This window comes from Ylistrum balloti, unplaced genomic scaffold (genome assembly GCF_031769215.1).
Source record: "Ylistrum balloti isolate Yb309-2 unplaced genomic scaffold, AGI_CSIRO_Ybal_v1 Utg370066, whole genome shotgun sequence".
NCBI lineage: Eukaryota > Metazoa > Mollusca > Bivalvia > Pectinida > Pectinidae > Ylistrum > Ylistrum balloti.
The window spans coordinates 242,424-363,459 of NW_026782111.1; the positions used below are offsets into that span (position 1 = coordinate 242,424).

Sequence of the window (121,036 nt, forward strand, 5' to 3'; positions counted from 1 at the left end):
ATGAGTGAAAAGGAGACGATCCTTTTACGATTTGAGAAGAAAGTTTACATTTAATTTACATCATCAAAAAGGATTAGTCTATTAACGGAAGAACTATAGGGGATATCTTCACTTAAATTTCATAGCATTTTGATTGCAGTGTTGTGTATACTTTTTGATCTCCAAGAGTTACTGCCCTGGAATGGATGGCATTGAGGGTTCTACATTTTTTCCAATGACATCCGAATACTCATCACTGTCATTTGGTGAATGGCTAATCAGCGATTGGCTCTAGAATGGCTCATGCACGCCTATGGCTCATAGATATCCCTTCCCAAGGTATTGGGCATGGATTGGCCACTCTAGTCGTATTTCTAATCGGCAAAGTTCCAACAATTAGGAAGTGATGCGTCGTCCTAATTACGTTCTCGCCTTGGTTCTTCCATACATGATGCCAAATTTTCCGGGTTATCAGGAGTACACCTCGGACTCCCATCAATTAGACAGTCTGTGCCTTCCCAGGTATGACAAGATCTTATCAGAAAAACCTATCTTCAGACCTCTAAAAAGACAAGTCGAATCTTAAGGTCGCAAGGTGACTTCTGCCTTTTTTGGGCATTCATTGTCTTCGCATCTATTTCGCTAGATATTTGGAGTACTCGTGTGTCTAGGGTGCCGTGTTATATTCATCCAATCCAAAAATCATCTCAGCGGGTGACCCTGGCTGTCTTCAAACCATCAGCTGCAAGCGCAAGTAACCTGTTGTCATGTCGGATGGAATTGTTGGCAAACGTTAAAGGGCTGTCTAGATAGTGGCGATAGGGATTACTACCATAACCTTGGAGACCAAGAGTATGGACGGCTGTCTAGATAGTGGCGATAGGGATTACTACCAGATAGTGGCGTTAGGGATTACTACCATAACCTTGGAAACCAAGAGTAAAGACAGCTGTCTAGATAGTGGCGTTAATGGTTACTACCATAACCTTGGAGTCAAAGAGTATGGACAACTGTCTAAATAGTGGCATTAATGGTTACTACCAGACCCTTGGAGCCCAGAAGTATGGACAGCTGTCTAAATAATGGCGATAGGGGTTCCTACCAGAACCTTGGAGCCCGAGAGTATGGACAACTGTCTAGATAGTGGCGTTAGGTTTTACTGTCAGACCCTTGGGACTCAAGAGTATGGACAGCTGTCTAGATAGTGGCGTTAATGGTTACTACCAGAACCTTGGAACCCAAGAGTATGGACTGCTGTCTAGATAGTGACGTTAATGGTTACTACGAGAACCTTGGAGCTCAAGAGTGTGGACAGCTGTCTAGCTAGTTGCGTTAATGGTTACTACCATAACCTTGGAACCTAGGAGTATGGACAGCTGTCTAGATAGTGGCATTAATGGTTACTACCAGAACCTTTAAGTCCAAGATTATGGACAGCTGTCTAGATCGTGGCGTTAGGAGTTACTACCAGAACCTTGGAGACCAAGCGACAGACAGCTGTCTAAATAGTGGCGATAGGGATTACTACCATAACCTTGGAGCCCAAGAGTATGGCCAGCTGCCTAGATAGTGGCGTTAGGGTTTACTGTCAGAACCTTGGGACCCAAGAGTATGGACAGCTGTCTAGATCGTGGCGTTAGGGTTAACTGTCAGAACCTTGGGACCCAAGAGTATGGACAGCTGTCCAGCTCGTGGCGTTAGGTTTTACTGTTAGAACCTTTGGACCCAAGAGTATGGCCAGCTGTCTAGATAGTGGCGTTAGGTTTTACTGTCAGACCCTTGGGACCCAAGAGTATGGACAGCTGTCTAGATCATGGCGTTAGGGTTTACTGTCAGAACCTTGGGACCCAAGAGTATGGACAGCTGTCTAGATCGTGGCGTTAGGGTTTACTGTCAGAACCTTGGGACCCAAGAGTATGTACAGCTGTCTAGATAGTGGCGTTAGGTTTTACTACCAGAACATAGGAGACCAAGAGTATGGACAGCTGTCTAGATAGTGGCGTGAGGGGTTACTGCCAGAATCATGGAGCCCAAGAGTATCGACTTGTATAGTTCTATAAGGATAAAGCGGTTCAGAAATATATAGAATGCTCAAGATAATACGTCGAACTCCTGGGATAGCAAATATGGAAATAATGGTGTTCATGTCTTAAATGTTAAAAAATGGGAGAAAACGAGGGGGAAAATGTTAATCTAAAATGTCCAAAGTCAACTGAAATGTATTGTTTACATCCAACAGCCTTTTGTAAACAAGAAAATAGTAAATGTTTATTTAACAATGAAATGTACAATGGTGGCTCTTAATTGTTACATGTATACGGAGACGATACACTATAAATTAGTGTATATAGGTAAGATATTTTCAAAGAGAACCTTGGTAAATTGTTTACTGTCCCGGAAATCCATTAGATATGGGCAATTCTGATACTGCGGCAAACTTTTTTATCACTTGACGTTTCGAACGATTTCCAATAGAAGGGAGGTAACTCCATGTCAGTATTTCTACAAGGCACGCCTGTTCGATTTGATGAAAATTTTACACACGTAATACTCAACGCTATCACGGATTTTCAATATTCTATAAGGACGTCATTCATTCTTGAAAATTAACCTTTCCCTGCCATATATGGAATCGTTTACAAATTGGGAGAGTTCCAAACCACTAATATGTTTATTAAGTCAAACAATTCAGTTTGTACAACAAATGTTGATGGACATCCTCTTATCAATCAGTCATTATTTATGTATATTTGTTCGGTTTTTTTTTTCTTTGTTTTTTTCTTTTTTTTTTTTATGTTCGGTGTCCATCCGATATTCCAATATTGACGCTGACAAAATATTTAAAATCAAAGGAATTCGAATTCGTTACATCTTTTCTCAATCTTCACAAATATCCTGAAATTCTCTTGTTTCAACGCGGAATTTAGTTTTACATACCTAGCAAGGAGACTTGTTACCGTGAAAATATGAATGTTTGATACAAGTAATATCAATTTTAGAGATTAAGATACAGCACGTGAAACAAAACCTTGAAAATCGAATTTATTTTGTTAATCGAGACTTAGGGAAAAATATAAGACACACAATGCAGATAAGAAAACGCAGAAAAAAATAGATGATTTTAATCATGCAGCTGTTTCGTCTTTCTAGGATTCGTCAGTGATGCTACATCATACAGCTGTTTCGTTCTTCCAGTACTCGTCAGTGATGCTACATCATACAGCTGTGTCGTCCTTCTAGGACTCGTCAGTGATGCTACATCATACAGCTGTTTCGTTCTTCTAGTACTCGTCAGTGATGCTACATCATACAGCTGTTTCGTCCTTCTATGGCTCGTCATTGATGCTGCATCATGTTTCGTGATTTACCTATTACATTAATTTCATTACCAGAGCTCAATTTGCTATTTTGAATCAATGCTGACATGCTTATGATATTTCAATAAATATTACACCTGTGCTACAGGTTTACAAGAGAAATTACATTTTCTTTCTCTTTTGGGATGTTGACTTTGTATCCTGTGTGTTTTGCTTTGTTGATTTTTTTAAATTAGGGATGATAGTTACTTGGTGCCTTTGGTATGACCTATATAGCAGGGCGGTCTGAATAGCGAGTATGACCAAGTAGACAGGCTTCTAAAAATTACCACTTTTGTCCTCATTTTACAATAATTAAATTAATATGTAAGTTTTAAGATATTAAACAAAAAGTAACAGCATCTATGATTTAACCGTTGTACACGGTGGATTTATATACACCAGATAACTTTGTGATGGGATGGTGATTTGATTAGCAAGATGAAAGTCAATGCAAAATTGGTCTTTGGGACTTTTAAAAAAAATGGACTTAATTGTGAACTGCTTTTAATAATGCAGTACAAAGGCACAAAGAAAATATATTTATGACTGAAAGAAAGTGGTTTTAAAAATTGATGGTCTTAATTTTGAAGTGGATTTCAAGAAAGGTTTCGCTATATTCCTGGTTTGGAATTTGGCAATTTGGAAATAAAATTGTGCTTTCACATTTAGAATTGATTGTTTATTACAAGAAAAAAATGTATCTTAATCTGATCAATAAGACTGAGCCTGTGAACAAACAAATGACTAGTCTTTGTTGAGTGGAAGACTAACATTTAAATGTCTGGTACCAACTTTTTGACAAAGCTATACTCAAATCACTGCACAACTGCTTCATCATCCACATGTTAATGGAGGAATAATTTGATCATACAAACTATATGATGGTGAAATTGGTAACTTGTGGACTGGGGTGCTCTATTTGCGGTAAAATTAATTAGAATTTAAAACATTTACTCATATTCAGTCATATTACCATCAAAACTAACATTTAGGACATCAACCTGTAGTGAAGATGAACATGGTGTATATCATATATTCAAATTCAAAGTTTGTGGGAACTTAATATGAGGAAATATCAAATCTTTCATTTCATGAATTAATACATGTATTTTACAATTTTTTGTAGTTTTTTTTCTGTATCTTTGCTGTCATTGTATCATAACAGCTTGATATTATTGACTATTGAATATATTAGTCATTTCACATGCCCAAACTGTACAGTAATATTTGCCATGATCCATCAAGGGTAAACTCATGTACATTTCCTGTTGAAATATTTATAGCATGCTGATGCACAAAATAAACAGAATGAAGTTGATGAATTTAACTTCCACAACTTATGTCTATTCTGCCTACAAAAGGTGTTAATATGAAAAAGACAATTCCAACACAAAAATGGTAATTTCAAGTTTCTTAACGCAAGGATCTGCGAATAGTTTCTTGGAATGTTTTATCAAGTTTTTACTGTATATACCTTCATGAATCTGTCGGTAAGGAACTTAATTAGGACCCGATTATTGAGCAATGCACTTGCTTTATGTGTTTAAATAAATAACATAATTTACCAAGTCAACTGTTTATTACATCAGTTTGTATACAAAAATCCATGATGATGTGAAATACATTATATCTATATAAGTCTATGATATACACAAATTGCCTACCCGTGGTTCCTCAATTTAATTTTGCGCTACCTTAGATGTCGTCAGTACCAACACGGGTGATTTCCCCTTTCCAATGACGTAACATTCTAGAACTGATTACTCCGTACCTAGGTCTACCAAGCCAGGAAGCCGTAGATATCTATTAAGGGAGCCTCACCCCGGGAGAAGTCACATCACCTCAAGCTCTATCTGGAACCAAACCTATTTATACTCGTGGAATTTGGTGTGATTTCCAGATATAAGACTTTGTCAGTACACATAAATTAAAGAGTTTCATACGTGTACATCTACTTTCGGTTTGGTAGAAATCAATTGTAACTAGCTAGATTTTTCGTATCAGAGCTAGATCATCTGTATCAAACACCATGAGCAGGGTCATCCCACTGCCTTCAGGAAAAAAGTACCATTTCTATGTTATTTACAATCGGGCTGGGTCAAAGGTTTCGGCCACAGCTGATACTGTCCTAGCTACCGAAGTTGTGGGACACTTCAAAAAGCTAGCCGAAGAGAAGGGATATACAAAATGTTTTGACGCACATGTCGATGTAGACACCGGATCCGCGGATGTTTATGGTGCACACTTTAATGTCATGGAGAAATCTATGTTGGCGTTAGTTTTCGTCACTAAGGGTTTCAAAGAGAATGGCTTCGAGATGTTTCTCCAGCAGACTACCCACTTCAACTCAGTAACACGCACTGAACGCAACACCTGTCAGGTGATGGCTGTATTGATTGGTGTATCGGAAACAGTCTTACCTAAAAATCTAATTATTAGTAGCTATGTGTCGTTCACCGAAACAGACTGGAGGGATGATATGGAAGAATGGAACAGAGTGTGGCAAATGATGAACATTCATTTGGGCCCGCCAAGTAAGTATATAGTATATGTTAGTAAGCCGTATTCATCAGTCATAATATTAAAAATGAGTCTTTGTAGAGTGAAAAGTAAATAGAGTTTGTTTCATTTAAGGTACACAAAAATATTCATGTCCATAGGCTGTAATGAAAAACTGGTCCAGAACTGTTATTTCACAATTTTGATGAGATGTAGTTGATTCTCTATATTCTCACACAGAAAAAACACAAGTCCAGGGCTTGAATATCCCAGTTCCGTAAGTCACTGGACATGGTGAACAGAGACAAAGGGTTGCATATTTGGACCCAACTAGAGTGCAAAAGATGGGGGGTAAAGGGGGCAAGTTGTTTCGGTTCTTCCAACATAAGTTGTTTTGGTACTCTTAAAAATGTTTTGATTTATGTGTTTAATTTGGTTTTTTAAAGAGTTTTGTCATAAATAAATGTTGCTCATTTCATTACTGAAAAAACTATTGACTCAAAATAACACTCTAGCTGTGTTTATAATTTTGCAAGTACCAAAACAACTTTTGTAAGTACAGAAACAACTGGGTGCTGAAACAACTTGGTACCAAAATGGATCAGCTGAACTGTGGATGTCATGGTGAAACGCAAGTGTGTTACCATTGCACCACCCGACCATCCATTATCATTATCATGATAATAAGTCCAAGTTATTGCTGTATGTATTTCTCGATTACGTCTTATCATAACGTAGTGTATCTATTTCATCCATCTGCAGAAAATGAACACCGCTTCTTATTTTTGAGTATGAATTTGTAAAGTTAGCCCCTTTAAAAAATGAATACACTAATTGTATGTAAAATTGTAATCGTTAGGTCCACCTATGGACTTGTACAGAGAGACTGTTGCAGTCTATCCAGAAGATTCCCAACCTTTGGAAGGGACTAGTGGAGCTTCCAGATCAGGTACATTTTTGATGAGTGGATATCAGATATGGAAATAATTGTAACAAATTTTAAACAGAGATAAAATGTAGAATCCTGGCTATGCATACCCATTTAGCAAAATATCAAATATCACAACTGTCATTCCAGATATCATATCTATAAGTTTATCTTTATACAATAGTATCATAATTATATAATCATATGACCTACTGGCCGAATATTTGAAACAGGTATTTAAATGTTATTGAACAGTATTTGCTTACTAACTTTTATAAAAAAAAAACATCAAAAAAAAAAAGATATCTGAAAAATAATGTATTTGTTTGGAAACAAACAGTATTTCAGAAATTATTTTTGCTTGAAATGCATCAAAGACGTTGGTCTCTTACCTTTCATTAGTGATGCTAGTCATAGATATAAATTACCACAAATAAATTTTATAGGTATAATTTTGAAAGTAAAAGACATATTACCTTGAACTGAATTAAAAATTAATATGTGGACTCATACTGGCAGAAAGCACGGTTTTGATTGGAAAAAGAAAAATATTGAAAATCATATTTTACAACAATTACAAAAACAGCTTATGAGGTCACCTGAGACAGTCTCTTGGTGACCTAATGCAATCGCCTTCATCCATGTCGTGCATCGTTCGTCTTTAAGCAATTTAACATTTTCAGCTTCTCCTCAAATACCCCTGATCCAAAACCATCCTTGGCCTAAGATGAACCAAAATGGTAAATTATACACTCCCCACTTTACAGGGGCCTGAGACACGGAGCCAAAAGCAGTCAAATTGTAAATTTCAAAAATCTACTTCTCAAAACCCAGATATGATAAAATCAAATGCTCTTCATGAACGGAAGCATCTTAAGGTGCTTTACCAAAACTGTGAATTTCATGACCCCAGAGTCTCTATGGTGAGGGGGTAAAATTTACGATAGTTTATATAGGAAAACTATACTTTTGAGTATGAATTGTTTAATTTTCATTGGAAATATTTCAAACTTGGTTAGAATCATGAGTGAAGGATGACGACTTGATGGTATGCCCATATTGATCCTGACTCTCCCTCAGGGGCTGATGAGTGGAGCCATGGATGGAAGCATCTTAATGTGCATTAATTACAAGGTCCAAGTCACATGTCTTCCTAGTGCATTACTATATTCAGTGTCACGATTTTTGTTTTGGCCGCTAGACCTCTTGTTCAAACTCATATTAATTACTTTAATTGGCCTGGAGGAAGTATGCAAGAGGTCTTGTAAAAAGAGGAAACTGAAAAAATGTAAAAATATTGATATAGATTAGTGATGATTTTTCATCACATCGAACATTTTGCTGAAACATGATAGCACTAATTCTAGTTTCTGTATGTTACTTGTATAACAGTTATTGTGGTTACATTTCTGAAAAATCATAGGCAAAATTAAGTGCATTTACAGTGCCAGTGGAAAGCCCAAGTGGTTGGGCAGGTAACCCCATACCTTTCCACGTCCGTTACCAGAATCAAACTTCAGACACCTGTGTGAAAAACGAGTGTGTTACCACTGCACCACCTGACCACCTGACCACCCAGGTTTAAATGAATCTCTATAATTTACTTATCTGGTAATTAGGTCATGCTCGATGGCAAGCCAACTCATAAATATACTATAAATTTCTGTTCAGTAAAAATACAAAAGCAGTTCTATTTCATTGTCTTATAATAAGCACAGTTTCTCTTTCAACTAGGTCATGCCTGGTAATAAGCTCATTCAAATACTGTATATTGCTACTTGTTTAAAAAAATCAAAGAAAGCTGAGAAAGGGATGAGGTAGTTTGTGTCATTGAGTAAGTGAATCTATCCTATCTGTATGGCATGTGATGGGCCTCTCATATGTTTTTCAGTGAGGTGGCCACCTGCCACTACATATGTTGTTTAGTGAGGTGGCCACCTGCCACTACATGGAGACCTTATTTTAAAATGATCCTGACAGTTGATCGCGGTATAAACCAGACACACAAATAAAATAAGATACAATTTTTTTGTCCTAAGCCCATTCTGTAACTTTTAGTAAAAATTATGTTGTTTTCCAGTAAGGCATATAACAGGTTACTGTTATAATGATTTTTAATATTTGTGTATTTACAGCCATAGCTGTGAATAGCAGGAATGTCCAACTGCAGAATGAAGGACAATCCCTAGAAGTTGATGGACCAGGGTCGTTCTCGGGTATATTTACTATATTTATTTTGTTGTTTGTATGTATCCTAGCAGCCAGTGACTTTTAATGTTATGTACAATACCCTTGGGACTATTAATTTTTTCGTTGAGAAAAGAACATTAAACCCAAGAGGCTTAGAGTCAGAAGAATTACATATTCAAGTTTGTTCCACTAAATAACCTTGGCCTATTTTATTTATATAAAACCAGTTGATTTTGATAAAAATCTTTGAATGACTTCTTTTGAAGAACCAACAGGCTGAGGGTCTTGATATTAGCCAAAAAACATACTGAGATAAAGGGTTTTCAAGTTTGACCTGACCTAAATGACTAATTTTCTTAGTGTTAAGTGAAGAAACCTGATTGATGAATTCAAACAAATTATTGAATATTTCATCAGAGTTTAGTGTATCCCTTGGGAGCCTCAATATACCAACACAGCCTCTTTTCATTTTTAAACAATGTTTGGATAGTGCCACGTTAACTATGCAGGCCGCTCTTACAAAAAATACAACATATTTTACAGTGAAGATCTTATTTCATCTACAACATCAGGAATATAATTAATTAAATAGAACATCATTGAAATTTTAACAATGACATCACCTATGTTTTTGTTGAAATGCATGAGTGTAGGTGCCACCTAGGCCTACACGTGGATGATGAATCCACTGGTGCTTAAAGCATTCCGTGAAAACGCACACAAAGGAACTAGACAGATTGGGCAGAATAGAAAAGTCGAGGATGAGGTATTACGTGGGATATCCCTGTTTAAGGTGCAAGAAAAGATTTTCTTACTTGTTGGCTGTAGGTAATTATAACTTGTTAAAAATTCATTTACAAAGATCATGAAGTGTGTATAATTGAGTCTAAACACAAGACTAGAGTGTGATTCATACTTTTCTTTTTTTCTAGAGGAAACTAACCCGAAAGAAATAGTTAAGACCGACAAGAATACATATCCATCCTTCAAAAACAGTGAGATACCAAGTCAACCATCTGAAATTGAGTTGGACAAACATAGTACAGCAGGTTCCTCAGGTAAATGTACTATGTAAATAAATTCAGATTGAGAATTTACCAAAGACTCGGTTCATGACAGAGACAGCAAATTGTGATTACTGCACAGTATTTAAAAGCTCAGCTCCAAACAAAGCCTCAGATTTACCGAAATTCTCCAACTTAAGAGAAAATGTAAATAGTAATTTCTGAGACAATAAAATTGCAAAAAATAAAGTATGCAAAGAATTGCAAAAGGTGAATTTTTATGTTTTTTCGGAAAAATTGCACAGTGCTAAAATGTCCTGATACATGATGTCCGTTACACTGCCCTCATATGACAGACTCTATCACTACAATTTTCTGCCAGTGATAGGTCACTGGTTAGTTAAAGTTTTGGTCATTATGTAGAGTAATCATTGGCCAAATGGCATCTAGGATACATATATGAGAATTGTGTTTTCAGATATACCATATGTATTCTAAAACAATTTTACATTGCAGGTTTAAAACACAAGATTCTTCAGTTTGCAATTTTCCATGTTTTTAATGGAACTAACCAGACATACTGATGGAAGCTGTGTATAGGACAAGGCCATCCATGAGAACAATGTTGTCTTTAGAAGATATTTGTTGGGATGTTTTTGGGACATTTGACCTGAAGGGTCAAGACGATCTCTAAGTAATTTGAGTTTTGTCAGTGGTCATTAGTCATACATAATTTATAAAATTTTGTAAGTTCCACTTATGATACCCAGGCCAAACTAAGTTTGAGATTGTCCTTAGAAATTATTGCCATATTGATGTATAAGTAAAATAACTATTTGAAATTTCTGAAGTTTCAAGCAGTGTAATTCGATCAACACATACTTGGTTGAAACAACAACGAAAATACAATATCGTACCATCTTGTCAACAGAATATTTATTAAACTCAGCTTTGATGAAACTGATTAATGTATACAGAAGTTTGCTCTATTCCATTATATGTAAACAAGCTTAATTTATAGCAAATCTTTGATAGAAAATTAAGTGATAAAGTAATAAAACTGGTCATCAGTGACAGTTTTGAAGACCAATTGATAAAAAATGTCTGAAAGTGATCATAGATTTTCTCTTCTACATACTGAGATTAACATTTCATGTTTTTAGTGAATTTTTTTATGCAGATTTTAGTGTAGAATTTAGTTTAGATTTTTAGTGTGGTTGGTGTCTTTATGTAACCCATCATTTATTTTAACAAATCTTTATTACTGTTTCACACTAAAATACTTTTAAATTTAGAATGTTTCTCATCACATTTCAAATGGTAAAACTGTTTATATTTATTGTGACAATCACAGAATGTTTTGTTATAGGAATTTTTGTGTTAAGTTATATATGTATATATAACTCTTATATATTCTATATTGATTTAAGCATTCCTAATATCAACATAGTTGTCTGTCTTTCTGAAAATACAAGATGTGTTGATGAAACACCATGCCCCTGGTTGCTACAAAATTCTGAAGTGGGACATTTATACTTTGTTGTGTAAGGCATGTGCTAATTGCATGCACACTTTGTGAAACACATGTTTTCATTGTAGTAATGATTTTTTTTTACAAATGTAGGTCAAATGTCACAGTCAAGGTCACATTTTCAAAAATTTAGGTAAAACCAGAAAGGTCTTGTCACAAGTAACACACATGCCAATATGAAAGATATTTTTTCTATGTAAAGTTGTAAAGATAACATTTTATGGGTAACAATTTGTAGTTAATATCTGTGATTATTAATGTTTTGATATTATCTTAAAAGACTGGGCTCCATATAGTGTATAAAGCAAATGTTAATTAATGATGTCTGCCACTGATGCCAAAACTTGAAATAGGCCTTATTGTCAGTATTGCTCAGAAATGCATTGTTGATTGTTTGAATATATTTTTATAATATGCAATACAATCGTAGTGTCTTAGGAGGAAAAATGTATTGATAGTTATATCCCTTTACTTAATATTTAATGAATGTTACGTCCCCTTCCCAAAATATCATGCAAATATTTACTTTTTTATATTCCCTTCCCAAAGGTAGTTGTACACAGTTTCTCGGTGTGGCTATGCGTGATAGTTTTGTTCATTAGATTACCCCATTATAAAGGTAGTTGTACACAGTTTCTCGGTGTGGCTATGGGTGATAGTTTTGTTCGTTAGATTGCCCCATTATAAAGGTAGTTGTACACAGTTTCTCGGTGTGGCTATGGGTGATAGTTTTGTCCATTAGATTACCCCATTATAAAGGTAGTTGTACACAGTTTCTCGGTGTGGCTATGCGTGATAGTTTTGTTCGTTAGATTACCCCATTATAAAGGTAGTTGTACACAGTTTCTCGGTGTGGCTATGGGTGATAGTTTTGTCCATTAGATTGCCCCATTATAAAGGTAGTTGTACACAGTTTCTCCGTGTGGCTATGGGTGATAGTTTTGTGCATTAGATTACCCCATTATAAAGGTAGTTGTACACAGTTTCTCAGTGTGGCTATGCGTGATAGTTTTGTTCATTAGATTGCCCCATTATAAAGGTAGTTGTACACAGTTTCTCGGTGTGGCTATGGGTGATAGTTTTGTTCATTAGATTACCCCATTATAAAGGTAGTTGTACACAGTTTCTCGGTGTGGCTATGGGTGATAGTTTTGTTCATTAGATTACCCCATTATAAAGGTAGTTGTACACAGTTTCTCGGTGTGGCTATGGGTGATACTTTTGTTCATTAGATTACCCCATTATAAAGGTTTTCTTTAGAATTTATATAAATCCTTGCTAAAATTGGTCTTGTCATGTTTAAGTGGACAATGTGGGGTTTCATTTTTTTCAGAATAATATTTAATCTTTGTGTTTGAGATTACTATTTGTGCAGTCTCGAATCTGTGTCTACGCACCAAAAACTAGCTTTACAGGAAGTGGAATTTTCATTGTGTTTACATGGGGTCATGTCATGTTGCTGAAGTGTAAGTAGTTTGTTACCATGACAGTGTTATGTTGATATTAAGACAGGTGTTTAGAATAAATTTCTTCTCTAAAGTTGAAGTGTAAGGTTGGAATTAGCAGTATTTTTGCTGTAGGTAACAATAGCAATCACATGTCAGAAATCAGAGGAAATTTTTTATTTACACAACTTTTATTTCTCTACTATTAATATAATTGTTATGTAGTTTATGAATATGTATACATGTAATGATGATTTTTTTCATAACCAAACTTCTATACTTGTTTATCTCAAACATGAACAATAATTTCAGGAAAAATGCAAATCAACTGTTTCCTACCATCAAAATATCATAGAATATTTACTTTTTAATATTCTCTTCCCAAAATATCATATCAAGACATTATCATATATTTTTGATTCTCAAATTTGTGAATTTTAATTGAAATAATTTGGACTTCAAAACTGTTTTCTAACAATTGAGATCACTTTGCATTGATGCATCTGATAACACAAGCAGGAAATAACTCTGGAAAAAATATGAAAGTCCCTAGCTTGCTTTCATATCACGGTCATATCAATCATTGTTAAATAATTTTCTGACGTCTGTGTCCTCAGTACTTCGGTACTTTGATTTTGATTTTGGTTGACTCTAAATGTTGAAGTGTCATACTGGAAGTTTTTACTTGCAGAAGAAATATATCTTGATATTTTTTTATTACATTTTTTGTGGTTGCAATTGTTTGACAGCAGATAACGGGGCGATGTTAGACTGTTTTGGGCCTCACACAGAAAGAGCTATTTATATTTACTTTTTTTATTGTTGCTTGGTCTGCTTCCTTATCCATACATTTTCCCGATAGCTTGTCGGACATTGATACCCGATCGGTAGAACTCATCGTCTTACCAGCCCACAACAGCAGCCCTCATCTTCAATATATCTACACAATATCGTCAAATTTCAGGTCAGAAAGTGGTCCTTTCGTCAGTTATGGAAAGAGGTGAAGATACAAGGGACTTAGTTTGAAGAATGCAGAGGTTGGGTGAGGTTCTTGGTCACAATGTTACACAGCTTCAATCACAGCTTGGTTGGTGTGGAGTGGTACGTTATGCGGTTAAATTCAGATTTGAATCCCTCGACGGATTTGTTGTGTGTATGGATCCATAAGAAAGGCCTGTTGCAAAAGAAAGGAAAAAGAATGCCCGTAAACGGTCTTCATTCTTTCAACCTGTCCTGGCGGATTGGCTCCTCAGAATGAGGAACCTCAGCACCACTTTAATACTCATTTGTGTCCCATTAATTAAGTTATAGAGAGTGTGTCTCTCCAACAGAGTGTTGCGAGTGTTACAGCCTGTAATATGATCCTATAAAACCAGTAACTAAGACAAGATGTATAAGTAGGTGTGATGATTTTTTTATCATCCCACAGGCAAAATGTGTGAAGCTCAAAACCGTATCATCGTCTCGTATATGATATAATCTTATGAATTATTTCGAAGTCAATTTTTGTCATGGTTGTATTATGCCATGCATGTATATATATTTGATAAGATATGACATGTGCCATGTGAATAAATAATTGAATAAATAAAACAAACTTTCACTACGTATATTTGTGTAATTTTATAAAAACATGACATAATAAAATATATTTTACAAAAGAAACGTGTAGTGTTATTGTTTCTTCGACAAAAAGGGTTATCAAAATTCGTATTTCAGTGAAATATGGTAAATTAGGGATCAATAATATCTGCTTATGGATGTTTAAGTTCCTACAGAAATCGCACATCCTGTTTGTTGTCGAAATGCTACAAACCTATAATAGTACCTTCCATGTCAAACACTGAAGATATCGAAACAATTCAACGTTCTAAAAACTCTTCGGAAGTCGAGAGAATATTTCCTGACCAGAAATCTACTGACAATATCTTTGTAAAATGACATAAGTAGTTTGTATGCTTGTTGTTTGTTGTTTACTTGAATACATAACGATAATGCAGACCAAACTTATTCTTATTTTCCGTGGAAACACAGTCCGTCACGGGTAGGGAGCGTCCGATAAAACACCTCGGATCTTCACCCGAGGTAAGGAAAGCATTGACTGGAACCCAAAAAGAAAACATTACCAGCTAGTAATGAATCAATGAAATTTTACTGTAGGTAGCAATAAATAATTGATTACTGTATACTTGTGTATTGTGGTGTTACTGGGTGATCGGACGGTGGTAACCCACCTGCCTTGCACCTAAACGTTCGGGTTTCTGTTCCCCGAGCGGATGTGAAAAGTCACAGGGGTCACGTGGGCGAATACCTGGATTTTCAACAGGTATTCGTTTCCTCCACAGTATGACCTTCGCGATCTTCCATCCGGGCCAACAGGAATGATTAATGTAAGTTGATAACTTGTTTCGCAATTGTTGTAAAAGAAATTGTTATATACTTGTGAACTGGATAAAACCATTTCATTTCGTTTTTCAAAATTCGTGGTTTCAGGAAACACATTTTCAAGATTGGGGTACCAGTGTAATCAATGACCCCCTTAATTTAGTCCAATACTTTTAGCGTAAAAGTACTGAAATGAGATTGCTGTTATATGTACGTCTACAGTCTTAGGTATTTGAAAAATCACACCAACCAACATCACATCTATACTGAATCAGTACATTGTAAAGTCATTTGTCCTCGGGACTTGCCTGCGTGGTGTAATGGACTTATGTTAATCTGATGATCGAATCGTTTGTTTGGTGTTTAATTATAACCAAGCCAGTGTATAAGTACAGGAGGTACAGACGGATCACCCGTGGGATATACATCGTAAAGGTGGTACAGACGGATCACCCGTGGGATATACATGGTGAAAGATGTTGACACTTTCCATTATGTTTAATTCACAGAAACGTTACGGTAGCCAGCAAGGGCAAATGTTTCAAATAACGTTTTGTATGACTGGTAATTTTTCTAGTCTTCTCTGCTGAATATCACATAAAAATTCAGACAAGAACAAAACGAATGAGAAAACAGAGATGAAAGTAAAATATAGGACCATTTTATGTTTAAGTGACGTGACGTCATTTAATGTCACTTGCTAATGCTTTTGTATTTGAATCTAATCCTTTTGCTATAATGCAGTTCCTGCTATTTTTCATTAACGAAACAAAATAATCCGATAATATGTGACAATGACTTGTTAGCTTAAGACATGAGTTAATGAACTGATGTTCAAAATTGGACGTCCTTTGGGGGAAAAAAAGTTTTTTAGCTGACGTAGCAGAAAGCGGATGTTTTCGGGTCTTGGAATAATTTTATCTGTTGTCTCCGTTTTTAGGGAATCATATAATTAACAAGCGTATGACGTCATTAAATTATGATGTGATGACGTCATAAATTCACAAACTCCTTACACTATGGTCATAGCAACAACGTGACAAGTACAGTAAAACATATTTTCAGAAAATGCGATGCTTGGCGCTGCCATAATTCCATACATTTTACACACATACTACTTAAAAAAACATACGCGCTTAAACTGAAATAACATCAGAATTGTTAAACTACTGCATTCAGTTTGGAAACCGTGGTTGTGATATCTTTTTATTTATATATTTATTTATTTATCTTATTTTGAATCATTTTAACATGTATTAATTGTAATAGCTGTAAGGCAATTAAGTGGACCTGGTTGTGCTTATGAATGGTAAGTATAAATATTGCAGATATTTGTTATTTAATATATATTTCTTAATTATAATCTTATATAATAATTCAAATGTAAATTGATAGATATTGCATTATTCAGCGCATGTGATGCTGGGTTTCCATGGCAATAGAGAAATATTCCATAGCTATAAGTATTTATCACATAATATAATATATACTTATATAATGTTCCGAGGCTCTTCTCAAACATATTAAACATAAACTTGTTTTACTTATTTAGCATGCACACCGTAAATGCTATTTTATGTTAGGAAATTTTCATTCTTGTCATCACTAAGCAGAAACAGGAACTTAGGGTACAGTTTTTCTTAGTTGTTAGGAAATATACGATATGCAATCTGCAGTTTACCGAGATGGAATAAGTAGCTATTAAAAGTTGTTAGATTTTATACTGTAAAATTAACAGAATGTCACATTATTCTAATGTTTTCTTTTTCTTTAGCTTTTTCATACAGATACCTAACACAGAAATCAATGATGAGGAGAAGAAAAGTACGTAATTTCGTGTTGTGTGTATCAATGATCTCCTATGTGATATTGTTAATATTTAAATGCTTCGTTGTCCTCTCAACGATGACAAATATTGATGAAGACAATGTGACTGTTCAAAGCCAAGCTGGAAACGCATATCTGCTGCCGGGAACAACTTTGAAACAACATCTGGGAAACAGGATATATAATCAAGCCCACAAGATGGCGCTGTTGGTACCGTTTAGAAACTGTAGCGAAGAATTGAATCAATTTGCTCCATACATTGAAACGTTTCTGAACAACCAAAAAATCGCTCACACGATCTATGTAATTAATCAAACGGATGCTTACAGGTGAGTCGATCTCATTAGGACGAAGGGATTTTAAAAGGAAGATATGGGCCCCATTCCTAATGGGGAAAAAACTATTAGTGTTGTTCAGTGTGGAGCGTACTAGCACTGATGTACGAAGTGTACGAAATGGTACGGAATCAACAAATTTTTCCGGCTGCAGTTTAATCCTATGTACAATTAGGATGAAAATAATGTGACGAAATGGTAAACAGATTATAGACCAAAAATACAGCTGATGGTAACAATGTACTGTAGGTATATTTTAGCACGTGTGCGTTAATTCGACAGAATTACTTTCTGAATTTACTTATATATTACGTTTGAAAATATGAATAACTGTTGAAACTAGCATTTTATTTCAATTATTATGGCGTGTACCATCAGGCAAAATTCAATGTCAGGTAAACACAAATTGAACAAAACTGTTGAAGTTTTGATGGTCTGATTTTAAGTCAGTGTTGCGGGATAAAGAGAATACATGGTGAGTGTCTTAAGATATAAAATGTATTTTGAGTCGGGACAGAAATACAACAGTGGCTCGCCAGAGGCTCTCCACATTTTGTTCTGCTGTATCTAAATCTTAATTTATTTGTATTACGAGGTGCTTTTGTATGTATTTGTATTATTTTCGTGAACATTATTTGTGTACGTTTTATACTAACTCTTAAGAATATCTCTTAAAAAGTATTTTTGTCACTTTGGAAAGCTTGCATCATCTGAACAGATGTACGACCTTCTTATTTACAATAACACGATCTTCTAATTTTCCCAGCTTCAATCGAGCGACACTGATCAACGTCGGGTTTCTAGAGAGCGATCCTAACTGTGATTACATCGCCATGCATGACGTTGATTTGTTGCCTCTCAACCCACTGCTAAACTACAGCTTCCCTTCGGAAGGTCCATATCACGTCTCCTCTCCCAAACTACATCCAAAATACCATTACCCATCATTCATCGGGGGAATACTGCTGATAACAAGAAAGCATTTTGAGAGTGTAAGATTTAAGCATCAGATGCTAACACTTCTGGAACGCCTGATCATATTTTCTTTGTACTTTTCCCCATGGAATTTCGATTTAAGTCTTTCTTTTCTTTACATTTTGCTTAAGTTTCGTCGGATTGAAGTTTGAATGAACATTTTATTGACATATATTTCCTTTCTCCTTTTTGTTGCTAGTTCATAAAATCAATTAATCAAACAATACAAAAGTTTTTTACAGAGCGGCAGTATGGAATAAAGATACATGAAATAAAATAGAATATTTCGCTTCAGGCATCCGACATTAAACGTACTCTTTTTGTCATTTTTACAGGTAAATGGGATGTCAAATCTATTCTGGGGTTGGGGAGGAGAAGACGACGAGTTTGGCTTGCGGTTATTGCATTTTGGAATGAAGGTATGCATAATCTAAAGCAATAAGATAATACGCTGTAATTAAAGGACCATTACGATAAAAATATTGTTATTAACATATTTTTACATTCTAATTTAGGTCATGATTCTGCTTTAGTATTCTCCTTTCGATGTCCTACCTAAATTGTCCTAGGAACCCCTCTAAACATAGCACCCGCAATGTACATACTCGGGCAGATTGAAATAGAGATACTGTTGAGAGATTGTCTTAATAATAACAATTTCATACATAACCACTCTTCACAATTATGTGTCCTCGTGTGAGCTAGACAGATACACAAACGAGCTGCGCAAGCATACTTCACGGTATAGTACAACAAGTATTAGTGGATTAAAACAACCGTTGTGAATATTTTCGATAAATCCCTGAGTGCTCTCTTTAGGGGATTTAAAAATAAAGTTATTTGTGGGTATGTACACCGACTATCAATTGTCAATTATTCAATATTACAGGTGAGACATCCAGTAGATGTAAAGACCGGCGTTCGAGACACTTTTCGGCATATTCATAATTCGAAGAAAAGACCTCGAGATCAATATCGGTACCACAAGCAAGGCTTTGTAAGTAACTTTTGATTGATTTATATCACGTGATATTTCTTTTATCCGGAGAAATGATTGTAAACCTGCTTATTTTTGCACAATCAAACTAAAGCGCGATATCATTGTTTAGCAAATAAGGACCACCAATATTTCGCACATTTCGCAATAACTGCCATAGAAACAACATTAATAAACTGCGGTAGTTGTAATAATATTTTAGCGCAATATCCTAAGCGCTAAAATAAGATTACCGCTAAATATATGTACATTTACAGTATATCCATGAAATAATATATATTTTTGCGTACTGCCTCTTAAAGCTTCCCATTTGTGACGCTAGGATAAATGAACTGACGTCATACATTTACAGATTTCATTGTGACGTCACAAACCATTAAGATGAAGCCGAATGAATTTCTGCATAATGTGCCGAAAATTATCATGTGACCGAAACTATTTACAAGTGGTAAACGTCTTCCTAGCCCTTTTGATTTTACCAGTTCAAATGACTGTTTTAACTTCGTGTCATGTTTACAATGAAATTCTAATATGAATTTTATCCATTCTTTTGTTGCCAGAAAAGAAATAGAATGGACCTTTCATCCGGAATAGATAATATCGTATATACTATAGAAAGTCGGTTTACAAAAACCTGTAATGGCACTGACGTCAAATTTATCAACGTACGCTTATTTTGTGACGTAAACAGCACACCTTTGTGCATCCAGGATAAAAATCATCTGTTGAAAACATGAACGCAAAGGCTAATTTGATAACAATCTTGGTGAGAAAAGAGTAAGAAATTGTTGTACAAAACGTTATGACTTGCCAAAGATGTATTACCACCATGGCGGCTGGGCATGCGCATTATCACCTTTTAGGATTTCCATGCAACCCTTTTACGTGTGTATATTTTCAGTAACATGCAAAAGTTGCAAAATACATATCTTTTCAGAGTTATTTCAATGAGGTCGTCTTTTTCTTCTTTGACGTTAACTATTGCAAAATGAAGACATTAGTGTTTCAAAAAATGTGCATGCAATTAACACATGCCTTACACACTACAGATTTAATGTACCTCTTCAGAATTTTGTTGCAACTGTGGACATAGTGTTTCATAAACACATCTTGTTTCTCCTCTGACCAATCAAATTATTTCCCTTGCGCCTTCGATTTTGCCATGACATGTTCTATGTGTGTAGAGATCGTAAGTGATTGTAAACCCTGGAATATCGAGGATGGAAGGACAAGGAACATCACAAGCGTGTAACGAGATTGTTGAATCAGTGAAAGAAGAATGATAACTTTTGTACATGTGTACGTCGGTGGAACAGAAGGTACTTACTCTTCTGGAACATCTGGTATTCTCCTTGTACAATTTGAGGAGTCTCTGTGCAAATCTTTCTTTTGTTCATATTTTGAAATAATTTTATTGAAGACGAGTAAGATTATGATTATGGCCACATGATGGTGTTTTTTTGTTGTTTGTCATTTGCCGTTCAGTCAGGGTATATCTTTAACAAGTCTGTTTAGTGTTTTTAAGTATTATCCAATAATATATATTTGTCTTGGTGTTTTGTGCATTTCGTATAATTTCTGTGTGATGATATAGGAAACAACATAAAAAGATGAAAGGAATTATTTTATGTACAAACGTGGCTGTTTAAGATTTGATCGGTTACGTGAGATTCAACGGGTAAATCTATTTTGATTAAGCAACTGCATCTCTTCAGATTCTCATCATTATATTCAATAAGTGAATGAATAAATAATTAAATGCAATGCAAATTAACACCACATTCAATCTGCATGCAATCACTGGATAACATAACTTAGTGTTGTGTGTTGGGGGATCGCTGGGCTGTGAAGGGAAAACCTCAGAAGCGTGACCTATATATAAGCCATTTCGTTCTACTCCACCAGCTCAACATAAAAACCTAAAGCGGACATACTTGTCCGGAATCAGGTAGAAATAAGTAAAACAATTATAAAACAAAAATAAAATATCCGGAATGGTGTTACTTCCCCCTAAACCGTAAATAGTATAGTTTGATATCTCACCTACCAGTATATCATACACATACCATTACATTTGATGATGCCTTAAAGCTATATTGATGATTGGAGTCGTGATATGTCCTTGACTCCACCAGTTAGATGTTAAAAACGTTGATACAGTCACGGCTGGTTGAAATTGCAGGAAAAGCAAAATTGTAAACACTTCCTTCAGTGAGACTAGATAATGATTGAACATAATAGGAGAAAAACAATCGTAGGTGTGAAGACGAAATACCCACTAAAGGGGCAAAGTATTGAATGTCAAAACCCCGACAGAGGTTCGGGTTGGCCATTCAAGAATCCCTCTTTGAATGAAGATTCTCTTGTGCCACCCCATGGTAAATGAGAATAATATATTAAATCCTATCAGAAACCACTGATATTATAATCGTTCTTTAAGAAACAATTGAAAGGTTTAGTAAGTTTTGGAACTTGTGCTTTACAGTAATGCTGTTACAAAGGCAATATTTCATCTTTATATAATCCGTAAAAACAATCTGACCTCACTAAGCAAACTCACACAACATACGTGTATGAGCATAACTTCGAGTTCTATTACTGTATGATGAAAATGTTACTTTATGGTTTTTTTTCAAAATGACAGTAATATACAATGTACATGGAAAGGAAATGGAAGTTTGTGGAGGTAAAATATTTAGATGAACCATTGCCGAGTCTAAAAGAGACGACTTTAAATTTTACACATACGTTGTAAATAAGTCCTATCTTACACCATTTATTTATTGGTACTTTCAAAATTCAAGTAGAATAGCGATTAAATTGCATACCGTGCGCACAGATGTGCGACAGCAGATTTCGGTTTACTATCGTGCGATTCCAAGTTTTTACGTATATAGCAGCACACACGGGATTGTTCCAATATGCATATAATATTTCTCTCTTAAGTTTTGAGAAAATCAGGTTTAAAAAGCTCAGGATAAGTAAACTGGTCATGTATAAATGATGTTAGAAGTAGACCGCAAAATCAATCATCGTACCACATGGCGACATCAAAATGATATTTACTGTTGCTTCCATCAACAACTACTTGTTTAAAGTGTTTAAATGTAAGGAACACATTTAAATATCTAATGGTTTTTTTAACGTACTTCCCCATTTTGTGTTTGGTATTTCTTCCAAGTGTTTTGTTCAATGTCCTCCTTGGTTTCATCTTTTCTGCAATTTTACAAATCATTTTACATTTTCACTGAACCTTTCTAAATAAATCGAGAATTCGATATGAACGCTTGGCCATTTTCTGCATGTCAGACTAAATTATGAGCTGATCTTACCACTGATCTTATTTCAAGTATGAATCATAAATAATGTTTTGATACTCTCATACATGTTAATGTATTTTTTTATGTCAAATATATCTATAGTCACCACACGATCCAACCTTGAAAGTGTTTCACTGTACCATCCTTCATGTTAGTCTGGATATTGACGTAAAAATTGTAACAATAACTGTATATTTGTATTGTCAGTATTGTAATGTCAATAACTTGTGTCTAATCCTTTGTCCATTTTGTGGCAACAAATATGTTTAACTATCAAAAAACTTAATATTTCAATATACATTGAGGCTTGTAAAGGAAGATCACGCATTCCAATAGTAAACCTTTAACATTTTAATTGCCCATGAGATATTAAAAAAGTGGTATTGGTTCAAGTTGCTGAAATAGCAAAATGCAATTAAAGTTGGCGATTCTAGTATATATAATATAAAACAATGTGGCAGGTAAAGAAATGGTCCAAACAGATACCAGTTACCTTTTTGTAATTAAAGAACTTTGAATCATCTTTTGATTTTTAACTGTTGTAGAAGTTTTAAGTTTCACTACTTTAGTAAAGTTTTGTTTCATTATTATAACATAAAATTGCTACAATGACGTAATGTCCCATTATGTTAAAATTCCATGTTTATTACTTTCCTCCCTTTGACCTGGAATGAAAACGACCAGTTCTGCCAAGATGGCCATCAGTGAAAATTTTTCATCCCATCGATGTACTTTCACACGTTAAGATGCCTTATTCGTTCTGTTTAATGTCTGTGATAATGTCCGAGAAAGTTAGTGAATAAAAATGACCTTGACCTGCATTCAAAGTCACGGGGATAATAATTGTCTTCTAGATAAAAGTAATCAGTTTTAGGTGGTTAATTTTTCGAATCAGCTCAATTTAACAGAATTTTGACACATTCGGATGGTTAATGAAGTGAGATGAGAGTGTAAATCATTGAATACCAAGTGGGCGATGTGGACCCGCTGGGCCTCTTGCTTTGGTCGAATTAACCATGGATTATTTTCATTGGTTAAACTATGGGTTAAGATTCATTACGCGCCAAACTGTTTCCTGTCGCGCATGTTTTTGATTTTTTTTATTCTATCAAGTGCAGCTATCAATATCGACAAATGCGAAAATACGATTGGACAAAGGAACTAGACTTCAAGGAGTCTATGTCCAATTATCAAATTTTAGCTGATTAATTGATGAAAATTGTTTGGTTCTTTCTCCAAGACAAATCGCCCTCCAAAAGATCTTAAGACCGGAAGGAATACTTTTCGCGACCTTCACAAAGATCGACATCGAGACATGGAATAACATTCCAGGGGAAAGAGAGTAAGCTTAAGTATTTCGCCTGTTTTTAATGTTAATGTATCTAATTTGTAATATTTATTTAACAGACAGAGGGCAAAGGATGGATTTTTCGTAAGCAGATACAGTTTGCTGTGTTAGAATATGTAGTAATGAAAAAAGGGCGGGTGGGGGCAGGGCATATTATTTAATATTAGTGAAGCTTTCTAGGCAATTAATTGTTACATTTCATCAAGAAAACCACTTCGTCAACATGTTATCAAGTTGTTTTCTTTCACTCTGATGTCAGTGTATCAGAATTTTGAATTACTGTAAAAATCATACATTTTGTTATTCTAAAATCTCGAGGTTTTACAAAAGTATGTATTTATGTAAGATAATCCGGATTTGCTCCCCATGGTATGAGAGCTGCTTTCGTTAAGCTACAAAATTAATCACCAGTTAATAAACGTGTATGAATTATGAAATGTTTCCTTTTATTCGTACTGAAAATGACCTCATTATTTTTTTTTATATAAATGTAAATTCTGAATGTGAATTCTGAAGGTGTTATTGCTCCTACTGAAAATTGCATTATTCGACAAAATGTAAGATGACTTGTTGGATATCTAAGTGTGTGTGCTATGGTTTTATGTTTTTTGTTCGTTTTTGTTTTGTTTTTATTTCAATGGTTAACTAATAACATGGTTTAAACTACTTCAATGTATGTAGGGACCTAGATCTAGATACATTCGTAGGTCTCTGATCTAAATAAAAATTTTAAAAAATGACGAACATATTGGTTTTTTTTATTTGCAGTAGCATTGATGCTGTTTAAAATGTAAAAGAGATTTCATTTGTTTTTTGTTTTATTTTTGTTTTTCGATTTTCTTGTATCTTTTTATTTTGTATATAAAGAATATGACTCAGTAACCCGAAGACTTGTTAAAGAGGGGTTATTGACTATAATTAAATCTAAGCACGCGCTTCCATAAACAAATATGCTGGCTTTAATGTCCTAGCTTGATCAAGATTAGAAATAACGTAATTTTCCTTATTTTGAATCTTTGTTTATTTCCATTCAATCTTCACTGGTATTTTGAATTTTTTAAATAAATATTTCACTGGAATAGTTTACATATGAATGGCATAGATAAGAGAATATATCATTGAATTTATTTCTTAAATCAAGTGTGTTAAGATATGATTTTTTAAAAGTTTTTATATAAACTGGAATGTTTATATGCCATTGGACCATAATCAGTAAAAAACCTCTCTAAATGAACAAAATAACGTAAGATGAACAAATGAACATACCATTATATCTAAATCAGACATGTAATAAAACGTATATAATTGTTAAATTCAAGTACAAGTTCTACAACTCAATCCAAACTGCAGTTTGCTGTAATCAACGCTGAAATAGCCGATAAAAGATGTTAAGAATAATGAATGGAGTCATATAATTGTAAAATGACTGTTGAAAGTCAATTCTGACCCAGTGTAAGAACGCTGGAGGTGTGCGTCATATTTAGATATATATATTACAGTCAGGTGAGGAGAGAGATTTGCTGTCAAGATGACCAGAATAAAAAAGTAATTCTCAAGAGAGAAGAGTCCGTACCATTGGTGAAAAACAGCCATCCCGTAAGTTATCCTAAAATGCCATCTATGATTGAGAATGAGAAGATCACAAACTCTTGTTAGATTCTGAGTATGTCCAATGAAACATTTTCTTTCCTTTCTGAATCTAAAAGAAACAATGCAATGCCTTGATAAGTCATTTATTTTCATCATTAAACATCATATTGATACATCTACTGGTGATTGTTAAAGGAAACAGTTTTATATATAAGGTATTGTTTAAAATTACAGACCATACCCATATCAGATCTTTACTCAAACTGATAACCTCCCTTCTTATCTTCCCTTCTACATGTACCAGGTAGTCGGACACATGATATGTGGAAGCAGATACTCTACTTCTATATACCTATCTAAAATATCAGAAATACCATATCTAAACTCTACACACATTAAAGTATTATAAATTTGATATATAATGAAATTGAACATGCCATATTAGAACAAGGTATACATCAACAATGACCAGATCTACAAACAGCCATTTCTTATGTTTGTTCATCATTTTCAGCAGCAATCATATATATTTGTGTCGGAAGATGAAAAATATAATAATGTTTGTCATATATGTATATGAGAAAAGTCACGTGGGAGGAGAATATGTAGAAACAATAAGTAAGATATGTGTATTATATGAAACGTATATCTGGGTCTCTGTTATATAAGTAAAAAGATCATCAGATTTGTGGACATTTATTTTATATCAACAATTTATTTCCAGAACACTCAGAAAATCGACTTAAACAATCTGAAACCTTATATATAAAAATATATATAGAAAGTAACTTATTATCACCAAAATGAAATACATGATTATCTGATTGTCCTTCAATAAATAGCAAAATACCAGAATGTTTTGCTTTGTTTTTGTTATTGAAATTAAATGTCTGAATGAAGTTGTAATCAACATAAAAAAAATGATACAATCTAGGTTTTGTTCCAGGATGGCAAACGAATAGTCCCTTACCTTAATATCTGTCGTGTTCAATATCTAAAGATATTAAAACAAAATTGCAATTATATTATCTTTTTTTCACAAATGTCTAAAAAAAAAAGTAGAAATATACATCTACAGGAAATTGTAGTGAAGAAGTATACCACCAAAATAGTATCCGATACTAACGAAGCCTAGACATACGAGACTGACAAAATGATAGCTTCAACAGATCTGACTTTTTCATTTTGAGACACTTAGACTGTCAGATATAAACAAACAGCTTTTAAGTTGCTTTAGATTTTGATTTTTGACGGTTTTCAAAGAACACAGACAATGTTTGTATTGAATAAATCAAAGGGCACGCTCTTTAGTTCAGATAATTAGAAAACACGTGGATGTTGTATTGTACACAATTGTACAGTATGTCTGCTTATAACGTTGAGAACGAGACGGCGTAACGTCGACCGCTGTAACTATTACTGTGCATGACAGTGCCTACCTTCCTTTCCATATTTACAGTATATCCATTCGCTAGTCAGTATGATATGGTTTGGTTTATTGTTGATTTACGTTCTGTCAACAGTTGGTCATTTAAGAATTTGCCACATTTCGTTCGGTGGAGGAAAGAGGGAGTTGCCGGAGAAAAAAAAAAAAAAAACACTGACAGCACCGGCGAGTGCCCCACGTATGCCTCGAAACGCGATCCAGAGGTGGAGGGCTAGCGATAAAGACGCTCAAAGGCCTGATGGTATGATACAATATACTTACATCTCAGTTGTTTTAGGAAATCACGATATGCGTGTTGATAACAGATGCCAGTCACACTTTGTGATGCGGTTGCTTCCGGCGGAGAAATGCACCTATTTGCTGCATATTCATCCGCTTCATACATCTGAGATTTTGATGGTAGGTACTCTAATCGGGGCGAGGTGTTACAATTGGTACTACATACGTAATGCCAGCGTAATGTTGTGCTTTTCCCTTTAAAGTTCGTACATTGTGACGTCATAACGCCGATAAGTGTATGTACATTTCACAATCTATGTTAGATGTATGTAACCCGTATTTTTACCGCACGTGGAGCACAACAAGGAGGAAGTTTTGTATGATATGTACTTCATTTAAAAAGATATTCGGTAAGCAGAAATGCTCACTAATGTTTGGGAAGTTCTTTTTAAAATGTTTCACAAAATAAGCAATATCAGACAGAATATTTTTCATATAGCAATATCTAAATACATTGTTTGTAGGGTCCCATTGGCCATCTTCATTTAGATCAAATAGCCCGAGCATAGGGGAATTTGATGTACAACTATTAGAAATAGGAAACATAATAATAATAATAGACTTTATTTCCATTCGATTACACATTGAGTCAAAGACTTTTCTCACATGTGGTCGAAAATATAAAATATACAGTATTTACAGCATAGTTAAAACATAGAACATTACGAAACGTTTGATAATATCACAGAATATAACATTGATATCACAGAATTTCCGAATTATGAAAGATACATGAGTATTCATTATAATAAATTAAGTATTAAAATTCATGCATACATAAGATCTCATGTCGCATATAAAGTATGATTATAAACACTAAATACCTAAGTGCCCAATATACATATATGCTAATGTGGCAAAGAGTAAGATTTACCAGAATATACGCTAATATAGCATGGATTAAAACAAGAGACCGCTTGAATATTATGATTTTATATATAATCACAGATAGTAAAATGGAAAGCTTGAAGTCTAAAAACAAAAACAAAAAATACATAATTCAATACATGAAATGTATAACATCAAAACCAGCAGTATAATATAAGCCAAGGATAATTTAGTCACTGACTACTCTAGTTATTCTGTCTATAGATTTGATTAAAATGCTTCCCACATTTTACTTTGAATGAGCTTAGTGACTTACTGTCAGTGACAGTTGTTGGAAGCTCATTCCAGAGGGTTGGCCCATTATATTTAAAGGAGTTTTTGTATTTAGCTGTTTTGTGTTTTGGTATAACAAATTTCCCCATTGTGGAAGATCTTGGTTGAATGGCATGGACACTACTTACTGGGGTGTTACATTTTAAATAATCAGGACAAAGGTTGTTCATTGTCTTTTACATTAAGACACATTCATTCTATTGAACTCTGTGGGTGAAAGGTAACCACTTTTATTGGACAAATAATTGTGCATTAGGAACACTGTAGTCAACATCCAAAATAATCCGCAGTGTTCTTTTTTTGGACTCGCTCAAGTTTCTTTACTAGTTTCTGTGAGCAGTGTCCCCATATATTTGAGCAATAATCAATAAATGGTAGAATAAAACAATTATGATAGGTGATTCTAGCTGACACTGGAAGATATTTTTTGATTCTACAAAGCTGTAACAATTTAAAATTTATTTTTTAGTACATCTTGAGCTTTTATATCCCAGGATAAGATATCATCTATAATCACAATTTGTTTCTACTGCCTACTACCAATTACCATGGTTTTAGTTTTTTTTCTGAATTTATAACCATTTTATTGACATTACACCAATTTCTAACATTGTCAAAGTCATCTTGCAGGCATGATTCAATGACATTAATATTATTGTCTGCTTTTTGCATAGACGTATCATCTGCATACATAACGAGTTCACATTGATTTGAACAAAGTGGCAGGTAATTAACATATACTAAAAACATCTAGGGTCCTAGTATGGATCCTTGAGGAACACCAGTTTTGACTTCAAAGGAATTACTGAGTACATTGCTGAATGAAACTTTTTGGAGTCGATTAGATAAGTAGGAAGCAAAGAAACTAATAGTATTTTGGAACAGCCATATAATTTCATTTTTTGAAGGAGGATCATGTGGTTCACTAGGTCGAAGGCTTTACGAAAGTCTATATACATTACACCTATAAGATTCCTTTTGTCCCATTCATCATACCATCGGTTGGTGAGAGCAGTAAGGGCAGTCTGAAAGGAGTGCATATTACGAAAACTAGACTGGTTATCAAGGAGTAAGTTATGGATTTATTTTAGCATGTTTGAATTGGTCAGGAAAAACATTCATTTCAATACACATGTTTAATAGCTTTGTTACTGAATCAGACACAGAATCTGCTAGCATTCTCAGATATTTGGCTGAAATTCCATCTAGGCCCGTAGCTTTCTTACAGTCAAGATTTTTCAGGAATTTACTCACAAAATTGTATGAAATCTTTGGTATATCATAGAATGTATTTGAAGGGAGCTTTTGATAAACAAAATTTTGAATTTTATGAAAATAATGTGCTGGAGTTTCTCACTTGTTTCAGATATGTATTCTTTGACTATGTCAGTAAAATAACTATTAAAGGAATTCACTTGTTTCAGATATGTATTCTTTGACTATGTCAGTAAAATAACTATTAAAGGAATTCACTTGTTTCAGATATGTATTCTTTGACTATGTCAGTAAAATAACTATTAAAGGAATTCACTTGTTTCAGATATGTATTCTTTGACTATGTCAGTAAAATAACTATTAAAGGAATTTTTATTTCTATAGGATCATCTATTTGTTTCTCATCTGCTAAAATAAAATCAGTTCTGAGGGGCTGCTCTTGGGAAACATACAGACAAAGTGGTGAACGAAGATATTCAAAACAGTATAACGAACATTTTGTATAATTTGAGGTGAGGGCATCGTCGGAAAGCCGCTGTTTATATGCTGTTCTGGTGGTAGAGCACTCGCGTTGGTTTCCGCTGATGGGAAAAGGAAAGATAACTCCGGAATTCCTGTGTGAAATATTACAGTAAATACGGCTTATCTCCCTTTGTATGTGGGGTGTGGTGTTGGTGGTGAGGATTTGCTCTCAAGATTGTAACGGAGGTCGGTACAGGTTAGATATTGTCAAAGTTTAAGAATCTTTGAATAAGAACGTGTTATATACTTCTGTGAAATTTTAACAGCTTTATTTAGCTAATGTTTTCAAAAGTATCCATTATAATTCTTCATTTTTTTCGCCCGTTGTGATGACGTAATAGTGTTAATCTCTATCCGCTGAGATCATGCGGACTGTAGTTTCTCTGCGTCCGTCTGTCCGTCCGTGAAAGTTTATCAGCTCCCTAGCTGGTCCATTCCTTGAGGGATTATCATAAAACACCACACACATATTAAGCTTCAGACTATCTTGTGCAAGTCCGAGTTTCAAAGTGTTTGTGTCAAGGTTAATATCACTGTTGCTATCTTTAGAAAATTATTGTAATCGCTCTAGCGCCTTCATTCTTTGGAGGATTCTGATCAAACTCCAAACACTCATCAAACATCAAAATATCTCGGACAAGTTCGAGTTTCATGGTTGTTGGGTCAAGGTCAAGGTCAATCTCACTATTTTTAGAAAATTTATAAACCATGGCTATCATAATTCACATATTATTTTGTGGGCTAGTAGGGGACATGTATTGTGCGAGTTTGTTTAATTAATCGTAAGACAGAAATAGTAGAATCAACTTCGGATACGTTTTATATCACAACCCATTTTTAAAAATTGGAATTCTTATTTCTAACATATTTTTTTCAGTGATCATACACAATGAACACAATGAATTAAGGCTGGTGTTTTCTTATAAAGGGTCATATGATCCTCCCGACAATCTAGAAAATGCGCAAAATTGATGTTTTAGTATATGTTATGACGTTGATTTTCATAATATTGTCTTATCTCACTTAGTTACTGCTAGTTTAGATTTTATTTGATGAAGAAGCCAGATCGCTCAATTGGTTAGAGTTCTCAAACAAAGCCCGCAAAAATTAGGCCACACGAAAAATACTTCATTTTACAGTAGTATTATAGACAGGAAGTAAACAGACAGCTTTAATATACGAATAAAATTTGTATTAAAAAGAAAAAAACTATAAAAGTCAATTGTATTTTCCACTTCAAGTTTTAACCCAAACCAGAGCGGTTGAAGCAGACTGCATTGAGAGACAGGTCGCGATGTTATTGTGGGTTTGAGATATTAAAGATGGGCAGATATCACTGAGATTTCGATAAAAAAAAAATATCGCAGTGTTGTTTCATGTGGTTAGTAGAACGGTTTGGTGATACGGTACAGAAAATAGGAAAGATCTATGCATTTATACATGCATACCGCTGCATAGTTTGAATATTGTACAAAAGACACACAAGTAGACAGAACATTTAAATATAAATGTAGAATCAGATAGAGAAGAACAAAATAATGAATTAATCTTTATCATACAGCTGTTTCGTCTTTTTAGGACTTGTCAGTGATGCTAAGAGCGTAAATTTCGAAACCTTGGAGGCGACTCTAGGGAAAATTCAGATAGGAAAAAGATAAAATCAAAATCTAGATGTACGGAGGTGGGGGGGGGGAGGAGGGAGGTGGCGGAGGGGGGGAAGGGGGGGGGGAGGGAGGTAGCGGGCGGGTACGAGTCCCATAAATCGGTTATATTTAGCAATTTGCTATATATGTATATTCTTAACCGTGGCTATTGGAATGAAGTGAAATTTGGCATACAGGTACGATGAATCTCGGAGACTTACAATCCACTAGACAATGCCTACCACCCCAGAAATCTAATATTAATTATTTTTTATTTATTCACAATTATCAAAATACTAACATAAAAAAGTTTTCTACATAATCATCTTTCCGTTTATCCGTTAGAGCTTTCGTTTCTAGTGAGTTTTACAGACACTGCTGTGAAGAACTTCAAAATACTTTACCTAAATATTGGTCACAATTCCTAGATACGTACAAACCCGGTTTTAGGAAAGGATTTGGTTCTTATGGTAACCGGTCACTATACAGAGATTTTTTTTCAAGTAAACGACTGTAACTTTATATGGTTGGATTTATTTAAACTTACGTCATTTTTTTGTTCTTTTCATCCTTTAAATTTGTCTTTTTATATTTTCTAAGCAGTTGCCATGGCAACAGAATGAAGGCTTCTGATTGGTCGGAAGTTGAATTTATAACTTGTTGAAAGTTTACTAATGTGGCGAATTTATTGATAACATATTGCTGGAAAGCATATTCCACGGTTAAGAACGAAAGTATTCTGTGGTATACAATACCCATCCACTCAGCGCCTTCCACACATCTCGTATTCTGGTATATTTAAATGAAATGATGCGAAAAAGCCTACGGGCGTTGTCTCCCTTGTGATAGGATTGTACAGTCAAATCCATCGTCGAAAAGTTCGGGACTCCAACGACAGAGCATAATCTCGTGGGTTTCCGAAGATGAGCGATATCACACAAGTAATGACCGTGATTAAGGTTGTCATAAGTGTTTGTCAACCTCATGAATATTGAATATCATCTTTCAAAAATTAAACACAGCAGCTTCAAGCAAAGGACATCATGTTTTCGTTGACTTCATAGGTTCTCTGATCCACAAATTAGTCTCAAAATGTTTCAAATACGACAGCAAATCACGAAAGAATCCTCTGTGGGGAAAATTCACGAAATTTTGTTTTAGTTGCAAAAAATAAAATTGACAACACTACTCACATTTGTGTCTTTATAATAAAACATTATTAACTTGTTTAATAATTTGATGTGGAATGCATCAAAAAGTTTTAAACATTTTTTTATTAATACTGATATTGAAAATGCATACGTAGATAAGACAGAAATACCTTCAAATATAATTACGAATTCCATTTGGTTAAAACAAAATCCTTGAGGATGCTTGTGTGTTTGCTTGCTTGGGTTATTGCCCTGTTGACGGCAAGGGTCATTTAAAGAAGGTTCTCCTTATAGTAGCTGGTGGTCATCTCACTGAACAACATATGGGAGGCACGCCGAATGCTCTCTAGAGCAATAAGGGTGAGATGTCTTGTTCAATGACACAATTATATCAACAAAGACCGGTTCGTTTCTCAGCTTCCTGGGAAACATAAACGGCCACCTGTAGGGAGAGTAGAACCATGCACCTGATATTTTCACCTGACACGTAGATGAACGCTCAAACCGACTGAGCTATTGCGACAATTCCTCCTCCTCCTCCTCCTCCTCCCTTCTTTCCCCCTCCCCTTTGCGAGTATATCTTTTAGTGATTATCTTATCTAAGCGTTTTTCGCGGGAATTAAGATTACGTCAGTTTCCTTAACATTTACTATGGATGTGTGAATTCTTCATTTGCTCTAATTGCAAAAGAATGATAATTCGCTGAAAATTTACGTCGACAAAATAAGCAAGTGCACAGTATTTTTTTTAGTATTATTTACATCACAACATATTTTTTGTTTGTTTGTTTGTTTGTTCCTAGAGTTTCTCATGATATAATTTATGTATAGACTCTACACAATTCAACATCTTAAACTACCACACTAGTTTCTTCGTCATTGTATAAATGTCATCCTCATCAGTTGAGGAGCAGAAATAATGCAAGTAATTAGCTTAATTTCCAGTCATTTTTACTGTTTGATATTTAAATTTAAAATGTAAAAGTATTACATTAAAAAAAGATAAAATATTGTTTAATTTGACAAAAGCTTAAGCTCTGATTGAACAGATTTTTTTCAGATGTTGTCAATTATTGATTTTTTATATGACAATATGTCGATAAGATATTATGATTTATCTCGTCTAAAGCACTTTTTTATGACTTTAATGATTTGGAAAATATTTGTGGACTTCCAATCATATTTTTTGTCATGTTTTTTATCGTCAATTTATCAGGTTTCATTAAAAATCCATTAATTTCCAGTACGAAAATTTATGTTGTATCTGATGAAAATCGTGAACCATCAACATGGCGCCATTGTTTTAGAATCACACTTTTTTCTACTTCCTTGTTTTGAGATCTTGATGATCAATTTCCGTTGATTAATCAGACTGTGTGCAGTTTCAATCGTATTGTCAATCAACTTTTTGACATCTAAGTTGATTAAATGACTGAGGAAATGTATTTCTTTATTACAATTTTATTTCTAGATAATCGGAATACGTGATATTTTCATAATATTAACAAGACGCAATTTTAACAGATAGGAAACACGAACGATTCAACGTTCCAATATGGCCGTCATTATCACGTAATATCTCGCGATAGTTCTTTGAAATCAATTTTTACGGCTAAATTGTTCTTGTTATCTTCAGAGAGACTTAAACAATCTTTATCAACTGATGTCAAAGACACTAGCGTGTATCGCTCGACAAAAAAGACAAACTTATGACCTTTTAATTTTTAACCTCACATGTACAACAGGTCAATTGCTAATGTACAGCAGTAAACAATATGCCTACATCCGTTGAAGACACGTCTTGTCACGAAGCACAAAAAAAATCATTTCTAATCATATTCCAATGCCATGCGCTGGTTAGCAAAGAATTTAAAAAAAAATTATGGGGCTAACCATTTGAAATTCTTTCAATGTAAGTTTACCGAAATCATTATCCATGAGAAATGTTTATCACCAGCAACTTCATCCATCGCCCTATGAACTACTTTGGCCTATGAACTTTGATTCCTGTTTTACTTGTATAAATCACTTGATGGTCCGATGAATGGTTACACGATCTCATCCACGTCACTTAGCTGAGTCCGAAGGAAAATTGTTATTGTAATGGAACAAAAAAGACACAGATAAGATGAAATGTTTCATATGAAAGAAATGTAATTAGCGCAGAAAAAGTTAACAATGCCATATTGATATATATATATAAGTAATACCAATCTCGGAACAACACATTTTCATATAATCGCCGTTTTGTTCGTCCGTCATAATTTTGTCAGGAGCATAACTCAAACTCTAATAGAGGTATCATATCATCATAAAACGTCATAGGTAGAGAGATATTAACAAGAAAACGTCCAGCTCACAAGAACCACCACTCCCTTTTACATAATTTTGGAGTTATTGCCCTTTGATATTTTTCATACTTAAATTTTGTCAACATGAAACTTCATTGGAAGAAAAAGCTCAACAAGGAAAAATGCATTGCACACGAACCAGTGTTCTCTTTTGCATAATTTTGGAGTTATTGCCCTTTTTTATAGGTCATACTTTAAGTTTGTCCCATTTGTAAACTTTGTTCTTATTTCGGAACATGACATTACTTACTTAGATTGACCAAGATTTAGATAACTCTTCCGGAACACCTGTTCTTTTTCTCATTGTACTTTTTCAGAAGTCTCTGTTTAAAGTTTTTACTTGTCAGTAACTTCGTGACTTTTTTTCAAAGTATAGGCGACCAGTCAAGGGTGAGGATCGAGTTGTTTAAACAACTATAGCTAGCCTAGTTTCGGATCACAATCATACTCCCAGGTCGTTTTTCTTGGATACCAACAATAAAGAACTTTCAGCTCAGTTAGCAAATACTATTACCCAGACATACCTATCACAGGCTTGATTTTTATACAAATATGATGTACGTTATCCGTTCTGTGTAATGACGCCGATATGCTGATTTTGTGTAATTTTCCGCACTTTTAAATTTTTAGTAGGGTATTGCATGCTAACGAAATGCAGGTAATGAGGTACTTTCGAGCTCACTGTATGTTCAGCTAGAGTAGATGTACAAATTGGTCTATACAATTAAATTTTTTGCTGAATATTTGTACTATTTTAATTTTCGTTTTCCTTTGGTAGAACATAGTGGGAAATTAATTGTGGTACGAGGCCAGCTCAACCATTGTTTCACTTTGGTCGGATCAGAGCAACCAGACACCATCTGCGCATGCGTCATCATTTGGAAGCACGACAGTGGTTAGTTGGTTATCACACGAGAAGCTTAACTTCAGGGCGGTCTAATGAGACCTACCCTATTAATGGAAAAATCGTTCCGATTATCCGTTGTGACACTACCCTGACATTCACTTTGAGAACTTGATATCACTTGTGTCGACTTAGATACACAGTGTTATATATTTATGTCTTTGGTTGTCATGAAATATTAAAGATTTTTTTACGGGAGGCGTCACCAGATGCAAATACATATGCAATCAGGGAGCGAATAAACCTTCATATTTCCCTATAACCAGGGTTGTAAAATGCTTATTAAACTGAAACATCTTAGAATTTGGGCCAACAAAAACTGCACTATTTGATAAACAGCAATCAACATTTTGTTTTATGACGGAAGCAACCCATACCCGGTTTAGAAAGATTTTAAATTTCAGCTTCTACAACGTTTCCTACAGATATTTTATTGTCACTGCAACATTTTTCGTTTTCTCGATACATCCTATACATTTGTCGGTACTTGTTTTCCGCATTTCATCGATTCAAATGTCTTTAGGCTTTTGTCCGTTTGCTGGTTTGTCCGTGACGTTAACAAATAAAAAAACGACAACTCCGGCGGAGTATGACGTATGTAGCCTCATGTTAATTTGCCTAGGAAAATGCAATGTTTCATCACTCAGTCAGATAATGTTTTAACCAATTAGTGACATTACAAAAAATGAGATATAATTATAAGACATATTCAGTGCGGACTTGCCGGAAGAAGCTCTGTCATGGCGGCAGCGCCATCAAGTTTGACGTGCATTCATCCGGAGAAACTACTTCAAATCTGTTTGTATTTTACCGTAACGCTTGGTTGGAACAAATGCCTCGTGCTCCAGAATGAACGAACGAGTACACACTGGGATAAAAAAAATACACCATGTTGATTGACACTCGGTGTCCAAACTCAACAGGTCAATAAATCCTTTAAATTCTTAATGTTTACATCTGACATATCTTCTTAGATTTGAAATTAGGAGCAAATAAGTTTTGAATTGATGTCAAATAGAAAAAATCATTTATATTTAAACATACGGTATACTTTCGCTTTATTTTATTTCTTCTTAAGAATTAGTACAAAAAAAATGGTTTTTCTTCATACCTACAGCTGTGATATTTCACCAGGTTGTGTATTTCCCATACAAAAGATGCATTTTTTAGGTTCTATGTGTTTTGTAAATGTCTGGAAGTCTGTGAAAGCAGGAGACGTACAAGATTCCTGAATCACTAGAGACATATCTACCACCCATCATAGAATTTCATTTCTCTTCAGAACCTCACTTAGTCGGTAACATGACAGAAGCAAATTGCTCGTAGAGAGAAAATATCGCGCAGTTTCGACACGTGTGTTGGGAAATAATTTAAGAGCTGGATAAATTGTATGCGTCAGTATAAAGTATTAGTTGGATCAGAGAAAATATTATTCCCTTAAGTTGCAAAATAATTCGCCACTTTTTATGTAGAAATATCAGTAAAAACGCCAAGAGGATATAACTAATGGGAGGAGCATTCTCCTGTAAACTTTTGCTGTGAAGACGAAGCCAGAAGTCAGTCCGAAATACGAGCATCAATGTCTCCCAAGCGTTTAACTTTATTCGATTACATTGACATTATGACAGAATGGACTAAGAACCTGTGCGTCGTACATTGTGTTAAAACGGCCACACTTCTCAATTTAGAATCTGTATCACTAAAGCGTTTGTTCCCTATAGGAAGACAATACTGTACCAAAATTGTATGTTGAATTTATGATTCGGATTGTAATGGGCCATCTCGGCTTTACGCTGGTGAAGATAGCAAATTATCCGACGTGTGGGTACTTCGTAAAATTGATCACTTGGTCTGGCTATAGGTCTTATGTTAATATTAACATAATGGAGCAGGGACGATAGAATATCCGGCTGAAAGAGACAAACAGATGGTCTGTATTTTAGTTTCGTCTTTGATTGTCTCGTCCCCCGTGACTCGGGAGGGGCGAGGTGTGAAGAACACGAGGTTAATCGCGGCTAATGACTTGGAATGAAGAACTGTAACGGGAATCCGATATCTTGTCAGCTTCCCTCAAACTGGGGCTACATAGGGGTAATTCTTCGCCGCAAATTTCGTATTTCTCCGTTTATAATTCTAATTATTAATGATAAGAAAAAATACATGCATCAGAAATAAAAAAAGAATTTAACAAATACGATATCACTGAACAGGAAAAAACAATGTTTAGTCGGAATATACATGTCATCATATCTATGGTCTTTACGCTAAGCAGTTTTCTCGTTGGGAGCCCCTGGTTCGGCAAACCACCCGGATGGGATTAATCCAACCTCCTGTCGCGCCATCTTTGTAACCAGAATTTTATGAAATACTAACAAGCATATTGGCCATTTGCCATGTGTTATAATTAAGTATCAATGTTTCTGGTTTCAGATAAAACAAATATTTCCCTCCGTTTATTTGTATTGCTGTACTTACCGATGTCAGACCTCCATATTCGAGTTAACGGAACTGTTCACCATTGTCGGATGTGAACAAGTTGCCGTTCTGATAAAATTGATAACCTTTGTAATAACAATTATTTTTTATGTCTTTCGACTCCAAAAGTACATATTCTTTATAATAAAACAGTGATTAAGTATATAGTTAACATGGAATTTTGGCGTCAAATCAGGGTCGATTGCGGCAGTTCAGGCAACGCGTCGGAAAAAGGTTGTTTTTTTTTCATATTTTCTCCCCTTCTGCTCAATGTCAGCTGGGATAAACTGCAGTTTTATCAATCTAGTCATGTTTTCCCACTCACGAAACTGACTGTCATTAGTGTAGAAAAACATGGATTTGCCCATTATTCCAATTAGATATGCCTTTGCAAAATTCTTTTAAACGTCGGCATAGAACAGACAGCTCTTAAACGAAAGTGTAAGAGATATGTATCAAAATTATCGACTGAAATATGAAAATTTCGGTGAGATTCTAATAGTCACAGTAAACACGTGTAGTTATATTTGAGATTCTGATCGAAGCTGCAGGCAGCGGTAAATGGTGTTTGGTTCGATTTCTGTTCAGGGTGGTTTTTGATCCTTGTGAGGCTGAAAATAGACCGTCTTGATCTGTCATTGCTGTGTCATGGTTAAGACAGTCCTAATAGCAGCCAAATATATGTACATAGCAAGCCAGTTTCAACAGTACGAACTTTGTCCATTTAGCATTCGTTAGTCATGCAGAACAATTCTCCAGTCGACTGACCAGTCGATAGTTTTAACTAAACCCCACCAGTCCTGACTAATCTGCTGGTATACTTAAATCAAAACAACGGGCATCATCACTACATCACGATTTAAACTATCTAGATATGAGGGTAATACAAAAGTCAGGAGAGTGAGAGTGACCAATATACCCTGGGGATATAGTGTTAGCTATAGACTGGTAAACTGAGTAACCTGAGTACCTTAATCTACTAGTATATGAAGCATACCATGTACAGTAAGTTCTATATTTCAAATATTAATAATCAAACTCTACCTGTTATCAAGTGAATTTGCCCATGTGTTATTTTGCATACATGCATTTCACTAGTGTAATATACCCTATGACATTTTTCATTGGCTATGTCATTCAGAAATCGATTGTGATCGACAATACGGTTAAGTTATCGATTGAAAATAGCTGTCCCCGCTTCATCTTGTCAACTATATGTGATAAGAAATATCTTAAATCAATTTTCATTTCATAACACTCGACTGAAATTTTCACTTTTATTTGTCTATCTATTTATTAAATTGCTCATCATGGCTTAAAAAAATGAAAAAATTCTAGTCCCTTTCCTGAAATCTCTTATGAGGAAAACTCATTTAAGTTCCATATATCTTACCGATTGTTCACGTAAAGAATATTGAAATTTAATTGCTTGTGTATTCTTTAACAAATTTTCATCAACAGAATTATAATCGGCTTCAGATGTTGCAAGCCTTTTCTTGGGCGTAGGTCAATTCATCGGTATGAGCGGACGGATCGTGAAAAAATCGTCTTTCCTAACCTTGAATAATTTACTGTGTACAAGCGTTTGTTGTAACTTATTTTTAAAAAAAAATCAAGAAAAGTTCCATTCTTTAATATATCCCCAAACAATTTTTTCTCTTTAAGATGATTCTTAATCGAAATTTTGACCGGATATGATCCTAAGCCAAGTGAATGATGGAGTAGGTGCAAGACCCAGGTAATATAGAGCTGCCACGATGTAAATTATCGGCAAATCTCTGAACGTCAATATACATGATTAAATTACCGATTCACTAATAATGTGTAGCTAACTCTATATTAGATAAAGGTAAGCGATGAGGGTGGCTAAACGCATCACATCAGAACGGAATCTAAGTGGTCAGTGTTTCCTACTTCTGCTGATGATAGAGTGATGACCTGTCCGAACACTTGACCAGTGTCTAGTTAATACAATTGTTCGGACGAGCATTCCATCAACGGTCTGCATCTAATTTACTTTTACGTTATCACATGCTACTTTGTAGGCAAAGACTGATGCATTCTGGGACTAACAAGACAGGGTCAAGCGTCTAATCAACGCTGATGGATATTATAATATCCGGAGTGGGACAGGTTCAGAAACCGCACTTCATTAGCACGTGAGGTGTGAGACGCGCGTGGACTGACCGGGGCGGCCTTCGGAAAAAAACCCATGGTCATCTGATTACTTGAACGTTTCTAAAGCGTATTTTTCTTCTCAATAGATCAACTCAGTCCATCTAGACACAATAAATGTAAATTACTCTCAACGTACATCATTCGACAAGTTTAATGAGGCTTTAAACACTTAGTAGCATACAGCCAGCGTCACACTGTAATGTTCCTATGGGAATGTTAAAAAAAACTGGAACTTTTTTGTGATGTACAAAACAAAGAAACTTCTTTTTTTTCTATGATCACCTATTCGCGTAAAATATGTTTACTAGATAAACAGTAGAACCATATCTTTTGGGACCTATACTTTTCCCTTTTTCTACTGATTTAATGCGAAAGTGACGATCTCACTGTTAATATATTGTACAACTGTACTTCTTGTGAAAATCTAGGCTAGTGTCGTTACTAACACGGGATGAAGATATTAACGTGTTTTGATATGCCGTAATTCTTGTGCCTTAGGAAGATCACGAGAACAAAAAATTGTGATAAAAAGTTGACATCTCTAGTAATTTCATAACTGTGTGGTAAATTAATCTTTTTTTTTTTGTCTTCACAGTTACTCAATGTAGATTACTCGCCTCTTATATGGTTTTCCCAGAAAAGTATAAAAAAGAAAGTATCTCCTATATTTACAGATTCCCGAAGGACGCCATGCTTGAATACTCCTTTCCAGACATGAGGTAATGTATACAGATTACCGCAGTTTAAATATGTAAGAAATTCCAGATCACAATAATCCGTACAATCCCAGATTACAATAATCCATTCAATCTCAGATCACAATAATCCGTACAATCCCGGATTACAATATTTCGTACAATTCAAGATTACAATAATCCGTACAACCCCAGATTACAATAATCTATACAATTACAGATTACACTAACCCTTTCAATCCAAGATCACAATAATCCGTACAATCCTAGATTACAATAATCCATACAATCCGACATAACAATAATCCGTACAATTCTAGATTACAATAATCCGTACAATCCCAGATTACAATAATCCATACAATCCCAGATTACAATAATCCGTACAATCCCAGATTACAATAATCCATACAATCCCAGATTACAATAATCCATACAATCCCAGATAACAATAATCCGTACAATCCTAGATTACAATAATCCGTACAATCCCAGATTACAATAATCCGTACAATCCCAGATTACAATAATCCGTACAATCCTAGATTACAATAATCCATACAATCCCAGATAACAATAATCCGTACAATCCCAATTTACGATAATCCATACAATCCCAGATAACAATAATCCGTACAATCCTAGATTACAATAATCCGTACAATCCCAGATTACAATAATCCGTACAATCCCAGATTACAATAATCCGTACAATCCCAGATTACAATAATCCATACACTTTCAGACTACAATAATCCGTACAATCCCAGATTATAATAATCCGTACAATCCCAGATTACAATAATCCGTACAATCCCAGATTACAATAATCCATACAATCCCAGATTACAATAATCCGTACGATCCCGGATTACAATAATCCATTCACTTCCAGATTACAATAATCCGTACGATCCCGGATTACGATAATCCATTCACTTCCAGATTACAATAATCCGTACGATCCCGGATTACAATAATCCGTACGATCCCGGATTACAATAATCCGTACGATCCCGGATTACAATAATCCGTACTAATCCCGGATTACAATAATCCATTCACTTCCAGATTACAATAATCCGTACGATCCCGGATTACAATAATCCGTACGATCCCGGATTACAATAATCCATTCACTTCCAGATTACAATAATCCGTACGATCCCGGATTACAATAATCCGTACGATCCCGGATTACAATAATCAGTACTACACACAAATACAGTAATCCATTCACTTCCAGATTACAATAATCCGTACGATCCCGGATTACAATAATCCGTACGATCCCGGATTACAATAATCCGTACGATCCCGGATTACAATAATCCGTACGATCCCGGATTACAATAATCCATTCACTTCCAGATTACAATAATCCGTACGATCCCGGATTACAATAATCCGTACGATCCCGGATTACAATAATCCATTCACTTCCAGATTACAATAATCCATTCAATCCCGGATTACAATGAAATATTTTAATCAGTCGATTCTTGGAAGCGAGGATAAATTTTATTGTTAATCGATACAAACAGTTTATCTTTTATATATCTTTTTACGGAATAATTAAGCATTTTCCCTACAAACAATATTGAAGAACTGTATCTGTACCTGTTTGACCTGTAAACGGTATGTTGTAAAAAAAATATTCAACGGTCCGGATGCTGTTTAAATTCGATTAATCCGGAACCTGTCGGTGATAAAAAGAAAAGATATACATCGAATTTAGAGGAATGATGGCTTGTTGGTTTTGTGCAGTTTACACATTCTATATTGAGCCCTCGATGATTTAATTGTCCTAGGGTCGATACAATCTAATGTCTGTTTCAATGTGAGACTGCAACTCTTGTAACAAATCCTATTTTATTATCCAGGAGTTAAGTTTGTGTAGGGAACAGTATTAATTAAACGAGTATCATTTATTAGGATTGTATGAAATCTGATCGATGGCTAGATTCTTACAAAATTTATGATAACTTAATGAAGCCATATGTTTTGTTTATCAGACAGAACGGTCAAATTAACTATAATAACAAGCGATGAACCTTCATTGTGATCTGTATCTGATGATGGAACCTCTTTTAAAACTACACAACTCGAACAAACACAAAACAGTTCTAAGTGATTTATGAATTATTGAGGTGAGATAATATCGCGGTTTCCGATGACACTCACGGCAACAGCCGACATCGCGGCAATAGTTAACATTTTCTGTTAAGGACGGCCCAGCACAGACGTTGGGGATTCGGTCAGAAGTGGAATTTTACCACTGCTAAATGCTCACAAGCACCCACGACCACTAGAACAGAACTAGATAAACATGTACGAAAATAGTTTATGTTAAGTAAATCTAGCAGTAAGTTTTAAAATTGAAAAATGTCCTTTTCTAATACAAGCCCTGTCTAGATTCTATCATTTTGAATTAAGAATTGACAAAGGACACTGAATTCACATTCACCTAAGGTTCCCAGGAGGATTAAAAGCGAGAATACAATTTCATGAAATCGACATCTGTGAAATCCGAAGAATTCATCTACTATCGGAACCCTTCGTCTTATATTATGACAAAATCTGTTAACTTGTTCGGTAACTGTTAGTTAAGCATATACGCGTACACAAAAAAAAGATAGCATGGACCAGATTTGATTTTGATGTAAGTCGTTTTATTTCCAAAATAAATATATGAAACTAAATGGCTGATAGCTTCCAATCGGTTAACTCTAATTTTGTCCACAGTATATATATACCATTATGTCAATAATCCACTGCGGATGCTGAAATTAGTTCATTTTCACAAGTATCCATTCCGGCACGCGGAGAAAATCACTGGTACTGCACGTGCACATGTACCCACGTGTATACCAGGAGCGCTTGCATACAATCACATTGGTCATTGTCGTTATGTTAAATAAAAAAAATCTATTCATTCACCATTACTATTAAAAACACACAAGATTCTCCTTTTAATAAAATTTAAAACTGGATACAGTAGAGCAAAATGATAAAACTTGCCTTCCAGAGCTGTTTCGTCCTTCTTGAACTCGTGAGTTATCAAAAGACACAAGGTTGAGCGTTATCTTTTAATACAAACTTAGAGAGTAGAGCCAAACGATGAAACAAACTTTATCATACAGCTGTGTCTGGAAAGGTGTTTCCGCCATCTATCAAAATACGTTTAATTCATTTTAATAAACAGTACCAGAGAGACAAAATGACATTTATTTTAAAAACCTGTTTTGAAAGCAAATGTAAGAAATAAAATGCACAATGAAGATATTGTAAGGCAGTATAATTTTCGTGAGAATGATTTTTTTGCTTTCCCGCGGTATATTAACGTGATCGCGAACATTTTAATTGAAATAAAGTGACGTGTGCGTTAATTGTCCTTTTACGTCCAGATTGCGAAATTTTGATTCGTTAAAATTCGATCGTTATCAAAGATATTTTAGAGAAACCTTAAAAAAGAGGGGAAAATCCATTAAAGCGGTTCATAGGAGTCCCGAAGTTAAAGATACAATGATCATTTACATTATTGGCTTAACTGCACAATACATAATTAAAATTAAAAAGTACCATTATCTCATAGGATTAACATTCATTTTATATCTGTCTCGGGTACAGTAAAATCTGGTTAAACAACTCTGGGTGTATGTAATATCAAATAAACTGACATGATATATTAAGACCTGTTGTGCACTAAAAGTTATCGCGTCGAAGCAAACATATATTCTCCAACTCCAATACTGGGGAATTTCACTTCAACGCCAGTTCATGAAATCTAAACTAATTATGTTGCGCAATTGATTTCGTTTCAAATGAAATATTTAAGAACTTAAAATTCGTTGCTACAAATTATGTTCCCGAGACCCGCAGTGCATGCGTGATTTATGAAATGGTACATTAGCGTTTGTTTCGATGTAGATTTCACGTTACCAGTTCGGATGTTTGACGCAACAAGGTCCCAGAGCTTTAGTCACCTTATTAAATTGTGTTGAACAAGACCATTTGATTTGGTTTCAGAAATAAGAGAGGATATATCAATATTAAAAACCACTGAGAACATTTTTTGGATCGAAATGCTTGTAAATATCCACTGAATTTTCTCATGTCTAGAAAGATTGTTTCATTGGCAAATTTATATTTAAGAGATTGCTGAAATGGCCAGGTTAACAGAGATGGTCTCTCATAGAAATGGTCCCTTAACAAAGGATATTTGTAAATAGAGATGGTCTCTATCAGAGGTGGTCTCTCTTAACAGAGGTAATATTTCAACAGAAATGGTCTTTTATAGAAGTGGTCCCTTAACAAAGGACATTTATAAAGAGGGTAATCTCTATCATAGGTGGTCTCTCTTAAAAGAGGTAATATTTCAACAGAGATAGTCTCCTATAGAGGTGGTCTCTTAAAAAAGGAAATATGTAAACAGATGTGATCTCTCTCATATGTGGTCTCTTAACAAAGGTTATCTTTCAACAGAGACGGTCTCCTATAGAGGTTGTCCCTTAACAAAGACAGTTTGTAAACAGGGTCTCTATCAGAGGTGGTCTCTCCTAACAGAGGTAATCTCTAAACATTGGTGATCTCTGAACGAATACAATCTTTCGACAGAGGTAGTCTCTTACACTGTACCAGAGGTAAGCTTTCAATAGAGATGATCGCTCACAAAAGTGGTCTCTTAACAAAGGTAATATTTCAACAGGTAAATTCTCTCACACTGTTTGTCTCTTACATGTAATAAAAACATAATCTGTCGTTGGAGATAGTTTCGTACACAGATGGTCCCACTACAAAGGTTATCTGTCACCAGAGCTTGCCTCATACAGAGGTAGAGCCTTTTAATACTTCTCGTGATTTCTGGATGTATGACGTATTCCGCCATGACCGAATACCCTACATCATTTTTAAAGTTTTGATACATCGCTTATTTCTGCAGATTTCAATAATTTTTTAAAAAGTTCTTTTTTTATTATTTTGCTTGATTCCCAAACAGGAGTCTACATAATTCAATATTCAATATGAACATTTGATATTTTGTCACGTTCTTCAGTAACTACAAATGTAGAATACGAAATATCATAGCTGTACTAGAGAGAAGGGATGGGCTGAAACATGTCACGTGACTTCATGATTTTTTTAATAAATGATGTGGTAGGCTTCAGGTAGCAGGAAACTGTAAATTTGAATTTTCCCTGAAAGTATTGGTTATGTTTGAGGTATACAGGTATAACAGTTACATGAATAGTAGAGAAATAAAAATTGTGTAAATAAACAAAAATTCCCATGATTTCTGACATGTGATTGCCATGGTTAAAAACCAAAAAGTGCAAAAAGTGCAAAGATAGCACATATTCCAACCTTCAACACAATGCAAAGATATTATTTTGAAAAAATATGAAACCCCACATTGTCCACTTTAACATGACAAGACCAAGTTAAGCGAGGATTTATTTATTTTTGTTATTTTAGTTAAAACCTTTATACTGGGATAATCTAATGAACAAAAAAAATCACCCATGGCCACACCGAGAAACTGTGTACTGCTACTTTAGGATCAGAAGAAATAGATTGACTTATGAAGCCATGAGATATTCCTTTCTATTCGAAATTCATTTTCTGGTTAACCTATCCACACTACATCAGATCGAACTAAACAGATAGAGCAAGTGCGAAATACGATTTAAGTATGTTGCTTTTTAATCAAAATAACATGAGCAATATTTTGTAGAAATTTATTTGACATAATTAATTAAAGTCTGAAAAACCCCTCAATACATCTTGAATGTATTCCATATACCATGTTTTAGTTTGATGATTTTTGTTTTTGTACACTGGCGAATGAAACAAGAAAACAAGAGTCTCGTGCAAGGTCACGTGCCGTCCTCGTTCCATCTCTCGTCCAAGTGCACGTGCTCTCTTCGATTCAATTCAACGACAGGTAATATCCGATATCGACTGACCTGTGAATTTGTCAATATCTGTTTCGTTCAGCGTGCTGACTAAGTTGTAGTTCAGTGCCAGAATCATATAGTGTCACTGTCCCTTGCAGAAAATTAAAAACTATCATACCTTATTCAAAGAAGAAATGAAAATTAAAGGGTAAGTGTCAGAATTTACAATAATACAATTTTTACTCGAGTGATGTTCTAATGTATGTATTGATAACCTTACCATATACAGCTGGAAGCATTAATGCTCACCGCAATAACCTTTTACAAAGGGGATAGGGGTTCGATTACCTGTCGAACTAACAATAGCGCCTGCGTTCCCCTCCTTCCGGACCAACAGTAACAACCCGTTCCTCTCTTTCTGGACAAGCAACACCAATCGTCCGCCTCCTTTCGCAACCCCGTCCCAATCAATAAGAACATTCCATTTCCTCCTCCGACCGGATAAACAATAATAACCACACCTCTCTCCTTCCGGACTAAAAATATCTCCCAGTCTCCCTCCATCCGGATCAACAAAAACACCCCCACCCTCCGTCCAAGCAAACAATGACACCCAGTCTCCCTCCTCCCGGACTAACAATACCATCCCCACTCTTCGTCCAGAACAACAATACCGCCCAATCTCCCTCCTACCGGACTAACAATAACATCCCAACCCTCCGTCCACAACAACAATACCGCCCAATCTCCCTCCTTCCGGACTAACAATAAAATTCTCCACTCCCATCCGTACCAAAAATTACATCCCCCACCCTCAGTCCGGACAATCAATAACCTTTCCCCACCCTCCTTCCGAAAAAAAAAAATTTAAAAAAAAAATACTACCCAGTTTCCCTCCTCTGGACCAACCATAACATCCCTTACCCTCCGTCCAGAACAACAATAACCATGTACCACCCTCCTTCCGGACCAAAAAAAAGATATCACCCAGTCTCCCTACTCTGGACCAACAATCTCCGTCCGGACCCAGTCTCCCTACCCTCCGTCCAGAACTCTCATTGGACCAACAATAACATCCCCATCCTCCGTCCGGACAAACATAACTGTGACCAACAATAACATCCCCCATCCTCCGTCCGGACAAACATAACCGTGTCCTCTCCTTCCAGACCAAAAAAAAAAAAAAAAAAAAAAAAAGATACCACCCAGTCTCCATACTCTGGACCAACCATAATATCCCTTACCCTCCGTCCAGAAAAACAATAACCATGTCCCACCCTCCTTCCGGACAAAAAGAAAAAAGAAAAAGAAAAAAAAACAGTCTCTCTCCATCATCCTATCAAACATTAACAACACCTACACTCCGCCAGGACCCACAATAGAAGCCTCCCTACTATCTTAAACATGCATGTATTTTGTCATGTAAAAAAAAAATATTGACAATAAAATGTGTTGAATCGCTATTCTTCCAGGTGGGAACCCAGCAAATCTGCCATCACAGTAATTATGATTAAACTGTCTTCGAAATGCATACTTCGAAAGAATTAATTTTCGTGTGAGACTTCTTTTCGTTGATTTCGTGGTTACTCTTAATCCACGAATCCATATGTCTAGGAACTGATGAAATTAGATTAAGGACATTCATTGAGCTATGGTTTGTCCACGAAATGCAATGCTCAAGTAACAAAGTTACTTTTTGGAAAACTATGAAAATTGAACTCATCGAAAATACAAGATTTTACGGTATATAATATCACCCGGAAACCCTCGGGAGCTGACCACATGGCCCATTCACAATCGAAATTCAGAGCTTCTACAACAAAACAATTTTTTTTTCTTTTTAAATGTTGGGGCAGACATTATTTATTTTAAGTTGCACATCGGAACAGGTGTAATGATGGCTGACTTGAGGAGTACAATGATTAATTATTTATTTTTATGACCTTTACTGACATTCCCAGTCCTGTCAAGGAAACACAACACATAAAAGATATTTTCCGGTAAATATCACAAGATGAAAATAAATTAGAAAATATGTTTTATTTGCATATAAATAGAAGTTAAGTAGTTCACATTGTCCGGAACGTCATTTTTGAATGGTTTAAACGGAATGGAAGCCCGGATGTAACCGGAAGTTGCGTCATTACAATGTCTGCTCGGCCTTAATACAAAAAAACATTTTATTGCGCTAGGTCAACTCAAGCCGATCTTCTCGTAATTTACTGGTGTTTCATATTTTCCGAGACTACGCAATAGATAAAGAACGAAACCGCATTAGTCCAGCTCTTCTTCCTACACCAATTTGGAAATAAGAAATTGGTGAAACATTGGTTATGGTCACGTCTTTGTGTTTGTGATTGCATTTATTCGTGATATAAATGAAATATCATGCAATGAATGGGAATATGATTACGTGTTTGTAATCTGCAAGATTTTGTCAGCTGTCTTATTCGAAATGATATTCTTGATATTGGCATTTGTCTGCAATACATATTTTATAATATGCTAATATCTTGAATACTTTTATCGAACGTACACATTTTCTTGTTGAATTTCAAGTAACTATGCAATTACAATAACAAGAAAAAGGCTTCGCTTTCTGTTTTTTTTTTTAATAAAAATTCTTTGTAAATGTTTGGTTACAGCTTGCTACTTATTCAGCTTTCAATACTGCTGGTAGTAATGTGTCAACAATATGTAAATTCACGTCTATTTGGTTCGGTAGATAGATAACAAGCAATCGGTTTGGCATCTAAGAGTTCCAACAAGGGGAGATAATTCCCTCATTTTTCACTTATGAACAATGACTTGATGTTTGCTGAAATATGCACATTAAGAGGTTAGTTAATAATTATATATATAAGAGAAATCCTGATCTATTGATCAACAGTCTTGATAAGTAATTTTTGCTCATATTTTGTTGATAATGCATGCGCACAAAACACTGTCGCTTGTAAACAAAATTGACTCCCCGCCTGAATCGGTCGAGACAATATTGATCACTTATTTCGTAAATCTAAATTGACGTAATTGTCCTATAACATTTTCCACACCCATGACAAAATCTAGAGCTGAAAAATGGGATTTTACTTACTGTGTTACCGTCGCTGTCATTTCTGCCCGCCATAAGTGTTCGTGTTTACAAAATGAACTGCCTCGTTTTCAAAACTGTTACGTAATGATATCAACGCTATATTTGAGAGGGTTTCCTGAACGAAAGAAGTGGTCAAACTTGACCGTGAAATCGACTATGAAAATCGGGATAGCATAGAAATGTAACCGGAATTGTTTAAAACACGCACAATCAGTAACATGATTAATGCCTTTTCCATAATGTCCCTTTAAAGTTCAAGGGGCTAAATAATGTGTTGTAGTATACCGTTAATTCTTTTGCTGCCGATTGAACGTGATTTCTAGTTGGAAGCCAGCAACAATCTTTTGTTTTACGCATTCCGTGAAAGATTGTGTGAATCTGCTTCAGTTCGTAATCGATATTTTTCTTAAAAAGAAAGGAAATGTTTGCTTGCTTTACTAATTATTTCCATGCGATAAATTAAAATGATCAGTTCCAATCGTTTTCATGTTTATTTCTTTCTGTTTTTTGTTCAATGCAAAAATCATGCGGAATACCAACTGTGTTGGGATGCTTCTGGAAATGATGAATGGAAAATAATTAAATCTGACAACATATTGATCTTAAAAAGGCTGTAATTGGCTCGGACATGTTAACGCTATGATTTGTCAACGTACAGAAACGTAATTAATATCACAATATCATCTTTCACCAAAGTGTTAGCAATTCATCTCCCTAATGTAAACGATGAGCTGGTCGCGGTATTTATTTTCCGGAATATGACAATCTGTATTGTGACGTCACCAATAACGCTCATGTGAAGAAGATTGATAACCGAGAAGAGGCGATAGCAAATGGCGGAGGTTGGCGGAGCAGAATTTTTTTATTCGGTTCGTTGATCGATTCTAATTCGATATAAATCCAAATCTGTCTGTAAATGTCTCATTTCAAGATAAGAATATGATCATTAAGATGGAGTTTTTAGACACATGTCTTTAAAATATTTATCGTTTTCACGCTTTCGACGCCAAAGAATATCGTTGTGCCTGTTCCAATTATAGAAATCCCAGACTACCACTAATGTATATTCATAATTAAAAATAATTCTCTGTTATAAGGTGTTATTTTCACAAACTTTGATATAAATCTTCGGTTTCGTATTGTTTCAGACTTAAATAGATTGTATGACTGACATGCAATAAATACTACAGACATTATTCAAAATTAAAGAATTGTTAGATTCAATCATTTGTATCAAACGAATGAAGTTACCTCCCTTATTGGAATCTCGTGTGACAGAGTTTAAAAATGTTACTCTCGTCAGTGGAGTAAGGTAGCAGGAAACAGTTAATTTGCATTTTTCCTGAAATTACTGGTCATGTTTGAGATATAGGTGTATAACAGTTTGGTTATGAAAAATAAATCATTACATGTATATATATTTATAAACTTTATAACAATTACATTAATAGTAGAGAGATAAAATTTGTGTAAATCAAAAATTTCCTCTGATATCTGACATTTGATTGTCATGGTTACCTACTGAAAAAATGCTAAAAATGCAAAAATACTGCTAATTCCAACCTAACACTACAACTTTCTAGAAGAAATTTAATTCTGAACACCTATCTTAAAATCAACAACACTGTCGTGGTAACAAAGTACTTACATTTCAGCAAATTCAACTCGGAAATCCTTCAAACCATGACCACATGTAAACACTGAAAATTTCACTTCCTGTAAATCTAGTTTTTGGTGCGTATACACAGATTCGAGACTGCCCAAATAGTAATCTCCAACACAAAGACAAAATATTATTCTGAAAAAAAATGAAACCCCACATTGTCCACTTTAACATGGCATTTTCAATTTTAATTAAAACCTTTATAATGGGGTAATCTAATGAACGAAAAAATCACCCATGGCCACACCGAGAAACTGTGTACTGTTACTTAAGTATTCGAAAGCAGAGAGGTAAGATTTTTTCATCCTCTGCAAACATTCTCACAATGGAAATGTTTCCTCATGTACAGTGGCAGATTTGTGCCATGTATGACATTTACCAACCAAATTTTCGTCTTTTCAAATCACATACCTTCTTAACGATGTGCCGTAATCTTCTATTTTGTACGTATGCAATCTATATTTACAAAGATAAGTTCTTGTTGAAATAATATGGTATGATCATCATGTGTAACTTTGTTTCATACACCAGCAAGGTTCTAGATATAACCAGAAGTTCATAGAAGATGTTGCTCCAATGCGTTGTGCTGAAGCATTTCGGTGTTTGTTTCGAAGGAAAAAGCATAATTAATTTTCAAATAAAGTATTCTATCATAATTCATATATATTATATATTATACTTTGTCTTGTAAATCAGGCAGAAGATATGGTAGTTTTAATTTGCACCTACATTTACTACCTAATTCCAATATATTAACCTGAAACTTCACTGTTTAAAACCAGATAATATTGACTGGTAATTTACATAAGAAGTCTCTCGGTAGATGTGACGTCAGAAATGTTTTGTATTTATTTCAATATTGAGAAGTCAATGTTTATATTGACTCGTAAGTCTGACTCGGCTGGATATTTTAATGTCTTATATATGCATCAGATTGACGTATTAAACATATACATGCATATATATTATTTATATTTCGCTAAACAGTATAAGTTAACCGTAACGTACACATGCTTTTTTATATACTTTTATCATATCTGTCTCGTTCATCAATCTCTCGTCTCTTTCCGTGAACTTCGCGAGCAGTTGTAAAATTCACAGTTAATTCCAACCGACTCTCGTTTGTGGAGTTTACGGAAACAGCCGAAAGGCTGCTGAACGAGATTTTCAATATACAGTGTCATCTGATTAGCCGTGAGATCAAAAGTTCTCTCAGATATCAAAGTGATTAATGAGATACCGAGTTGACTTTTGAAATGTCTATGACTTAACCAACTGAATGAGGTTGATAAATGTCATATGACATCGAGATACCGTGTGAATGTAGACAGATATGACATTGATGACATCTGGATATATCTTCATTTGCATATATAGAATTGTCAAAATGTCATATGACGTTATTATTTATTCTATACTGTATATGTCATATATATATTTAATTGATACAATGTACATTGCATGTCATGCAACTTTGAAATGTATAGTTTATGACTTTATATATTTTATATGACATAAGGGTATTTGTACGTCATAATACTTTTGGGTATAAAGGGGTATATTTGTTTTATATGCCACATGACTTTGGGATTTTGAGTTTTATAAGTCAAATCAATTTGGAAATATTAAGTTTTTCAGTATAACCATACTTTGAGATAACGAGTATTATATGACATGACTTTAAGAAATCAAGTTTCATATGTCATATGAGTATTATATGTTATATGACTTTGTGATATTGAGTATTATATTATATGACTTTATTATATTGAGTTTGATATGTCATATGGCTTTGGGAAATTGAATATTATATGTCATATGACTTTTGTATGTTGAATATTATAAATTATATGACTTTGGGATGTTGAATATCATACGTTATAAGACTTTGTGATATTGAGTATTATATTATATGACTTTATTATATTGAGTTTGATATGTCATATGACTTTGGGATATTGAATATTATATGTCATATGACTTTGGGATATTGAGTATTGTAAATTATATGTCTTTGGAATATCGAATATTATAAATTATATGACTTTGGGATATTGACTATTATATGTTATATGACTTTGGGATATCGAATATTATAAATTATATGACTTTGGGATATTGAATATTAGATGTCATATGACTTTGGGATATTGAGTATTATATGTCATATGACTTTGGGATATTGTCAATATGTCAGTTTATATCTATATTATCGGTGAATTTGGTAAATTAGCAATAGATTATTTTTCCTATTTTTCCTGAGCAGCGTAACACAAATGACGGTTTTAATCTTATGATACATCTAACAGCGTGGTCCGGAATTTGATCAGTATAAATCTAACCGTCGAATCGTGATTTAGAATATGAAGTAAAACGATATATCTTTAGATAATACTAGAACTTCTGGTTAATATTTTAACGCAGAATAGCAGTAAACGACAGCACGGAATGAATTATAAAAGTACTGTACAGCACAGAAAGTATACGCCTATTAAGTGTAGGGTTAAAATCGTGTCGATATTATTTTTTTCTTTCGAATCTAGACAAGGTTGTTAAATAAATTACATCGTTTTCGGACGGATAAGTTGATGTTATATTTTGCCATAAAACACCCCAACTGTGTTATGCGCTTGATTGGCATCAAAATGGCTACAGTTTAGTCAAGCTATCTGCTCGGTTAGACGGCAAGGGTTATAACATAATCCATAAACATATTTCGGAATTAGTTTTGTAAAATTATGATTTACGAAACTAAACATATTTCAAGCATATCAGAGAATTAGATTTGTTATGACGCTTAAACATAGGTTTTAAGTTTTGTTGAAATGATATACGTGCACGTGCATGCGTCATGACGTATCGTAAAATGTTCATATCTGAATATGTTTACATAAAATAATATTGATTTTTTTTGTGAATTATTCCAGTAGCATTAAAAATCGATTTGAATTTGTTTCACTCGATCTTATGACAAAAATGACAAATTTAATCTCGATTTTTTGTTACACGTACAAGTACGCGCAAGTTACACTGATGTGTCAATGAGCTTAGTTTGGATGTTGTATATGTAGTCGAGGAAACAAGAAAACATTAAAAATAACTTTTGATAAATGAAATTTAAATGTTTCAATGAAGCGGTTAACAATTTAGAGGTAAAAAGTAAGAGATAATTATTTTTTAAAAAGTCTGTAACGAAAAAAAGAAAGATATCTCTTTTGTTTTACTGCGAAAATCAACAGAATATGGGTACAGTGCTGACATTTTAGAAAACAGAACATCTTTTAGGTCAGTTAAACTAGAATGTCTGTGATGTTTCCTGAAAAGTCGTTGCATTACAGAAACAGGAATACAGACCCGCACATTTGCCAGATAATTTTGACTTGCCATTGAATATGAAGCCGTAATATCAATCAGTCAGTAACCCCGGTACAGCTGTCATTGGCTGCCATTAACGCCCATCAGCGCCCTCTCGTGGGAGTCGTTAGAACTAAGACGCCATGTTATTTTGTTAACAAGAACTTAGATAATTTGTCTAATGGTGTGTCGGTGTTGTGTCAGACGCCGTCAAATAATGACGTCACATGATACTTCGAATTTCAATCACCTTTTCCAAGTCTGCAGTTAGCAGTCTCTATCTATGGCGAGGATTTCGTTAGCCGTGGAGTTAGAAATCCACATTTCGTTGTCATGTTTGGTACATAATTTCTGCGGGCTGGGTTGCTTTCTATACTTTCAAAGAGAATACTTAATGATTAAATGCAGGCCATTTTAGTCGTTATTGCGGTGGCAATACCTTAATATTTGTTTAAAACGGAATATGGGCCTTCAAACACATGAAAAACAATCAGAACTCATATTACTGAAAACATCACTAAACTATAAACCCCAGTTTATTGTAAATAAAAGATTCTCAATTCAATTGAAAATCATCTGGCGGCAATTATTGTAGGCGTATTTTATTTGAGGAGAAAGATGTAAAAAATACCATTGCTTGCGCTGGAAAGTATAATAGCTCAAGAGACATGCATGTTAAACATCCTCGGAGCATGGGATGTCACTAATGATTGTCAATATATTAGCTTTCTCATTTAATAATCTAGATATAAAGCTAAGCCCTTAGTTACTTATTGTCGAGTTAAAATGATTTTCGTTTTATCTCGAGTGCAGAGTACCCGTGATACGTAATATCTATATCGGCTGATCAACACAGCGAACTTTTCTTATGTTAAAGTGGTTTTGTGAAATATTAAGGTAGAGACATGTATGTCAAAATGTACTGTCGTTAAGCGTATTGACTACGTAAACGAATGAAAATATACTAAAGTTTGAAAGTATATCAGTATCACTGAATATGTCGAAGATTCATGTACCTGACAATCAACAGGGTTTCTAACTAATTGAAATTAAAATATGAAATCTTGCATCGTTTAGAATATAGATATTATTTTTACTTTTCTTTGTTTTTTTTTTAATTATGATTTATAACTGATAACTTGAGAAAAACTTTGTTCATGATAACAAATTTTACTTTATTTTCGATAAGAATTTTTTGTGGTGTTACAATGTACTGACTTACCAGTTGAATAACGACAATAAAGTACGCGAACCACATCATAGTGTTCTGTACTCAAAACTTTCAAAAAGTGGGTGAGAAAAAGAAAGAAAAATAAAATATTACACATCGTTTCTTGTCTGGAATAAAAAAGGAACAAGAAAAATACTCGATGGTGAAGCATTGAATTTATATTATTTTCTGTTACTTTTTAAATGAACCAAGCCGTACAACCTATGAATGAGGCTCTGAACATCATATGATAGAATATATGCAAATTTACGGAATTTCCTTGTAATGAATGACATATGTTATCGAGAGAGTTGTCAACGTGTTATACACGCGAAAATGATCGTAGATTCATTTGATTTCGTCAGTAATCGTTTTTATGGCTATCAACGTAACATGACCTCCATGTGTTCTGGGAAGAATTTTGAAGAGCTGCAAATATGTTACACAATTTGTTGACAAGCGACCTTCTTACATATGACATAGGATCATGTGATAGCATTTTGGTACAATTTACATCCCTAGGTCATTAACTAAGTTAGGTTTTGTCAAGAACCTTCTTATTGCGTCAAAAGTACGTTCATTGCTTTATTTCTGTAATAAAATGTTGCTACATTACAGCACAAAGGGTTTGGCCATATGTTTTATTTGGAGTTGTCTCCCGCTACGAACTCTTCACTGTGTAGGACTAGTGCCTCTGAAGTTCTGCTTCAAGAGCAGATATGTAAGTTTGCAGACAGCCTTCGGTTGAAACATGACAATATTCTCATTAATTCCAATTTTAAAACACAATCATAACATATATAAAAATCATTATTATTTTAGTATCAAATACATACTAAATAATATGATATCTAAATGTATGCGTGTGCTTTTAAAATGTTAAGGAAATGAATTAAATAAAATTTCATGACTCGACAAGTCTTTCTTTTTAAGAAGACATATGAAATGTATTGCCCGTGTCGTTACGATATGTATTTATACCATGTATACAATAGTACAATATATATATATATACTGGTACGCGTGTAGAAATGTACTGTTGTGTATGTCGCTTAAATCCTAGACGTCTTCATTTCATTTACATTAGCACTATCAACTGGTTTTGCACCTAAATCTTTTTTTTTTAATTTCCAAGATTTCCTTGACTAAAGCGCTTGGCACTTTGGTTTACTTGTAGCTTTTTCTGTCATGCGTGCAAAACCCTTTTTATCATTTCATGTACAAATTAGGTTTTTTCACAGATAGGGGTAATAATGAAAAAAATGCGTTTTTGAGTGCGGCTTGTTATTGAACTTAAAAAAGACATGGGGAAATAGTTTGATTTGTATGGTAACTGAAACGACAATATCACGAGTACACATGCACCAAATTTCAAACCGTCAATCTTATGACGATATTCGTCTATTGTTCTTCCAGCATAATATTTTCTGTTCACTATTTTTCCTCTTTTAATTACAGCATTGATATCCTTTACAATTAAAGGATCAGTTTGCATCACTTGGTAACAAATCGTGAAAGAAAATTGTAATTATTCTTTAGATAATGATAATTAGTAAAAGTTCCTAATTCTGTGTTAATTATCTTCTATTTCATAGGCGTGTCGCCTACGTCATCATCTCTTCCGTCTGGATATCTATAATTTGACTAAGTCTGTATGATGCTTATTTAGTAACATAGAAGTGTTTAGATAAAAACAAACCAACTCGTAGCTTATTTGCAAACACATCTTTACAAAGTCAGAAGAAACAATAATATCTTTTTATCAATTTTGAAATGAAATACTATCTAAATGACTATAATGATCTACAGATTCTTAAAGATGTTCTCACTGGAGGACGAAAATTAAGTTTGAATCATCTGTACGCGAATTCGGTATTGAAAGCAACGTCAAGGTTCTGACGTATTCTTCAGGACCACATTAAAATACAGATTCATTAACATACATATATCATACTGAAATACACGAATTTTAAACCAAAACAAAGTATACGTTATTAACTTACTTATATACAATATTTTTCATAATGACAAAATAATTAATTCAGCCATTCAGCCAGAGTTAAATTTATTACTGATCAAAATACATCTGTGAATGAATAGTTTGACCGGCCTTCCTCGTTGTGGTCAGTGTGGTAGCCCTAACATGTATCAAACATTCAAATAACTTGGGTACGTTAATAATGATTGGCCTTCTGTATTGTGATCAGTGTGGTAGCCTAGAAATGAATCAAACATTCAAATAACTGGAGTACATTAAGAAGGATGGGCCCTCCGAATTATGGTCAGTGTGGTAGCCTAGAAATGTATCAAACATTCAAATTAATGGGGTACATTAATAATGATGGGCCTCCCGCATTGTGGTCAGTTTGGTGGCGTAGAAATGTATCAAACATTCAAACAACCGAAGAACATTAAAAACGATGGGCCTCCCGCATTATGCACACAAACTAATGCAAAGGTAGCCCGCCTCCATTGACTTTAGCTTACGACAGGTAGACAACCTAGCAAGCAAACAAATCTTGTAAAATGTCATAAAATTAACCAATATTTCAGGTATTTTCAACAAAAATTTAACAAACACCTCTACACCAATAATACACATCCAGAGTAGCGTAGAGCCGTAAGCTCTGTCCTATAAAGTACCTGCCAGGTCAACCAGGTACATTTGCAATTAGGCACGTGTTTGGCTTCATTTGAATACAAATTGAAGTGTTAGATTAGTGCTCTATCCAGTTTGAGCCTATCCGTCATGTTAACTTTTCCAGTAGCCTTGTTTTGCGGAAAAATTTAATTAACAAAGCTACATATAATTTCTAAACGTTGGATATAAGAAGCCGGATCATTGGAAACGAAATATGGAAAAAATTCTATATAAACGTACTAGAAAAAAGGTTCTTTCTCGAAAAGTATAAGGAACAGTATGTACTGTCTGTACAACTCGTGTATACAGATAATGTACGTGGCAGGTTTTACTCGTGGTCCAGCTGCTGACAGCTGCTGAGATCTACCAAACGCATTAATTTACCATGCTCTATAAATCCATTTACGTTTAGCCTGATGTCTTTGATTTATGTACATATGTTCTATATACCATGTTTTCTGTAATATAGTTTGGAGAGGTGAGTTCTACACCGATGTAATGGTATACACATGTCGAACGATCATACACAATCATTTGCCGAGAGAAAACAAATTGAATCTGATGCTGGATTCCGGTCAGCATTGTTTGGCTATGTCAAACTGATTACAAAATACATCATAATTATCGGATGCCTGAATTTATCCGAACCATTAGGTGCCGGTGAAAGGAGAGATATGTACTGAGGTGTTAAAAGCTGGTACGATATATACCAAGTATATATGAACACTGATCTGACTAACCATGCATTCTATGTATTTTCTACACGTAATTGGTCTACGTCGACAGGGCACGTGCACGCGAGGCAACATAAATCTTAGCGACCATCATGTGATGTTTTCCCCATTCACATTGTATACTGTATTCCGGTCTCAATAAATCTGCGTAATTTGTGAAGGAGCGTCTACTTGGAACGAAATGCATAATAAAAGCCCAAATTTCATACATAAAATGAAGAACAAGATGTCACGTGCTGTCGTTTGTGACGTAATAGGAATCAGAATACAAAAGCTGACAATGTGTGTTAAGTAACACAACACATTGCGGTGTAATTAAAATGCAACAAAATACAATTATATAATCCTATGATATGAAACTGAAGATACGCTAATACTTACAAGATGTTTCTTTCAAAACAGACTCGTCAACATTTACATGTTGTCTCTTTCAAAACAGACTCGTCAACATTTACATGTTGTCTATTTCAAAACAGACTCTTCAACATTTACATGTTGTCTATTTCAAAACAGACTCTTCAACATTTATATGTTGTCTATTTCAAAACAGACTCTTCATCATTAACATGTTGTCTATTTCAAAACAGACTCTTCAACATTTACAAGTTGCCTCTTTCAAAACAGACTCATTAACATTTACAGGTTGTCTCTTTTAAAACAGACTCTTTGAAAACAGACTCGTCAACATTTACAAGTTGCCTCTTTCAAAACAGACTCGTCAACATTTACATGTTGTCTATTTCAAAACAGACTCTTCAACATTTACAAGTTGCCTCTTTCAAAACAGACTCATTAACATTTACAGGTTGTCTCTTTTAAAACAGACTCTTTGAAAACAGACTCGTCAACATTTACAAGTTGCCTCTTTCAAAACAGACTCTTCAACATTTACATGTTGTCTATTTCAAAACAGACTCGTCAACATTTACATGTTGTCTATTTCAAAACAGACTCGTCAACATTTACATGTTGTCTATTTCAAAACAGACTCGTCATCATTAACATGTTGTCTATTTCAACATACTCTTATCAACACATACTAGTCCTGCTCTGATATGATACTATTCAAGTTTCTATTGATGATTTGAGATAATCTAAGGTGTATTATGAGTGACAGTTAAAGTCTACTTTCAATGTGATAGAGTAGAAAGGGAATACTATACACTGTGGCGCCTTTCTCATCAACAGCACTCCAGAGTCAGAAAATGACGATGACGTCACTGGGAACCTATTCGTCTGACACCACATACTAGAACATTACCTGCAGACCTAACAGATATACATTTATTTACCACCTCAACATAGCTCACTTAGTTCTCCGTAGCGGTGCCTGGCAATCAATGAGATCTATGCATTGTTTTATCATCACATGAACGTTATCGATATGGAACGAAGTCAATTTTCCTTGTTCCACGGAAAATGTTTTCTTTGACCATAAGACCTTAATCCAATTTTTTGATGATTTCATTGGAATAGCATCACTTTTAGACAAATTCTTTTGTAGGGAAGGGGGGGGGGAGCATAAATAGGAAGAGAGAGAGAGAGAGAGAGAGAGAGAGAGAGGGCGGGTAGAGAGAGAGAGAGAAGGGGACGGCGAGACGGACGGAGACAGACAGACAGAGGAATAAATAAAGAAAAAGAGAAAAGAAAAAAAGGGAAGGAACAATAAAATCGCCGTCACAAAACACGCTCAAGATCTCTAAAACCACGAGAGCTTTAAACTCGATGATAATTCCTATGACGTAACCCTATAGTTAACATAGTTTCATTATCGTTACCTGTGCTAGGTGTGCTAAAACGTCCTAATCATATTTGCTGACATACTCGCTTTCGTTTTCCCGGAGAAAAGGATAGAAATCACTGCTTGGTAGGGCATCAGCCTTTAAAAAAATATGACCAAGAATTTTATCAACAACCTATTGTGCAGATATTTGTTTTGAACTTGAACTGTGTATATTCTGATTCTGAATGTCTGATGCTTTAAATATGAACCATTGATTATATAATGGGAATGATTATAGCAAGAATACATGTATGGAAATTGTGCAAGTGAATTGAAAAGTTTGCTTTACTATTACTGTAAACTTAAATGCAAAAGAATCGAATAATGAATTAAACGGAATCATACAGTCATACAGACGTTTCGTCCTTCTAGGCCTCGTCAACGATATACCATCATACATCTGTTTCGTCCTTCTAGGACTCGTCAGGGATGCTACATCATACAGATGTTTCGTCCTTCTAGGACTCGTCAATGATACTCCATCATACATCTGTTTCGTCCTTCTCGGACTCGTCAACGATACACCATCATACAGATGTTTCGTCCTTCTAAGACTCGTCAATGATACTCCATCATACAGATGTTCGTCCTTCAAGGACTCGTCAATGATACTCCATCATACAGATGTTTCGTCCTTCTAAGACTCGTCAATGATACTCCATCATACAGATGTTTCGTCCTTCTAGGACTCGTCAGGGATGCTACATCATACAGATATTTCGTCCTTCTAGGACTCATCAGTAATGCTAAGGACATAAATTGTTGAAATCTAGGAGGCGACTGATGAAAATGGTACAAAAGACAAAACAGCGAATAACACCTTTTAATAAAAATGTTAATCAGGGAAGAACCAAAAACAAAACAAGCTGCGTCATATAGATGTTCCAGGACTCGTCGGTGATACTAGGGCCTTTAATTTGGAAACCTAACAGGCCTCTGATGAAAAACCCATGTTATTGGGGAAATTATATCAGGAACGCTTGAATACATAAATGGGCGTATTAATGTTGATCGTGATGGAATCTTAGTCTGTGTATTTAGAATGAGATCAAATACTGTGTTGTAAGTATACTGTTATCTTCAAAAGAGAAATGTTTTAAAGCAGTTTGAACATTATCTATTGGTATGTCAATATCTAACAATTTGTTTCCATCCTTTACAAAAATGGAATCAAGCAAGCACCTTGGCGTACACCTTAGTATTTACAGACAGTTTTCATTGTGAGATTTGTATTCAAATTCAGAATATGATATTATACAACGAAACAATATATGCTACAAAATACAATGGTTAATGAAACATTAATGCTGTGCAAAACCATTGGATTACAATTGCTCACTTGACTTTGGACTTTGACCTCAGTGTTAAAACATGTCCATCATTGGATTGATTAGTTAACGAGTCTCAAAATAGATTGAAATGATGGACTAATCGCCCTGACATGTTATATAAACACAGCGGGTGATCAGTCCAATCAACGCAATTAGTCTTCAACACTGGTCTGCTAAGTATGGCAGGTTCCATTGACCTTTCGGTATCATTTTTCTTACGCATAGTTAGCTTGACATGCAGATAACGGCCAAGCGTTCATATAGAATTCTCGATTTATTTAGAAAGGTTAAGAGGAAATGTAAAATGATTCGTAAAATTTGATTTTAATTCAATAATTTTTATCAAGACAATACATTTTCTCGGAAAACAAAATGGAATAGTATTTTGCTATCCGAATTCTATTCAAAGTTGACAATGCAATAGTGACATCGGCACAACGGTCCTCTGGGATTTGTGGATATGTCGGGTTAGCACCATGATAAATGACCACCAGCCAGTGGTCAGTTTTTGAACTGACCATTCTTGTTTGTGTTGGTAATTATACATATAATTAATAGTAGTTACTGATGACATCTTTGTCAATTTAGGAGAACATATCTTTCAACACCCGTCGAAAGCTTCAGACAAAATAAACAAGGACTGGTGTCAGCGACCTTGTATATACTAATGGTAGAAATTGACCTCTAGATTTGACCTCTTCGGACAGTGCATTAGATGCGTAATTTCAAGGTAGTTAAGGATGCATGCTATATTGTATCTGCATAGTTTTCCAAGAAAGCCCACTCTCCTCCTCCCTCCTCACCCTCTTGCTCCTCCAAACTGCAAAAATGAAGAAGAAAAAAGTAAACGTTCTTATCATATGCTGGAATAAGAAAGATGTTTTTTTGTTTGTTTCGTTTTGTTTGCTTGTTTGTTTTGTTTTTGTTGTTATGTCCCGGAAACAGAAATGCCACACTCACAATATGACGTCATCTAATAGTAATAAAAAGGTTACGTCATTCACGTGCCGCCATTGCAATACTGTGAAGATTTTTTTTAGTCATTGGTCTACATTAAATGCAAGGCATTGTATTTTATGCTGAAAGCACGAAAATGGGTACATTTTTGGCTACGTTAATTCAATGTATCTATTTTTATTGCAATTTTTCAGTCCTGTAACATAAACAAAAATAGAATTCCTTGAAAATATCCAAAACGCTTGAAGATTCTCCGGTGTCTAATAACACTGCTCCCGGAACTCTGTTATCCGGATTTCTATAATCCGTATAAATGGATTACCAATGTGCAAGCAGGTGATGATTCTGACAAATATCCAGCTAATTTATAGAAAAGAATGCCGGATTTTCAGAGACATTGGGTTTTTCTGCTTCCAGCTGCAATTCTTGTATCTGATATTTTCTCAATATTTCTTGGAACAAACGCTCATATAATTATCTTTAGGGCTAACGCATGACAAAAAGCATTAGAAAAATCTTTGAGTGTTATTGCACAGCACCGTAATTCGAATTAAAGATTGATGAAACTAAGGCAATATATGAACAATAAAGACGATTTTCTATCGAACACATTAAAAACTACAACAATACCGACATGCGTTTCTGAGGTGTACAGCACCTGTCATATAAACAAAATTCAAATCCAAGAAATGGCACATTTTCTTAATGAGAAACGCAATATTGAAAACGGCAATGCAAGGTAGAATTCTGAATGTCAAAAAAGTCACATTTATTTGTAACGATGAAGAAACTGCCCCAAGTCTATCTTACTGCACCTCGGTAAACAGAAGGAAAAAGGAATTCGGATTTGTAAAAAAAATCATTTGTTTTATAATGATCATTAGAATATTGAAGCGAGAATTATGTTTCTTTGTAAATAGTGTGCTTGCTTGATATCTGAGAATCACACGTGATTAAATGTGAAGGACCATGCCGATTAAAACTCAAATAAAAGTGGATAATTTGAATGATGAAAGACAGATTTTATTATTTAACACACGTCTCTTCTAAGAACATTTGCATGTAGTAGCAACGTTAACATTCATTTATGTGATTTGTAGCGGATATTAAACGAAAGCAAATTAAAGTATGTCTCCGGCAGGACAATAACAAACAAAAATAACGAAAAAATACACCAACAAAACCAAATCTATCAAATACAATTAAAAACAAACTTTCCCTTCCGGGAGAGTTTAAAACAAACAATTTAGCTATAAAAATGTTAAGAAGAAAATAAATTTATCAAATAAAATCAAATCCAGATGAAATTGATTCCCCAAGGGAAGCTAGCTGTAAATGTTTAGGGATAGTGTAATTACTATAATAGATTGTGTATTTGATGGAAAATAGCCATCTCGTGATTTCATGGGAGTTGAACGAGGCATTTTAATGTACGGGGTACAAAAGTTTACGAACATAAACTAAGTTTCTTGGAATTAAGACAGAAAGCCGAAGGCCTTGGCAGTGATTAGCGCCGTCTGTATTACTTCGTCCTATTGGCTATTACGCTGATAATTCGTCCCCAGTTCCTGTCTTCAAGGACAATATTTGTCGCCGTAATTATTGTCTATATTCACTAATCATGATATAATATCCATTTCCGCTTACTACTTGGATAATTTACATCTATATTTTGGCTTAAAGCGCTTAAAAAAAACCCAACCAATCACAAATCGAGTATTCCATCTTCTTGCGTCTCAATACGAATACATGTATGTATGTCGGTACCGTTGCTTCGTTTTAACCTTGCGGAGGAGGGCGTTTGTCCTGCAACCGGCGTTGGTTACAATTAAGCGATCATTTACATCAGTATATGCTAATATTTGCAGCCATCATATTTTGGACAGTGCCGTAAGGGTTGTGCAACATCGATGTTTTCAAATTTCAAGTCTGTTGATTGAAATCATTTATTGATTTACTTTTCAATTTCAACCAATTTTATTGATGAATCTAGTATTTGGATTGGATACAAGCTTGAAGCTGAAAGCTGGAAACGTTTGGCTTGTTTTAAACTTTCGTTATAGATGCACATCTTTTTAATTATTTTCATAAATGTTACATGTTTCCTGTTGTTCAAAATTGAATCATATAGTATGGAATATATTTTAAAATCTATTTTTAATAATTGACTTGATGACATGCTCCCCCGCTGTTTGCTAATAATATGTTACTCTTCAGGATTTCAACACTTTGGTTGTTGGCATCACTGAATAATCAAATCTGTGTAAAAAAAAAACATGAAATAAAACGATATTACACACAACACTTGCTAAATTGATATGAAAACGTTCTCTTCACATTTGTTAGTTAACTTGTTTGTTTGTTGGAGTTATCGCCCCATAAACAGCCGGAGTCATTTTGTCGTCTTCTTGTAGTAACTTTTGGATACCTCATTAAACATCATACTGGAGGCCCGTCGCATGTTATCTAGAAAAATTAGGAATAGGTTACTTGCCCAATAACACAGCTGCATCAGCTTCACGAAAAAGATAAACGAATTTGGACAAAAAGCGTCAAACCGTGTAAAATTAATCTTCACTTGTGGTCATGTCGATACACCATGATTTGGAAACAAAGATAATGATATTTATTTTACAAAATACGAGAGTAGATAAAGATACTGTCAAAATTATTGATTTTCGTGGGGGATTTATTTTCGGTGATTCCGGGTACAAAATCATATGTTTATGAAAATTCGTAAAGTAGACTTATAGAACTACGTTCATCTGCGAATCAAATGTCCAAGAATTAGTGAGGGTGTGTGGTTACTAAATCATGAATATCAAAACCCAATAAAATACTACGATTATTTGTTTTTATGCCTTCTGATCGAAAGATCGGGGGCATATTGTCTTTGCGCTGCCTGTTTGTCTGTTTGTTTATCAGTTGTCAACTTTAACCTTGCCCGTAAGAGGTAGGCCTTTTACTTTTGAATGTATGTCCGTTGTGACAAGACTTTTCCAGTGGTATCAGAATTTTTTACTATGTCACCTTGACCGTGACCTTTGACCTTCATTTGAACAGCTTTAACATTACCAATAATCATTGTACCGTAAGAGGTAGGGCTTTGATATTTGAAACGAGTGTCCCTTGTGACAAGACCTTCCCAGTGGTATCATATTTTTGACCATGTGATTTAAACTTTGTTGTAACCGGGGACAGGATATTTCATAAACACATTTTTTTCTCTTTGTTTGATTTGTGTCGTGGTATAGTGATAATATGGTTGTGTCGTGGTATAATGTTAATGTTGCTTGTGTCGTGGTATAGTGTTAATGTGGTTGTGTCGTGGTATAGTGTTAATGTTGCTTGTGTCGTGGTATAGTGTTAATGTTGCTTGTGTAGTGGTATAGTGTTAATGTGGTTTGTATCATGGTATAGTGATAGTGTGGTTTGTGTCGTGGTAGAGTAATGAAAGGTTTGTGCCGTGGTATAGTGATAGTGTGTTTTGTGTCGTGGTAGAGTAATGAAAGGTTTGTGCCGTGGTATAGTGATAGTGTGTTTTGTGTCGTGGTAGAGTAATGAAAGGTTTGTGCCGTGGTATAGTGATAGTGTGTTTTGTGTCGTGGTAGAGTAATGAAAGGTTTGTGCCGTGGTATAGTGATAGTGTGGTTTGTGTCGTAGTATAGTAATAGTGTGGTTTGTATCGTGGTATAGTGATAGTGTGGTTTGTGTCGTGGTAGAGTAATGAAAGGTTTGTGCCGTGGTATAGTGATAGTGTGTTTTGTGTCGTGGTATAGTGATAGTGTGGTTTGTGTCGTAGTATAGTAATAGTGTGGTTTGTATCGTGGTATAGTGATAATGTGGTTTGTGTCGTGATATAGTGATAGTGTGGTTTGTGTCGTGGTATAGTGATAATGTGGTTTGTATCGTGGTATAGTGATATTGTGTTTTGTGTCGTGGTATAGTGATAATGTGGTTTGTGTAGTGGTATAGTGTTAATGTGGCTTGTGTCGTGGTATATTGATAGCGCGATGTGTTTGTGTCATTATACCTTCAAATCTACCGTTCACCGGTATTTTTCCAAAATTTGATTATCAGAAAGCCATAATTCTATTCACTAGGATGAAAATCATAAGTCATACAGTAGTTTTTTTTTCGCCTGAATAACGTGTTTATAAATTTATTTCAAATGACCTAGTTATCCTTTTTAAATACGGAACATATTTTTAGGGTGGATTTCTAGTCAACACCGGTAACGAAGTACCCTACCACACAGGAGTGTGATGCTCACATCATTGTTTGCAGTATCAATCAGTGGGGAAATGGTCTGTTTCGCGGCAAACCTAGCCTGAACACAGACGTCAGCCTGAATCCTTGCTGGTTGGATGACAGTTCGAGGTGTTAACTCCCTTGGGATCTACCAAGTGTGAAAATGACACCATCGACCGTTCGGGAACATGAAAACTATATGCAGTTGACTGTTATTAGCATGGCCGTAATGCTATGTCTGTCTTCATAGCAGTTGTGTCAACTTCACTTACACTCTCGTTCGTTCACGAGATTAAAAAAGGTCAAAGTTCAACCCTTAGCAATTTTGGTAACTCTTTGTTATTGTGTTACGGCCGATGATAATTAGATAAAGAAGAGAACGACTGAAATAATAGCTTGCACGTTGTCTTTTTCTCTTGTGATCTATTTGTCATCGTAAAAGATCATAAAACATGGTGTTTGACGTTGCATGTGTCACGAGCCGATCGAAGATGTTCGTTTAATTTACCTCTGTAAGCGACTGATTATATAAGGCTGTTTCGGAACATGGGTCGTCTGCCTGGCCCAGGATATGCCTGACACTAATCAGGAATAGCGAGCAGACGACAGGAGATCGAGAACTTCGCGCGCAAACTATACGTCCCGCGAAATCACACAAGAACTCGTAATTGAATCACACCTGGGACGTTAGCTAAAGATGGCAGATGAAAGGCTTGGAACGAGTCTTAGCTAAGAATAATTCGAGTCCTTATTGAATTTGCCAATTGCCATTACGTTTGATGTCAGTAGGAAAGTAGTCCCGTTCTGTACGCGTTACAAGGTAATGCATTTGGCGGAGAAAACATGTATACTGTAATCAGTTACAAGACCGCGATTCTAAGCGGCTAGGAAACGACAAGACGCAATCTGGGTTTAGCACGTGAGATAGATATTTCATACTTACCGTCATGTTAGACGATAGAAAAGAGGTTACAAGTGAGTTATTGTAAATTGCCAAGTGAGTGAAATATGAGCTGGAAAAAAAGTGATTTTCGAGAATCAAATGAGATATGAGATATGTTATCAGGACAGAATGTTTAATGGTTTTACTTCATACGTGGATCTATTCATCATAGATCATCCCCGCAGAATTGGAATGTGACACAAATGGCTCCAAATCTTCTTGTAATAACCTACACTGTAACGATGACGCCCCGTCTTTTCATATAATGTGTGGAGAAAAATGTACCTTGAAGCCAGACAATAAGGAACTGTTTGACCCTACGAACAGAGCATAGCATGCCAAGAATTTCAAACAAACAAGAAATGTTGTTTAAAATTTGGTTTGAAGAAGGTTCCATGTTGCATGCAATAAGACGTTGTGCGGTATCAACTTTTGACAAGATATGTCTTTGTAATACACGTATATGATGAAGAATTATTTTCTTTTTATATTTCTGTGGGTCGAAGTGTAAATGCATCAAGTCAAACGTGTAGTCATCCCTAAGTAAATAAAACACATTGTATATACATATATTTACATTTGATAAGCACATATTTCCATAAAAGACTAAAATAACAAACAAACAAATGCGATTTCATATGAAATGCCACATTGTTCCGGAAACAGTAGGTGGCGCCCTTGACGTCCTTCACGACACCATGACAACACCATGACAACAAAGTATTTTCAAAGGCAAATTACTCATTTTTCTTTAGCTTTGCAGATATGTACATCTTGTAAGATTGCATCTAGATATCATATCTGGTATATATCCTAACATTTAAAACACGTATAAATAAGACGTAGGGATGTAAGCAAGCATGATAAAACCGTGTGCTCTTGTGTAAATCTGATCGTCATGGGGTAATATTGATATGTACAAACATCGTGGCGAATTATCTTCATCTACAATATGTATAGAAATGTAACCCACAAGTGAATGGCACCTTCACGTACAGAATTTAACTGCACCATATAGCTGTTTCGTCCTTTCAGGACTCAGTGCTGCTGCATTCCTATATTGTTCAAACCTACGAGTATAAAGAGGAAAATTGAATTGATTGGAAACTCATGTCAAAATCTAGGTGGAATATTGCACTATTCCTGTAATTCAATAAATTTCGTAATTTTCATTTATTGGATCATTTCATGAAAAAAAAACCCGTCATTTATACAAAATTGTGTATATTCTATACTATGTCACTGTTCGAATGAAACAAAACGTGGCATACTATGCAAGACAAGGTATTACACAATAGACTGATTTTATGGTAGTCATAGATGTTACATATTTCTACCCCATAGGACAGAAATATCCACACTTCCAATGAGGGTAATATGTCTCTATCTTGCCGAGGTAAGACAACCTGCACGCACAGTATAACGTACTTAGTCATGTGCTAAACCAGAAGTAGTTAATTTGAGACGTGAGAGACGTGACTGATTGATGCTGACAGTTTAAAATAAGTTTTAATATCTTTTGTTAGACAGCATATGATCATTTTTGTTTATGAATTTTTTTTAATACAATACGGCAATGAATTATCATTACGATTGTCTTTGTAATGATGTAGATTACAAATCGGCCAAAATAAAAACAAAGTCGTTATGTACCTGACTTTGTTTCCATATTTGTCAGCATATATTTGTCTTATTGTTCTGTTACCAGTATGTTGGAGATAATAGGTAGAAAAAAGACCAATCTCTTGTTTGAGGGTAGGACAGAGAAATCTTTACCCTCGGGAGAGATTCCCGACGGTCGTGAATCTCCTCCTCAGGTACTGATTTCTCTGTCCTACCCTCAAACCAAGAACCATCTTATTTATATGACGTTGTTATTGAAACGTTGTACTTTGTTTGATTTAAATTGAGAGAAAAAAACCAACACAAACAAACAAATTATTCTCGATACAGTTGATATAACTGCTGATGTGCCAGTGGGATTTTAGAAGGAGAGGAAACGTACTACCATTGAGACCAAATGTTTAGGTTATCTTTATGTACTCATGAATAAATAATATATATATACAGAATGGACACTTATGATCAATGAATAAAACCTTTTATCCTGCATCTGGTGCTACCATTATCGGAATACAACTGCCACATATAGTTTTGCTGTATTCGGCAATGACGTAAAACAGCTGTTTTTTTAGCACGTGCGGTAATTCGACAAAATTACTTTCTGAATTTACTTAAATATCACATTTACGAATGTTACAACTGTTGAAATAAGTGATTTGATCTGTTGTAATAATCAAGTTTATTTACGAAAATCCATAAAGTCGCTTAGAGTTTGGAGCTATAGTTCCGCGCGGAGCAATTATTTTGACGTACTTCATCAGTCAAAATTCCACGTCAGGTAAACCAAGATTGAACTACAAAACTGTTTTGAGGTTTGATTGTCTGATTTTCAATTAATATACAAAAAAATAGAATACTTGGTCAGTGTTTTAAAAATATAAGCTGTAGAAAAACGAAAGTTCCATCCATTTTGAATTTGAATTAGATATCGTCAACATAGCGATAATTTTTCGTATGTTTTGTTGACGGTGAGCTCCAACCTCATTCGTGTTTGCTGATACAGGTTCAGTATTGCACCCAAGCGTCTGTGTTGACCGCCAGAAGTTTTCTTGTCAGGTCAACATCAAACGTATATTGTACATCTCTTACAATCTCCCTGTACACGATATTGTGGCTATATCTGATACTTTCTCCGTTAATGCCTTAGAGTGGCCAGTTACTACTAATGTATTGTTGATCAAAATGACCATACTAATAAAAAAAAAACCTCATATGCATGAAGTAGGAACTACTAACAAGTAGAGAAACATGCTATTTTCATTAAATGTTTTTTTTCAAAAAGTAAAGGACTTTTAAGGGATAAAACTATGATAAATTACTTAAATAATTTATTTTCCACGCGGCTCAAATTTCATGGTTTTACAAAACTTCATTATTTCATGGACATATGATTTCTTGTATCAGTATAGCTCTATCAATGTACTTATACTTATAATAACAGCTCGTGCATATATGAATTTGCGGATTGGGGGTACCACCAAATCAACGAAAATAAATTCCCCGCTAATATTAATGACGTCACAGTATGATACCGTCATGATATGAGGGTAATTTCACCATTTTGTCCTTGTAGATATCCAGTAAGAAAAAAACATGATCAATTGTATCGTTTGTATTCGATAAAATTTTACATTGAAATTCCACATATCATGGATACGTGTATTACATACTTAACATCGATGTGTCTGTACTTTTTCCTGTAATATATTTCATCTATGTATATAATATCGACATAACAGCATTTCCTTATATATCGTGACATATCCTTATGACATTCCTAGTTTTTTATTAACTTTTTTTTATCACAAGTATTTTTATTTTAATGTTCCTTATTTCTTGAACAATAGCCCTTGCTGAATTTACTACTCCCTACTTGTATCGTCAAATTCCCCTATAAAACCCACAAATCTTTTGAATACGATATTTATCACTAAGTTATATCTGATGCTTTCAGAATATGTTACGATGGCTCTTCCGTATGGTTTTCAATGAGTTGACCACCAGATTCACAAGGAGACCTCGCCTCAAAATTACTCTGGCCGATGACAAGGAAAAAACAACAAGCAACCCAATTAAGGTTTTAAAAACCCTATATGTGTTATTGATACGGAATACTTCATCCGCAGATGTTTTAATAAAATATCTAAAACTTAATGAATCATGTCGACTGTACTTCAAACTTACAAATGTTAAAGGAGCCAAAATGAATTATAAAGTTGTCCAAATAGGAAAAATAAGAAGACAGACAGAAGAAGGAAAGTATATAATGTATCCTAAAAGAAAATTTATAGAACATGAACATAACGAGCTGAAGAGACTGCTGCAGTTTTTAGGACGATTACCTAATGAGCCCAAGGGAAGCATTGAGCCTGGTAGGACTCGAACTTAACGAGCTTACATGCAAAAGGTATTAGTTTCTCGTTAGGCTGCAAGTGTGACATGTCCCTTTTAGCAAATACAGCATGGCTAGTGCACTAATGAGGTTTGTCCCTCAGACATTTCAATGCTATTTATCTCGTCCTCCCTATTAGCGTGTAATTGATTTTTGTTAGAAAATAAACGAGGCGGCGAGTCGTGTTTTAACAGAGTAGGGAGGTTACTGCACAAGATAACTGCATGTAACCAAACAATTGAAATTTACGGGTTGTGTCTCGGAACGTGTGTTGTTTGTGGAGAAGCATGGGTAATCATGAGTCCTGGCAGTGTGTACAAGCATCTAGGTTAGTAAGGGGATGATGTATGTGTGTCTCATTGTGCAGAAATAAGAAAATTCGATATAATGTCCCTTTGTTATTTTACGGACAATATCGATATATGCCCTAATTCCTTGCAAGACGTACGTCTTTTAGAGTTTCAAAAATAACTTTCGAGTTAAATGAACGAATTCTTTCTGTAAAAAAATCTTAAAGATAATCAAAAGTTCGACAAACTACATACTACTAAATATTCATTATTTCAAATATCTGCTGCAGATATCTGATCTTTACCAACTCCTTGAAACTGACAATATAAAACCATTTGTTAAAAATCATTAGTTATGATTCCATAACTGCCAACGGAAAAAGCGGGAAATTTGAATGTAAATAAAAATGAAAAAAAAATCATAAATGAAAACAAATGAAAAAATATAAAGGGAAAATTCGTTAGAAATACGTAATATAAGTAAATACAAATACTGAGTGCTTTCATCTGATGTTCATATGAATGGCTTATTAATGCCGAATAGAAAATGGCAATTCCGTCATTAAGTGTTAACATTGGTGACAGATATACAAATTGGTGATACAAATAAACAACCTTTTTCTGTGAACCATCTGGAATTTTTGGTGAGCTTTGAAAAAAAATATATAGGTATATATGCAGCAAATTTCACTGAGATATCTGAAAATGTAAAAGTTTAATTCAACCAGGTGTTTCGGAAGGTCGAGCATTTTCATCTTCATCGACGATATCTGACATGTCAACCTTTGGTGAACCGAAAGTAAGCAATACAAGAAGATTAATTCAGCTCTATTTATCCACGAAAATAAGTGTCCACGAAATATTTTTTGAAAGAAAAGAAAAACAAAACACGAAAATTCAACCCCACGAAAATAATATATTACAGTAGGTTTACTATAGGGTAACATCTATGCAAATGAAAATAGGAAATTCTCGTGTGTATATCTAAATATAAGTTCTATCGTTTTTTCTTTCTTTCCACTTGTCACAAATACTTACAACACTGCATTTATATATTTACTTAAGCTTTCTATGACGTAACATTTCAGATTTTTTTCTGTTATATTCTATGTAAAGTTATATATATGTCTATAGTAAGTACCAGGATCATTTTGATCGATGGGGGCGATTTGTTTCACATTCTGTTACGCCCATCACACGTAATGTAGACAGTTGATATTAAGAATTATGCAGCCACTTCGTTAATACTTGGATCCCACCCATGATGGTAAAATGCTAACAGATGCAGCCATCGTTACAATGTTATATATCATTGTGCATGATATAGCAAAGATAATTTTTGTATACAGGTATGATGATATTTAATATGCAGCAATTTTCTAAATGTTATGGATAGACGTCACCCAAGTAGAAATAATATTATATCAAAGTCGTGTCTATTGATGGTCAATTATGTATCTCTGCTTCTTTCCTAAATGTCATAATTACATGTATTACACCGATTACTGTAAAGGAGGGGAGGAGGGGGGGTTAATTTCGCTGTATTCGAGGATGTGAAAGATAACGCGAATTCAAATACCAAGCAAACATTTCTACAGTAAATCCAAATTTCAGGATATATTTCTGATTTCTGTAAACATTGATACGAATTCATAGGCAAACGCCAAATTAAATGAAGTAGCCCAAAGCGGACAACCGCAAAATATCTGCCACGCGAAATTAAACAACTCTGCAGTATGTAATGGTATACAGTGAGTATCTGGCAAGTTTTTATTCAATGATATACTATACATTTAAATATATGCATATCGTCTTAACTTAACTAATCCACTTTCAACTCGACACATTTTTCATACTTTAATGACTGACGCGCTTTCAAATTGAAATTCTGTATTTTATTCCTGTTGCAGAGTTTTAATTTTCGGTATTTTCGAAGATGAAGTAAGGCCGCGAAAATAAAAACACAGGGTAAAATAGAAAAAAACTTGTCTTCACAGAATGTATACTGCATTGTAGTTATTATTCTCTACACAAGTAACTGTAACAACACACATATATATTCAAAAGTATTGTAAACCATAATTTTATTCGTTGTGCTCAAATTTCGTGGTTTTGTTTTTGTTGGCATTTTGTTTCATTGATAAGTCTTGTATCAAATAGTACTAAAATCCATATTTTTAACCTGCTTACCATTTCACGGGCAAATAAACTCGTGGGATTAAGAGTAGTCATACGAAAATTCATCATTTTACAGAATTGTACTTTTGTATTACAAACAATGCTTTAATGCCAAGACACACTCAACTGTAATGGACGGAAATGTGACTGCGGTTTCTATAGTAAATTTGTTAATGGAATATTTTTATATGAAAATTATGATGTTTTTCATTGTCTCGCCATCGAATATATTATGATTGTACATTTCGGGTAGTGTTGTTAAGGTTATCTTCAATGTTGGTTACAAGATCGGTAACATTGACGTCTATGACAATGTATGGCTGGTCCTGTGATATTGTAACTAGGTATAGTTAATTCACTTCATTTCCTTGTGTAATCATCGACAATGGTTATTAATTCTCAAGTTTCTAACGTTTTCATGTACTATTCACATATCCTGACATGTATGTATGTGATACAAGGATACAGACACATATTGCGCCGAAATTTTACTTACTATCGACATGTATATATATGTGTGTGTGTGTGTGTGTGAAAACAAAATAATTCTTAAAATGTGAATAAAATCCTACTCAAACTGAAAAACAACGAAAGAAGGCCAGATTTGAACAGGAGAAAGTAAAAAAAACTCAAGACGAATAAGACCCAGGTACTCATGAAAGGTAACCGTCGTTTGCTTCCTCGATGGCATCCGTCCAGTAAATCCTGGTCAGTCTAAATAAGTGATGTCATGTTTTTTTTAAAGGGCCAAGTTATATTTTGGCTAATCAAAATTTCGCGAACTGGATGTTTAAGAACATCTTATAAACACTTGCCTCATTATTTCTCATTTCAAATTTTTGCGATCACGTTAATAAACCGCGAAATGACAAAATATCTTTCCCGCGAAAATAAACGGCTATTCAGTATTATGAAATCGCTGAAATAAAAAGATGAAAAAAATGTTTTGAAAAAATTTTCAATAGAAGATGTTATGGTACTGTTTCACTGCTTTACACTGTACCAATATACATATCATCCATCAGCACCACGTATCACTTGTATATTTATTTGAATCCCCAAATATTCAGCTAAATGTATTTATTTTTAATTGTCAGCTTTCGAAAAGGTCCATATTAATGAAAATCAACATTTGTTTCAAAGTACTTAGAGTAAACAAAGGTTTGTATGTAGTATTGGACGTGGGGTGTACTTTGTGTCAAATCAAACGTACACGTGTTTTCCTATTTGTGATTTCACATCTCCAAATAACTGACCTCTAACCTAGTCTTTGAAGTGTTAAGAATATCAGCTGATGCCGTCGCTTTTTTGGTGAGGTCAAAGGTGAAGGCCGTCACGGAGACAAGACGGTACCAGATTCTGAAATATTAATGGATCCAGTGTGAATTGTGGATTTTTTTGGCTGAAAATCTGAGAAAGGAGATAGTATTGTATTTTTGCTTAGACACAAAACTATATTTCCACGTGTTTTTTTTTTTTTTTTTTTTGTAATCCGACCGCAATGTACATCAATATTGCTACAATAGACAGACAACCGCAGTAGACTTTTCTAAACCCATTATTATACAAATACAACATATCGGGAAAGTTACTTGTATAAAGAACGTGTCAAAAGAGGAAAAAACGTATATGATGAAATAATAATAATTAAACAAAAACAAGAAATACTAACCTTAAGTGTATATAGTATATACGACAATTGACATCGCCTCTTTTCAAAAAAGTGTTCCACAATCACAATTCTGAAATATGTCGACAAGTTTTCTAACCATGAATGATTGCTTTGGGGTTTATATTGAATTTGTTTAATTTCTGTAATCGCCATTTTGTTTTGTGAGTGCTGTTCTGAATTCCAATTTACGTAATAAGATAAGAATGAAGTAGATTAGATCTTAGTAAAGACAATTAGATGAGACATATGATCTGATCAGATTTGAGATTGATGAAAAAGACTGGATGAAACTCCCCGGATAAATCAATTTGACTTGTACAAGAATGCAACAAAGTAAATTTGTGGTCTATCTGGACTTACTTACTGTCAGGACATTCGGTAAAATCCTTTCATTAGATCCGTGATCATAATCAAGATTAATGTTAATTACACGTGAGTAATTAGTTTTTATGTCAATTAGGATAGTGTTTATGTAATAAATGTCACTATTTCTATTGTGATATCAACAAAATACTTCAAATGAAGACAGCCCAAGACAAACATATCGACTGAGAGATGGCATAAACCAGCTTGGACGTTGATTAGGTAATCTGAACACAATAGAAAGTCGCCCTTGGTCTAACAACTACGGACGAGTCTGAGAAATATTGGGGAGCAAACAGTGTCTGACCTCCTCAGGGTACGTGTGACGTATGGACATAGGTCACCCTGACAAGCACGCGCCGGAACAAAGTGTGGGATTGGCTCGAGTTAATCGATTTCGGAAACTGGAACTGCATAAAATTGATGTCCGTCTGCTGTTTTCTTAAACAAGGTGTTAGTTTTCTAACCCTATACGATGACCGTTTGTAATTTGAGACCCTTTTCTTCCCTTGATTGATACACTTCGTGAACTATAGTCATACTTGTCTTTCCAAATAGAAACCGTTTGGCAGAGGAAATAATGATTGTTGGATGGCAAAAGTGTAAAACTGGCCAAAGTGACCATTATTCAGATGTCAATGTTGATCAGTCAGAGGTCTAGCGTGCTAACCGACGTTACAGTAGACGGTCGTTTGAAGTGTAAATCGTCGTCCCCTAAAGACAGGATGTCCTGATAAAAATGTTCCAAAACTGTTTGCAGAAAGAATTAATGCATTTAGTGGTAGGTGCTATTTCTAAAAGATTTTTGTCATGAATGATTGATTGAAAATAAATGTAGCAAATAAGCGTGATAAAAGATTGTGATAAAAGCTGGTTTATCTGTAAGATTGAAAGTTGAGCAAAAATTCACGGGAATCTCCTTATTGAATTTTTATTTGAAAGATCAACACTCAGATATATATCATTATTACACTTTAAAGACTTTCGAACATTGAAAGGTAGGTAGTTCGATTTTTACAGGTTTGTACCTGGAAGATCTTACGAAACGAATCTTTGAAGTTTTATATTTTTGCGAGTCTGATCGAGGGAGAATTAAATCTTAAAGACAAATTCAAAAAATAATACGAAAAAACCGATATTTTTAATCATATAACTTTTTAAATCTTAAATATTTAGAACAAAATCGAAAAGGGGCAGGGTGGAGTGGGTTAGACATTTTGGCGTGTCCTTTGCAATTCATGACTTAACGTTTTTGTCCATATTATGACATTACAACCGATTTGTAAATGGCTCAGTCATTGGAAAAACGCTTCAGTGTAGACCACATTGGTGACATACACGCAAAAATATCACCAGGCGAATTAATTTGATAACAGGGAGATTATGAAAAAACGTTTATGAGTTTTGCGATTTTTTTCACCACCTCGCCTTTTGCAATTCAACCATTAAACCCCCTTAGCATCACTTGACGAGTCCAAGAAGGACGAAACAGATGTATGATGCAGCATTACTGACGTGTCTTAGAAGGACGAAACATATGTATGATGTAGCATCACTGACGACTCCTAGAAGGACGAAACAGCTGTATGATGCAGCATCACTGACGCATCCAAGAAGGACGAAACAGATGTATGATATAGCATTACTGACGAGTCCAAGAAGGACGAAACAGCTGTATGATGCAGCATCACTGACGCATCCAAGAAGGACGGAACAGATGTATGATATAGCATTACTGACGAGTCCAAGAAGGACGAAACAGATGCATGATGCAGCATCACTGACGAGTCCAAGAAGGACAAAACAGATGTATGATGCAGCATCACTGACGAGTCCAAGAAGGACGAAACAGCTGTATGATGCAGCATCTCTGACGAGTCCTAGAAGGACGAAACAGCTGTATGATGTAGTTTTATTCATGGTTAGACTCTACTGTACCTGAGTCTTTGTATAGAAACATGCTACTGAAATGTGCTTTTTGTACATTATTATTATGAAGTTTGCAGATAAATTTTCTTCGATTTAACAATATTTATGACAAAGGGAAGATGATTTAGAATACGTGTTTATAACTATCACTATATCACATATCTAATTTGTATTGTTACTATATAGAGGGTCTTTTTTTTCTTTCAATAATGCATAACGTTTGTATATACCATTCTTATCACGGGGAGGTAAAGCCGACCAACAGCCAAGTGACAACATAGAAAAAATGTAGCAAATACTGTGACAGTGAAAGAATATCGGTTTTACCAGTGCCAGTTATAATCATCGTCCCGAAACACATCCTGGATTGTAAAGTCAGACATATTTGATGGAAATGGATGTATTTGGGCTATCCATTGAATCAGTGTCTCCATTCATGAGAACTTCAACCGTCACCTAACCAACTAACCAACCAAATCAAATCAGTCAACCAACCAGCCAAATCCTACCAGCCAACCAAACAGCCAAATCCTACTAACCAACCAACCAGCCAGCCAAATCCAACCAACCAACCAGCCAGCCAAATCTTATCAACCAACCAACCAACCAGCCAAATCCTACCAACCAACCAACCAACCAACCAACCAACCAACCAACCAGCCAAATCCTACTAACCAAACAACCAGCCAAATTCTACTAACCAACCAGCCAGCCAAATCTTATCAACCAACCAACCAACCAGCCAAATCCTACCAACCAACCAACCAACCAACCAACCAACCAACCAACCAGCCAAATCCTACCAGCCAACCAAACAGCCAAATCCTACTAACCAACCAACCAGCCAGCCAAATCCAACCAACCAACCAGCCAGCCAAATCCTATCAACCAACCAACCAGCCAGCCAAATCCTACCAACCAACCAACCAACCAACCAACCAACCAACCAGCCAAATCCTACCAACCAACCAACCAGCCAAATCCTACCAACCAACCAACCAACCAACCAGCCAAATCCTACCAACCAACCAACCAGCCAAATCCAACCAACCAACTAACCAACCAGCCAAATCCTACCAACCAACCAATCAGCCAAATCCTACCAACCAACCAACCAACCAGCCAAATCCTACTAACCAAACAACCAGCCAAACTCTACTAACCAACCAACCAGCCAAATCCAACCAACCAGCCAAACAGCCAAATCCTACCAACCAACCAAACAGCCAAATCCAACCAACCAACCAACCAGCCGAATCCAACCAACCAACTAACCAACCAACTAACAAACACCAACAACAACAAATAAAAACAAACAATAATTTAATACGACCAATGTCATCTTACCTTAGATATCTTTATTCTCCGACCTTCTTAAACGACATAGGATCTAACTTCGATTCCACTCCAACAGAGCTGTCAGCGTTAAATTGTCTATCATATATAACAGTTTACTCATATTCTCTTCACGGAAGTCTCTTTGAAGTAAGAAATAAAGAACATCTCCATCAGAATTTTGAAATTTATTACTTAACTGTTGTTGCTAAATATACGGATTACTCAGACAGTACAAAGTTGAACACATTTGTTCATTTTTCGATGCTTGACTTGTGCGTTTAAATAACGATTACTCGGCATGATTACAACAGTTCCTAAGTAGTGTTTATACCTTAAAGTACATACCTATCTGCCAAGTCTTTTTTATCCATATATCTTATGGCTTTGCTTGAGATAAAGTTAAACGTACTTGCTCATTTCTTGTCATTAAGAGGTGTTGTTACATTTCAGTGGTAAGATATTTGAGTTGTTATAATAGTTTTTCTTTTTATTCGTTACATATTTTTTCTATAAAGTGCCATATGTAAGAATTTGGGAATTTCTATAAAGTTTGAAGGGTACGAAAGTATAGTTGCTAAGTATTCGATTTATTTTAACTGCCTCCACTTAACTGAGAGCGCCGCGAAACTTTCTAGTTTGCAACATAATACAGAAGTTTACTGTCTAATCAGATATTTTCGTGGGGCTGAATTTTCGTTGTTTTTTTCCGGGGCTTCAAATAGCTCATTTAACCTGCTGACATTGACTTTAAAAAATTTTAGTGAACATATAAACTCGTGGATTGAGAACACACACGAAAGCAACAAAAATAAGTTGGTGTACAATCAGAAATATACCATTTATTAACAATTAACTGATGTACGGCAAAGTGTAAATCACAAACAGCGCAACTAACAATCACATGAACACGAAAAGGTCAATAATTGATCTTAATAATTGCTTCATCAATTATTAAGCAATACTGTTACATTTCCGATATCAGAAATGTTTGCTATTTTTTAAGGAAAACTTGAAAAAAGCACGTATGCTTCACAGAAATTGTGAAAATGACATTGATTTTCTCTATCAAGTTACTTATTTTTCAGTGAATCAAGTAGTAATGTTATTTTTTCCTTATTTCGAGGAAACCACGAAAATAAATTCTATCAAAAATAACCTTTAATGAGTATCTTGTAGATATCGTAATTACCTGGCATCACATCTACCGAATGAAGTTGGGTCATGCATGTGTAATGTTCAATACTATCGAAGTGCTTGGTTATGGTGGTAAAATACTTAAGGTATTCTGAATATATCAGGTGTTATAAAGCAGCAAAGAGGAACGTTATTGTGTACAATCAACAATAAAAAAAAACAAAAACAAAAAAACAAGCAAAATTAAAGAAAATACCGACATATCAACATAATCATAATCCCAACTCAAATTCAAGAAAACAAGGGAAAACTGAACAAAAGGCAGATTTACAAGAGATTCTTGAAAAAGTACAAAATAATAAGAACAGATGCTCCGGAATAGTAAGCGTCATTTGCTTATCGACCATGTCCGATGTCACGCTCTCAAACAGAGAGCCGGTATGATAAACACTAAACTATCAGAGATAGTAACGAACATCAAAATAACTAATTCATCAGACAATATAATGTTTGCTAATGTTGATGGCCATAAATAAAATTAGCTAATACCAGAGAGTAATATCAGGTTATCATATACATTCTCATATGATAACAAGTGTACAACAACGGAAACCATTACGCAAACAACCAGCAACAAACACGTCCAGCTTCGTATCGCACAAAGTAATAGAAAAGTTCTTTTATTGACAATATGATACATTATAATTGAATAACTTTTATTTGTGTTTAGCTACTAGATATCTCGGGATTTGGAATATTTTTTCACAAAAGATATAAGCATATCTAAATGTTACAAGTAACATATATTCCTATGCATAAACGTATTGTTGGCTCTCTGAATCATCCAATATTTTAATTGGCCTGCAGTATAACAATACCCACATGTACGTGATCAGTTGAAGCGACCCTCTTGTACTCATGATTTCGGTCACAATAATGCCTTTTTTCGATTGTAATTGGAAAGAAAATGATAATATGGAGGGGTCCAGGGGTTCAGATTTGAGGGGAAAAATAAATGGGTCATCGACCCTGTGCAGGTCTAAAGATCCATTCAGATACGTCGAAGATATGCGAATATAATAAAATATCTCAATTGTCGAATAACGTGTATTTTTCAACAAACATGATCTGGTTAGGAAAAATTACATTTCACAGCATGCCAATGTCACAAAAGAAATCAAATATGTTTTGAAGAGCAAAAATTATTACTTCATTGAAAAGATATTCTCTTTTGAAATAACAAAAATAATGAGACATTTTTGGGCTTCACTGTGGACCTTTAGCACAAAACGTTGATGAGCGTGCAATCTGTAATTATGATACAACCGAAGAAATAATTGCTCCAGAGTCCTTTGAAATAAACAAGTAAGTTACTTTATGTATTACAATTGTCTGTTTTGTGAATTTCCTCACTCAATCTTAACTTCTTTACCTGCAGACAAAAACAATACAAGCCACTCTGCTGCTGTACCCGCGTTTCTTCCTAGATTGGTTCTTTTCAAAATTTGCTGTACTGTAATCAATTTTAAAGCCACTCTGAGTGATAAATTATATATTGTCCTCATTAGGCACCTACTTCGAGCTCGGTGATGGATGACCTTGTGCCTTCCTGGTAACAAGTCTTTATCGGCGGCGTAGTCCCCACTGTGTGCTATACAAAAGCTGCAAATAGAACAGAGACGAGTTGCTACTGCGTGAGTGGTGGTGACCAGCCTAATACACTAAACGACAGCAGACATGAACGAAATGATTTATAAAATACATTAGTTTTACACTCGTCATAATGATCTCATCCGGAAATATTCTATTTCCTTATGTAATATGAAGTGGAACGTGTTTGATGCTCGTTAGTATACCTGTTGGTTCCGTTGTTGTTTATCATGTGTTCATATGGGAATGTGATATTACTTTCTTGGATTGACCAAGAATTACACGGCGAGTGTTTACGATGGTGACACTTAATCTTCCGGAACACCTGGTCTTATTCTCCTGGTATATTTTCAAGAGACTCCCGTGTAAATCTTTCTTTAGTTCTTATATCGTTCTCGTTTTATTGAATTTGGTTTATGAGTCTGTTGACATATTGACATTTTCTGTTCATCTTTATGTAAAAACCAAGATAAATGCAGATAAATACTAAGCAATGTGTGGCGATGATTTAAACGGCTTGTACAATGTATAGCATTATTTGAAATTTATAAAATACTCATAACTGTTTTTTTAATTGTATAGAAGACACATTAAACGAGAAGCGTCTTTCAACATATGTTTAAAATCTGAAACAGCACAATACAGTAAAACTATGAAATAAACTGCATCATGCAGCTGTGTCGACCTTATAGGACTCGTCAGTGATGCTAAATCATACATCTGTTTCGTTAGATTGGTCCCTGTCTTTAGTATATGAAAACTGAGATTCATAATTTGTGTATCAGATATGTCTGATTCCAGCCGAGGTACCAAACTATGGGAAGATAGGCTTGTACGAAGAACAATTCTATACATAAACGTAGCATCTGGTAGCCAGTCCTTCTAGGATTTGTCAGTGAGTCTAGTGGTTTAAATTACAGAAACCGAGGATTCAAATGAGGAAAATCCAAGTTGCCTGAATATATGTCCAAAACTACGTGAGGAGATGCATCCTCTGAAAAACTGAACAACATTCAAAATAACAATTTTTTGCCCTTCTATTAAAATACACGTATTATATTACTCACTTTTAACATATTTCATAGCATGTCATACTATATGTTATGTTCTATATATCATGATGCTATGACATTTATTTGTAGAAAGGTTGTGCAATACGTTGTACTGTCATCCGTCGATATCAAACAGGGATATTAAAAGTAAACTTTTAAACATCGAAGGTATATGAAATCTAGTTGTTGGTATTTAAAACTAGGTTAATCTTCTGGTGGGAATCGAAATTATCATGTTTTATTAAACGTAATGTAGTGAGTTATTAAGCTCTGTCCTACTTGGGAAGTAAAGGCGAAGATAAAAAAGGTTATGTATCTACATAAATATATGTTAAAGGTTCCATAGTATTTTTCATTCCAAATTCTCAATGGTAGGTGGAAGCGTAAAGGTAAACACGTAATACATCAATCGAACGATTCAAAATTTTTTGTTTATTTATCGATAATGCTGGACTTATCGATATTTTTTGGTTAAGAAAGCTCTATAGATGTATTATGAAGACGTCCCTTGATGTTTTGAAACGCAAGCTAACATTTCTGTTGGAGGAAGATTGTGGTTGGTTGTGTACAAAGAGGGAGACAAAATGGTCACACAGAACTGATAGTTTTTAAGGAGACGATGTTCATGATTAATTTATAAAGTTTCTGCATCCCTTAATTTATACTTCCAAAATACTGTTATCATCATCTCATATGCGGCAAAATGGAAAATAAGAATGAAAAAAACTTAAGGCGAACTATCAATTAAACACTGTTGAAAGACACTTGATATGGAAAGCCCACATTCAAATCAAAATCTTATTTTTCAATCAAGCAGTAAAACGAAATTGTTTGTGTCTTTTCTATGTATCAATAGGTAAACACCAAATAACATGATATAAAAGATAAATAATATTGTAGCAATGGGGATGTATGATATGACATATGATGTACATGGTATCGATTACATTAATTATCATTATTTTCTTTTATTTTTGAAATGTCATTCATGTGTCTTCTTCAAATCATTAAGCATTTTACTGTAGAATCATATTTTTCTTGGTGTTCAATTAAAAATTTGAAAAAAAAATTAATTAAAAAGGGAAAAAAAAGAAGGAAAGAAAATCTGAGACACTATTTCGAAGTGGGTACAGCTCAATAAAGCTATCTATTTGAAGAACAGCTTATGGACATGTAAATTCGTGGATGAAGAGTACCCACGAATTGAATGAAAATAATTCCTCACGAATAATAATGCTTTAAAACATTTTTATCTTCTTACTATTGAATTATCTTAACGACGATACCTATTCAGAAAAAACCTACATTCATTTTAAAGTAAGTAAAGCGGATATTGCCATCAATCATTGTACAATGCGACTTCCGGTAATCCCGCCATTGATAGTGAAGAAGCTCATGAATTGTAAGTTACACGCTGAAGGGATTAATAAGAAAAGAACCTGGAGGTTGCTGATGGCATGCTGATAAGGGTAGATACCTGAATGATATTGAATATTGATTTGGTTGTATCTCTAACAAAAGTAGATCCATAATACAACCCATAGAAATTGGTCTGGCATTCAGCATACAACGAAAATCGTATAAGAAACAAACTGACAGTGGTTAATTAACTTATGACAGTTTTGAGAGATGCAGGTCAATGAAGGACAAGAGATAATTTATGGCTGTCATCACGATCTCATTGGAAAACATTCTTTTTCGTGGTGTATCATAACTTTCGTTGTTCGTTAGTATGTTTGGTGGTTTCTTGGTTGCCATACCGGTACTCACTTTGAATTGGATTGATTCAAATTTACATTTTGCAGTCGATGAAACGGAAGACGACAACCATTTTGAAACACTTTATCTTTTTCCTTTCCTTTGTATTATTTTAGGAGTTTCTAAGTAAATATCTTCGTTTGTTCAAAGAAGGTTGCAGCTTTTTTAGTTTGAATTGAAAATGTTTCAACATTTGTTTTTATTGTTATGAAATCATGAAGGGCTTCACACCTTCGATGCAACACACAGCCATATACAAAGATAAATATACAATGTCCATTCTAAGGAATTGGTCTTTTGCATTTTACTGAACAACAACTCATTTTTTGCATGCGAAAAGGGAGAAAGCCACGTTTTGCTACGTTTTTGAATGAACATGGAACTTTGTGGGAATTTTTACTGTCACAGTAGTCGGTATCTTCACAAGTATACTCTCGTGAATAATAATAATGCATTTATTCAATTTCTAAAAAACAAAAAACAAAAACAAAAAACCTTCATCTTTACTTCTTAATTTTTTTTCTCTGACGAAATATCGCAGTAGTGAACTTATCTTCAAACAGTAAACGGGTTTACACTCGCCTTTTCATCCTTTCACTAATATAACAACGGAACCAATATGCAAATTAAGGAGCATCAAACTTGTCAGCTTCATTTCGAACAAAGAAATATATTATATATATATATATAAAGTAGTCCCTGTACTACTGTGGTCACAGGTGCATCTGAGTGAAATTTCTGTATTTCTCATACGAAGAATAAATCCTGATATATTACTGACACCATGATATTTTCTGTATGAATTGTCGTAAAAATTATCCATTGATTATTTACTGTAGATTTTAAGTACAAAAAATAACAATATTTGAAAATAATCATAATCGCAATAAGCTCAAATTCAATAAATCTAGGGTAAAATATAAACAAAAGAAAGATTTACACGGAGACACCTGAAAAAGTTACAGGAAGAATAAGAATAGGGTGTTCCGGAAGAGTTAGCGTCTTCCACTTCATCACGAACAACCGCCATGTCAACCTTGGTCAATCTTAGTAAGTAATGTCGCGTTCAGAAATGAAAAAAATGCATTTAAGACATAAAGAACAGGCAAATTAACGAGCATCAAACACGCCCAGCTTCATATCACACAATTTTTATGCAACCGACATCTTTTGAATCATTGTGTTACGAGTTTGCCGTGATAATTGGAATTGGTCCTTGAATATCGAATTAATTGGACAAGTAAAACCCATAGGTAGGGATGCAAGGGTATTGCTACCCAGAAATGGAAAATTAACAATAGGGAAATTGAAATCATCACGTTTATCATACAGCTTGGTGGAAAGCTGTCTATTTGTAACATTGGTCTGTTCAATGTAATATATCCATGTCTACTTGATGTACGAGGCCCTCGTTTATTACACGTCTACCGAGGTAATACCTCGTGCGCGCATTAATACTTGAGCTGAGGTATTGAGCTACAAAAATAAAAAATTAAGAAAGATTTCAGATACACAAATGTTTGATAGCACATTTATTTATCATTTTTTGAAAAAAAAATCATATCAAAATATCAGGAGTTGATGGTTGAGTGAGAGGTTCCGCTCATCCATCTTGAAATAACTTAATTGAATGTGGATTCTTATCGAATATATTTTTTCTCGAAGACTAATTACTAATACAGAGAATTGAAGTTTACCGCTATCTTTTTTATTAAATGCACATGAGAAAAGATATATGAACATTAAAAAAATGAAAGCATGGCGTCCTTTTGAGTTCATCAGAGATAAGTTATGTCTGTATTTGTATTTTATATTATAAATTTGAAATGGAGAGGAAATATATTTTGTATGTGTGGTCGATTAGAATATTTCATCCGCAGGGTCACAATCATTTCGCAAACCCCTTATCAGAGCCTCAGGTTTTACTACAGTTGGAATATCCTACATATATACGTAATGAAGAGCCGTATAATCTGCCACTACATCCTGATTATTTATCCCCGATGACATTGTTGCTTGAAACCTTGGTTGAAACCACGTTACATTAAGTACGTGACTGATTTTTGATAAATAATTGATTTCGAATCATCAAACTGTAAAGCTTATAAATAGAGAACGAAATGTTATAATGGTGTTCCATGCATGTTTTATAAAGATATTTGAATTTCTTGAAATTATGTGTATTTACTGTAAACGTACCAATTTTGATACAATAACATTTTAGCGAAATATCAATTATGAACAAGTCAGCGCAATGATGAATACGCGCATTCGCAATAATTGATATATTAAAAACACACAGAAATTTCATACAATCTTGCTTAAGCGCAATACCCTTAAAATCTTGAAAATAAGCCCATCTCAAAAATCTATCCTGAGTTTAATTAATTCAACTTTTCAACTGTTTTGTATGCATGGAAATACAGTCGTTAACAGAGAGTTATTTCTAATTAGAAAGAGAGCTATCTAAGATGGGGCCTTAAGTTAGTTTAAATGTTGTTTTTCCCAGTAAGACAAGTGGTATATAGACATTTAGAAATTGTTTGTGTGGAGCAAACTATTGTTAGATAAGAGATTTGGTTTCTTAGTCTTTGTTCTTTTATGGAAAAATAATAATAAGAGGTCCAGTTTCCCAGAAGGCGGTTTTATGGAGAAGTAAGAGGTATAGCTTCCCTGGAGTGGTCTAGTGTCCGATAAGAGTGGTTGGTAGGGGATGTTTTATGACGTGTAGGTGTTGAAACACCACAATAAAGCACCTTAGCCAGACAGCAATAGGAGATCGACCATAAATTCTGTAATATGTATCGTGTATAACTTGCTATTGGCATAAATATGTCTTCCCCAATCACAATAAAGCGAGCCCGTGCCCCTTTCAGTGGCGTAAAGACGTGTTTGCTCAATCCGACAATTCTGGTAAAGCATTGTCAGTTTCATGCCAGATGAATTACAAATCAAATCACCATTTATTTTTAGTCTTATCCTAGATTCAATTTTTAAATATCATTTCGATATCTTTCATATATCCAATGACAAGACTTTAGGAATATTGTTTCACGTTTCACGATGGTTTAAGATTAAAGATAGTTAACTTCCCTTTTTGTATTATTTTAAATAAGCTTGCAAGTGATATCCCGTTTCTAACACACATATAAAAGCATTGGAAGAAACGTTTATGCTGTTGTCGATACTAAATCTATTTATTCCTAATTTGTAAACATATTGAAAGTTATTTGTATTGATGTGGAAAGGTGGGCGGGGTCGTATCAACCAATTACCTTTATTGAAATTAACAACCCATCAAGTCATCGACGGCTTTTCACAAATAATTCCGAGTTCTACTTCCTTCTGAAGGCCATGCTAATCATGATAGTAGTTCGTGTCCAACTAAGAGTCTCCAAATACTTATACCGAATTGTATAACTTAACCTGTTCGAAGTGAGTGATCCACTGAATACTATATCTTAACTAATATTGATAATTTTTTTGCATTTTTTATGGTAAAAAAAAGGAATCATGTGATCATGTTTGTATGAAAGAAAGTTTGATTTTTCACTGAAATATTGTATTTAATGAATGAATATATTCATACTACACGAGGTCCTGAAACGCGTATTTCTTTTCAATCTAACTTTTATAATATCATATTTAATCATATTTATGCAATACTGATATAAACATTCACTGTTGAATTTTAAATTGTTACTAAAACTGTGCGATTTAATTATATGGCATATTCTGTCACTTCCTAGCTGAAGAATAACCTTTTAAAACTAGATAACGGAGGCAAAACGGCTGTCAATGATATGAAACGTTTAAAATCGAAAGAGTGTGTATTTTTCAATTCAGGCAAAGATATGTTAGGCGCAGGAGAGAAGCTTTAGATGGAAACTATCTGGAAGAATCGACGTTTTTTCCCTTCCATTAAAACTATTCAAATGACATAGTAACAGAAAATTAAGACGCCTTTTTTATTTCATTTTTATTTATTTATTTTATTTTTTTTTTTTTTTAGATAACTGTCAAATTAAATTTTTCAAGAAAAGGATATCAGGAAATCTTCATTGGTAGAATTTTTGAAATGAAATACGTTATGTTAACATGCATTACCAACAAAGAAAATACCTGAAATTGTAAAATGCAAATTCATCGATTTGAAAGTTGGAAAAATTCGAGACGATTTTCAAAAGTTTGTCCCCATTAACTGGTTCCACTAACATGTGTTTTCCCTTCGGAGATAGAGCACTCTGTACTCTTTAAAACATATGCTGTGAACTTGATGTGTTGTATCCCATATTTATCATTATCAATGATTAATGTTTCCTTGTCTGAAATGTCCTCTGCTGGAATCCACCATTTTTTGTTGACAAAAGATTTCGCCAGCATGTAAAAACGCCATTAATTATTTAAAAGTTTTAAGACAAACTCTCTTAAATTTAAGTAAATGAGGCAACATTAGATCGTCTTCCATCAGCGATTTGCCCATCAGGGTGATTCTGACATAGGCATGATAGAGCCTTTTCACACATCGTCCTTCGCTCTCATCTTGGAAGCATTATGTGGCTATTCTCTGGCGTTTTCTGTAACACTTTTACCGATTATGCCATCGGAATCTGCTTTCAAACTCATTAAGGGATGTTGAGTCTTTTTTGACGTCAAATCGACTAGCACTTTAAGAACCCGGCATCCAGTTCATGATGCTTAAAGAATGCCACACAATGGTGACAGCTTTTTAGTTTGGACACGAGAAATTTCCCAGCAAGTTTTTTTATGGTTAAGGCGTAAAAAAATATCTTGTAATATATCATCTTTTGAGCTTTAAATACGTTTTTATTTATGTGTTGTACGCTCACTTTTTGTCAGTTTATAGGCCCGTCATCGTTTTAAATAACCAAATGAATAAGTAATTAAGCTGTGAATTACGTTCATAAGCAATGTGAATGTCAACAAACGCCTAATTGTGAAATGTACTTCATTTGAATTTAGTACTTGCTTCATGATAAAATCTATTATTGCTTTATGGATTTGTGTTTTCAAACAATAAGACAACGATATGTGTATTTCTTAATGTTTGCTTACAAGATTTCAATTTGAATATCCGTTATATGAAATTTCATTTCTTTAAGAGTTTAATGTTGTGTGGTATCAAAAGTAAAGGGCAAGGTGTTATATATATATAAAAAAGATTAAAAAAAAATTATGACGATGAATGTGGCATCGAAAGAATTAAGGTTGCATTGAATTTTGCAGTTAAAGATAATGTCAATTGACAGTACGAATTGCTGTGTGCAATAAACACAATAACAGACCTCTGACGTGTTATTAACTTCTTATACCATTTGATAACTACTCTGACGTCAATGAAGAGACATATTTTGTGTATTTAAATGGAACATATCAAATTTGCCATCAAATTTCTATCATAGGTTTTTAAAATGTGTTCACACATGATATTGTTTATAATGTAAATCCAATCGATATTCATACATGTTTTATTTATTTAACACTGTTAAACTATTGTATTATCAACCTGTTGGTTCAATTGTTGTATACTTTATTCTCATTTGAAAACAAGATATTAATTACTTTTATTGAACAAGGTTTACATGGTGGGTGCTGTTCATGAATGAGTAGACGCTTACTCTTCTGGAACACATGGTCTTATTCTCCATGTACTTTTTTTTTATTAGTCTCTGTGTTAATATATCCTTTGTCCAAACTTTTCCATAATTTTACTGAATTTGGATTATGGTTATGTTCTCATGTATGTGTTGTTGTTGTTGCTGCTGCTGATGTTGTTGTAGTTGTAGTTGTTGTTGTTGTTTAGATAAATGAAGTTAATTGTTTGACTTTATGGCAAGGATTTGTTTAATAAATCATTATAGATGCATCGATATGGAAGAGAGTACATTTTTTACACTTACGTGATACTATACGGACATAATGTATAATTAAACCATCTCGATACCATAACATTCATTTGCATGAACCTTTGCTTCGCTCAGTAGACTGTAAAAAAACCAAACAGGTGAATGGTACATTTCACTTCAAATTTGCCAGTGGATACAGTAGAATCATATAGTGGATTGAGCTGCTGTTTCGCCTTTTAAGGACTCATTAATGATGATAGTGGCTTAACTTGTAAATTAGAATCCAGGAGTCAAATGAGGAAGATCCTAATTGATCAACAGAGATGTTAGGAACCAGATTGGGAGGTGGTTTTTTTTTTATATCAAACTGCAACATAGAGTTGTTTTATCGGTATATGACTTGTCAATGTTATTATGACATCGTGTATTGAGATTTATTATATGAATATAGACCTACAGTAAAATATTAACAAATGTCAGGTATATCAACAATATAGTGTAATACATCTTCTCATCGGAAAAAGTAGAAGTTGATGAAAGAACTTCAACTACTAGTGTGTCTTCTGAATCCAAGCTCTAACCATATCAATTTGAAGCATCTAATCTCAAAGGAGTGTCTGAATAGAGACACAGGTAAATGCCATCATTCAATACAAATTAACTACTAGAAGAAACTAGTCACATGCTGATCCATGTTGGGGTGTTGCAATTGCAACTAACATTTGTTTCATTTCTCGTTGTAATGTTTCATAATATTCAAGTCCATATTAAACTAAAAAAAACATTTTCCTTGCTTATCTTTGGAAAACAAATTGTGAAATATGGCTTATCTCGATCAGAAATGGCATATAACTATCAGAAATGTAGGTTTATACCAAGTGTTTAATTCAACTTAAAGCATTTTATTTTAAAATATTTTTGCTTGATCATCTATGGAAAAAAATCATGAGAGTGCTGTTTTTTTTCTTGTTTTTTGTCATCTGGCATTAATTTAAAACAAGCATATACAAGGTTTTGTAGATTATAATACTATGATACAATGACCTTAAATACGTATTAAAAGTGTTGTGCTGCCGTTTATCACTTCTGTATACCAGTTTGAAATTCCATAGATACTAAATGTCAAAATGAATGGCAGGAATAACATATTATAACGTTGTTTAGTGGATTTTATTTACGACAAAGAATATAAATGTAAGTGTAGAATGTTTAACTAATGGAATAGTTATCTACAGTATAGTTTCAACCCAAAGAAATAGTTGAGGTATCTGTGATATTAATGCTCTATAAACATGAGTTGATTACGTTTTGGTCTCAACGAACAAATGAGCAAGATTGAACATAATGATAAAAACCTACATGTGTTACCATGGTTTAATATATATATATACTTATGCATCCATTGCGCATGTCAAAGTATGTGGATATACCGGTAGTTATTCTAAATACCATTATGAACAACTGATGGAATAGCGAACGCAATTGGAAATGTGAGATCGTCTATCATGACTAAAACACAGTTTTGATTAAGTTATATTCTAAAAGATTTATCGTTACTCGTAGCATAAATCATCTCCTGTAATAGCCAAAGCTCTTCCTTTGAACGTGGCGCTTTGATGCAGCCGATAAGTCTTGATAAGCGTGATAATGATCATGTGTAGTGGTGGGGAGCAGACTAAAGCCCAGAGTCGGGACCGGACCCGCTGAGATTTCTGAAGGAAACAACTGCCTGCGGCTATGATTAGTAGCATATTGTGTGCGTGCCGACATTCGTAAAACAAGATATGGTTTGCCGATATACTTCAATATAGTTGTTAAATGTGTGGTGTATACAACGCTGCTGATGCTATTTAATAGAAAACACGGCTGGAGCGAAAAATATCGTAATGCGATACCGAAATCGTCAAAAAACTGTCTTGGACTGCTTGACTCCATAGTTCGGAGGGTGGTGGGCTTATCTGTTTGGTGGTGAAACTCCCTCCTACTAAATTACTTGCATGAGGCGGCTCAAATTCACAAAAATGATATAACGTCAGAGCGAGGCTTAATGAAAAGAGAGGCATCACGAAGCTAATAGCACTTTGAAATATTCCTTCATGTTAAAACATTGCTGTTCATTAACTTGAGCTGAAAGACACCTGCGAATTTCAAACTCGATGTCTTGTTTAATTATCTGCTGTCCTCGCATATTAGCAGAGAAGGGTTAGAAAGAAGTATATATTGTTTTCCATGGTGCATAAATTTTACTACTAGAGAGCTTCTCTCAATGAATGCGGGTTTTACTCCGAAACAAGAAACATGAAATGAATGTTTTTATATACAACTACAATGTATAATCTCTAGATAGCAATATGTCATTATGAATGTTTCTTTTAACAACGTCAAATAAAGGAAGGCAATTTGAAATTAATGAAAAAAATATATTATAAAACAAGAGCTTTAAAAAATACTGACTTGCTAACATAATCTCACACTCAATTTCGTTGAAACTAGGGATGAAAATGAGCAAACGAAAGATATACTAGGAATCTCCTACAAATGTACATGGAGAGTAAAAGAAGGCATTCCGCAAGGGTAAGCGTCTTCATTTTCATCGACGACACTTACCGTGTAAATCTTGTTTTATGCTAGTAAGTAATGTCAAGTTCCCAAATAAGAACAAAGGAAACAACAATAGAAATGCCAGTTATACTAACTAACATCACAAGATAAGTATTCTGAATATTCTTATTAAATTGTATCACATGTCACAAGATTTAATCGCAATTAGATGTGAATTGATATGTATCGCATATTGCGGAAATTAGCATTTTGAATCAAAATACTTTACTGTTAAATTCGTCGTCTATCGCTTTTTCAAATATCTTTATGTACTGATTAGCAGTTTAAAGAGGGATTTTAATATTGAGTTTACGAAATACAAGACATACCCTTATTTGAAAACATCCCTCTTACAACTATTTGAGACGAGAAGAAAATTCCGGCAAGATAACAAAAGTTTCAATCAAACTCAAAGGCGATGAAACGACACGAGGGCAAATATGAACATAAGAAATATTAACATGGAGACACATGACAACTGCGAGGAATAACACCTGTTCCTGAAAGACTATCGTCCTCCTTCTGCTGCATTGACAACATCCGCCATGTAGAACATAAAAATGTGATAAAAAATTCAATTGTATTGAAACCTGTGAGAAAATAACACTACATGTAAAAGAAAACATGGTGCTTTGATATTAATTATACTGCATCATGCATTTGTTTCGACCGTCTAGGACTCGTCAGTAATGCTAAGTGCCTAAATTTTGAAGCCTAGGAGGCGACTCAGGAAATTTCCAAAGTGATCGAAAGAAACGTAAAAATCTAGATGGGGAGGTGTAATGGCCCCATTGATCAATGTGGTTATTTTCATATATCTGATAATTAAAATGTTAATTTACGTGTACATGTTGCTTATTATTTGTGTGGGTATACCATTGCACGGTTTTACGAATTCGGGTTTTTATAATCTGAATTTATGTATGTTAATTGACAACTGACATACATAATTGTGATGGTCAGCAAAAACCATTTATTAGGTTACTGGATCATTTCAACAAACACTCAATACAAGTGTTTACTAATAACAATTAATGGATAAAAAAACTAAAGTAGACTGTCATAGTGATAATATCAATGTTGATATCGCAGATATTATATTACCCGGATCAAAATTCCTGATCACTCATATCCGATGCATGTTAGCGATATCAAAACATTTCTTTGAAAATGAACGGCTTCGGTTGAAATTGTTGACGATCAGAAATTTCATATCTTCATTTTCAAATTTTTCCCCCATAACAGTGATAGAATCGTGTTTCATCGTGTGATAAGAAAATTCAATTTGTTTGATGGTCGTTAGTTTGCCTTGTAGGTTCGTTGTTATTTAACCGACATTCATCTTGAGAGCTTGCCATTTTTGCAATTGATTACGGTTAATGTTGCCGGCGTCTTCAATAAATCACGGACCATGTGATTTGTGTGGAATAGTGACTTAGATCAACAAGAGAGATGCTGCTTAGAAAATGGTAGTCTTTTAGTAGAATAAACAGTTTACCATACACGTTAGCTTTCATAGCGGCATTTCCTGGATGATGGTCTTTATTCATGTACCAGATCAGACAGGTTTCGCATAAACGTTTAATCTTATTTAAATGTATACATACACAGTTCATATTTTTGTCGCACTAATATTTTTCCATCCTTTCAGGGGCCGCGATTGCCAAGGGAGTCAAGGCCTCTGAGTGGCTTTATCAAACTCGGGGTCGCGGGTTCGAGGCCTTACGTAGGGAAGTCGCCAGATAATGACTGCAGGTCGGTTGTTTTCCTTCTGGAAATCCGGCTTTCTTCCACCAACCAAACTTGGCATGTCCTTAAATGACCCCAGGCTGTTAATAGGACGTAAAGCAACAATAATCAAAACCAATGTTTTCCTTCAGAATCATTGATGTCGTGTTTACAGGGTGAAGATTATCTAAGTACATATCTCAAAGAAAACAACACGTGATCAGGTAAACAATATAAAATAGACCCATTACATGAGATACACATTGGCCCTTTAGGAATCTTTTGATAAACATCACAACCAGATGTGGATTGAATATTGACGGGAATGCAAGTCTTTTATCGCGTTGAAATGTCACATATGCTCATATATCTTAAAATAAGATATCGGTTCACTGAATGTACGCCTAATTTGATGTGAAGACATCCGAGATGTAAAGCGTGCCTTGTCGTAAGTAGGCGAGACCAGAAACACTCGTTTCGATTCATCATTTTTCTTTGTACTTAAATGTTTTTATTCTTATTCTTGGTATCCACCCAGTTGTATGGATCAATGACTCCTTCTTCGCTTTATTCATCTTTTATAAATAGTATTTTATTGTCATGCCTTTTTTCTAATATTCAGACTCCCTGTTGTACATGTATGCATTTCACCGAAACCAGACGTACACCAGCGTGTTGTTCAAAGGGTAAACATGTGAAAAGTACATTTCAATACAAACATTTAACACCGTTACACAACTGTTTCATTCTTCTAGGTTTCATCAGAGCCTTATGGGTTGAAATTCAGGAGGCAATTCAGGCAAGTTGGTCGAAATCAAATTAGTAGAATGGCATCTCACTTTCTTTTAATGTACATTTCTTCTCAGTTGTTTTCACTAAATCAATCAACATGTATTGTTCTATCCATGCATTACGTTTCATCTTGATTTATCGGTATGGAAACTTGGGATTCGTTACGGGTTGCATCTGGATATCGTATCGAGTAAGAATCGATTTCTAACATCCTGTACAGGTATGATGAGACACTATTCAGAATACTAACATACTCGAAAGTGCTCGACATTCGTTTGTTTGCAATTATCCAATATTTTGATATGAAATTAATCAATTGTGGGATTAGTGTACCTTCACATCATATTCGGATTTCCCCGTCACCTACAAGATTTTAATAATTTAGACCCTCAGCATCACTGACGAGGCTTAGAAGGACGAAACTTGCCGTAATGTGCAGTTCGGTTCATTGTTCGTTTCTCCTTTGGTCTAAGTTTGAATTGAAATGTGTGTTTTGTACAATATCTTCCTCAGCACTTTGAAGATGTTAGACACAGCAGATAGACGTTTAGTCCTTGTGATTCAACGTAGCCGACAAACCACGTTTAGACCAATGGAAATAGTAGCACGATTAAGAATATAGACACACACTTGTCGTTCTGATGAAATCATTCGAAATAAAATTTTAATGAAATTTATTGAAATTTGAGTTTAGTGCATCTCCTCAATTTAGATTTTCTCAGTTACCTCCTAGGTTTCAACCATTTAGACCCTTATCTGACTGGATAATCCTAAGAGGACGAAACAGTGGTATGGTGCTGTTCAATTCATTATTTCACTCTGCTGTATTGAAAAGTGCTATTCACTTATGTGTCTTTCATGTATACAGATAAGGCATTCATTGTATAGAAAAGGAAGATTTGTTAATTTTTTTTTCTTCTTCTTCTTTCTTCTTCTTCTTCTTCTTCTTTTTTCGCTCTAACGATGTCACAAAGCTACATCCGTGACGTAATTTGGAAGAGCAATCCAGTTTCATAGATTGTATGCTGTTGTTTCAATTGTTTTAAGTGTGCATCAGATGATAAATAAAGAGCGATCCTAATGTAGAACTTTACGGTAGTGTCCTTGGGTGGATCCGTTTATAGGATTCAATAGAGTTCTTTAACAAAAAAAACATAATTAGCAAAAAGAAATTCCACACAAGGAAGACGTTCTGTGAGATTTGCCTGCTTGTTTTGGCCGCTGTGCGTAGATTAAGAATACTCCCAATAATCAATTATAATAATAATCGGACGAAACTTGTAGACGAATCTCACAAAACGTCTTCCTTGTATTTCGTTTCCATTTTTGGTAATTAAATGTGCAAAAGAAAAATTTTACTGTAAATTCTTAAGTAAGTAAACAAGGAAGTCTAGCTGTGGTTTCTATTACGTTTCGACGTCTGTTCGAATTCTATGTTTTAATCACTATAACTTAAAGTCTTTTTTTTCAGAATTTGATTTTTTTTTCATTAATCAATAAATTTTTCTTTCATTTCGATGATTTGCGTTACCAATTGCTTGCGAAAAATACGTTATGAAATGAGATCGGTATCATATTTGTTTTATTAAATGACTGTCGCCATGTAATAATTTAACTGTATGTAATAATGCTATGTACTTCAAAGACAGTCTGAAATGTACATGAAGTTCTACCTATATGTTCCCGAAGGTTTAAATAAAATCAATTTAAAGACAAATTCTATAGTGAGGGGTTGTTGGTCAATGTTAATATTGAGTCCTTGAATGACTTACTAAAATGTCATTCTAGCATAAATTTCTATATCTAGTGACATTTTTCTTCTTCCATTTGGTCAGTATATGTCAGGATGTAATGACAGTGTAGCACAACCAAATTTCTGACTGTTAATGAAAAAACCGCTATAGTATACTTGTATCTTTTATTGTTGCTGGGTTGATACTGCAAAGTCATATATATTTGTGGGGCTCAATTTAAATAGTTTATCAAAAAAATCATGAACTCGTGGACAATTGATTTTTCGGATATATCTCAATAAATCTACTGAAAATAATTTTTCGGTAGATCACGTGACATATCAATTCTTGGATTAATATCGCAACGAAATTCAACGAAAATAAATTCCGCGCGAAAATGAATGACTTTACAGTACGAGGATAACCAGTGAATTAGATTCTAGGATAAACAGCAACTAATCCTTTATCTATTTTACAACACTTCGTCCCTGGTTCACTTAAAATTCTTAAAGGATAAAACAACAGTTTCCTTGCTTGAATTCTTAAGGCCTTAATTCTATGTTCCTTGTACAATAGTTGCTTTGTTCTTCGTTGTGCCAATAAGAACTTGTTTTTGTCCGTTTTCTTTTCTCCCTCTCATAGCTTTCCTTTTGAAGACAACCTTCTGTTCCCCATTCTTCATATAACTTTGGCTGTTGCGAGTAAATATACCTTTACACGTGCAGTTAATATTGATAGATATGTCCAAATAAATCTACTTATATGAATCTTAAACATTTTATAGACATATGAATTCGTAGATTAAGAATACCTACAATAATCAATGAAAATTAGCCCCCACGAAAATTAATGGTATTGCAGTAATTGTTTACGTATTAACGAACGATAATGAAAGTAGTGATTAATATGCAGATCGTAATCAGTAATACCTCATAATTATGTCAAATAAATCAATTTAACCGTAAATAGCTACGTGATGAAGTCATCAATCATGATCGCCCTAATCACAGTTGACGTCTGATTTATGACACTGATTTCAATTTACTCTGTCAGATATTTCAATAATATTTTGATATGAAACGCACGGTGAAACGAAAGAGCTTTCACTGAAATATAAGTAGGCTCGAATTAGATTCTGGCGTCTTCACGATCAATTCATTCGTGTATATCACTTTACATTTCTAAAGTCACAGTGTTCTTTACAACACAAATGGTTTGATTTGGAAATCGCTGGCTGCAAAATATTCATTATCAATCCAGGAGGTGTATACGTTGACAGAGGGCGGAAGACTCAACCGTACTGTAGATTCAACTGTACAAATCATGTACAGAGTGAAAGAGAGCGGAAAAATACCGCAGATGTATACATACCGTGACGAAGGATTCAACAGTACCGAAGATGTTTACCGTGACGGAGGACTCAATAGTACCGAAGCTGTATACAGTGACGGAGGACTCAATAGTACAGAACGTATATACAGTGAGGGATGACTCAATAGTACCGAAGGTGTTTACAGTGACGGAGGACTCAATAGTACCAAAGGTGTTTACAGTGACGAAGGACTCAATAGTACCGAAGCTGTATACAGTGACGGAGGACTCAATAGTACAGAACGTATATACAGTGAGGGAGGACTCAACAGTACCGAATCTGTATACAGTGAGGGATGACTCAATAGTACAGAACATATATACAGTGACAGAGGACTCAATAGTACCGAAGGTTTATACAGTGACGGAGGACTCAATAGTAATGAAGGTTTATACAGTGACGGAGGACTCAATAGTACCAAGGGTTTATACAGTGACGGAGGACTCGACAGTACCGAAGGTTTATACAATGACGGAGGACTTAATAGTACCGAAGGTTTATACAGTGACGGAGGACTCAAAAGTACCGGAGGTGTTCACAGTGGCGGAGGACTCAATAGTACCGAAGGTGCATACAGTGAAGATGGACTCAATAGTACTGAAGGAGTATACAGTGACGGAGAACTCAATATTACTGAAGCTGTATAGTGTGACGGAGAACTCAATACTACCGAAGGTGTTTTCAGTGACGGAGGACTCAGCAGTATCGAAGGTGTATACAGTGACGGAGGACTCAATAGTACCGAAGGTTTATACAGGGACGGAGGACTTAATAGTACCGAAGGTGTTTACAGTGACGGTAGGCGGAGGACTTTATAGTACCGAAGCTGTCTACTGTGACGAAGGACTCAATGGTACTGAAGGTGTATACAGTAACGGAGGACTCAATAGTACCGAAGCTGTATACTGTGACGGAGGACTCAATAGTACCGAAATTATATAGAATGAGGGAGGACTCAATAGTACCGAGGCTGTATACAGTGACAGAGGACTCAATAGTACCGAAGCTGTATACTGTGACGGAGGACTCAACAGTACCGAAATTATATAGAATGAGGGAGGACTCAATAGTGCCGAGGCTGTATATAGTGACAGAGGACTCAATAGTACCGAAGGTGTTTACAGTGACGGAGGACTCAATAGTACCAAAGGTGTTTACAGTGACGAAGGACTCAATAGTACCGAAGCTGTATACAGTGACGGAGGACTCAATAGTACAGAACGTATATACAGTGAGGGAGGACTCAACAGTATCGAATCTGTATACAGTGAGGGATGACTCAATAGTACAGAACATATATACAGTGACAGAGGACTCAATAGTACCGAATGTTTATACAGTGACGGAGGACTCAATAGTAATGAAGGTTTATACAGTGACGGAGGACTCAATAGTACCGATTCAGTGACGGACTCAAAAGTACTGAAGGTGTTTACAGTGACGGAGGACTCAAAAGTACTGAAGGTGTTTAAAGTGACGGAGGGCGGGGGACTCAATGGTACTGAAGGTGTACACAGTGACGGAGGACTCGACAATACCGTAGTTATATACAGTGACGGAGGACTCAAAAATTCGAAGGCATATAGAGGGGCGGGGGATTCGACAATACCGTAGTTATATACAGTGACGGAGGACTCGACAATACCGTAGTTATATACGGAGACGGAGGACTCGACAGTATCGTAGTTATATACGGAGACGGAGGACTCGACAGTACCGTAGTTATATACGGAGACGGAGGACTCGACAGTACCGTAGTTATATAAAGTGACGGAGGACTCGACAATACCGAAGGTTTATACAGTGACGGAGGACTCAATAGTACCAAAGGTGTTTACAGTGACGAAGGACTCAATAGTACCGAAGCTGTATACAGTGACGGAGAAGGTTTATACAGTGACGGAGGACTCGACAGGGATACCGAAGAACATATATACAGTGACAGAGGATCAATAGTACCGAATGTTTATACAGTGACGGAGGACTCCACAGATTCGAAGGTTTATACAGTGACGGAGGACTTAATAGTACCGAAGGTTTATACAGTGACGGAGGACTTAATAGTACCGAAGGTTTATACAGTGACGGAGGACTCGACAGTACCGTAGTTATATACAGTGACGGAGGACTCGACAGTACCGTAGTTATATACAGAGACGGAGGACTCGACAGTACCGTAGTTATATACAGAGACGGAGTACTCAACAATGCCGTAGTTATATACGGAGACGGAGGACTCGACAGTACCGTAGTTATATACGGAGACGGAGGACTCGACAGTACCGTAGTTATATACAGTGACGGAGGACTCGACAATACCGAAGGTTTATACAGTGACGGAGGACTTAATAGTACCGAAGGTTTATACAGTGACGGAGGACTCAATAGTACCGAAGGTTTATACAGTGACGGAGGACTTAATAGTACCGAAGGTTTATACAGTGACGGAGGACTTAATAGTACCGAAGGTTTATACAGTGACGGAGGACTTAATAGTACCGAAGGTTGATTCAGTGACAGAGGACTCGACAGTACCGAAGGTTTATACAGTGACGGAGGACTTAATAGTACCGAAGGTTTATACAGTGACGGAGGACTCGACAGTACCGAAGGTTTATACAGTGACGGAGGACTTAATAGTACCGAAGGTTTATACAGTGACGGAGGACTCAATAGTACCGAAGGTTTATACAGTGACGGAGGACTTAATAGTACCGAAGGTTTATACAGTGACGGAGGACTCGACAATACCGAAGGTTTATACAGTGACGGAGGACTTAATAGTACCGAAGGTTTATACAGTGACGGAGGACTCGACAGTACCGTAGTTATATACAGAGACGGAGGACTCAACAATGCCGTAGTTATATACAGAGACGGAGGACTCGACAGTACCGTAGTTATATACAGAGACGGAGGACTCGACAGTACCGTAGTAATATACAGAGACGGAGTACTCAACAATGCCGTAGTTATATACAGAGACGGAGGACTCGACAGTACCGTAGTTATATACAGTGACGGAGGACTCGACAGTACCGTAGTTATATACAGAGACGGAGGACTCGACAGTACCGTAGTTATATACAGTCGTAGTTATATACAGAGACGGAGGACTCGACAGTACCGTAGTTATATACAGTGACGGAGGACTCGACAGTACCGTAGTTATATACAGAGACGGAGGACTCGACAGTACCGTAGTTATATACAGAGACGGAGGACTCGACAGTACCGTAGTTATATACAGAGACGGAGGACTCGACAGTACCGTAGTTATATACAGAGACGGAGGACTCGACAGTACCGTAGTTATATACAGAGACGGAGGACTCGACAGTACCGTAGTTATATACAGTGACGGAGGACTCGACAGTACCGTAGTTATATACAGAGACGGAGGACTCGACAGTACCGTAGTTATATACAGTGACGGAGGACTCGACAATACCGTAGTTATATACAGAGACGGAGGACTCAATGATATCGACGGAGGACTTAATAGTACCGTAGCTGTATACATTGACAGATGATGAAAGGCTGAACAGATCAGATCGAAGAAAACCCGCTTACATACATGCCCTGTGGCTTTTACATGTCTTAGTTTATTCGATATACAATAACTTGATTAATGATTAATTATAAATTATCATTCAATCCGGGTTCTCATAGAAAAAAAATCATCGTTTTCTCAATGTGAAAATACCGATTATTTATTGACTTGTACTTGTAACTAAAAATTGTCAGCTCAGTCTTCCATGACTTCTCTGAACTGCTTACCAAACAATGTATTAAAATATGTTTAAATGAATAAATAAAAAAATTGTTATTCATCTCATTAGTAAACAAATTGTGACTGATTTATCTGAGTTAATTTAAATATTAAGAATATTAATGAGCAATATATTACCTCATCTTTGTAACCACAATCGTAATCAGTTACAAAAACGGACATTATAATTATGTTTGAATGTCAAAACTTAATTACATTTACATGTCTTTTTAGTGTGCACCGTAACTGTCACTCAATAAATAAAAGGAAAAATAGGACAACGTAAGATAAAAAATTTATTACGGCTGAAAATGATATTCAGAATTATAAATCTACAAGATAGATTATAATATAAAATTAAAATTAGAAAATTTTAAATGATGTATGTTGTTCTTTTTGAAAGTTAAATTATGAATTATATGAATTTATCTGCTATAACGTGTATATAAAACAAACTGATTTGCATAAGTAAATAAGGTACTGAATAATACATAACAATGAAAATCGATATTCATGTCTAACTTTGTTGTATTGCTATTTGTTTACAAGCTAATATGACAGATACTGGGTAAATAATGTGATGAATGTTTGTTAAGGTATAGGAGTTGTGTATATACAACATCAATATCATTAATCTACACTTCCTTTTAATAATTATGTTTAAATTTGCATCTTAATTTAATTTGAATCCGCAATATAGAATACAAATAATAAATATGTATCTTATCTGCATGCAAATGAGTTTGTTATCGTGATAAAGGTTGCGTCTATCGGCGCCTAATAAACAAAAAAAGGTTATGTGAATACATTTCTTGTCACATAGTGTATATTGTATTCTACTAGAAATATATCATTAAAGTTACTTTGATCTATTTGTATATAGTTTAATAGTATATTACTAAAATTAACCAACCATTCAAAAATTTGTCTAAAACCTTACTGCTCAGTGACAACGTATGTGTACATTTTAAATCTGTGTCTGTTCCGATTTCCCTGTTATATATTTATAATAGGAAATATCTTCTGTAACTGTACTGTATTTCATGGATTACGTTTGTTTCATCGTAAATATTGCATCATTTTCTGCGTAGTGACAATTCAGGCCATCAGCATCACTAGCGAGTCCTAGGAGGACGACCCGGATGTATAATGCAACATCACTGATAAATCCTAGAAGGATGAAACAGTTGTATGATGTAATTTCGCTGACGAGTTCTAGAAGGACGAAACATCGGTATGGTGCAGTATCATCGACGAGTCCCTAGAAGGACGAAACAGTTGTATGATGTAGCATCATTGAAGAGTCCTAGAAGGACGAAAGTGGTGTATGATTTAGCATTACTGACGAGTTCTAGAAGGACGAAACAGTTGTATGATGTAGCATCATTGAAGAGTCCTAGAAGGACGAAACTGGTGTATAATTTAGCATTACTGACGAGTTCTAGAAGGACGAAACAGTTGTATGATGTAGCATCATTGAAGAGTCCTAGAAGGACGAAACTGGTGTATGATTTAGCATTACTGACGAGTTCTAGAAGGACGAAACAGTTGTATGATGTAGCATCATTGAAGAGTCCTAGAAGGACGAAACTGGTGTATGATTTAGCATTACTGACGAGTTCTAGAAGGACGAAACTGGTGTATGATGTAACATCACTGACTCGTCTTATAAGGACGGAATAGATGCATGATGCAGCATCACTGACGAGTCCTAGAAAGACAAAACAGCTGTATGATGTAGCATTACTGACGAGTTCTAGAAGGACGAAACAGTTGTATGAAGTTATATCACTGACGAGTCCTAGAAGGACGAAACAGTATATGATGCAGTTTAATTCATTACTATTTGTTTATGCTGTATCTGATTCTAAATTTGTATCGAAAAATGCTATATATATTTCATTTTATTTTGTAGAAACTTATGTTAAATTGAATTAACTAACCGTGTAAACTCCAGGAACCCTTACCCTTTTTACTCGCAAGAGATTTGATAAATAAGCAATGCATTCGTAATGTTATATCCAAAAATAGGCAGCAAAACTGGATATCTGGAGCGTCGTCCTTGGTTCATATACAATTTGATAACCTTTTATTTATAAACTCAGCTTGTGCAAATAACGCATCATGACTAGGCATGTGACGTCATCGCGCGTGTAAATGTTAAATTGATTTCATTCATCGTGTCTTCAAAATGACCTTCATTCAGGTACGGAAGTTATGTCTTTGAGTAGTCACATTACAGATGCGTCCAGGATTTGGAATGGTATGAATAAATGAATAATTTTTTCAGATTCAATAAAGAAACGAAACGGAAAATATCCCATTTAGGTTGACTGTTGATCATGTCTTTTTCTAGTTGGGATTTATAAATATGGTTACAAGGAGTTGATGTTTTGTCAGTGTTAAAGTTGTATATCGAAGTTAAGGTCCCACCTAGTTTATTTTGTCTAAACTGTTAATTGTTTCCCGCTCAAAGTTAATTAACACAGAGAAGTTTCTCTCAGAATTTGTTCGGTATTATAATTTCAAAAAGTACTGTGTAATGATAAAGTATCTTATACTACTACTAACTTAACTTGCTTCTAAAACTGAAACTAATGCCAGTTTAATCATTAACATGGTATTTTTGTACAATACTTTACACGAGCTGAAAATTGTTTCGGAAAAATGAATTCTGAAACAAAGAGGTTTAGATTTTACATGAAACATATTTGACGAATTAATATCCCCACTACCGCCTAAAATATAATTCGTGAAATATTGGGACACGTGTGTAAAGATTTGTTTGAAATGAAAATCGCGAAAATGCTGACCCGTGAAAATTATCAGCCATAAAGTATGTGGTCTTTCATTAGTTTTATTACATACTTCACGAAATAGGTGTTGTGAAAAAAACTGAGAGGATTACAAAATAAGACAGTAGATTTCGCTTCAGTCTCCTAAGAATTTATTTCGTTACATGGATCGACGTTCGGCCTCAGAGGCGATTTTCATTGGCGTTTATATCGGAAGTTCAAATAAGAATGTTTAAAAATATAGATTTGATAAGCAATGGTCAAATAGATTCTGGCAATTTTTGATAATAATCAAAATAATTCCAGACGTTTTTGCCTACATCCATCATTTATTCTGTTATGTTCTATTGTTATTCTGAATTCTCTTTGTGCGGTCCTGAATTTTTATCACAATGTAGTCATATACTCATCATTTCAGAATTAAATTGATCAACAAAAGTTACAACTTTGCAAAACTGTAGTCGCCATATGGTTAAACAAATTAAAATTACCACCCTTTAGCCTCATCAGAATATCTGGTGTCTCTACAAGTAATTGATAACCGAGGACGAAAGAGGTGCATCGGTGATATAAATATAGGGATCACACAATTATTATGTTCATAACTGTACACAGACTGTGCATGGCACACACCACTACGGAACCCCATCAGTAAATAATGTCACATTGTTTAATTAAGGCATATTTCAGCCCCATAGCTCAAACATCAGTTTCGCGTAACAGCATATGCGCGTGGACAAATCAAATTAACGCTAAGGGAAGCAGAAGATTACAGACTGAAGTTGAAGGTGGGCGGAAGCGAATATTTTGGGATCTTTTATGACAGGTAGGGGGCCTATAATCAAATACCCTATTAGGGTCCATTAGTCACGCGAAATGGTCAATGTGTAAAATGGTCCTCGGTAGGAGTGGATATGTGATCATGCCCAGCCGGGTGCAGCGTCAAGCTTGCAGATGAATATGATGTGTAAATTTAACTAATTGTTATATTAAATAAACCGTTGTGGTGACTATTTGATCGGCGCTGTATGTGTTCAAATGGGTAGATGTCCTAATGTATCTTTAAGTACAATGGTGAATAAAGGTGGGCGGGTCTGGATCTCTGTGTGTCCCCAATGAAGATGATAACCAAAGCCGACTGTCAACCACTAACCCAACAGATCGGTAGGGGCCGACCATACCATCAAAGGAGACCTGACCCGACACGGAGGGTTACTAATTATAGAGCAGGTGGACGAGAGGAAACCAAGTAAAGCGGTGTAATTGATATTCGCTTCGCTTCACTATGATACAGTGTAACCAGGCAGATCCTCTAATTGAAAGTTTGATGCTCTACTATCTCTCTTCTTCCGAACCCCTTTTCAGTTTTGTATTTTCAATACAGTACACCAGCCACAACGAAGATAGTACACTTTAAAATCTAGATTTTCCAATCATTGCTAGATTTCCTAACTTGTTTCATAATTAATAAGTGATCAGACGAAAAAAGGTTTATGACGTAAATCGCTCCAACAGTTACACTATCCTTTCCCTCACAATCAAATCTCTAAGCGCTCTGGGATTCATTATAGTTGCGAATGTCGAAATTAGCCTTCTTTTTCTTCTCCAAGTAATATTTCCGAAACTTCAATTAACCGTCTTTTTTAGCGTTAATTTTCTTTAATTGGGAAACTTTTCTACGACGTAAATGGTGATAGTAATAGCCCGGCATGTTAGAATATGTGCCATTTACTGAGGCCGCTACAGACAATGAATGTTCGGCAGTCGACCTTTGTTCATTAAGACTTGACAACTATAGGGAATGTATTACACAGCCACTCACCAAGAACACATAAATGGTTGTAGATATAATGATTAGTATATACCTACCAGCCTACATCTACATTTGTAAACGAAACAAAACCAATTGGTACAGAACCAATTAACAATACTGTGATAAAGAAGAGAGGTTCCGAAAGGACAAACGTACACCAGAGGAGAGAGGTCCTGAAAGGACAAATGTACAATACAGAATGGTTCTGAAAGTACGAGCATGAAAAAGAAAGAGGTCCGGAAACGGCAAACATGCAACAGAGAAAGTTCTGAGAGGACAATATAAGAGAGAGTGGTTCTGAAGTCACAAACATTTAAAATAGAGAGGTTCTGGAGTTACATTCATACAACTAAGAGAGGTTCTAAAAGGACAAACAAATAACAGAGAGAAGTTCTGAAGGAACAGCCATATGACAGCGAGAAGTACTGAAGGGACAAACATACAACATAATCTTATCTCTCATTCAAACTATACCTCATATGTTGTCTTCAACATTTTCTACACTCGGTATGAAATCTTAGACGGATATTGACCAAGACACATTCTGCCATGTTGAACTTGAATATTTGACATCAGCAGACTATTATTTAATCCTTAATTATTTTCTCTGGTCTGGTTCCCCTTTCTATACTTGTGAGGTCAAATATCACAAAACACAGTCCAAATATTATATAATTAAACATAATTCCAAATGTCATACAAATATTTAAATACATATCGTACAATTTACTTGCTTGCGCTCATAAGCATATCAATTAAAGGTATTTTTTTCAAAATAAGTGTCTTCGGCTTTTAGTCAGAAGAGAGACGCTAACCTTTAAAAAATTATTTTTGTAGATTTTCTTAAGAACATATTTGGTTGATTTTGTATTCCATGAAACATTGAATTCAATAAACGAATTCAATCCCCTTTTCAGAACGACCATTCATTGTCAAGGATTTATCTGTAAAGTTTCGGATTGTGTGAAAATAAGTCATTATCTAAAGCATATAATTAGGATTTACGAGCAACACACGTGAACATGTTCTTTATAGTTTAGTATTATAAAAAGAAAAAAAACAAAAAACAAAAAAGCGACATGTGTTTAAAATTAACATCATCTCAGACGGCTGTGAAAAATATCAATTTTTCCTCATAGCAACTATTGTTCCATCCGAATATTATCAGATTCCAGAATTTCGAAATATGAATGCCTGTTCTTTTTTTTCGACATGCTAAAATATCATTTGATGAGTCACGCATTGTAAACATTCGTTTAATACATATTGTTTCATTGATTTTTATTTCAGATTCCATCCTGGATCTTTGTTGTACGTATCATTAGATTGTAATTTAAATACAATGTAATGCAAGTTATCTATTATGCTAATAGTGAGTTGATTGAATATCCTTAATATTACTAATCTTGGTAGCTCATGCTTATAAAGTCATCACGTCATTATAGTATTGACAGGCCGTAGCTATGTAATATATGCCGAAGGTCTCGCCTAACTGACAATCTGGTTGAATGGGCAACATTTGGACATCTGTTAGGTTTTACACATCCATTCATTACGTTTCACTCATTAAAATTTAATGACATGTTTTGGATGCTTTGGAGTAGAGTTCGCTCCTTTTCTCATCAACGAAATCAGGAGAAAAAGAGCAATATTCACTGGTGTCTTCCTCATCACCAGCAATCAAAGCCATCATTCATGTTTCAAATTAACAAATCGATTCCATGTAACATTTTTTTTAATAAGCAACTTTTTTTTCTTTTATAATTTTCGAAATTGAAAAATCTAAAATACATTTTTTTCAACTGTTAAATTTTGTAAAAGCGTTTTCAAAATATAAACTTTTTCATTGAACGGTTCATGTAGTTTCACACGTCAAATAAAAACTTCTTGCTTAATGGCTCATATGTTAAGTCTCTGTGATAACCATATTTCGAAGGCCATTAAATATTTGTTAAATTTAATTGGGATGTGGCGAAAAGGACGTGGATAACCTTTGGGTCACCATGGTGTTAGTTGGGACACCATTAATTGAGTCAACAGAATGCAAGGGCATATAACCATATGACGGTATGGAAGGGTTTTACAAACTAACGGGCAATTGGATATTATGTGTTAGTCTTATTATTTTTAATTAAGATCTATTCGACACCTGGCAGTATGGCATGTTCTATTTCCCCATCCAGACTTTTAAGAGATATGACTTCTCATGTATTACATTTCATTTAAAAACAAAAAAGAATTTTCGCCTCTAAATTGAAACTATTATTGTCAATGGATTTAAAAGCAGATGGTATTTCGCGTTAAATTATTCTAGCATTCTCAAAGTGGTGTAAGTATGATACGGCAAACCGCTGAGGCTTGTTATAATTGAGAGACACTCTAGCCAATGCCTTCCTAACGGAGACTCATTGCGGCAGCGCATCTATTCATTGTCTCGTTAGGGGCTTTTGCGTGGTAACAATGAGATGCAGAAATTATCCATTAATAATAATGATATATTAGTTTTATGCAAAAATTCTCTTCTACTTGTATTTTTCTTTATCATTATTTTGATATTTCGTCCGTCTGTAAAAATTCTGAAATCTATTTGATGAATTCCCCGAATATTTTTTTTATTATTATTATTCCGCCAATTTAGTTTTCAACAGTCGAAGTTTAACCTACGTTTCAACACTGAAAGCCCCTAGCATCACTGACGATTCCTTGAATAACAAAACACCTGTATGTATGATGCAGTTCATTTCATTATTCTGCAATACGATATCTAATTCTAATTTGCTTTTGAAAAGTGTCATTCACTTATGTGTGGTTTGTATAATCCTTCGTTCATTGCGGCTGCAAGATTCGTTTTAAATTAAAATCCATTGTACTGAAAATGCTAGTTTTGTTGAAACATATTCCCCTTTTACAACCCATGTATATTGTGCCATTGGAAGAATTTAAAAGGTACAAAAAATTTATTATCCTTTGAGGCTGTTTAATATTCCAAATTATATCGTTATCAAGAAAGTCCATCAAAAAGGTTTCGAAACCCAGAATCTAGTTTATTACGCATACAGTATAACAATTGAGAAGTCGTAATAAAAGTCACTTGGTGACAACATGTAGGTAAATTATGAAATTATTAGCATACACGTGACAACAGACACCTGAAATACCTTAAATGTTGGTGTCATGTTATTTTGTAATGAAATTTAGATTAAAAGAATATTTACAGTCTACTCAAATTCATGATAATTGCTATGTAAACTGACATTTTATATGCAACTAGTTGGCTCACAAAACGTGTTTTTTTACAATGATATCGTTAACAATTGACAAAATATTAATTTGTTCTGGTATAGGTGTGTGCTTATACATGTATGCAAAACGAAATATACATATTTATGATTTTATTTGTATAAGAAAAGTGAATTAAGCAATGAAGGGTGTGTATGTGTTCCTGCTTGCTTGACGGTCTTGTTGGTCGAATGCGACATACGATGCGAGTTATAAGTAATAAATGGAGTGCATTCCTTATAAAATGGCTTCCTTTAAAAGTATGATACATTTTATCTCGAAATAGAATAAAATACTAACATATTTAAATGATATACACGGTAAGCGAACCACTAGGCATATTCATTAAGAACATAAAACATACAAATATATTTAAATTATATGCATGTAAACGGACCGATTTATGTTTTCCGTTAATGAAATAATTCAAGTGATATACAGAGTAAACGGACCTCTTTGCATATCATCCCTGAGTAGTATAAAATTCACTATCATATCTAAATGATATTCACCGTAAACGGACCTTTTCACGTCATCCATGAGTAGTATAAGAATCACTATCATATCTAAAGGATATTCACCGTAAACGGACCTTTTCACGTCATCCATGAGTAGTATAAAATTCAATCACTAATTGATATCATATCTCATCCAAGGATGATATACACCGTAAACGGACCTTTTCACGTCATCCATGAGTAGTATAAAATTCACTATCATATCTAAATGATTTTCACCGTAAACGGACCTTTTCACGTCATCCATGAGTAGTATAAAATTCACTATCATATCTAAATGATTTTCACCGTAAACGGACCTTTTCACGTCATCCATGAGTAGTATAAAATTCACTATCATATCTAAATGATATACACCGTAAACGGACCTTTTCACGTCATCCATGAGTAGTATAAAATTCACTATCATATCTAAATGATATACACCGTAAACGGACCTTTTCACGTCATCCATGAGTAGTATAAAATTCACTATCATATCTAAATGATATACACCGTAAACGGACCTTTTCACGTCATCCATGAGTAGTATAAAATTCACTATCATATCTAAATGATATACACCGTAAACGGACCTTTTCACGTCATCCATGAGTAGTATAAAAATCACTATCATATCTAAAGGATATACACCGTAAACGGACCTTTTCACGTCATCCATGAGTAGTATAAAATTCACTATCATATCTAAATGATATACACCGTAAACGGACCTTTTCACGTCATCCATGAGTAGTATAAAATTCACTATCATATCTAATTGATATACACCGTAAACGGACCTTTTCACGTCATCCATGAGTAGTATAAAATTCACTATCATATCTAAATGATATACACCATAAACGGACCTTTTCACGTCATCCATGAGTAGTATAAAATTCACTATCATATCTAAATGATATACACCGTAAACGGACCTATCGATATTTTCATTAGGCTGAACATTGTGCAAAGTTTGAAAAGCTGTTGCGACTAATTTCCGGTTTTTTTGTTTTTTTTTTTAGAATGGGATTTTCGAATTGCAGTGGTCCGAATATGATGTTGAAACACACATGGAACTTCATTTCAAAGATATGAGAATAACATAACTTAAACAAATCTATATATGATATAACTACCAGGGCCACGCTTTCAACAGATTTTACAAAATACACACAGGAGAACAACATCTTTTAATAATTTCGAGTTAGGAGTTGAGATACAGTAGAACCAAACAATTAATTAAACTGCATCATATAGCTGTTTTGTCCTTCTAGACCTCGTCAGTGATGTCAAGGGTCTACATTTTGAAGCCTAAAGGGCGAGTGATGAAAATAAAAAGTGATCGGAAGAAAGGTCAAAATCTAGACGGCGAAGTGCAGCAGCCCTTAATTAAATGAATTATCAATCCATTGCGAAATGGATTTATTTAGATGTGAATTGTGCACAATTTGCATACTTATTTTTGTTTTTTAGTGGTAGCTTCTTAATCTAAATGTTAAATTAAAAATATTTATATTACTTTTTTTACAAATAAAAGTTGAGGAACGTGAAATAACTAATAACTATTCTACAATAGAGATAGTCTTCATTGTCCATCATGTTGGACTTCTACAAGGGATGGTATTGAGAAAACTGTATGAATTAGTCTGCTGTAGCAAATATTCACCGTCGTTTCCACATATGATGAAAATATATCGTTCACAAAAGAAATCGTGCAAGGACAGATCTGCAGAGTAATTAGGAATTTCTATTGAAAAAACTTTTTTTTTTCAACAAGTACAAGTTTCTGGTAACATTGTATCTGACGTAAGGTTAAACGATCCTTCGTTCTTATTTGCACATACAGTTTTTGTATTTGAAATGTAAATTGTATTTACATTTAATCTAAATGTGATGTGCATAATTCATCAGAATGAAATGAAATGTTCTGGTTTATTTCTTCAGGATTTTCCTGATGAGTGCATCCTAATGGACATAAAACTACGCAGGGTTTCCATACATATCTTAACCCCTGCTTATCGTTCATATTTCCCTTGCAAGATCTGCTTGTCATTTCCTATCCTTAGTTTTGCTGTTATCATTGCCAAAGCCACTCAAAGGTTAGTGAACAATTCCACTTATTACCACCGAAGATTACTAAAGGTAAAAATCAACGCTACCGATATATCAATCTGTCCTAAAATAACCTACAGCTGTAAAATGATACAGAGTGTTCAGAATTTTATTTGATTCATACTTGAAATTCTTCATTAACCACTGGTTAAATTTTACTAACCATTGAACAACCGTGGACTGCATGCGTTGTCTAAAATCTTGGCTGTAAATAGGATTTGCTTTCTTTGAATAAACACGATCCAATATAAAACAACCAGATAATTGATTGAATTTGTAGTTACATTCCTTCTCCTCTGCCGCTGTCAAGATAATCACCCGTCTATTTGATAGATCAGAACGAAAAATAGTTTATTCTCTTATCTATAATGTAACACTGTGTATGTCGATTTGGACTTTCTAAACTACCCTTATAGATTCCCACAACGCTGACCCTTAGCATCACGATATTAAATCGAAAGAAAACAAACAGCTGTATGACGCAGTTTTCTAAATTGTTCTATATTTATTGTATCACTGTATCTATGGCTTAATTCATTGACCAATTACAATCTCGGAAAGCTGAAACTATTCTGGTATTTTTTACCACAATTTTTTGTTAATCATTCTTTTGTATCTGTTTTGCTCTCGTTTTCAACGAATTTGAATAAAAAAAATGTTTTAACTGCACACTGTTTTTTTTAATATTTCTTCCCCTTTTTTGACTATTCTGAACAAGCAAGAGGTGATGCAGCTTTGGACATAATGACAAGTTATGTTAAAAATCTGATAAATGAACTCCAGCGCAGAGGCAAAATGATCTCACCCTTAATAGTGTCAAGATTCCAGATCTATACTAAGTTATCTTTTTTTACATTTTATCAACATTTTTTGGACAATCGGAACCAGAAATATTACATTGCCATACGCCTTTCTGCTTTAAATTCTTTATGTCTTGTTCCATTTATTTAGATATTAATTTGTTTGTACTTGCGTCGGTTTTATTATGGCAAGATGTCGTTGTTCTTTGTCTATTACATATATCGTATGTATATCGTGTTACTGTATAAGTATTACATATCAGATACCATGTAAAATTATCAGTTTTGTCACATCGCAAATTGAATTAAAAAGAATATAATTCAAAAAGAATTAATTATATTTCCATGACTAATGATTCAATTAATAAGAATATATTAAGTAACATGGCAAAACATATGCATAAAATAATAAACAATGTTTTAAAACGTATGACAGAATGACATGCATTGTCATGTGCCTGCTTAACTCGTTCCATACATCATAAAGTTAACGTAAGATCTCGAGCAGTCTCGAACAATTGAATACGAAAATTCGGTTATAAAAGTGCTGACGTACGTCTACTAAAATTCCAAGTGTTTCAGTCACACCTTGTCCAGACATGTTAAGATTCCACTATTTACATGTTGAGCATCAATACAAATGTCGACCCATTAATGTAACGACAGGTTTAAAGTTTAACTTGATTACTTCGGCCCAACTCCATTTACGATGGATGTAAAATCTAACAACATTTAACGGGAAACATTTTGAAAAAAGTTATAGGCCCATGCGTTGTTCTAGTTGACATTTGTCAACTGCCATATATCTTTGCTCTCATCGTTACCTATTTCTGTTCCAAATGAATGGTACGTGTAACGAACTCACTGACATATTGGGGTGATTTTGTCCACTTATTTTCACCCTAATATAAAGCCTTGCATCCGCTTTATGTAAACTTTCATAAGGCAAACAGACATTATATAGTCTGCATTTTTCGTCTCGTACTGTAGTTACTGTTTTCACTCTCATTTGCTAGAATTGGATCAATTTTCATTCCTATCCCTATTTCAAATTTTCCGAAAAGGTTGAAAGATAATGCAATTGCTTTCGGTAGGATAATTTTTTTTTCAAATAATATAATTTTTAACCATATAATGTATTTCTGGTCTATTTTATATTTAAACTATCAAATACTACAGAACAGTGAATGCATCGAACCGAGATCCTCTGTAACCTTTGACCTTTCATCCTTTGTTATATAAAGAATACATAAAAAAACAGCGAGGAGATTACATTGACTTCGTAACACATTTTATTTATGCACATCGATTTCTTTGCCGAAATCGATCGTTAAATGCGCAGATATTTCTTTACCACGCACGATAAGATCACTTTTGTTTAACTCCTCATGGCATTTTAATGGTGTATAATCCAGGGGAATGATTTTTTCATATTAAGTTTATTATTGTTGTTGGAATTTCCGAAATCGTACAAAGGACACAAAAATAGCGTCTTCTTTTAAACATGTTGAAATTAGATACAAATACAGAACTATGCCAAACAATGCATTAAACTGTACTAGCTTTGAACAGGCAGGTTTTTTTTTGTTCTGGTCCCTCTAAAACTAACCCAAAAATCTATGCAATAGACGTATATTGTGTTATTGGTTGATAAAATTTTATAATTCCGTGTAAAATTGTCTTGAGAGTTTTACTATTCTTCACGCAAACGACTTTATCTCGCAATTTGGTTACATCTGTTTACCATTATCAGATGTGTTCGGAACCATCAGCAGTCTGCATCAACTTATTTTTTTTGATGAAAAATTCTTTTCAATTAAATTTATCTTGTTCTGGACGATCTACCCACAGTGAAAGATAGAAACAACAAGAAACAGTCATACAGATAAAATCATTTAATTTACATTTGTAAATAACATATTTTAATGGTGAATTTACAATTTCAAATTTCATAATATGCAGATTACAACATGTGGATATGGTTGAGCTACGATTTGTTGGTTTAACCTGATAGAATTGTAATGTAAGCATCTTTTTGAAATAATCTGTTCGAGTTTCTCTTTCGCTATGATATCCCGTAATATCGATGTATATTGTTCGAAAATAGACCACATATTAAGACTAAGAACAATATACTTAATTACTAGGATAAATATTCACGCATTTTTAATTTCAGTTTTATTTTATTTTACTGTATATAGATTTCTTCAATGCATGTTTTTAAACTAATAACTAATGGAATTATCTTTTGTATAATTTAATATTTTCGAGGTTTACTCTTTTCTAACAAAGCATTTAAAATCAATGTTAGTCTAAAATAAATATCTTATATGTGGATAGTACTAATTTTTAAAAGTTTGAGAAAAAACGCAGCCATATTTGTTATCAGTGTGTACTAATTATCAATTTTTCCCTTCAATTACATATCAATTTCTTGGTGTTGCATTTCTTTCATGTCATTGCATATCTTCCAGTAGCGTTTTAAAAGTAATCTTTTGACAACCATAAACAGATGTTAGCTTGAAAATAATATCTCCGATATGGATAGTACTAATTTTCAAAAGTTTGAGAAAAAAAAACTGCGGCCATATTTGTTATCAGTGTGTCCTAATTATCAATATTTCCCTTCAATTACATATTATTTTCTTAGCATATCTTCCAGTATCGTTTTAAAAGTAATCTTTTGACAACCATAAACAGATGTTCTTTCAAATGTTGTGACAAGTGGAGGCAGCAAGCGCCATGTTGGATATGTGGGTGATGACTGCTGATATCGACAATGCTACTGTAGCTAAGGATGAGAGGGCAGCGGGAAAGATGAGACGGGATAAACAAACAAAAAGCTGATGACAGATGACTTTACGCTTCAACTTGAAAAGAAACCGAAAATTTTATATCTATTTTTCTCAGTGTTCCGTTGTTATAACAAGAATGATAACGATGTGTTTTAGACTTATTTGATTACGTAGCCGTCATGTATTTAGAGAGGTTGTAAATAATTATTTAACTACATTTTCACGACATTTCGGTCCCCTGAGAAATGGTGGCAATGACAAGTTTATTTCTGTTATGCTGGTTTCCAATACTTTTCAAGGTTACACCAATTAGTTTCGTATTTCTGTTTGAAATGTTTTGTATTAAACAAACTTCCCAATATAATTTTAAACCATTATGTTCAGAGAGTGAAAAAAAAATAATATATTGAAATAATACACTAAATGCATTACCTTGGAAAATATATATTACTTTCATGATCTTGTTTTTGAAGCAAAATTTGAAACTTTTTGACATTCAATGATGTAAATATTTTTTAATGAACATTTAAATGTCTTGTGATAATGTGAACAATAACTTTATTTCCATCGTTCTAACGAGTTATGGAATTCACAATCGATAAAAAACAGCGATGGTTATATTACAAATACATCAATTGTCTTTAATAGTTTCCAATCTATACTATTTTCTTTACATATTCGGTGATTTATACGGATCTAAGGAGAAAAGGAAACCAATATGTCGGTCTATATCAAGCCAAATGATAGCGCTCTGTGACGAATGATAGGAATTGTCTGAGGTAAAATTGTAGAAAGACAAATTAACACTTGCCTAGGCCATATAATTGTATACTTTAGACAAGCCTTGGAACACTGTACTGAAAGTGATATGTATTATCAATTTGAATAATCCATTGATAGTTGAATAACGTTCGAACAGAAACTGGTCTTTAGAGACAATATTCAACTGTGTAAATGAAGAGTGAACAGAAACTAAGGTATGGTTGAATAAATTATTGATTAAAGTTAATTGAACTTTATCATTTGTTTCATATTTTAGCTCTTTTCATTCAGCAACATTCTGACATTCTATTTTTTGGCAGGGATGAAAGCATGGTTAGTACAGTGTAACTGTTATTTAAGTGTATAAACAGTGTATTTCGTATCGACACCATACTACATGTGTACATTGTAATACTTAATCTGATCACGTAGAATCTAATAATATGTCGTTCATTATTACAACACCGTTATTATCCACAAAACATTGAGGTAGAACGAGCAGTTAAGAACAAAAATGGTACGCTTTATTTTATGCTTCAAATTTATAGGGTTTGATAAATATGTTTAAATCATATTAAATAGTAATATATTTTTTATATATATCATTCTCGTTAGAAAAGGATGAAAGATTCAATGGACATATCAGATTCAGGAAAGTGTGTATATCAAAACTTTATTAAATTAAAGGATTATATATGCAATGTGTGCATGACGTCATTTCTATTGATCCGAAAAATGTGAATTTGTGTATTTAGATTTCCGTGAAAAAAAAGAAATTGAACATATCTTGGAATTGTGCAATATTGCTCTTTGCTGAATCTTAATACTTAATGGTAGCTTCATTTTGATTGGATTATAATCTTCGTTACGTCATCACATATTCGATATTGTGTATTGAACAATTAAGTGTAATATTACTCTAAAACATGAAATCGATTAATGCTTTCGTTTAGAGTTTAGTATGAAATAAAATGCACATGTATAACGAAAAAATGTTTCCTCTTGAACTGTTTAACTTAGTTTAAATTTTGATTTAGTAACGCTTATAACAATACATTTTAAAATTTAGATTGAAATTAAGATAGATAATACATAGATTTAGATGACATGCCCAAACCCTATATAATAAGTTCTACGAAAGATGAATCTTATATACTATAACCTAATCACACCTCTAAAAGGTAGATCTTTGATAAGGATTTTATAATTGAAATATTGTTTTGAAGGTTAAATGTTTTTTCTGTAATTTTTTCGCGATAAATTTTCGTTCCTATATTTTTTCTTTATATATATATCTAACGGGTGCGTCGATTCAGCAATGCACCTATCTGAAAATTTTAAAC

General features: G+C 34.5%; 2 protein-coding genes across 2 annotated transcripts; both read left to right on the forward strand.

Moving 5' to 3' along the window:
* Positions 1-5,803: 5,803 nt before the first annotated feature.
* On the forward strand, positions 5,804-10,640 carry LOC132549560 (uncharacterized). Its single transcript, XM_060213498.1, has 5 exons — positions 5,804-5,872; positions 6,697-6,786; positions 8,901-8,981; positions 9,888-10,013; positions 10,476-10,640. Exons 1-5 carry the CDS (start codon positions 5,818-5,820, stop codon positions 10,541-10,543), a joined length of 420 nt encoding a protein of 139 aa, XP_060069481.1. The 5' UTR covers positions 5,804-5,817; the 3' UTR covers positions 10,544-10,640.
* Positions 10,641-17,225: 6,585 nt separating this feature from the next.
* Positions 17,226-101,181, forward strand: LOC132549583 (beta-1,4-galactosyltransferase 7-like). The gene is made up of 5 exons (XM_060213524.1): positions 17,226-17,476; positions 18,249-18,474; positions 18,793-18,876; positions 19,347-19,454; positions 100,951-101,181. The coding sequence occupies exons 1-5, from the start codon at positions 17,226-17,228 to the stop codon at positions 101,179-101,181; spliced, it is 900 nt and encodes a 299-aa protein (XP_060069507.1).
* Positions 101,182-121,036: the final 19,855 nt, after the last annotated feature.

Excerpts from the sequence above, each read along its gene's own strand:
- LOC132549560 (XM_060213498.1), top strand. The coding sequence starts at position 5,818 with ATGGAAGAATGGAACAGAGTGTGGCAAATGATGAACATTCATTTGGGC. Across the intron at positions 5,873-6,696 it reads CATTCATTTGGGCCCGCCAA|GTCCACCTATGGACTTGTAC; the intron begins GTAAGTATATAG and ends TGTAATCGTTAG. Across the intron at positions 10,014-10,475 it reads TAGTACAGCAGGTTCCTCAG|GTTTAAAACACAAGATTCTT; the intron begins GTAAATGTACTA and ends TTTACATTGCAG.
- LOC132549583 (XM_060213524.1), top strand. The coding sequence starts at position 17,226 with ATGACAAATATTGATGAAGACAATGTGACTGTTCAAAGCCAAGCTGGA. Across the intron at positions 17,477-18,248 it reads AATCAAACGGATGCTTACAG|CTTCAATCGAGCGACACTGA; the intron begins GTGAGTCGATCT and ends TAATTTTCCCAG. Across the intron at positions 18,475-18,792 it reads CAAGAAAGCATTTTGAGAGT|GTAAATGGGATGTCAAATCT; the intron begins GTAAGATTTAAG and ends TCATTTTTACAG.